At 38.3% G+C, this 121,628-nt stretch overlaps 1 protein-coding gene and 1 long non-coding RNA gene across 2 annotated transcripts; one reads left to right on the forward strand and one right to left on the reverse strand.

Annotated features, from left to right (window-relative positions):
* Positions 1 to 1,328: 1,328 nt before the first annotated feature.
* Positions 1,329 to 87,822, forward strand: LOC127447388 (anion exchange protein 3-like). The gene is made up of 22 exons (XM_051709236.1): positions 1,329 to 1,451; positions 24,641 to 24,797; positions 25,769 to 26,016; positions 26,232 to 26,407; positions 31,592 to 31,812; positions 49,941 to 50,083; positions 52,827 to 53,007; positions 55,527 to 55,662; positions 58,235 to 58,400; positions 60,941 to 61,043; positions 61,895 to 62,079; positions 63,015 to 63,237; positions 63,666 to 63,884; positions 63,974 to 64,122; positions 65,164 to 65,358; positions 66,921 to 67,136; positions 67,992 to 68,081; positions 69,128 to 69,294; positions 72,572 to 72,825; positions 74,269 to 74,438; positions 75,026 to 75,199; positions 76,253 to 87,822. The coding sequence occupies exons 1-22, from the start codon at positions 1,398 to 1,400 to the stop codon at positions 76,328 to 76,330; spliced, it is 3,705 nt and encodes a 1,234-aa protein (XP_051565196.1). The 5' UTR covers positions 1,329 to 1,397; the 3' UTR covers positions 76,331 to 87,822.
* Positions 87,823 to 88,061: 239 nt separating this feature from the next.
* LOC127447390 (uncharacterized) lies at positions 88,062 to 98,698 on the reverse strand. The gene is made up of 4 exons (XR_007898373.1): positions 98,518 to 98,698; positions 97,267 to 97,329; positions 95,868 to 96,018; positions 88,062 to 90,976 (listed from the first exon to the last, which is right to left on the reverse strand). It is a non-coding gene; the product is annotated as an uncharacterized LOC127447390 (long non-coding RNA).
* Positions 98,699 to 121,628: the final 22,930 nt, after the last annotated feature.

Below are 121,628 nucleotides of genomic sequence, written 5' to 3' on the forward strand. Positions count from 1 at the left end.
GGAGCTGCTCTTTCCATCCACAAGAAGAGGAAGAGGAGAGCGGTCCCTGCGTCAGAATCAGCTGCAGCGCCCCTGGGCAGCCACTAATGTCTCTTCCTCCTTGGCCGTCGACGAGCCTGTCCAGTCCCCTGTGGCCCCCCCAGTGGTCAGCGGCCATCGCCCACTCTGACCCCTCACCAGCAGCCTAAACGTGTCCAGCTCTCTGCAGTCAATACTAAGTCCGTCCAGTGTCCAGCGGCCGCCATCCAACCTGACCCGGCCCCTGCCTGGTCTGACCTGCCCTGTGCTGCCTCTGACCTCACCCGCTGCCCAGCGGCTCCCACTAACCCATTTGACCTCTGCCCAGTGGCCACCGGGGCCCCTGCCCGGTCTGACCTGCCCTGTGCCGCCTTTGACCTCACCCTCTGCCTAGCGGCTCCCACTAACCTATCTGACCTCTGCCCAGCAGCTGCCGGAGCCCCTGCCCGGTCTGACCTGCCCTCTGAGGCCTCTGTCAGGTGTGACCTGCCCTGTGCTGCTTCTGAGCTCACCCGCTGCCCAGCGGCTCCCACTAACCTATCTGACCTCTGCCCAGCAGCCACCACTGACCTCACCCGCTGCCAAGCAGCTCCCACTAACCCATCTGACCTCTGCCCAGCAGCCATCACTGACCTCACCCGCTGCCCTGTGGCTGAGGATTATCCTGCACAGACCCCAGCTGCTCGGACCTTGCCCTGGTCTCTGGGTTCCTCTCTGGCTCTGCCCGGTCTGTCCAGCTCTCTGGGGCTTCTGCCCAGTCTGACCTGCCCTCTGCCGACTCTGACCTCACCCGATGTCCAGCGGCTCCCACTAACCCATCTGACCTCTGCCCAGCAGCTGCCGCTGACCACATCTTCCCAGTGGCTGAGGATTATCCTGTGCAGACCCCAACTGCTCGGACATTGCCCTGGTCACTGGGTTCCCCTCTGGCTCTGCCCTGGCCTCCCGGTCCATCCTGGCCTCTGGGTTCTCCATTTGTGTTCTGGTCCCCTGGTCCGCCTGGCTTCTCTAGGTCTCCAACACTGCCCAGACCAAATTCCTGGGATCCCCCACCCACCCTCCCTGGTCTGTAATCTGCTCTTTCACTTGGTCCATTCTGTTCCCCTGGTTTCCCCCACCCACCCCCTCCTAGATCTGTCTTCTGCCCTCCTGGTCCCCTTCCCACTCCTTGGTCCAGTCCATTGCTCCTGCCTTGTGTGGATGACAAGAGGCGTCCATCGGGGGGGGGCTTGTACTGTCATGATCCTGCTCTGTCTGCCCTCTGTCCTCTTCATTTCAGGTTATGCCACCCCACAGGCTGACTGGAAATCCAGCCGTGAAAGAGAAGGGCTGATCCCAGATCCCCCCGTGTTCCCACTGCGGTGCCTCTCCCTGTCCCCATGGCGACAGGAGGACATACTCCTGCGACAAATGTGTTGATCACCCTGCATCAGGTGAGTGATGTGAAGACCCTTGCTATTGTTTTGAGTGCTTCTCCATGCATTTCAGTCATACTGCTGTATTTTGTTTTAGTAAAGGAACTAAAGGAATTTAACGATTCTAGTTCCAATTCAACTCAGATTTCATTTAACATTTCTGGTTCCTTAACAGTTCTAGTATTGTTTAATTTGTACTTCTGAGGAAGCACCAAATAATTAATACTAACAACAATATTATACCATATATAATATTTGTTTAAAAAGTTTTATATTGGTTATATATATATATATATATTTTTTAAAGTACCATTTATTAAAATATAACTATTGTGAATGTGTATCCTTAACTTAATTTTATATAATTGATGACCGATAACTCATGACTAATTCGGTGAGTGAGTGTGTTTTCATGTGGGCTAATCCAATACACGGATAGCTACACTTTTACATTCTCTGCTTTTTGACATCAACAGTAAACAGGCATATGCACAACACTTGCACACATTAGATTAGCTGCTAAGTTCGCCAGTCAAAGTGTTTACATGCAATGCAAAATGGAGTAACTGGCAAAAATCTACATGTATCAATTGGTTTATGCTTAAAACGTTTATGTCCTTACCCCAATAAAAGAAAACCGTTTAAGGCTTTTACATGACCTAATACGTTATTAGCCAACCCGATCTCATGAGTTGGCTATTTCGTATGGTCTCTCATGATGTTGTTCGCATAAACTCATACGACTTCATCACGTACAAATTCCCAGATGTCTAATGCGGAAGCGTGAGTTCCGTGCACAAGGCGTTAAGGACATACTTATTAATATTATGCCCTTACTTAAACCCCTTATCTAAACTTAACCAATCAGTAGAGTGTGTAAACATAATAGGAAGCTGTTGTGCATGACAGAAGCAAGTAATTGTCACGTATTAGATGGAAGCGATGTCCAGCGACGCCATTGGCTGTAGTGAAAGTTGTAGGGATTCAAACGAGTGCAGTCACACGATATTATAAGAATAAGCTAAATTTAGAAAAGTCGTATGAATCCTGACGATTTAGCCGTGAGAGTGTTGTATCAGCTTATTAAGCATAATCGTGTAAGGTCATGCACGTAAACATGCTCAATGAGTGTTTACATGCACACCAATATGCTGATAACTATTAAAAACCAGTTTATTACAAATCTGAAAACGCCAAATAAACATGTTTACATGAGATTTGAAATCATTGGATTATTCTCTGTTTTTTACGTCAAAACGTAAACAGTCATGCACACAACATTTGCGCACATTAGATAAGCTGGTAAGAATGCCGGTAAAGGTGTTTACATGCAATGTGGTGTAGTGAATAAAAACAAAAAACAAATGTTTTGGACCTTCCCCCAATAAATAAAAAAACGCTTAAGGCATGTTCATGATCTTACATGTTGTCAGTTTATTAAGCATAATCGGTGTTAAAATGTGTGCTTAATGAGTTAAAGACTCAACTGTGAGCCATTTTGACCGATTCTTTCAAAAGAACCGGCTCTTAAGAGGCATTGATTTGTGTGTCTGACAAGAATGCAGATGTTCAAGAATTGTTAACAGACCTGAAAGTCATGAAAATAATTTGGTTCCAGTATTTTTAAAAGAATGTTTATGTAATAAGTTCAAAATATGTCTCTGAATTAGTCAATTTTCAATTCTCAATCCCTTATGTTAAGTTAAGCAAAAATTTAAATCCAAGGAGTTCCTAATTAGTGTGATCAAGCTCAATAATTTAGAGAAAATTCACTGCTTATATTGTGATGATGCTTGGAAACTGTACATTAACATTTAAAAATAAGAGAATTAGACAGTGCATTTACATAAATATAGAGCGGCTTAAATATTTCGAATGAGAGACAGTTGCTACGCCATTTCCTGGGCAACGGCAAGGTAGGGGCTGGTGGCGGAGTGCCAGGCAGGGAGGCGCAGGTGCTTGGTTACATGCGATGGCTGGGCACACTGGCCGTACAGAGGACAATAGCTTCAGTCCTGAACTCCGTCTCATTTGACACTTGGGATGCACAAATCCCAGCCAGTATTCCTGTGTGTATATCTGAATAACCCTTTTTGTATATGCTTGCATTTGTGTATTGTGTGAAAGACAAAGTGTTTCTTAGACTTGCTGAAACCTGATCACAATAGACTCTCAAGCTGGATAGCTGTTGTAAGGTCAGACATGCCAGAAACCGTATACAAGCTTAAATTTGTCCCTTATGCAAAGACCCTCAGCCTAATAAATGGCTTAGCATATGCGCTCTCATATTTGACACGGTTTTCTCTTGTCAGTAGGGTAGAACATAAGGTTTTGCATCTCTGAATCATAGTCGAAACTTCACATTTGGATAAAGAACAAAGAGCTTTGTGATATGTTTGTATATTCACTATGTGTGAGCAATGATTTTACAATATAAAATTAAGCAACATTGTGAGAATTGTGATGATTTTAATGCACTTTTTATTTTACAATTAAAGTTCCTAAAGAAGAAAAAAGTGTTATGAGAATCAGTTTAAAAATGATTCATATATCATACTTATAAGTATTTATATTTCATATTTTTTATATTTTAGTAAAAATTGTTTTCCCTCCACCAGACAGGCTGGTTTGAGTGTTTCTGTAACTGCTGATCTCCTGGGATTTTAATGCACAACAGTCTCTAGAGTTTGCTCAGAAAACAAAAAACATCCAGTGAGGAGCAGTTCTATCAGGAAGACTTGCAGATTTTAATAAAGTTTTAGATTACATTTATTTGATGAATATAAAACAGGAATGTAATATCTCTCTTTGGTATTAGCCCCGTCTGGCAATCCGAAGAAGTTGTACTCAGAACCATCAGATCCTGCCGGAGATAGGAGGCAGGGGCGAGGAGCCTACCCCCATGCAGGACGGGACTCTTGTGGTGGCGGTGGGGTGGTGGAGGTTGCCGTATTAGCACAGTGAAACAGCAATGTGATAGATTGGGAGCAGACTTATAAAGCAATGGCTTACATGTGGTTGGCTAGGAGTTACCTAGCTAATGGTGCGATGATGTACATCTGCAAGTCTTTCCACTAGAACTACGCTGTGCTTACATTTCTGTGGACGGATGCCTTGTTGATCAGAGAGGTCAACCGAGAATGGCCAGACTGGTTCGAGCTGACAGACAGGCTACAGTAACTCAGATAACCACTCTGTACAATTGTAGTGATCAGAATAGCATCTCAGAATGCACAACATGTAGAACCTTGAGGCAGATGGGCCCATAGTGTTCCTAATAAAGTGCGTTTTCACTTATAACTTCAGCAAAAATAAACGGAACATAACTATCATATATTATTTCTTAGAGGAGGGGATTCCCATTAAAATGAGTCCACACACAACATAATCGGATGCATAGATCATTAGGTAATCCACATGAAGCACAGTGTTCACACAGCACATAATGTGCTAACTGGCTAAAAACACAATAGCTTTCCTGGATCAGATGACTTCATTGGAAATTATGTAGTATGTTGTCCAGCATCATGGAATCCTCAAACAATCGTATTAGGATTCAGATCGCTGCTATCAGAGGAGGAGTCATTCAAATATGAACAGAGAGGATCGTGATGACACAGACTCGATGGCTCAAATGACACAGAATGGAACTGAATGAGATCTTGTTACTCATGCCTGCATGATTTGGAGAGGGAGCATACCTTTAGTCGTTGTATTTGCATGTGTAATTAGTTCTTATGTTCAGTTCTTATGTTTTATTTGTTTAGAGAGGTTTTGGGATACTATGAGACATTTTTTGACTGTAGGATAAATTATATTTGTAATGCTATATCTTTTGATTGCTTTGGCATATTAACACAAAATCAGAGCTACCTTATTTACACCCTGAGATATAATCTCAAATCAGAAAAATAGTAGCAGTTTCTTAGGCTTAGAGTCTCATAATTTATCAATCTATATCATTAAGCTATGTGAGTTTTCTTTAAAATGATACCAAAGAATGGACCCTCTTAGGGTTTTTGAAGTGTTATAAGCCTTTAATTTTGGGCATGCCACTGAAACAGGAAATCTTTAAAAAAAAAAATACCTTCAGAGCTTAGAGTTAAAACTTGATTATTTTAATCAAAAATTTTTCTGTGTTTTAGTTGTTACATTAAACATTTTACAATCTACTTGACAGCAGCTGTTTGGTTGAATTATGGTTCCTCTGATTGAAAATAAATCACCCTTTTAGGCCATTTCAAAGGAAATACATACATATTGAGATGTTAAAAATTGGCTGAAAAACGTCAAGGTTACTGTCATAACCTTCATTCCCTGATGGAGGGAACGAGATGTTGTGTCGATGTAGTGACACTAGGGTTCGCTCTTGAGAGCCCCAAACACCTCACATCTTTGAGAAAAGGCCAATGAGAATTGGCGAGTGGAATTTGCATGCCACTCCCCCGGACATACAGGTATAAAAGGAGCTGGCTCGCAACCATTCATTCAGGTTTTGTGCTGAGGAGCCGAGACAGTCCCGGCCATTTCAGCGGGTAATACAGCGTTGTGGCAGGGTGGGACACAACGTCTCGTTCCCTCCATCAGGGAACGGAGGTTATGACAGTAACCGAGACGTTCCCCTTCTGTCACTCACTTGACATTGTGTCGATGTAGTGACACTAGGGGTCCCTATACGAAACGCCACAACTAGCTGAACCGTGTTACGTGGACTGCCGGTGCAAGCAAGCTGCTGCGTGTGTAGTAGCATCTGGGAGATGGGGCATTGAGAGAGCGAACCTTGTCCGTCCCTCATCTCGACCAGATTCATCCACAGGTGGCGTTCCTGGACCACGAGTGTGGACATTGCCTGCCCGAGTGCTCGCGCCATGATCTTCGCCCGGAGAGATCGTTCATCACATCGGGATCAGGACTACCCACGTGCAGTTCCTTTAGTGCCTTGGCCTGGTGTACTTGCAGGAGGGCCATGGCATGCAGGGTAGAGGCGGCCTGACCAGCGGCACTGTAGGCCGCTGATTGGGGGGGGGCATGGCTGTGAGTGGCGCCCCGAACCCAGGAACCAATCATCTAGCCGCGAGGGCTCAGGGGAGGGTGGAAGGTTCCACTCCAACCCGACACACGCGGCGGCCCGGGCAAGCATGGCGATCATCTTGCCATCAGTCTCAGACTGGTCAGACCGACCCGAAGGTGGCAGTCGCCAGTACACTCTCTGATGCAGCGATCGAGCACTCTTCCTGCTCCGAAAGGGACACTAAGCTGGCCCTGGGGCTGGTCTCCTCTCTGAACTCGCCGGGGGCAAACGAGCATGCTGGGGAATGGGAGGTCCGCGGGGATTTACCCGGCGGAGCCCAGCCCATTGAAGACCCCAAATCGCCTCCAGCGCCAGCCGGGCCGGCCTCGTACCCGGAGGTAAAAGGCAAGATGCAGGGGGTGGCTAGAGTGGCTTTCCCCCGGAAGAAGGAAAGCCGCAACCGCAACGTTGCCATGGTCATATTCTCGCAATGAGAACATGAACCATCCACGAACGCTGCCTCAGTGTGATCGCTGCCCAGACACGTGAGGCAGCGCCTGTGGCCGTCGGAAGCGCAGAGATAGCGACCGCATCCAGGAATCACACAAAGACATAAAGGCATCTTTAAAAAGACGTTCAACGTCAATGTGTGTGCTCTAATAGAGAAAATATACTCTTTAGCAGGAATATACACACTTTTAGCGCTGTCGAAGCGCCCAGGGGCAAAATCTGCACTTGTCGTGCAGAAGGAGAGAAAGCCGCTGGAAATGCGCAGTATATCCAACAGCATATGCTTCTTAAGAGGTGAATGGAACAGCAGTAGTATTCAGATCGCTGATACAAGCAGTACAACCGCTCAGCTCTGAAGAAAAAATCTGAATGAGTGGTTGCGAGCCAGCTCCTTTTATACCCGTATGTCCGGGGGAGTGGCATGCAAATTCCACTCGCCAATTCTCATTGGCCTTTTCTCAAAAATCTGAGGTGTTCGGGGCTTTCAAGAGTGACCCCTAGTGTCACTACATCGACACAACGTCGAGTGAGTGACAGAAGGGGAAGGCTGAAAAATATTAAGATGTCAATGTTTATTGCTTTCCTGTTACTTATAATTATACAACCTATAATGCTCAGAGTATAAACAATTTTAAATGAATGCTGACTGTGAGAAAATCTGTTATTTTAGTGTTAAATCAATCCTCAATCTTTTGATTCATGGAAATACCCGAGGGCATAGCGATGACATCCCATTCATGAGGCTGCTTAATTGCATGTGGTTTATACAGACATATTGCATTTATATTTTTGATGCTCCTTTCTTGAAATAACCAGATACTGAATATCCCCATAATAACAGCGAAGCAAATAGGTGTTAAGTGTCCTCAAGGGCAATGATGACAGGGTGGTGTTAAGAGTCTTGGGACCACCTGCAGTCAGACTAGAACCATTACTGATCATATACCTGTCCTTAGATGTGTGAATAAATGATCAGTGCTGGTGTTTTGAAAGAGCAGCTTCATCAAAGGCATTCAGGGAGGTGGTATTTGGTTGATATTCATCTCCAGTCCGGGGGTGCTGTCAGCTCGGGCAGTGGTGACTCCTCACTTATTGATGTCAGTCTTTCAAAGGGCTACTCGCGAATATCAGGGGCGCATCAGTGCTGTGCTGACAACTCCTGTTGTAGAGGAAGAACACCGCCCCCTTATATTACAGAAAAACATCTGCTTAAAGCCGGGTGCACACTGTACGATTTTTGTATGGGGTCAGACTGTACAACATGATTCCAGTGAGATGTTGGGTAAAAATCCATGGCACACAGTGCAAAATTATATCCGACTGTACGATACACATAGTAGACAATACGTTGGTCTCAATCGTCCTGGGGTGCGTTTCCCAAAAGCATCAATAGCCAACTATGGTCGCAAGTTCCATAGTTTCCCGAAACTGTAGTTCCAACAAACATTCACAAACAGCACTGCAAAGTTGTGTGCTTGGAACTACAGCTCTCCACCTGAGAGATCCAGTAGATCCTTGTTAGTTTGCTGTATGGACATCATTTGACTTTGAGGCTTCTATATCTTTATTTCATATATATCTTTCATTCTGTCAACATTTAAATGCATTTAAGAAAACTGCTTTTTCTGGGGTTTTGCAGAAAGCGACGTTATGAAACATCACATAAACATGAATGCAGCCATTTAAGGGATAAAGACTGTTAAGAGAAGCGCTTTATTATACACGGTTTCTGTCGGAGAACACGGCTTTTACTGTGTGTGTTTACGTTAATGCGAATGTGCCGTTTATATGTTTTTGAAAAATTTGCATGTGCTCTAGGCGTCAAGGGAACCCCGAAGTCTTATGTAAAGGGAAACCCACTATTGCAGCGCAATGTATCTATCGCATTTACATAGTGTATGCAGCTTTCATGTCTTCAGCAGCTTTCATGCATTAAACAGCTTTCTGGCGAACCTATTATCATTTGATATCTGCAGATTTTATATTATTCTTATAGTAAATTGGTAATTATATTAATTTGTTTAGTTTATTATTTATTTTATTTATATATACGTATATATATTGGGTGGGCGGGGGGAGTATAAAAACATCTGAAATTTTACAGCAATCTCACCTAAATATCACAGGGGGCTACTTTTCTCAGTGCTTACCTCTACTTTTTTTTAAGATAGAATGATTATTTTAAGAATACAGTCTACATTATGGCCCTTTTCTTCAGTCACCTGTTTTCCAGCAAGACGTAATGAAATCATGTGCTGACTTACATTTATGTTGTTGTTCTTGGCAGATACCTTAAACAAATACTTTAACTTGTAGTTAAAGGGTAGTTCACCCAAAAATGAAATTTTTGTCGTTATTCAATCTCAAGTCTGTATGAATTTGCCTCTTTCATAGAACACAAAAGATGTTAGGCAGTATGTCTCAGTCACCATTTACTGTACCTGTATCTTACTTTCCATACAATAAAAGTGAATGTTGACTGCAACTAACATTCTCCCTAACAACTCCTTTTAAGTTCCATGGAAGAAAGTCATACAGGTTTGCAACATCACAAAGGTGAGTACGTGATTTCAGAAATTAGTAAGTACAGAAAGAACAAATCAATAATCAACAGTTACATTAAAAATTTACATTTTAACAAATGAAATCCTGAGAGAACCTTGCTTATATAATTTGTTAATGATAGATTGATCATAATATTACAATTGATGTATATTATTAAAATTATAGTATCAAAATTACTATCATTATTGTTTATGTATATAACATATTTATTAAAACTGCTGTAGGGAGATGAGATGTAGCCTAATAGCTGTTTAAGTGTTTCTTTTCACCCTGCAGCTGAGCAGTTCTGGTTGCACACAAAGCATTTAACTATTTCTGCTTTTATTTGTGCTGTATTTTTATGATGGAGTGCCATGGTATGAAAGGTGGCAAAATTAGATCGCTCCAACGTCGCGCTTGTATAGTGCCTGGGAAGGGACTGGTTTGGTTCACTGTCTTGGCCACGTCATATTAACTCATTGGAAAGTGATATGTTGTGGCCACTAGATATTATGTTGATGGAACGACGTACTTTTCTCGTGGCCACGACTTTTTTACATTGATGTAAAGAGCTAAACCCCAAAAATACTGGAGGACCGACAGGTCATTGTTAGCTGGGGATTATGAACCGAATGTGGACGTGAGCCACCACCAAAGGTTATTTTAAACCAGCGGCCCAGACCACTGTCGGAAAAGTGCCGGTGTGCTGCTGGTGCCAACTATGCCATGGCATTATGTTAGGGCAGCGACGTCGACTCCATTGTAGACAATATCTTCTTTTTTTTAATTATACCATTTTCCAAACATTTTGTGTGGATCCAGCAGTATCCTTTGCGTGGAGGCATCCGGGACAAATCCGACATTCTCATTCACTTGCATTTTCCATAGCTTTCAGAATGTGTTTTAGATGGCTTTTACTGAACCATCTAAATGACAGCGACCACAGGTCTTTGTATGCCATTCATAATTCAAAATAAAATGTTATTTCATTAATCATCTCCATTTATTTATTTTTGTTCATGCTGCGGTCATATAGGTTTTAATTTAGCCCTTTACATCAATGTAAAAAAAAGTTGTGGCCAAATATTATGTTAAGGGAACAAGATTATTTTCTCATGGCCACGAGAAAATGATGGCGTTCCCTCAACATATTATCATGTTCCCACAAGTTAATATGATGTGGCTACGACAAAACTAAGTTAACCGAATCCGTCCCTTCCCAGGCACCGTACACTTGCAATGTTGACAGCTTTGTTGATTAAAAACGAGCGATAGTTTTAATGCATCGCTCGTTTACAGAGATGCGATACAATGCCATTCGCATGTCTAATTAACAGGTTTATAGATCTGTAACATCTTAATTCAGTAAATATGTGCGTCCTCAATGCGCACGCTCACACTGAACTCAAGCGTTTAATGAGCAGCTGAAAGCTGTACAAGGGTGAGAGGGAGACACTTGAGATGAGAAGAGATGATTTATTCACGCAGATTGTGGAATTACAGTTTGATTCAAATACAAGATTATTGATTTGATTTGTCCATCTGTATGGATTGGTTTACCAGTTCTCAGCTACACATTAAAATGAATAAAATAGTGCGGAAATTCCCCGCATCATGAACGTGGAACATGCAGGATTGATTATGTGCAAAATACCCACATCCATGCCGAATTTCATGCCCTGATAATAATAATAATAATAATAATAATGGTTATTATTACTACATTAAGAAATTACATTCAATTCAGACTGCAAGCTCACAGCTTGAGTTTCTTTTGCTGTGGTGCTGGAGATTCAGTAGCAGTGCAGGAAACACTGATATACTGTGTGTGTGTGTGTGTGTGTGTGTGTGTGTGTGTGTATATATATATATATTTATATACAGACTTTGCTATTATGGAAAGGAATTGGTACTTTTATTCACCAAAGTGGCATTCAACTGATCACAATGTATAGTCAGGACATTAATAACGTGAAAAATTACTATTACAATTTGAAAAAAATGTACAGAACTTCTTAAACTACTTCAAAGAGTTTATCAAAAATCCTCCACATGCAGCAATGACAGATCCTTGGCATTCTGGCTGACAGTTTGTCCAGATACTCAGGTGACATTTCACCCCACACTTCCTGTAGCACTTGCCATAGATGTGGCTGTCTTGTCGGGCACTTCTCACGCACCTTACAGTCTAGCTGATCCCACAAAAGCTCAATGGGGTTAAGATCCATAACACTCTTTTCCAATTATCTGTTGCCCAATGTCTGTGTTTCTTTGCCCACTCTAACCTATTCTTTTTGTTTTTCTGTTTCAAAAGTGGCTTTTTCTTTGTAATTCTTCCCATAAGGCCTGCACCCCTTAGTCTTCTCTTGACTGTTGTACATGAAACTGGTGTTGAGCGGGTAGAATTCAATGAAGCTGTCAGCTGAGGACATGTGAGGCGTCTATTTCTCAAACTAGAGTCTCTGATGTACTTATCCTCTTGTTTAGTTGTACATCTGGCCTTCCACATCTCTTTCTGTCCTTGTTAGAGCCAGTTGTCCTTTTCTTTGAAGACTGTAGTGTACACCTTTGTATGAAATCTTCAGTTTTTTTGGCAATTTCAAGCACTGTATAGACTTCATTCCTCAAAACAATGACTGACTGACGAGTTTCTAGAGAAAGCTGTTTCTTTTTTACCATTTTTGACCAAATATTGACCTTAAGACATGCCAGTCTATTGCATACTGTGGCAACTCAAAAACAAACACAAAGACAATGTTGAGCTTCATTTAAGGAACCAAATAGCTTTGAACTGTGTTTGATATAATGGCAAGTGATTTTCTAGTACCAAATTAGCAATTTAGCATGAATACTCAAGGATAAGGTGTTGGAGTGATGGTTGCTGGAAATGGGGCCTGTGTTAGATTTGATAAAAAATGACTTTTTTTCAAATAGTGATGGTGCTGTTTTTTACATCAGTAATGTCCTGACTATACTTTGTGATCATTTGAATGCCACTTTGGTGAACTAAAGTACAAATTTCCAATTTCAAAATCTGTACATTATTCCAAACTTTTGGCCGCCTGTGTGTGTGTGTGTGTGTGTGTGTGTGTGTGTGTGTGTATATATATATATATATATATATATATATATATATATATATATATATATATATATATATATATATATATATATATATATATATATATATATTAAGGTGCTGTAATGAGAATATCATAATTACCATCTTTTTTCACATTGCAGTAATACGAATTGGGGAATAACTTGTGCATTACAAATCTTAATTGCCCTAAAATAGGCTTCATTTTCTCTTTGCAAACTATAATTTCTTATTTGTTTCTTTTGATTTTGGATTAAAATAGGACCAGGACATTTTGTTGACAGGTTTCATGAGAATTGCCCCATTTGGACCGGTTGTTGTTACTGATAGGCCTATGTACTAATTTAAACACAGCTGATTCGTCATCACATTCATGCACACAATGGACATGTCTTTGATTTGTTACAATGCTGAACTAATGCAAAAAACATTGTAAATAGAAAACAGGAATAGACCTAAATAGAATGCTGTAATTGACACTTTTCAAGATTAGTTAATTGCTACAGCCCTACCTTTATTGTTTGTTAGTCTAAAATAAACTAGGAAACTTGCTTGTTGCACTAGCAGTTGCAAGTTGAAGTACCTTATGGATTTTTTTACAGTGCAAATATGGAACCTCACCAACATATAGGATCCTTTTTCATAAAATTAACTGATATATTGAGATTAAGTGTGGTTGGATCGTTTCAAACAGCAATCTGCCCATCCCGGCATCAGATACAAGATTAATTCCACCATGTTGACCTGCATGCGGATGTCCAGTTGGCATGTTGTGACTGCATCATACAATTGTCAAATCACGTTTCAACACTGTTTGTATAGAAAGAACTGAATGTTCTCTTTATATTATATTCCAATAATGTTAGGAAGACAAAATGTAAGTTGTCTGTAATTTTACAGTGTGGTTGCTGCAGTATATGGATTAATCCTTATGGAAGTGTAGTTAAACAGGCTCTTTTGGAAATAAATATTGACAATTAGATCATTATTGGCCAATCACAATGTTAAAATGTCAGTTATTGGTTCCGGCTGATATCGGTATGCAGCAGAAATTGTCGTACAACCTAGACAAACAAAATCTGTTCCTGTTATACATCTGTGACTTGAACAAAAGAGTTTTCATAAAGAATAATCAGCATTCCTTATATGGATGCATGGTTTTCATATTGGAAAAGACTTAGTAAAACCCTCCTTGCTAGCAGCGACTCCCCTTTGAAATGACAGAAATCAACACAGAAAGGAGAAATCAATAGCAGTAAACAAGAGGATTTGGCCAGACAGAGTAAACAAAGTACTCAGTGAATGATGCATTGATGTCTCAGAGCAGCCCAGAATTGCACACCGATTTCCCACATGGAAATATTTGCCCGAATGATATTTATGCTTACTACAAAATACATTGGGCAGCAGGGACACTAGGGCTACATTCACAGTGCAGCTGAATGAGGCCCAAATCTGATTAAAATCTGTTTTTTTGATGACTGGGTGAACAGCAAAAATCACATTGAAAATGAAATGTTCAACTCCAATCTGGGCCACTTTCAAAATATACTTTTTGTAATTTAAATACATCATGCTCTCAAGTCACGACACAAGGTAAGATCGTAAAACTTGTCTTATGACATTGTCTTTAGGAAACGTATGGCCAGGGTTACAGTATAATAGTTTTGGATGTTTGGTTTATTTCTATTTTGTAATTCAATGTTCTTCATTCCAATTTAATTTAGTTTTTGTTAGTGTTTACTCTAATTAAGCCATCTTTACATTGCAGCTACATCTGAAGTGGCATATACCAAGAAATTTTATTTAAGTTTATTTACACAGATTGTTTAATGCTGCTCAGAGGTGGCATAAATGCATTTACACAGCAATTACAATCGCATAAATCACTAAATTCAGGCATGAAACTCTGAATGGTACCAGCTGAAAGGTTCTTTGAACTGGTTATCTGTTAGCCAATCAGCTCGCACACATGTGATATGTCAAGCCAATTGGCTAGCATGATGTAAGCTTGTAGGTCCTTTGACGTGTAATCAGGTAGCCAATCAACTTGCATACACTCAAAGAATTTTCTCAGAAAGCCTACTCTTCCCCAGATCAACCTGCTACACAGGTGTCTAGATCTGCTACACAGGGACTGTGTTTATGTCTTAAATTGCAATAATTTCTCTTTTAATACCCTTTTAATATTTTAATAATTTTTCTTTTATACCTGTTCTTTACAGCCATTGATCAAAAACAACAAAAATAAACATTTAATTGTAATCAGACATAGAACAGATGAGATAAAGCCAGAGTCTCTCTCGTTAACGCTCATTTACAGATGCTGTTTACAGAAATGCCAGATTCCCTTAAAGAAACAGTATCGGCTTTCAGCACGTGTTCACTAAAACTACAAATTATGCAATTAAACAATAAAAATGTAACAAAATATAATATATGCAATATGATATCATATTTATTGATTAAATAGATTTTTATTTTTAAAAAGCTAAAATGTGACAAATGATGAAAAACTAATAAAATATAATTAGTCAAATTAATATTTTCATATTGTACCTTGTTAAAAGGTCCCCTGTATAATTCACAGCATTAGCTGGGAGATAATTTATTTCATATGTAAGCAAAAGTGACATTATAACTAAAATATACCCACATATATATAGAATCTAAAAGTGGTGGTGGTGTAGTGGAACTGATAAGCGGAAGGTTGTTGGTTCATTCCCCACAGCCACCACCATTGTGTCCTTGAGCAAGGCACTTAACTCCAGGTTGCTCCAGGGGGATTGTCCCTGTATTAAGGGCACTGTAAGTCACTTTGGATAAAAGCGTCTGCCAAATGCATAAATGTAAATGTAATCGGAATCTAATCGAGAGCTTGAGTTGAATTATGTTGAGCCTTGTTACATTTCTCAGGGCAGTCTTGCGTTATCGTTAATTAATGGCATTTTCATGTTTAATTAACATGTACAACTTTATAATATTATGGTTTATCAAAAACGTTTAATAATTTAAGGTCATTTTAATCTAATTTTATTTAGTTTTTGGAGTCATGAATTTATTTTTGTTCGATTAAAAATGTCTCTAAGTTAGTTTTATTTTTATTTCAGTTAAATAAAGTGTTTTTTAGATTTTGTTAACGATAACAACACTGCTTATGGCAAAATAGTGCATTGAAATCATCACAATATTCTGAATGTTAATTTTAAATCACTAGCAAAATTACACATTGTAAACCTGAATTTGATTTTTGGAATGAACATATATTTACTATGATGTAACAGTATTTTAGAATTACAGTTAAATGCCAAGTGATCTCATAATGTCAATTTATGGGGATCTCAATTATCAGATTCTTTGTAAAAGTCTCTTGGGACGTCCAATCAATGGGAAGTTATTTTTTTTTTACATGGCAGATTAATAGTTAAAACTCATTTGGTTTTGTTTTCTGCTCTTACATGCCCATTTTCCAAGCTTTTGTGTGTTTGTTACTGATGTATATGATGGATAAAACCCTAGCTTTGGGTTGACTGTCCTTGGAATAGATTTCTGGTCCTAATCGCTCCCCTGGGGTCCCTGCTAGACGTTGTGTTATCAGTGTTTACACTGTACAGGGTCATGGCTAGATATATCACTCTATTCTCAGAGGTCTGAGCTCATGGTTGTCATGGTTACAATGATCTCATAGTGGTGTATACAGCTGGGGTAACCACCGCCCCTCAATCTACCCCTCTTCCTGTGATACCACCTGTTCAGGTTGAGGGGGCAACATTGTTCTTGTCATTATCTTTGGTCTAAAAAATGTACGGCATGTGTTTTATTGTACAGAAAATTATGCACCACTTGACTACTTACACAGTGTGTTGTTTGCTAGAAATAAGATGACTTGTAAACAGACTTGCATGCTTATATGAACTGATGCAAAATGAAAAATTAAATACAATGCTTACAAAATTAATAATATGGCTTTTTTGCTCCAATTAGGAATTGGACTTGTAAGGAATCTAAGAATTCTGGTTCTGATTCAGATTTCACTTGACTCAGGCTCCTTAATGATTTCTTACGGGATTCTTTTAGTATTTTTGAGGAAGGAATTTTCCCACCCCTCAATAAATTGGTTGTAATTGTATGCTACACAAATATTTAACAATAATTTATGTATTCAAATAATTTATTACAGTTTATTTATTACTTTTTTATTTAATTTAATTATGTGTATTTTATATATATTTTTTCAATATTTGTTTTGCTGATACTCTTAAGTGTTTATTTTTTATTTTATTGGTCTGTCAGCATTGGCGGAAGAATGCTGACATTCAAGAACATTTAACAAAACAAAATGCCATGAAAATCATTAATTTCAGGTATTTTTATTTAATAGAACCAGTACTGAATAAGAACCAGTTCTCGATTCTCTAAAACTTGATGTCTTTGTCTTTACCAGACACATGTATTTGATCTACTAGTTGACCCAGATTTGAAATCCTACAGAAAAGGAAGAACAGACTTTTTCTCACTGAAGTCGCCTCTTTTTTTTGAGAACCTGTAATAAATATTTTCCCATAGTGATGAGTCATCGGTGGTTTTGTCTTAAAGGGCAGATCCTGTGAATCTTCAGTCTTAGTGTGCTTGTGAAATGCCAGCAGTGAGCTGCTGTTTTATATAGAGAAGAAGGTGCCTCTGCCTGCAGCTCTTTAATGACGGTAATGGAGCTGTTTATAATCGAATGACTCACGATAACAAGCATTAACAAAGCATTTCATTTACATCATTCTCATCTTGCATCACTCATTGGCAGCATCTGTGAGTTCCATTTCTTTTTAGACTATGTCATCTAGCTTTGGTGGTGCAACTCTCTTTTTCTTTAAAAGTCCCTCACGTCTGCACAGATTTGTAGGGATTGTAGATGAATGATACAGTAAATCAGTTATTAGGCTTTCGATTCAGTGGCTTTGTTACACAGTAAGGTGACTTCAGTTTTGGCAGAATGTGTGTGCTGTGCTTTGCTCTCAGTGAGTGAAGCAATAAGAAGTATCAGTCAGGGATCATCTCTCTTAGTGCTGGGCTGTTGGGAAAGGTCAATGCTTTTGGGAAAATAATGGGACTCTGACAGTGAAAGAGAATGCAGTACTTACAGTCAGTAGACAAAGAGATCAGGTGATCACTTCACAAGTAACCTGATATCCAGGCCAGTTGTAGCAGACACACCTGTGCTTTTAGACTACACTTAAAGATGTAAAATAGCTCCTTAAACTCCACTTTTATCAGCAACCTCCTTAGAGGAGGTTTTTTGCACATGTCAGGTTTTTTGCACATTTTATGCACGTTTTTCTGGACATTTTGCACATGTCCAGAGTTGCACTTAATTCATTGTCACTTTATACCTGGCTGCTACCTCAATAACTACTATGTCCATAGAACACTATTTCATAGTATGTTATGTTTACATTCGGCATTTTTAGAAAGTGTCATCTTTTTGCACTGCTCAGATTAGAAATGTGTACTGGTCGGCGCTGCACTGTCTCTCACTGTCTCTTACTGTGCCTATTGTCCTGTTTCCTTTTTAGTAATTATTGTACTGTCCTGTACTTTTTGCACATGTTTGCACGTGCACTTTATGTAGGAATGTTTAGGTCTTATTCAGTCTGTGTAGTCTCATGTGGTTCTGTGTTTGTCCTATGTTGTTTTATGTAGCACCATGGTCCTGGAGGAACATTGTCTCGTTTCGCTGTGTACTGTACTAACTGTATATGGTTGAACGACAAAAAAAAACCACTTGAACACTTGAACAACACTTCGAAGAGAGTCCAGACAAAGAAACATCATAGAGGAGTCAAATCTAGAGATGTCAAAAGTACCAGTACTTTAAGTCGATAAGATTTTCTTTCATTGTAGTGATGCTGTACCAGTCTTTCTACCGTATCAGAAGCAAGGGTTAAGGGGTTTACCTTAACTGGTTAACTGGTTAAAATGGGCCAGTTAGCTTCTGCTGGCAAAAAGATGGCCATTTCATTTATGGCCATTCAAAAGTAGTGATTATAATTTATATATACACTCACTGAGCACTTTATCAGGAACACTATGGTCCTGCTCACTACATTTGTACAGAGGTGTTATCTGAGTTACCGTAGCCTTTCTGTCAGCTCAAACCAGTCTAGACATTCTCCGTTGCCGTGTGTGTGTGTGTGTGTGTGTGTGTGTGTGTGTGTGTTTGTTTTGCAAGCAATATCTCAACTAGCAAAATCTCCAAACAAAAATTTTTTATTATAGCAGATGTTTTTGTTTTTTGGAAGGCTCTGAAAAGAGTGAAACAGACCTTTATTTGTCCCTGTCTTCTGCTTTTCACATTCACAGCTCAGAGTAAATGCGGCCTAATAGACCTTTCACTGTCTATTATGTTATTAATATTAATCAAACTACAATACTGACAAGAAAATGAGACATCTGCTCACTCTTTTCTTGATTACTGACTGTTTATGTGAATAATTAATTGCAGAAACTTGAAGCAAGGTTTATTTTATTTAGAAATACTTGAAGGCTTGAAATGGAATGTTCTGAGTTCATATCAAGTTAAGCTCAATCGAAAGCATTTGAGTACCACAAAAATGTAAACATTCCTTGTTTATTTATGCATTTTTTTTTTTTTAAAGCAAAATTCAAGTTGCACCATTTACCAAAATGGAAGTGAATGAATGCTTTCTATAATGTCTGTTAATCCCTGATTTTATCACTCTAAAATCATTTTAACACATAATGTTTACATCTTGTGGCTGTACTTCTGAAATAGTGTGTATTTTAGAGTTTATGGACTGGCCCCATTCACTTCCATTGTAAGTACCTCACTGTAACTGCGTTTTCTGGCTTTTTTTTTTTTCTTCTTCTTTAAAAAAAATTAGGGACAAGTCAAAATAATTTTTTTGATAATCGACATTATGCCTAACCAACATATTATGTCTAATAAAAAAATGCTGTCAACTGAGCTTAACTTGTATTCAACATGGAACATTCCCTTATCATTTATATCAGTATTTAACTTTTTAAATAACAGAGTGTGTTCAATAGCATATTGTGTGTTCCTGTAGCTCAACTGGTAGAAAATGGCAGTAGTAACACCATGGACATTGATTAAGTTGAAACACTGACTTTTATACCTTAAATGCACTGTAAGTCACTTTGGATAAGTGTTTACCAAGTGCATATTAGTATTAGCTGCGGTATTAAAATTGGTATTTAGAATCGTGATCTAGCACTGGTTTTGGTATCGACCACTAACATTTTGGAATTGTGAAAACCCTAGTCGCATTTAAGAGGAGCAGATTATCCCTGCTGCCCACCTGTTACTTATGTAATTTTATCTAGCATTTACACAGAGCATATGCTAGCAATAAGCAAACACATTTATCAACCCTCACTGAATTCCCTGCGCCATTCTATTCACCTCACAGTAGAACTGAAGTGAGCTGCAATCCGTAACCTTCATTGCCTCGCTTAAACCATCAACATTTGCACAAAAATGAGAGTGTTCTGACTGCAGAACAAATGCTGTTTAGGTCTCTCATACTCATTGTGAGTACAAAAATGGTAGGAAATGCTGTTTTTAAAAAGTAATTTTCTTAAAAGCCAACCTTTGTTTGTTTGTGTTTTGTTCTTTTGTTGTGACATTATAGTAATTAAGAAGGTGCAATTACATGAGAAATAGAGAGTGAGTAAGGGAGAGAAATGTGACTGAATGGAAAGGCAGAGAGGAAGAAAATTATTTTTATATATATTGGATAAAGAAAATTCGGCCTATAGGACCATTAAGAAGTTTACCCCCCCCCCCCCCCCCCCCCATTAATTCTTATTACAGTAATGTATTTGAAAGTTTTCCTTTTGAGTTTATAGTAAACACATGGTATATTTTTATAGTAACATTTTGTTAGTAAAAAAATAATATAATTATTTTGAAAAACTTGAAGCAAGGTTTACTTTATTTAGAAATGCTTGAAGGCTTGGATATTTTAATTCATTACAAGTTAAGTTCAGTCAACAGAATTTGTGGCATAATGTTGATTACTACAAAAAAAATAATTTCAGATTCAACTCCCAAAATCAAATAAAAAAAAAAAAGAGAAATTATATTTTGCATAAAGAAATAATAATTTATTATTTAATAAATTACATTTGAATTTATAGTACAAAATATTAGAAATTTTTATATGAAAAAATGTTTCATCACATTCCCAGTGGGTCAGAAGTTAACATACACTTTGTTAGTAACTGGTAGCATTGCCTTTTATATTGTTTAACTTGGGTCAAACGTTTTGGGTAGCCTTCCACAAGCTTCTCACAATAAGTTGCTGGAATTTTGGCCCATTGCTCCAGACAGAACTTGTGTAACTGTGTCAGGTTTGTAGGCCTCCTTGCTCGCACATGGTTTTTCGGTTCTGCCCACAAATTTTCTATTGGATTAAGGTTAGGGCTTTGTGATGACCACTCCAATACCTTGACTTTATTATCCTTAAGCCATTTTGCCACAACTGTAGAGGTATGCTTGGGGTAGGGTGACCAGATTCCTGCTTGTGGAAAACAGGACAGCCCCCTCCCAGCAAAAATGAAATTGACGTATCCTTACCTAGGCGCAGATCAATGCCAATTAGAGGGTGCATCTGCATCTGTAACTGTTGTCACCTTGTACTTTTCACTGGCAGACATTTTCCGTGGTGTACGCTTGTCTTTCAAGAGTTTATTGTAAAATGCAGAGCAGTCCAGTCCAAAATTAAGATGTACGAAAAGCATTGCCTTCATGACTGTTACGCTGATTCGAGATTTACCCATGCTGCATTCATTAATGAGAACACACTCCACAGATGCAGATGTCCCAGGCAGGCATAAAACAAACTCCACGACCTTGGCTAAGACTCTGAAGTTGATGGTCTTGCTCTCCAGCTCACGAAAAACATCTGCCCATCTCTCAGACATGGCTGTCTTGTTCATGTTCCACTCAGTGATGCGACGAGTGACAATGTTTTTTGCGCAAGCCCACTCATCAAAGAGTGTGGTTTCGTCAATCAAAGTGGAGTGGAGATTCTGGAGTAGAAGTGTTTGAGGCTGCTCTGAATGTCTTGAGTGGGATGTCTCTCAGTAGGGCCCACTCAAATTATTTTTTTTCTGTGTTCTCCAATGAGCAGCTCCAATTCTGGAGGTAATCCATCGATGTTGAATAAAGGTTTCTCACTGCACAAAAGAAATCATCCGCTCGCATGTCACCAGCTTCAACCAGGGCATCCAACTGCTTTTAATGTCAGAATGTATAAATGATTCCTCCAGCCTGGCCTGCAAGACTTCTCTCAGGTCATGAATGTGCAAAACCACTTATGTGGTCTTGCTCTAATATCTCCAGTGCACGGTTAAAAGTGGCTGTTTGCTTGAGTGCGAAGTCAATCCAAAATTTAGTGCAAAGATAGCGAAAATGTCTCTTAGAAACTTTGGACATTTTTCTTGAGAAAGAAAGTATGCATGCAGACCACTGAAAATGTGTAGTATTTTTTTCAAGAGCTGGATCAAGAGAGAGGAAACATGTGTTGCCATGCTGCAGTAATTTCTGATAGTCTAGCTGCACAAAAGCGAGTACGTTGCATATGACATCTTCAGATTTGGTGCGGGCAGAATTTTTTTTGGATCATACAGTTTCTTGATCAATTTTGCATTGAGGTCAGCCGACTGAAAACTATGGCCGTGCACAACAGAATGATAAGCAAAAAGTCCTTCACTTGCGTGCACCTTGTCAGATTCAGAACTTTGCTTAAGAATAATCATTAACACTTGGTGTGGCACACTTTTAGCAGCATCCACATGGTTTTTTGTATGAACATGCTGCGTGATGTCGGTGCGGCCTCCATGGGCTATGGAAAAGCGAGCTCCACAAATCTCACACCTCACTTTACTAGGCTGTGTCTGTGACTCATTTTTTAGTAATTTAAACTCTTTTTGAAGACCCTCATTAAATGAAGATGCACACTTCCTTGAAAATGTTCCAGCCGCAACTTCAGTCAGTTCACTATCTGGACGGCTACTGATAGGGGATTGTGATTGGATAGTTTAATCCAGTCATGTACTTCAAATATCACGGTGTGATTTTATTGGTTTTACAAGCCGTATCCTTGGCTACCTTTTGATTAGAATACTCAAACTTGACTGAGAAAGAAAAATTTTAGGGGAGGGGAAATATGGGACAAAACACAATTTTTTCAGAAAAAGTCTGGACACTAGGAAAAGTGCTTAAATACGGGACTGTCCCGGGAAAAACGGGATATCTGGCCACCCTAGCTTGGGGTCATTGTCCATTTGAAGACCCATTTGCGACTGAGCTTTAACTTCCTGGCTGATGTCTTGATGTTGCTTCAATATATCCAGATAATTTTCCTTCCTCATGATGCCACCTATTTTGTGAAGTGCACCAATCCATCCTGCAGCAAAGCTCCCCCACAGCATGATGCTGCCACCCCCATGCTTCACAGCTGAGATGGTGTTTTTTGGCTTACAAGCCTCACCCTTTTTCCTCCAAACATAATAATGGCCATTATGGCCAAACAGTTAAAAAAAAAATTCATCAGACCAGAGGACATTTTTCAAAAGTAAGATATTTGTACCCGTGTGCACTTGCAAACTGTAGCCTGGCTTTTTTATGGCAGTTTTGGAGCAGTGGCTTCTTCCTTGCTGAGCAGCCTTTCAGGTTATGTCGATATAGGACTAATTTTACTGTGGATATAGATACTTGTCTACCTGTTTCCTCCAGCATCTTCACAAGGCCCTTTGCTGTTGTTCTGTGATTGATTTGCACTTTTCGCACCAAACTACGTTAATCTCTAGGAGACAGATTGCGTCTTCTGCCTGAGCGGTATGATGGCTGCATACTATTGTTTGTACAGATGAACATGGTACCTTCAGGCATTTGTAAATTGCTCCCAAGGCTCCACAATTGAACCAGGCTCCACAAATTTTTTTTCTGAGGTCTTAGCTGATTTCTTTTGATTTTCCTATGATGTCAAGCAAAGAGGCACTGACTTTGAAGGTGGGCCTTAAAATACATCCACTGGTACACCTCCAATTGACTCCAGTTAGCCAATTAGCCTATCAGAAGCGAATTGGCTAATTGCCTAAAGGCTTGACAAGCTGCTTAAAGGCACAGTTAACTTAGTGTATGTAAACTTCTGACACACTGGAATTGTGATTATAGTCAGTTAAAAGTGAAACAGTCTGTCTGCAAACAATTGTTGGAAAAATGACTCGTGTCATGCACAAAGTAGATGCCCTAAAAGACTTGCCAAAACTATAGTTTGCTAACGTTATATACATTTATAGTTTTAAAACGACATAAGGGTTTAAACAGCTTGGTACATCTTGCATCTTTCTACACATATGGCTATTTTGAAATGCTAATGTTTTTATGCTTTAGGGTGCCAGTGACAATAACTGATGTGTTGGCCTTTCCTCTAGGCGAGTTTAGTTGGCCATTCAGCATCTCGGTGCATGCTGGACATGACAGAGGTGCTGGTGAATGCAGCTGTAGTTGTTGATGGGGTGGCTGCAGGTCTGCTGTCGCTTCCTCCTGACACGATGACATTTACTCTGACTGATCGGTGAGGATTGTAGCCTGTCAGCAAGCTCTGCCCCACCCCCCTGTACTCCCTAGCTCACTTCAAAGACTACTCACAAGCTTTAGGACATATATATATATATATATATATATATATATATATATATATATATATATATATATATATATATATATATATATATATATAATAATGACACATGGGCAATTAAGTTCAGTGGGTGAGTGCTAATGGACTTACAGTTGTGGTTCAAGCTGGGAGAACATTGGAGAACATCTGGCCACAACTGCTAAAACTCTTTAGAATATTCTAGAAGGAATCATTTGACCTCTAGAATATGTTTTGCTTTTTTTTTTTTTTTGATCCTCACATGCGCTCTAGCATCTGTCACTTTGTGGACTGTCTGACACTTACTGTGTGCTTTGGTTTCAAATCTTGTGTCTAGGTTTTGTCAGAAGAAGAGAAGGGCTCCATAGCAGAACAAGAAGATGAGTACTGGGAGCAGACCTTGTTCGTGGAGAGGTTTGGGGACATCATTACGGAATCTGCTATCAATGGCGCAGACAAAATGGGCCGCAACTACAATGAGAAAGACTTTGAGTGTAAGTACAGTTTAATGTATAACTCACCAGCACTATATGTGCTCTCTGTTTTATGTAATTCCTGGGTGGATAGTCTTCATGCCATGTACAGCAGTTCAACAAATTATTTTTAAAGTCAACATGAAATGGCATTCACAACCCATTTTACTATTGTTAGGTGACATATTTTTGAGTGAAACAAATGAAAAGTCTTGTTGTCCGTTGTGCATTCATGAATGCTATGAGAGAGGGTTGCTCACAATGTGAGAACTCACTTTGTTTAGCAAGCATTTCTTGTGTGAAATAGTGCCACTGTGAATAAGCTTCTCATAGCCATAGACGTGCAATGGCATAAAGATTTTTACTGAAAATGACTTCAGTTTTGGGTTGTTTCTCACCAAAACCATCGTATGCCTTCAGAAGTCTTGGAATATGATGCACGCAGACTACTTATGATACTTTTGAGTCCTTTTTTAAACTTGAGATACTATCCACTGCCATTATATTGAGAATGAAATTCTTAAGGGTTTGAAAGCAAGTAAATGATGATAAAATTTCCTTTTTGGGTGAACTATCCCTTAAAGAAAATCAATGGAATCTATTTTGTTTTCTTGATTACTTTTAAAGTAATACAACTTATAAATGCCACTGTTTTTCCAGAGCATTGTCAGTTAAAAGTGGCATCCTCCCTTATGCTGCAAGAAGTTTCCATCTTTAGTTGCATTTGGAGGAAGGTGTCTTAGAAGAAATACAGAAGTACAGTGCTTTTTAATGGTCCCTCTCATGAGTTGCACAGGAGCTCCAAATCACACATTAACATCTTATAAATGAAGTCTCAATGGCAGCAGATACTGTTCTTAAAGGAATAGTTCACCCAAAAATGAAGATTCTTTACATTATTTACTCACCTTCATGATGTGTAGTAACTGCATTTTGCATTTGTTTTGCAGTTTGCATTATGCCTCATTTAAATAGTCTCTGTCTATGCACAGATCACCGGCACACATTCCACCACACCCACCACCCCCTGTCCACCCACCTCCCCCCACAGCGTTTTCGCAAGAGGGTACTTAGTATGGAACGCCGACGAAAGAAAAAGAGGAAGAAAAAAAAGACGTCTATGCCACCATCAGATGTCACACCCACTATTCATGAGGTGGATGAGGAAGAGGTGGAGTCTGAGACTGAGGGCCAGTGCCAATCAGCCACGCCTACTGAGCCATCTGAAGAGCTGCCACAGGTAATTTCATGTCATTAGCTATCAAAACAGCATACTAGTTAACTGCATACTGTGCATTATATTAAATCGTTTGTGGAACAGTGTGAGTTATTAATAAATAAACATCTTTATTGGACTGGACAGCCTAAAGTTACTACATGATATGTGTGGAGGACTGTGTTAGAGAGGTGGAATGGGACATTGGGGAGATGGTGACAGATGTTGTGATATCACAGTTCAGTTTGGGAAGTGAGGAGGATCTGGCAGCCGATCTTGCTCTCACCAGCTTCCATATGGAGAGTGAGACACCCCCCAGCATTGAGGAGACCCCACCCAGCCCTGCCGGAATGGAGGTGAAACAGGGAGCACATGAGCGACCGGACAGAGAAGAGGAGGAAGAGGTTTGCAACAGGTATATGACAAGTAAAGTAAAGAAGAATTTACATGTACACCCGAAAAACACATAAACAGTAAAGGAATAGTTCACCCAAAAATGAACATTTTCTCATAATTTGCTCATCCTCATGCCATCCTGCATGTGTATGACTTTCTTTCTTCTGCTGAACACAAACAAAGGTTTTTAGAAGAATATCTCTACTCTGTTCCATACAATGTAAGTCAACAGGGAACAACACTTTGAAAAGTTCCAAAACTTTGAAGGTCAAAAATGCTTAAAGGCAACATAAAATTAATTCATACAACTCCAGTGGTTAAATTCATGTCTTCAGAAGTGATATCATAGGTGTGGGTGAGAAAAAGATACATTTTTAAGTCATTTTTTATTTTTATGATAATTTTTTTTTATTATTTGATTCATTTATGAAACAAATAAAAGTAAAACATATACAAACAGAATCAATACTTAACCCCCTCTATTACCCCACCCCCACCCCCACGAACACCCCAGTGGTCCCACATGATTATAGACGCACACAAAAAAAATAAAAAAAAAATAAAAAAAAATAATAAAAGATAATAATCACACACATAACAACTACACCTCTATCTCTACTGTCCCTCCCCGAGAGCCCTCCAAAAATGTCAGATATTTGCCCCACTTTCCCACAAACAAGTCCAAATTTCCCAGTCTTCTAGTTGACCCCTCTTCAAAAGCCACCACCCTCCCCAACTCCGAGCACCACTCCTGAAATGGGGATGCTCCAGCCAACTTCCATCCCCTTAAAACTATTTATCTTAATCGGTTAGCCAGAATTTTTGACAATATTTTTACGTCTAGCTGGATCAGGAAATTGGATGGTAACTCTTACACTCGCTTGAATCTTTGTCCTTTTTCAGAATTAAACTGATCCAGGCTTGTGTCATGGTTGGTGGAAGCTTTCCATTCTTTAATGATTCTGTATAAACTTCTAATAAAAGTGGAGCCAGTAAGATCTAAAAAATTCAGCAGCAAAGCCGTCTGGCCCCGGAGCCTTGCCTTTAGGCAGGGCCTTAATTACCTCACCAAGCTTCTCCAATGTTATCTCAGAATCAAGAGAATTTTTTTGCTCCGTCGTCAGTTTAGGGAGTTCTAATGGTTTCACAAATTTCTAATATCTTCAACTGTAGACGAAGATGTGGAAGTATAGAGATCAAGATAGAATTCCTTAAAAGCATTATTAATATCAATGGCCAAGGTAAACATTTCATCACCTGCAGATTTCACTGAGGGAATGGTAGAAAAGGACTCTTTCTGCTTTATATATCTAGCCAGAAGTTTTCCTGCTTTGTCCCCGACTCAGAGTATGACTGTCTTGCCCTGAATAGCCAAAACTCCACCTTCCGCGACAAAATAGTGTTATATCTGTATTTCAATCGGGTCAATTCTCTGAGGCCATCAGACGACATTCGGGGGTTCAACTCTGCCTCGGCACTTTTAATATTCCCTTCCAACTCCACGAGTTCTTGTGCTTTGGATTTTTTGATGAATGAGGCATACTCTATGATCTGGCCCCTAAGAACCGCCTTAAGTGCCTCCTAAGCCACGCCTACAGAGGATACTGAGGACCAGTTGGTCTCCATATAAACACTGATTTCAGTCTTTAACATTTGTTTAAGGATTTTGCAAATGGGATACATTAAGGTGCCAACTATATGATTTCATTTTCTCCATATGTGGCAACACCTCTAAACTCACCAGGGTGTGATCTGAGACTAAGATGTTTCCAACTGAGCAGTCCACAACAGATGAAATGAGGGACTTGGATAAAAAAAAATAAAAAAAATCTATTCTAGAATAAATCTTATGGACTGATGAAAAAAATGAATAGTCCCTACCAGATGGGTTCAAAAGTCTCCAAATATCTGTAAGACCAAGATTTTTACACATCCTGTGAAGCATCACTGTTGCTCTAGGGGGCTTGCACACTTTTGCTTCACTATGATCAAGGACTGAGTCCATCAAAAGATTAAAGTCTCCTCCCAATATTATATCATGAGAGGTGCCAGTGGCTTGCAACATCCCTTCAAGATCTATAAAAAAAGCCCTGATTATCAGCGTTAGATGTGTAAATATTAGCCAAAATAAGACTTTGCCCCTGAATTTCTGCCAAAACAATAATGACTCTTCCTAATTTATCTTTGCTCTGTTTGAGACATTTGAATTGTAGATGCTTACTTACCAATGTAATAACTCTCCTGCTCTTACTTGAGCCAGCACTAAAGAAAACATGTCTACCCCATATCTTCCCAAATTTTTCAGCTTCCTGTGGGGAAAGATGCATTTTTTGAAGAAACACTATATCATATTTCTTACATTTAAGAAAAGAAATAACGTTCCTTCTTTTTATGGGGTGCCCCAACCCATTCACATTCCATGTGGAGAGAGAAAATCCACTCATATTAACATTTGACATTTTGACATATGAGAAAATATATTTTGTGTCAAAAATAAAATTATAAAGATCACATTCTAACATTGCAACAATCAACCCCTCCCCCCCCCAAAAAAAAAGAAAAAAAAGAAAAAGAAAAACTGTGCAGGACAGCGCCAACCAGCATCCATCTCTCTAAACTCAAGCATTCCATGTATGCCAACGAGCGTCACCGCGACAACTTTGCCATCGGATTGCTCAAGTCTGGTGCTTCTATACAAATTTTGTGAGACAGAATTACACAACAGAATATAATCTATAAAACAAACTCCAGCTAATAGGTGGAATAAACACAAAGAACGTGCAGATTCATCCACAAACTTTCCTGAAGGAGTGTTATTCCACAAAACAAACTCCAGCCGCTAGGCGGAACCAACACAAAAATAAACTGTAACAGGATTCAATGGAAAGGAGGAGGCAGGAACCGGACTAAGCAACAAAGTAGTGTTTTATTAAACTTAAACACAAAAACACACAAACAAACACCTACAGGGCAGCTGCCTGTAGCTCTCTCTTTCCCGAACTGCCACCTCCGGCGGCCTTTATTCCTCTCGTCGGCTTGATTAGCCTGATTAGAGGCCCGGTGTGCATCATCACGGCCCGGCCCTGCCTTCCTCCTTGCCACACTCTTCCCTCCTTTCCTTCAGGCCGGGGAGCCCCTGGTCCCACCTGCCGGCAGATCTTCCCCGCCTTCTCAGACCTGGGAGGGAGACAAGGGGAGGGGAAAGAAAAAAGAGAGAGAGAGAGAGGGAAAGCCCAACACGGTGCGACAGCAGGAGAGAGAGAGGAAAAAATACGTACTCGCCAGTTCTCTGATACGCCATAGCCTGGTCCACAGACACCCCTCCACCCTCTAGTGAATGATAGCCACTCCTCCCCAGGTGAATCGGAGGCAGTCCTCCGGCCCCTGGCGGATGGAATGCCCAGCCGCGTTTTGGTGGATAGTAGGGGTCTCCTCCGTCCCTGGCAGCAGTTCTCCCCTCCCCGCTCGCGGACAGTGGCCTTCTCTTTGAACCTGCTGCATTTTAGCAGCCGGTAAGGGTCTCCTCCGCCCCTGGCAGTGGCCTGACTGCTGCAGGCGGTTGGTAAGGAGCCCCACCTCCCCTCGTGGTTGGCGGTCGTACCTCCGCTTTCAGGCGGCCGGGCTCCTCCGTCCCCCGGCAGATGGCCACGGCTGCTCCTTTGGGGTGGATGGTAGTGGCGAGGACTCTACTATGGCGCATCCCGCCTCCTTCCCGGGATTCGGCACCAACGTAACGGTAAAAGGGAAAGGAGGAGGCGAGAACCGGACAAAGCATCAAAGTAATCTTTAATTAAACAAAAACACACAAACAAACACATATAGTGCAGCTGCCTGTAGCTCTCTCCCTCCCGAACTGACGCCTCCGGCGGCCTTTATCCCTCTCGTCGGCTGACCACATGTTTTTAACCACTGGAGTCGTATGGATTACATTTGATTCTGCCTTTATGTGCTTTTTTTGAGCTTGAAAGTTTTGGACCCTGTTGACTTGCATTGTATGGACCTATAGAGCTGAGATATTCTTCTAAAAATCTTTGTTTGTGTTCTGCAGAAGAAAGAAAGTCATACACAGCTGAGATGGCATGAGGGTGTATAAATGATGAGAATTGTTTGGGTGAATTATCCCTTGAAATGGGCTTTTTAAAGGAATAGTTCACCCAAATATAAAAACAAATGTTATCACAATTTAATCAGCCTCATGTCTCCAAACACATGACTTACTTTCTTCTGTTGAACACAAAAGAAGGTATTTTGCAGAATGGCTTTTCCCCCCAATTTTAGTTTGCACTAATGGGGAATAGGGCTGAGCCGACATGTGATCCTTGAGAGCTACAACAGAGGAGATTTTCAAATAACAATTTACATTTTCAACTCTTCTTTACTCAAAGCTTTTGAATGGTTTTCAGATTGCTTAGAATTGTATGGACTTAGTTGTGTAGACTGCTTTTATGATGCTTTTTGTCATTTTTAGAGCTTGACAGCCCTGGTGCCCTTTCACTTGATTCAATGATTCAAGTGGTCAATTTACAGCAGTTAATCTATTACATTTGCAGTTAATGGCAAATATGCCATGCAACATTGTAAAGCAATGCAATATTGTAAAAATAGTTGATGACTGCTTGCAGAGTGAATTGGAAAAGTTGTACTCTATTGCCCCCTGCTGGTTAATCCTCTCTATGCAGCACTGGCAGTATATTGAAACCATTTAGTGAGATTTTATTTATGGATATTTAGTGAAGGCAAATGTACAAATAAAAAAATCATTGCATGATATGCATTCATATAATACAAATGTATTCATAGCATGGCTTGGCTTATGTAGTTATTACACTATTTGCTCATGTTATCCAGCAATTAAAGGGATAGTTCACAAAAAATGAAAATATTCATCATTTATGCACTCTCTTGTTGTTGTTCTAAACCCATGTGACATTCTTTCTTCAGTGGAGCACAAAAGGAAATGATAAGCAGAATGTTAGCCACTTTTTTTTTCAGCACAATGAAAGTGAATGGTGACTGAAGACAACATTCTGCTTAACATCCCCAATAGCGTTCTACAGAAGAAAAAACGTCATACAGGTTTGGAACAACATTAGAGTGAGTTCATTTCCGGGCAAACTATCCCTTTAACAATTAATATCAAATTGGCCAGAAAAAACATTTGTTATTTTAAGACAATGTATAAGTTGTAGTTATGTTTTTGCAGATTTAGCTCATCTCCAGAGCCTGCCAGTATGACAACACGGGGCTGGTTTCGTAGGAAGCCTGTCCACCGGCTGGCCGGAGCCCAGCGGACCAGCTATGACCTACGAGAACGCATCTGCATAGGCAGTATGACAGCCATGGAGACCGCTGTGTACCAGAAAGTGCCTACAGATGAGGCTGAGGCACAGATGCTGGCCAGTGCTGACCTGGATGACATGAAGAGTAAGCAATTCTGCAGATGTGATTAATAAGAGGAAGTTAAGTGAATAGTTCACCAAAGAATGAAAATTCTATCATTATTTAGTCACCGTGATGTCAGTCCAAATTCTTGTTCTGTTATTTTTTATGTGGAACACTAAAGGAGACTTTTCATACAGCTCTTTTCCATACAAGGACTGTTCATATTGACCAGGGCCTGACCAGGGGGTTCAAGGGGAAGAGAAATTTCAGTCTGTTTCTCACTCAAAGCTATTATATGGCATTAGAAGACTTATTAGTTATATACTTATTCCTTTAAAAATACTTCTTGCTTGACCTCTATACCTCCTGCTAAAGTCCTGAGTTTTCACAGTGTCCCTGTAACCATGATGACTTATGATTAAAACAGACAACTGGCATGTTGTTGTGGTTGTCTGATCTTAATTGAAATCAGTGCAGTAACTCAAACAAAATTAAACTGGCGTGTTTGATTTCATGTGTCATTGGAGCCACACCAGCATCTGAGTCTCTGGCCCCTGGTTTATCTTGCTTTTGACAAGCCAAAGTCTGTTGTCCCTCCAAATTCTCATTAAACTCTCACCCTAGAGGAAGGGAGTGATGACAGCACTGGCCCTTGAGCTGTTTGTTTAGTGGACTTGAGAGGTCTACATTGGCAAGTTTTCTGGTAAGTTAGGGGGACGCTGGGGTATTTGTGTCCATACCTATAAATGTGTTTTGGTGTAAAGCAGAGCAGTAGGATTATTGGCCAGGCACATGGTCTTCTCCTTTTCCAGCAGTTGTAAACAAGCCTTAGAGATGTGGTCAGATGATTATTATTATTGATTGTTCCATATAAAGTGTATGTGTGTGTGTATATATATATATATATTTACCCATTCTGATGTGCTGATGTGAACATTAACTGAAGCTCCTGACCCATATCTGAATGATTTTATGCACTGCACTGCTGCCACACGATTGGCTGATTAGATAAGCGCATGGATGATTGTTGGTGCCAGATGGGCTGGTTTGAGTATTTCTGTAACTGCTGATCTCCTGGGATTTTCATGCACAACAGTCTCTAGAATTTACTCCAAATGGTGCCAAAAACAAAAAACATCAAGTGAGTGGCAGTTGTGTGGACGGAAATGCCGTGTTGATAAGAGAGGTCAACAGAGAATGGCCAGACTGGTTCGAACTGACAAAGTCTATGGCAGTGTTGTATAAAGTATCCATTTGTCATACTTGAGTAAAAGTAAAGACACCTTCATGGAAATTGACTTAAGCAAAAGTATTAAGTAACTGATATTAAATTTACTTATGTATCCATGGCAACTTATTTGATTGGTGGTGCTCATCAGTTATTCACCTTCATGCCATCCCAGATGTGTATGATTTTCTTTCATCTGCAGAACACGTACAAAGATTTTTAGAAGAATATTTCAGCTCTATAGGTCAATTCAATGCAAGTGAATGGTGGCCAGACATTTCAAGCTACAAAATGCACATTAAGGGAGCATAAAGTTATCCATACTACTACAGTGGTTAAATCCATGTCCTCTGAAGCGATTCAGTTGGTTTTTAGTGAGAACAGACCAAATTGTAACTCATTTTCACTGTATATCTTGCCATTGCAATCTCTAGGCACAATCATGATTTCAAGCTTGATTTCACTTTCTAGTGTTTGATGCATGCGCAGAGCCCTAGATGGCACTATAGGAAGTGTAATCGAGCTTGAATCCTGATCGCCAAGGAGACTGGTAATGTCAAGATTTAGTCAAAAAAGGAGTTATATTTTGGTCTGTTCTCACCCAAAACCAATTGGATCTGTTCAGAAGACATTGGTGAAACCACGGGAGTTTTATGGATTACTCTTATGCTGCATGTATGTGCTTTTTGGAGCTTAAAAGGTCTGGCCACCATTCACTTACATTGAATTGACCTACATAACAGTGATATTCTTCTGAAAATCTTTTTTTTTTTTTTGTGTTCTGCAGAACAAAAGTCATACACATCTTGGATCGAATGAGGGTGAGAAAATTAAGAGAATTTTCATTTTTAAATGAACTATCCCTTTAATGGCGCATTCAAGTCACATCGCAATTATCATATTTATGGGATGAGTGTAAATGAACACCACAGTCCATAAAAATTGGAACATTGAAGAAGGGAGTTGAGTCATTAGTGACCAGAACAGAGACTTGTGGGGGTGGGCTCTTTTCATTTGGGCCAATAAGCAACCACCCATACACCCTGGCAACTGCACATCAATCTGCTGAAACACAGTTAAACAATTTAACAACAGCATAGCAACAACCTGACAACCACCTAGAACCCTGTCAACTGCAGAGCAATGTGCAAAAAACACAGAAAACTTGGCAACAGCATAATAACAACCTGGCAGCCACATATTGTAGCAATGCACCAAAACACACACCACCTTGACAACTGCATAGCATGCCCTAGCAACCATCCAGAAAACCCTAGTTACCATATACTGTAGCATAAATGTGCTACAAAGCATATATAACACTTTAGTAACAACCAGAAAACTAGTTTTGCTTAGGCAAAGACCATTCACATAAAATATAAAAATAAATATTGTTGGACATTTTCATGAGCGCTGGTAATTATTCATACATATCATACCTTGTTTAAATGTAAAATGTAAAATGTGAATGCATGTGATTGACTTATATGAACAGGTCTCCTGGAAAGGAATTTAACAGCTTTCATAATGTTTAAGCCTGAACTTATCAAATTAATTAGTAAAATTATAATAATTAAACTCACATGAGCAGTTTCTTGCCTTCCCCAATGGAGACAGACGACGGAACATGTAATCTGGCACGTGCTTCGCTTGTGATTTTGGTTCAGATTCGTAAAACTAATCATTCAGTCCGCTTTTTGAATCTTTTTGTTCAGTTCAAAGGAATCAGATTTAAAAGATTTGACATCACTATCGCCGATCTGCATGCATTTTTGCGCGTACAGCTGTTATTTTTTTGCGGCGTTCAGTCGCAAAAGTAACGAACGGGTCTGGAGAAATGTATCAAAGTAAAAGTATCAATTTTCTCTTCAAAATGTAGTGAAGTGAAAGTAAAAGTCCAAAGAAATATTTATACTCAAGTAAAGTACAAATATAAAAAAACTGTACTTAAGTATTTGTACTTCGTTACTATACACCTCTGGTCTATGGTAACTCAGATAACCGCTCTGTACAATTGTGGTGAGAAGCATTCTGAGATGCGGGTTGGCGCTGTTTTGGCGGCACGTGGGGGACCAACAGAATATTAGGCAGGTGGTTTTAATGTTGTGGCTGATCGGTGTATGTAATATATATATACACACACATACAGTTGAAGTCAGAAGTTTACATACACCTTAGCCAAATACATTTAAACTCAGTTTTTCACAATTCCTGACATTTAATTGTATAAAACATTCCCTGTCTTAGGTCAGTTAGGATCACTGCTTTATTTTAAGAATGTGAAATGTCAGAATAATAGTAGAGAGAATGATTTATTTCAGCTTTTATTTATTTCATCACATTCTCAGTGGGTCAGAAGTTTGCATACACTTTGTTAGTATTTGGTAGCATTGCCTTTAAATTGTTTAACTTGGGTCAAACATTTTGGGTAGCCTTCCACAAGCTTCTCACAATAAGTTGCTGGAATTTTGGCCCATTCCTCCAGACAGAACTGGTGTAACTGAGTCAGGTTTGTAGGCCTCCTTGCTCGCACATGCTTTCATCATATTGAGGTCAGGGCTTTGTGATGGCCACTCCAATACCTTGACTTTGTTGTCCTTAAGCCATTTTGCCACAACTTTGCAGGTATGCTTGGGGTCATTGTCGATTTGGAAGACCCATTTGCGACCAAGCTTTTATTTCCTGGCTGATGTCTTGAGATTTTTCTTCAATATATCCACATAATTTTCTTTTCTCATGATGCCATCTATTTTGTGAAGTGCACCAGTCCCTCCTGCAGCAAAGCATCCCCACAATATGCTGCCACCCCCATGGTTCACAGTTGGGATGGTGTTCTTGGGCTTGCAAGCCTCACCCTTTTTCCTCCAAACATAACGATGGTCATTATGGCCAAACAGTTCAATATTTGTTTCATTAGACCAGAGGACATTTCTCCAGAAAGTAAGATCTTTGTCCCCATGTGCAACTGCAAACTATAGTCTGTCATTTTTATGGCGATTTTGGAGCAGTGGCTTCTTCCTTGCTGAGCAGCCTTTCAGGTTATGTTGATATAGGACTCATTTTACTGTGTATATAGATACTTGACTGCCTGTTTCCTCCAGAATCTTCACAAGGTCCTTTTGCTGTTGTTCTGGGATTGATTTGCACTTTTCGCACCAAACTACGTTAATTTCTGAGTCATCATTCATCATTTCCTGAGTGGTATGATGGCTGCGTGGTCCCATGGCATTTATACTTGCGTACTATTGTTTGTACAGAATGTGGTGCCTTCAGGCATTTGGAAATTGCTCCCAAGGATGAACCAGACTTGTGGAGGTCCACAATTTTTTTTCTGAGGTCTTGGCTGATTGCTTTTGATTTTCCCATGATGTCAAGCAATGAGGCACTGAGTTTGAAGGTATGCCTTAAAATACATCCACAGGTACACCTCAAATTCAGTACACCAGCTAATTGGCTAATTCTCTAAAGGCTTGACAAGCTGCTTAAAGGCACAGTTAACTTAGTGTATGTAAACTTCTGACTCACTGGAATTGTGTTATAGTTAACTAAAAGTAAAACAATCTGTTTTTTTTTGTTTGTTTTTTTTTAAATAAAAAGTATGAATTAAAAATATTTTTGAATTAATTTATACATTGCTAAATAATGTTAAAACATTTTGATAGTGTTTTTATTTATTAAGTAATTTTAAATGTTAAATTATGTAAAATATTATTTCTTTGTTTATTGTTTAATAGACACACACACACACACACACACACACACACACACACAAAACTAAAATAAAATAAAAACAATCCAAGACAAATCAGTGTCTTAATTTTGACATAATCCAAATTTTGGTAACATGGTCATTCCCAATGCTCCCATACAGTATCTTAGAGGTTTCCTGATGATCTGTTGCACATGTCTGTGTTTTTCTAGAACAAGGTTATAAAGTTCCCCATGACGTAGATGATGTTGGTAAAATGGTCTCTCATGCTCCAGTTGCCCTCCCAGCTATTCTTCTGCTGTCATGTGTGGTGATTTCTCAAGCCATGGGAAATCTCTGTTTAGGCAGATGATCTTCCCAGAGCTTAAGTTTAGTGTTTTATTTATTTTAGCCATTAAGTGCTGTCCAGAACATTTGGATTCATAATGTTTGTTTATGACCAGTGCTAACGTGTGACGTGATGAATGAAAACATTCTAATTTCTGTGCTTTGCAGGCTACTGTTTTACTAGATTATTAGATTTATAATTAAAAGTTCTATAAGTGACTAGATGTTTCTATGAAGTTTTGCCATTTTACTAACTTCGACCACACGCCCTCTCTTCAAAACCCCACCCCCTAAAGTAATTTTAGCAAACTGATGTGCAAAGTTATTCATAGGCAGAGAGTGTTTCTGATTGGCCAGTTTTCTGATTGACTAAAATTAGTAGGCCAATCCCCTGATTCTTTTGGCTGTTCCAAGTCCAAACCGGCCACAGAAGTTTTTTTTTTTTAATCATTATACTAAACTTTTTTATCAGTTTATTAGTACAGTGTCAGAAATTAACTTTTCCATTAAGGAGCAATATTGTTTTATGAGAGCATATGTTTTCTAATCATATAAAAATAACATCAAATGTAATTAATGTATTAACATAATTATCATATATATTAATTATTAATATTTACATAAATTAGGAATAATTATATCTAATGTTTTATGCAACAATTTGCATACCTAGGCTTAGAATATGAAGAAATATATCAGATGTTACAAATAAAACTCATTATATTATCCACATATTGAAATTTGGGGACATTTAAGTCACTTTCGGTTGTGTTTTTGCCCCGAGCCCCCCATTAAATTTTAGATCTTATTTCTTTTTTATTATTATTAGTTATATCAGAATTTTTAAATTATTATTATTATTTATTTTTAGACCTTTTGTGTTACCTTTAGTTTCAGATGACTTGTTAAAAGGTTAGTTCACCCAAGAATGAAAATTCTGTCACCATATACTATTAGGAAGAATGACAGCCTCAGTCACCATTCACTTTCATTGCATCTTTTTCCCTTATAATGAAAGTGAATGATGACTGAGGCTGTCATTCTGCATAACATCGCCTTTTTGTGTTTCACTGAAGAAAGAAAATCAATTATTATTATTTTTTTTTTTAAATGAGGATGAGTAAATAATGACAGAATTTACATTTTGGGTGAACTTCCTCTTTAACAAAACAAAAATAAAATAAATAAATAAAAAAATCAGCCTGTGTTTGACACCCCTGTTGTAGACACACTAGGGGCAACATTTTACCAACCAGTTAAATTTTAGTGAAGAGATACAAACTAATTTCATGAATGATCCTGCTGTTTACACTACATGGCATACTGTACAGCTAATAATGTAATGACTAAATAGTCCAGATGAATGAAGGCTAGCAGAGTATAGCAGAGTGCATTTAGGTGAGGGTTGCAACAGCTATGTGGATGAATCGCCTCTAGCTGTAATTAACTTCACTGTGCCAATTGATTATCCTTCCCGAAGCCTCTGCCTGCAGCCCTTCCTGCTTTTAGAATAGAAGCAGCATTGACTGTTGTACTGCTGCAAATTACAAATCAGGCCTCCACACTCGGAACAGCAGGCCATTGAATTGAAGTCCTAGATAGCACTATAGCTGACAAATATGGCGCTGCTCATGTCTGGTCCACTCCTCTACATCAGTGATTCCATATGTGTGATACCTTAGCAGGGCAGTTAGTCGGTACATATGTCAAAATACTCGCTTTTGTAATCTATATAATTGATTTTCTTAGTTGTTTTGTTAAACTGAATGAAACTGAATTACTTGCAAATTAAAGGTTTATAATTGCTGACTTTCCAATAAGAAATCACATAGGGAAGAAAAACCACAAATTAGATTTCTTTAATGTCTCATTTGTTTCTCTAAGACATCAATGAGAAAACACGTAGTGCAAATGGAGACTTATGCTTCTGTCTCTTTCTTTGCAGGTTTGAGATAAAGACCCTAGTAATCTCCCGTCTCCTCTTGAGTTTCAGAATAGATCTCAATAATGTATCAGTTGCTTCTAGATATCAATGAGATCAATTAGAAAGCAAAATGAGACTTATGCTTCAATCGTTTTCTTCTCCAGTTTTTATCCTGAGAAAAATGCCTTAGTAATCTCATGTGTCTTCTCTAGAGTATCCAGAATAGATCTGAACAATGTTTCACTTGTTTTTTCTAGACAGCAATGAGAATCAGTGGAGATCAAATGGAAATTTACACTTAAGTCTCTCTCTTCAACAATTTTTCTCTTCAGATAAAGACCCTAGAAATTTTGTGTTTCTCCTCTCGAGTTTCATAATAGACATCAACAACATCTCATTTGTTTCTCCTAGACAGCAATGAGATTAACTGGAGAGCAAATGAAGATTTACGCTTAAGTCTATATATTTCATATAGTTTTTCTCCTGAGATGAAGACCCCAGTAATTGCATGATTCTCTAAAGTTTTAGAATAGATCTCAACAGTTTCTCGATTGTTTCTCCTAGAGCACAATGAGATCAAAATGAGAGCAAGTTGAGACGTACAGTATGCTTAAGACTTTCTTTGCCAATTTTTGTCCATAGATAGTCAATAGTAATCTCACAAGTCTCCTCTAGAGTTCCAGAAGTGATCTCAAAAATGTCTCAGTTGTTTCTCCTAGATAGCAATGAGATTAAATGGCAAGGAAACTGAGACTTTTGCTGAAGCCTGCTGCTTCTGAGTCTTTTTTCCTCTTCCCCTTAGACTCCTCGAGTTTTAGAAGTGATCTCAACAATGTCTCAATAATTTCTCCTTGACAGAAATGAGATTAAATGGAGAGCAAACTGAGACATTTGCTGAAGTTGTGCTTCTCCGTTTTTTTCCTCTCAGAAAAAGACCCAAGTAATTCACATGTGTGAATTAACAGTGATCTCAACAACGTCTCAATCAGTTCTCCTACCTGTAGACATAAATTCGATTAAATGGAGAGGAAATTTAGACTTTTGCTGAAGTCCCCTGCTTCTCTTTTTTTCTATCAGAAAAAGTCCCAAGTAATCTCACATGTGTCTCCTCTAGAGTTCCAGAAGTGATCTCAAAAATGTCTCTATTTCTCCTTGATAGCAATGAGATTAAATGGAGATCAAACTGAGACTTTTGCTGAAGTCTTCTGCTTCTGAGTCGTTTTTTCCTTCTTCCCCTTAGAAAAAGACCCAAGTAATCTCACATGTATCTCCTCTAGAGTTTTAGAAGTGATCTTAACAATGCCTCAATCGTTTCTCCTAGACATAAATTAGATTAAATGGTGAGCAAACTGAGACTTTCTCAAGTTGTGCTTCTCCATTTTTTCCAGTTTTAGAAGTCATCTCAACAATGTCTCAATCGGTTCTCCTACCTGTAGTCATAAATGAGATTAAATGGAGAGCAAATTAAGACTTTTGCTTAAGTCATGTAAGCCTATTTTTATTTCTTCTAATGAGTTTTGAGAAAAACATATCAGACAAGGTTGATGCCTAAATGAAACATATCTGAGAGCTTAATTTAGTCTTCTGAGCTATGAAAGAGCGACCTCTGAGCAATAAGACATTCATTTAATAAAAAAACATTTACAAAATTCCAGACCATTGGATAAATATCATTCTTTCTTAATGCAATCAGGATAGTAAGTGGCTTAGCACTGGGCAGGTAACCACTGAAAATGAGACAGGGTAGAGTTCTAGAAGCAGCCGTGGTTTCCATGGAGATCAGTCATGTGGAGACAGGGCTGTGCAATGTGTGCCAGCATTGCTGTTGTTTCAGATGAAGGTTTCACCTGTGCTGACTGTTAAGGTGGTGTAACGAGTTCTGGGCCAGTGATTTATCCCAGGCCCAGACCACAATACCGCGTTGCTGTCCCTCATACAGCAGGATCAATCAACAACGTCATGGAAACCAGAGAGGCAGCCAATAGATTAGTGCGAGACCTAAAAAGTAGATCAGATGTATCAACATTTCCAACTGCAGTGTTCCCTGCTGTTTGCTTGCATATGGAAGGACACATCCTGTAGGACTCGAATCCACTCGGAAACCCTGAGGCGAAAAACTGTTTTCTCATCAGTTGTTCAGGTGGATCTTACAACACTCTGTGGATTGAGAACCCAACTACAGAGAATTTTCTTTTTGTAAATAATTCTTTAACAGAATTTGATTGCAATCTCGATTGTTTGCAAGATTCCTTCTTGTTCCATTGTTCTGGAAAACTTTTCTTCCTGGACCCACTTCTAAAACACAGAAGACTGGACTGTAATCTGTCTGGGTTGAGACACAAACTCATTTTGCAATACTCTGCATGTGTGTTGTTTGAGTTGTGCTGGGTAACAGAAGAAGGTACAAAATTGTGGCGTGGAAGAGGGTGACATCCTGGATGATCCGACGGTATCAGGTGTGGAGATGACAGAAGTAAGGAAGGAGAAAAAGAGGAACACCTCAGGGGATGGATGCCCCGATGAGGACATTGGAAAAGGGGATTATGGGGATCAGGAGAACCCACTAGGGAGTTTTGCCATGGATGGTTTTGAGGACTTTGAAGAATTTGTGCTGGATTTTGATGATTATGATCTTCTGGAGTCCATCCACTCACACCTTGGCTCCCCAACCGAACCCATTCGTAAGTGTACTTACTGTAGAAAGTTGGAAGTGAGATCAACTGTAATATTTTCCAGCCACCTTAGTTTTGTAGATCACAAAATGTTTCACAGGAACATTTTGCTTCACACTTACATCATTTTCAACAGAATTTTGCCATTGTCTCTCTTTGAGAATTATGTGCCATTTAGTTTAAGGGACTTAATAGCAAAAAGCCTCAACTTTTCTGCATCTTTAAACTAGAGTTTGCAAAAGGCAGCACTTGATAAAATATAATAGGTTTTTCCCTTTACATGACTGTGGTTATGCCATTGTAAAAGTGCACTCCACTCACAATACAATTGCTCGCATTGGAAATTGATTGCTGGGAATTTTAAACAGAGCCGTTTTTATTGATCCTGTTGGGACGTACAAGCTAATTATTGTCAAACTAAGTCCTTGTAAATCGTATCGTTGATATGAAACATTTCATGACCTCCAGTGATGTGTGTGTTTGAGTGAATGGCTTTTAAAGTTCCTATTTCCTCCCTTTTGACACCTACACATACACACTTATCTCAGGATAGAGTCACCTCAGACAGTACTTCATTCAGGCATACCACTATTATGTGTTATTTCCACATTGGCCTTGTTTTGACCTGGTATTATCATCCGTCTCTGGTGGTCCAATCACAAATAGACCGCAATAAATAGAGTCCCAAATGTTTTGTGATGTAATCTGGGGGTAGTCAGAATCGCATTTGTAGTGTCAGTATTTTTTTCTGTAGCTCAACTCATAGAGCATGGCACTAACAATGCCAAGGGCATGGGTTCTTTATCCAGGGAACATTCAAACCGACAAATATAAATCAGGGCCCGTATTCACAAAACATCTTAAGGCTAAAAGTAGCTCCTAATGTGGAAATTTAGGAGCAACTCTTAAAAATTAGGGGCGTGTCTAATTTTAGGACTCGTAAAATTTTAATCTAAGAGTAATTTACGAAGCATTTTAACGCTAAAATTAGCTCCTAAACCCACAGCTTAGAAATCGTCCAGAGGACTTCTAAATCCTTAAGAGTGACTCGATCCAAAAGCATGGCTGCTGTCGTCAATCCACATTAAAAACAATATATTACAATATATTTATGACATTGACCATTTAAAAAGGTATCATCTGAATCACAATTGAGTCGATGTATTTTAAAAAATATAATATTATAAATATTATAATGTTGCAATTTACCTTTTAAAAAAGGTATCGCAAGGTTGTTTTCATTATTGTAAACTATGCTGTTACCTCTCACACAAATAAAAACAACCCAATAGATTACACCAGAGATAAAGGTTTTGACAACTCTGAGGGCGATTTAAAAGAGCACGCTCTTAAAACGTGATGTCATCCATAGCAACGAGGTCAACTCTACCTCACTCTTATCTTAAGATTTCCTTAGTAAAACTTGCTCTTAGCAGTTTTGTGAATAAGTTTTAAGCAAAAACTCTTAACTAGGAACTCTTTGGAGAACTCCTAGTGTAAGATAAAAATCTTTGTGAATATGGGCCCAGAACTTTAGTTAAAATAGTAGCTGCACTAAAAAACAATCAGCGTTCCGCTAGAAATGTCATGTTTGTGATGAGCTTAAGGCCACATCCACCCTAATATGTTTTCGTTTGAAAATGCATTCATTTTGCTACGTTTATGCCTCTCATCCACACTAGGACCGTGGTTTTCTCCACTGAAAATTTAGATTTTTACAAACGCTCTCTAGTACCACATACTTTGAAAACAATGACGTTAAGGCACGGTCACATTTACCTTTGCACGGCGAAATTCCGCTTGTGCCAAAGGCATGGGGGGATGTGGAGTGCATGTAAAACCAGCAAAAAACTCATTGCCAAGCAGCCTCTTTTTAATGCTGCACTTTATACTCTATGAGAGTGAAGTTAAAAAGAAACCTGCTACTAAAATTATAGCCTTGTCCATACTGAATATTCAGTGTATCACTGTATGAAGCACCGCCCACACAGAGGTCACTGCCAAACCAAGCAACTTCCTATTGGTCAACGCAGTGTGAAGGTAAATGTGACAGCACCTTTAGAAAGCTGAAAACGGATTAGTGTGGATGTGGCCTAAAATTTGTATGTGTTTTTGAAACTTTTTGTGCTTTGCAATTTGTCAACATGTAGTAACACACTAAAGCAGGGGTACTCAACTTTGGAAATCCGGGGGGTCGGAAAGCAGGATCCCTTTAGCCTTGAAGGCCGCACCCATTTTTTTTGTATTAAAACATATTTTAACTACTTTGTTAATGAGGTGAGCAGACTATGCTATATGCTATTTAAAACATCATGGACACATGTAATTAACACAAGTAAAATAAAACATATATAGATTTATAGCAATTCTTGTAAAAGTGTGGTTCTTTAAAAAATTATTATTATAAAGATAATATATGGGCCAATATGTTTTTTGTTTGTTTTAAAATAGCCACACATTTACAAGCCATATACTGCTGTGAAATGCACCACTTTACAAAATGACAATGTCAACATGTTTTGCCATATAGAAAGATGATGATCTGATCTGTTGTCACTGTCAAAGATTGTCATAAACATACACGCATGCACGCACCCACCCACGTATACACACACACACACACACACCACATATATTGGTGCGGCTATCCTTATGAGGACTCTCCATAGACATAATGATTTTGATACTGTACGAACTATAGATTCTATCCCCTAACCCTAACCCTACCCCTAAACCTAACCCTCACAAAAAACGTTCTGCATTTTTACATTAAAAAAAAAAACGCATTCAAGCGATTTGAATTTGTAACCTAAAAAAATGTCCTCGTAAACCACACACACACACACACACAGACACACACACACCAGAGATACAGTGCCCTCAAAAAAAGACATTTATATCCAGTATTAGCACCAAAAGCACTTCATTATCTATTACCCTCTTTTCAGAGTTATTTTAGGTAAGTAATGCAAATCACAAAAAATTAAGCATTTGGGAGAAGATGTCTCAACTCCATTATTGCAGGATTAGCCTTTTTTTCTGTTATTACTGTTCACGATGAGCATATATCACTGAGTCGTTTGTCACCCAATACTCGGATGATTCGTGCTACGGCAGTGTCGAGCAGGTGTGTAAGAGAGACTCGGCGCATGCATGTTTAAAGTGACTCAGAGCGCACACCAACTATTATCAACGCATGAGTATAGACCGACCCCACACTCATGTTATATAAAGTGGCTTATAATCAGATTTATATTCACGGATTGTAGTTTAATTCATTATTTTTATCCGTTTGCCATTTCTTTTCCTCTATAATGGTTCAGCAGCTTATCAAAACTGAGAATTACCGAAAATGCTCTAGAAAATGTACACCTCAAAATTCATTGACATTCAATAATTTTTTGTGATGACAACATGACGCGGGCCACAAAAAAATGGTTGGGCCGCCTGTTGAGTACCGTGGCCAGGGGCGGATTGGCCATAGGGAGAACCAAGACTTTTCCCAGTGGGCCGGCCGTGAAAAGGGGCCGAACAGGCCGCAATAAGCTGTAACAGGCTGCCGCGTTATGCCGAACGGGCCGCGACAGGCTGAAGAGGGCCGCAAAACGCCACCGCAATATTCGGAAAAGGACAGCAATTATTGGGCCAGTTTCCATGTAAAATCCAGGGCCGATTTCTCTTCCCAGTCCGCCCCTGACCATGGCACTAAAGCAATGTCCTGTATATAGTCTTAAAATCAGAAATCAATCTCGTCTGACCAGTTGTGAGTGGATTACCTGAGATGGGTGTTAATACTAGGTGTAAACGGGACCATTCACCGACTAGTGCAATTCTCACAAACATTGTCTTGGACAGACACAAAATAGCACACATTTAATGTGAAAAGATTACCGTAGATGTGGTTCTTTTTGCAATTCCAGTAAGCAAACAGAGAGTTCAGACAATATAGTGGATTTAGCAAAGGCCTATTTGTATTTTGATAAAACAGTAAGATCCTGGGGCTTGATGCTTTTGTCTTTGTGTAGACTGTTTATCAGAGTTTCCCCCAAGACTTTTCTATGTCTCTCTGCTATCCCTCAGGGAAAGACAGTCTAGTCCAGATCAATTTCCATCTTATCTCTCTGTCTCAGTGCCATATTCAGATACACACACAAACTGTGTCATAATACTTTGACTAAAATACAAACAAATTCCAGTTAATGACAAATGTATTTTGTCTTGTTTTCCAGTAAAAAGATCTAAACATCCTTAAAAGAAGAAACAAAGATTTAAAACTTTGTTGGTAACACTTTACAATAAATTTCTGTTTGTTAACATTATTGAATGCATTAGGTATCATGAACTAACAATGAAAACAATTTTATTACAGCGTTTCTTAATCTTGGTTAACGTTTACTGAGAAAATAGAATTGTTTATGGTTAGTTAATGTTAGTTCATAATGCATTAACTAATGTTACCTTTTACTACTAGATAAGTTAGGTTAGAAAACGTTTATTTTTAAAAGTGTAATCATATATATGTTGAAATTAACATTAACCAAGATTAATATGTGCTTTAAAAGTGTTGTCATTGTTAGTTATTGTTAATTAATATAGTTTAACTTAGTAACTAACATTAATGATACAACCTTATTGTAAAGTGTTACTTGTTTTCTGAGAATATATCTTTAAGTTTATTTTTCTTATCCCACTGGCAAAATGTTTAGTTATTGTTTTAAGCATAAACATCACTATTTTTTTTTTTTAATTTATGCTTAAAAGAAGAACAAAAGAAAAGGAGGGGGGAAAAAATCCCAATAGGGTAAGAAAAATAAACATTATTTGCCAAACTGGTTAATATAGTCTTCCAGAAATGTGTGCCTTTTTATTTTATTTTTTCTTTACACTCTTACTATTGTGACTGTAAGAAATGTATTAAAAAATAATAATAATAATAATAATAAAAAAAATCTAAATTCTAATTCAGAAACTGAAAACAGAAGAGGTATATTCATTAAATGACTGAATGGATCATTTTCAGAGTGTGTCTAGAGGTGTTCAAATGTTCTAGAGGTAATTCTCTAAACAATAATGGAGAAGAGATCAAATGTTTCACTTGAGATTCAAAATCAACACTTTTATGAGTCAAACACACACTTGCAGCCTGAATTTGATTCACCCTCTGGTGTTTTAATGAAAACTTGGCTGTTTTGTTGTTCACCAGGAGTTTTGCTTTCCTGCCATGAAAAGCACAACCAAAGTACAGCCAAAAGGCATGGCCAGCAATATTGTTAACTCCAAACCCGAGGAAGAAAGGCCCAGCATTTGAGCGTGTGGACTTAAAAATTATGCAGAGCCTTGTTTTTTTTTTTTGTTTTTTTTTTTTTTATGAGGGGGGATTTTGAGGCATGAGGAGAAAGAGTGTAGCTTGGGGAGAACGGCAAAGAAAAATGTACTTTGTTTACTGAGCATCCCAGGACTACTGGGACAACACAAACCAGCTGAGGCCTACGGCGTCCTGGCAGCCCCCAACCCTTGGGAGAGTCCTGGCCTTTTGCTTGGCACTCAAAACAGCTGGAGAGAGAGGGCTTTTCATAAACCACCCCTACAATTATTCCAAATTCAATAAAAACCTCAGGTTGTATGCTGAAATGATACAATATTAAATCATAGCCATGTTTTTTTGGAATGGCCTGTGGCCTTTAGCATTCAAACTACGTATTTTTGCCTCTTATTTGCACTAAGCTGAGATTGTTTCAGAATTGTTTTTTCTTTTTTCTTTTTTGGGCCTGATTTTTGCTCAAACCTCTACCAGATCAATGTGTTTGATTTCATTTCAAGCTATTTTGGGGCATTTTTTCAACTTTGGTTGCATTTAGCACTGTGGGCTTAACTTAAATTCTTGTTAAAAAAAATTTCACACTCTCACTAATTTATTTCATTTGTTCCCAAAGGAGAACGTAGATGCATCACAGAAGATTTATGACATTTTAGTTTTTTTCTCTGATTGTCATGAAAATTCCCACCACAGTGTCATTTCTAGCACATCTAAAATTCTGTATTGTGCTTAATAGAATTATGTGGTGGGAATGACGCAGATGGAAATTACAATTTTAGCATTTTTGTAATAAAATAGCTGACTCCTTTGTCATGCAAATTTCACAACTAACATTTTGTGTTTCCAAAATACACACAATTAAATACTATTTATACACTTTTGCGTAATTTGCAAAATTGCCGGTTGATTGGAAATGACGCCCAATAAAAATATTCTGCTCACAAGTTTACCTTGATTTCAGGTTTTCTTCATACGTCACTTGTCTCATATATTTCATCTCAAGCATACCCTTCACTGACACTTTTGTCGACTTGGTTAATAAATACAAATTTATTAGGAGCAAAACAAATTTGATGCGATGGAAATGACATCACAACCGTGAGACACTCATAGTTTTTGAAAAATTGATAGAAACTTTCACACAATAAATATTGAAATGGTTTGTTTATTTCACTCTTTGTTTTAAAAATTTAATATTTTTATAATTGATTTTCATAGTTTTATATTGAAAGTCTTGGTCTGGGACCAATGCTAATATGGAAAAATCTATATAAACTCAGCAAAAAAAGAAACATCCTCTCACTTTCAACTGCTTTTATTTTCAGCAAACTTAACATGTGTAAATATTTGTATGAACATAAAAAGATTAAACAACTAAGACATAAACTGAACAAGTTTCACAGACGTGTGACTAACAGAAATGGAATAATGTGTCCTTGAACAAAGGGGGGATCCCCCCAAAATTAACAGACAGTATCTGGTGTGGCCACCAGCTGCATTAAGTACTGCAGTGCATCTCCTCCTCATGGACTGCACCAGATTTGCCAGTTCTTACTGTGAGATGTTACCCCACTCTTCCACCAAGGCACTTGCAAGTTCCCGGACATTTCTGGGGGGAATGGCCCTAGCCCTCACCCTCTGATCCAACAGGTCCCAGACGTGCTCAATGGTATTGAGATCCGGGCTCTTAGCTGGCCATAGCAGAACACTGACATTCCTGTCTTGCAGGAAATCACGCACAGAACAAGCAGTATGGCTGGTGGCATTGTCATGCTGGAGGGTCATGTCAGGATGAGCCTGCAGGAAGGGTATCACATGAGGGAGGAGTATGTCTTCCCTGTAACGCACAGCGTTGAGATTGCCTGCAGTGACAACAAGCTCAGTCCGATGATGCTGTGACACACCGCCCCAGACCATGACGGACACTTCACCTCCAAATCGATCCCGCTCCAGATTACAGGCCTCGGTGTAACGCTCATTCCTTCGATGATAAACGCAAGTCCGACCATCACCCCTGGTGAGACAAAACCGCAACTCGTCAGTGAAGATCACTTTTTGCCAGTCCTGTCTGGTCCAGCTAAGGTGGGTTTGTGCCCATAAGCGACATTGTTGCTGGTGATGTCTGGTAAGGACCTACCTTACAACAGGCCTACAAGCCCTCAGTCCAGCCTCTCTCGGCCTATTGCAGAGAGTCTGAGCACTGCTGGAGTGATTGTGCATTCCTGGTATAACTCAGGCAGCTGTTGTTGCCATCCTGTACCTGTCCCGCAGGTGTGATATTCAGATGTACCGATCCTGTGCAGGTGTTGTTACATGTGGTCTGCCACTGCGAGGATGATCAGCTGTCCTTCCTGTCTCCCTGTAGTGCTGTCTTAGGCATCTCATAGTACGGACATTGCAATTTATTGCCCTGGCCACATCTGCAGTCCTCATGCCTCCATGCAGCATGCCTAAGGCACGTTCACACAGATAAGCAGGGACCCTGGGCATTTTTCTTTTGGTGTTTTTCATTGTCAGTAGAAAGGTCTCTTTAGTTTCCTAAGTTTTTATAACTGTGACCTTAATTGCCTACCGTCTGTAAGCTGTTAGTGTCGTAATGACCGTTCCACAGGCGCATGTTCATTAATTGTTTATGGTTCATTGAACAAGCATGGAAAACATTGTTTAAACCCTTTACAATAAAGATCTGTGAAGTTATTTGGATTTTTACAAAATTATCTTTAAAATACAGTGTCCTGAAAAAGGGACGTTTCTTTTTTTGCTGAGTTTATAAAAGGCATTTGAAATGTACAAAAATAAATGATGAATGCCTGGTTAAAAATGTTTCTAATCAGTTTTAAAGTGACTTTCATGTAACAAAAAGAAATATGTTGAAATCTGTTCATTTTAATAATGCTAAAAAAAATGAAAAAACCTGGCACACCCTTTTAGAAAACTCACAGTTCTTTTCAGTTTGTTTACCTCACCTTTTCTCCTTTCTTTTACTTTTCAAGGTCACCGTTTTGAGGACAATCCTGGGGTTAGACGTCACTTGGTCAAGAAATCTTCACGTTGTCAGCTTCCACGAACCAGTAATAGCTCTCCACCTCTGTCGAGTCTGAAGAGGAGAAAGAGGTTGGAGAAGAAAAACCATGAGGTGAGAGCCGAGAGTCTATAGACCTAGCCAGACTATCATCATAATGAAAATTCTGGTCCACATAGCAGCTTATTCTGGCCTAGAACCACCCACTTAGACAGGAACAGACCATCTGACCGACATGTAGAGTGACCAATCACAGTTTGTTTGGTTTTTATGTCACTTAGGTGTGGGATTATTTAAAATATATGATTCTACAAGAATAGACCAGCGCTGAATAACTCCCTCAAATAATTGCACAGCAGTGTCAGTCTGTGACTGGCTGTACAAAAAACAGCGTTAAAGTCATGAACTTTGTGAAAATCCTAAACTTTAAAGTCACAGCCATAACTCATTTGTGTCTATTTTATTCCTCATTCCTTACTGATGCTTAAATGAAACATAGCTCCGTTAAAGGAATAGTTTACCCAAAAATGAAAATGCTCTTATCATTTACTCACCTTTCATGCCATTCCAGATGTGTACGACTTTCTTTCTTCTGCTGAACACAAATGAAGATTTAATTTGACTATCTCAGCTTTGTAGGTCATACAGTGCAAGTCAACAGGGTCCAAAACTTTTAAGCTCAAAAAAGCACATAAAGGCAGCATAAAAGTAATCCCTACAACTCTAGTGGTTAAATCCATGTCTCCAGAAGTGATGCAATTGGTGTGGGTGAGAACAGATCAATATTTAAGTCTTTTTTTACTATCAATTTCCCCACCTGCTCAGTAGGTGGCGATATGCACAAAGAATGTGAATCGCCAAAAACAAAAGAAGAATGTGGAAGTGAAAGGATTACTTTGGTACAGGCACAATGGTGGCTTCAAAACATCCACCATTGTGCCTGTACCAAAGCAATCCAAAATCACTTGCTTAAATGACTGGCATCCTGTTGCTCTGACCCCCATCATCAGCAAATGCTTTGAGAGACTAATCAGAGATTACATCTGCTCTGGGCTGCCTCCCTCACTGGACCCATTGCAGTTTGCTTACCGCAACAACTGCTCCACTGATGATGCCATTGCATCTACACTACACACTGCTCTCCCCCACCTGGAAAAAAGGAACACTTATTTGAGAATGCTGTTTGTAGACTACAGCTCAGCATTCAACACCATAGTGCCCTCCAAGCTTGATGAGAAACTCTGGGCTCTGGGCTTAAACAGCTCGCTGTGCAGCTGGATCCTGGACTTCCTGTCAGGCAGACGCCAGGTGGTTAGAATTGGCAGCAACATCTCCTCATCACTGACCCTCAACACTGTAGCCCCGCAGGGCTGTATTCTCAGCCCACTGCTGCATTCCCTGTACACACATGACTGTGTGGCAACACACAGCTCCAATGCCATCATTACGTTTGCTGATGATACGACGGTGGTAGGTCCTACAGAGAGGAGGTGCACACTCTGACATGCTGGTGTCAGGAGCACAACCTCTCCCTCAGTGTCAGCAAGACCAAGGAGCTTGTGGTGGACTTCAGGAGAAAAGACAGAGAACACAGCCCCATCACCATCAGTGGAGCACCGGTGGACAGAGTCAGCAGCTTCAAGTTCCTTGGTGTCCACATCACAGAGGAACTCACATGGTCCATCCACACTGAGGCCATTGTGAAGAAGGCTCATCAGCGCCTCTTCTTCCTGAGACGGCTTAGGAAGTTTGGAATGAACCGCCACATCCTCACACAGTTCTACACCAGCACTGTAGAGAGCATCCTGACTGGCGGTATCGCAGCATCAGGACCCGCACCAGCCAACTTCATGACAGCTTCTTCCCCCAAGCAATCAGACTTTTTAACTCTTGATCTCTCACGATCAACATACATCAGCACTGCACTTTATTAATCTTATTATCTCACTGTCATAAATTATATTCTCTCTTAACAACACACTGGCAACTGACTATCAACCGACAGCCTGAATGTCAATACAGTACAATACAACTTACTGTATATTTTATATATACTATATATACTATTTTTATTATATGTGTATTCTATATTATGTGTATGTGTGTTCTATATTGTGTGTATTGTATACTGTACATTGTATATTATTATTATTGTGTTGTGTAATTATGTGTATATTAGATATGTAAATTGTGTTGTGTAAATGTGATGTTTATTGTAGATTAACTGTCATGACTGCTATGTTGCTCGGAACTGCACCCAAGACTTTCACCCACTGTTGCACTTGTGCATATGGTTGTGTGACAATAAAAGTGATTTGATTTGATTTGAAGTGGAGATTTATAGTAAAAAAAAGACTTAAATATTGATCCAAGTTTAAGACTTACAATAAATATTGATTCTTACCCACACCTATCATATCACTTCTGAAGACATGGATTTAACCATTGGAGTTGTATGAATTACTTCTATGATGCCTTTATGTGCTTTTGGAGCTTAACATTTTTGGTACCCATTGACTTGCATTGTTTGGACCTACAGAGCTGAGACATTCTTCTAAAAATCTTCGTTTGTGTTCAGCAGACGGAAGAAAGACATACCATATCTGGGATGGCATGAGGGTGAGTAAATGATGAGAGAATTTTCATTTTTGGGTGAACTATTCCTTTAAGTATCATGAGCTACATAAAAGCAACTTCTGAGCAATGAAATTTCCTCTGTATTGCCTAAATTAAAAATAGCTGCCCGGTGACGTTACCAAGATGGCCGCCGATTGGACTGACTTGCCTTAAAGTGACTTTGGTTGCGATTCATTAAAGTGTTTTATGATGTGCATCTGACACTGTTCTCTCTCTCTAGGTGTTTGTGGAGCTCAATGAGCTGATCATGGATAAGAACCAGGAGATGCGCTGGAAGGAGACGGCGCGTTGGATCAAGTTTGAGGAGGATGTGGAGGAGGAGACGGATCGCTGGGGTAAACCGCATGTGGCCTCACTGTCCTTTCGTAGTCTCCTGGAGCTCCGCAAAACCATCACACATGGTGAGAGCCAACAGCTCTGCCAGCCCACTGATGGGCACTTAGAAAGTGTCGAGTGCCTGAAATCCCAGTCCAATCCTGAAATCCACACACATTTCTAGTTCAGACATTGATGGCAAAATCTGTATTACATAAATCTCTAGTGCCTGATTTGCACTGCACATATTTTGTGGAATGGATTTCAGCCCCTTGTTCTTTTTGGGGTCTGAGAGAAAAATATAATATAGCTTGCAAGTTCACCCAAAAACAATAATTCTATCATTATTTACTCACCCTTATTTTGTTCCAAACCCATATTTCTTTCTTCAGTGGAACACAAAAGATGTTTTTAAGCAAAATATTAGCCTTATTCACTTATTCAAAATATTAGCCTTATTCACAAAACATGCAATGAAAGTGAATGGTGACTGAGGCTGACATTTAGCCTATTGTCTCCTTTTGTGTTCCACAGTAGAAAGAAAGTCAAATGGGTTTGGAACAACATGAAGGGGAATAAATGATTTTCATTTTTGGGCGAATTATCACTTAAACATTGAAGTATCTGGTTGATAATTCATCCCTTTTTCTAATCTTTTGAGAATGGATAATAAACCAAATTTAAACTTGATAACACACTCCAACCATCTTGGTTGCATTACTACTAAATGGTTATTACATTACTAATGTTTGGGGTCTTAGAGATATAGAAGATCTGACCCCAGATATAAAACATGAATAAATGCAATGATTTTTTACATGCTTTGATTATTTGTCTGCCTGGTGTACACACTATACCAGTGCACTCCTGCCAGTTGTACATTTTAGATTTCTTTTATTTTTTTTAAGGAAGAATGTTAGCAAGAATGTTAGTACAATGGATACAGTCATATATATGTATATATGTATATATATATATATATATATATATATATATATATATATATATATATATATATATATATATATATATATATATATATATATAATCCAGATACATCTACCATGGTAAAAACAGTATAGCAAAATTTTTACCTGTTGACGCATTTATACTGTCACATGGCATATACCATTATACTGCCCAGCCCTAATACCACTGGTACTTTGATATATAGCATTGGAAGTGAATGATTTTCCTATATGGTGTTTACCTGGAACTCTAAGATTCTTCAATGCATTATACTGTATTAGAATACCATGATATGTTCCTGAATGTTAATGTTTTTGCAGCTGCATTGGTGCTACATGGCACTATCAACCCCAAGGTCATGGGTTCGATTCCAAGTGAACACACATACTGATAAAATGTGTACTTTGAGTCGCTTTGGATAAGCATCTGCTTACTGCATAAATGTAAATGATATTACTACTATGCTAGGAAACCATGCTAATCCTGTGGTAATTGTTTTGTTAGTAAATAACCCAATCGGAACCAGATTTATTTTTCCACATTAGAGATGATTTAAATTGTGGCATAGAAAATATCTTTTGAAATGTCCCACAATTTAGAATTAGGTCCCTTCTGCATTATTATTCTGCAGAAGCCTTAAAGGATGGGTCCAGGTTCAGTACAACTTAAGCTCAATCGACAGAATTTGTGGTATAATGTTGATTACCACAAAAAAAAAAAAAAGAAAGAAAAAAACACAAATCTGAGTTACTCAAAGGCATTTACAATGGAAATGAATGGGCCAGTCCATAAGCATTAAAATACACAGTTTCAAAAGTATTGCCACAATACGTGAACATTGTACGTCTTAACAAGATTTTAGTGTGATAAAATAGCTTACTAACCATATATGTGTAAAGTTACTGTATATCCAATATTATATCTTTGTTGTCGCAGGTAAACCCTTTGATCTGTTAAATGCAGCAATAGCTGTAATTTGCTTATTTTATCTCTCTACAACCATGTTAATATGAATAATGTTTACGTCTTGGGGCTATACTTTTAAAAGAGTGCGTATTTCAACATTTATGGACTAGCCCCATTTACTTCCATTTCGAAAACCCTCTCTATTACCACATACTTTGAAAAACGACAATGTTAGGAATTTGAAAATGCGTTTTCAAACAAATACAGATTAGTGTGGATGTGGCCATAGTTTTAACCATTTATCAATGCTCTTCAACTAGGACAGTTCTGCTAGGTCAAGATTTTCAGGAATGAAATATCACCAAACGAACACCTTCACAGAGAAAAAAAACAAAACAAAAAACATCCAGTGAGCAGCAGTTCTGCGGACGGAAACGTCTTGTTGATGAGAGAGGTCAACAGAGAATGGCCAGACTGGTTTGAGCTGACAGAAAGGCTATGGTAACTCAGATAACCACTCTGTACAATTGTAGGGAGCAGAATAGCATCTCAGAATGCACAACATATTGAACCTTGTGGCTGCTGGGCTACAACAGCAGAAGACCACATCTGGCACTTTATTAGGTCCATAGTGTTCCTAATAAAGTGCTCAGTGAGTCTATATTAATATATGCTGCATATTTGCAAACATGTTTCTGTTCATGACCAAAGTTTGTGTTCTGCTATGCAGGTGCCATAATGCTTGACCTGGATCAAACTACACTGCCTGGTATCGCCCACTTGCTGGTCGAAACCATGATAATCTCGGACCAGATCAGAGCTGAAGATCGAGCCAACGTGCTGCGAGCCCTGCTGGTAAAACACAGGTTAGTGAGGTCACGCATCAATACTCCAAACAAGGCTCATATTGATTCTCTCTGCTGTGGACCTAGATGCCAATGTCTTTTGTCACAACAGCTGCCTCCATTGGTTTCCTGCTAATTGAAGGGCTGTAATTACATAACAAATAGGCTTTTTTATGACAGAGCACCATGCTTGCTGGGGTTTTAAATGGCATGGTGCTATCACAGCTGCATGGCCTTTGAATGGACTCTCAAACGCATGTTTAAAAGAATAGTTTACCCAAAAATGGACATTGTTGTCAACATTTACTCACTCCTAACCCCATATTAATTTATTTCTTCCATGAAACAAAATAAGATGTTAGGCAGAATGTACAAGCTGAGGATAAATGATGACAGTTTTAATTTTGGGTGAACTATTCCTTTAACTGATTCACTAAATTGTGTTTTCTTTATGTTGTTTGAAGTTAGAGCCGTTTTAAGTTATTTAAGCTATTTTAAGGTAGTCGAATTTGTATTTAGCAAGGCTCAGAGGGGGCTTTGGGCCTTCTTGTCTTTTATAAAGGTTTGTAAAGTGCTGTGTGTGGTTTTTTAAGCTCTGCTCCTTCACTGGATCATGCTCTGATGTCAGAACGGTACTCTACAAGAGTGCTGCTAACACAATTAACATTGCAAGGCCTTCTCCGAAAAGTAGACTGTATTAACAGTTTGTAGGGTTGGGAATCATACAGAATTTAATTATTTAACCCATACTTTGGATTTCAGTTTTGTTTTTGGATGTCATGTGTACAGGTGCAAAGTTGCGTATATACCATGAAAAGGTGTCTTCAAAATTGCAAGAAAAATTTTAATAACACACTAAAAAGTTGAATGTTTATTCACATACACAGGTGTCAGAAAATAAGATATGCACTTATTGTCATGCAGTAGCTCCAGAACCATTAACAGAATCAATCATAATGAAAATCATCCAGTTCCAATATTTAAAGAAGCAGCATCAGTTCTTAATAAGAACTGGCTCTGGATTCCCAACCCTTACTGTTTGTAAATGAAGCAGTGCCTTTTTAAAGTGAGTGTTTCTTTTAAATTAATACCGTAAAAAGGGTAGAAATATGACAGATGTCATGTTCATATATGTTCATTAAAAGTAAAATCTTTCTTGTTTTAATCACAAAAGGAGATGTCAAGAGTCTAATGTCAAGAGATTGTTTTGCATACACTCATTTTGTGTTTCACAGAAGAAGGGTGAGTAAATAAAGTTTTCATTTTTGGATGAACAATTCCTTTAAAAACCAGTTGTTCTCTCTTGTGGCTCCTTAATATCGGTCAAGGGACATTTGATCTGCTCAGAGATGCAGAATGTTGGTCAACTAGAGGAGTTTACTGCCTAAACACACACACACACACACACACACACACACACACACACACACGATGAAGAGTTTACTTAAAATTAGTTGGAGGACACACTAGTCATTGGTGATTAAATCTACAGCTTTTCCCATCACCTTAAATGCTGCTTTCCAATAGAAAATGTGTCAAATGAGTCAAAACATTTCTTTTTAATATGGAAAAAATACAACAAGTTGCTCTATAAGTTAAGCCATTTGTTACTCAATCCTTTTTTATTGTTTTTGGTAATGTTCTTAAATTAAATCCTTTCTCAGTGTCACACCTTGTCTCTTTGTTTTCCTCATGTGTTTGTGAACATTTCAATGAGCAGTTTGGCTGAATTGTACCTCAAATGAGACCAAATGAGCAGACCAATATCAACCGCTGGATACGGTCATGGTGACAAAATAATGGCCCATGTGTAACAGAATTGGGCAGGAAATCTTAAGCCAGTTTTCTTTTTAGAATACACAGAGCTCCCAGAGATCACCAAATGAATGCCATAAATTACAGTAATAAGTCTTGTTTAAAAACAATAAAGGATTTTATAAATTCATTGGACTGCCCTTGCTGATGATTTTTAGACTGGAGGCTCGTATTCTGTTTAAATATTGCTTGATGTTATCAAGCTTTTCTGTCGTCTTGAGCATTTTTTACTGATTGCTTTGGCACGTTTCCTTGGAGTGCAGAGGGATTGTGGTTTGGTTTGCTGTTTGGATTTTGATATCTTGACATGCTGGATTTTGTGTTTGCTTTGCAAATATTTAAAGCAAAGATGGAACGTTGCCTTTTTTGGAAAGGGACAAGCAAGGAAATTGATGTACCAGTGGAGCTAAATCAACAAGAGCAAGGATATTTGTCTTGCAGAGCAGAACAAATGGATTCAAATGGATTCAAGTGGTCTGACAGATTAAACAAGTCATAACATCTTAACTCTTAAAGACCTCATGAAATCAAAATTGGAATTTAGTAGCTTTTAGTCCATGTCTATTAGCTTTGAGGCTATCTAAATGCTAGTGTGCACATAAAATGACCTCGACCAGTTTAACCTGATTCCCAAACAAGTAACTCTTATTGGTATTTTGAATCTACAGAGCTCCTTCCCAAAGAAATTCTAGAAGAACTCTTATCAAGCATTCAACATTCTAACATGACAAATTCTCTCCAGATTTCACAATATGCTTTTTTTTTTTTTTTTGTCCAGTCACCCCAATGATGAAAAAGAAGGCCTTTTCCATCGGAACCACTCTGTTAACAGTCTGGGCAGCTTACGGTACAACCATAATCACGTTCATGACACCAGCCTGCCCCTCGTATCCCAGGACCACGGGGAGATGCACGACACCAAAGCAGCAGAACATGACAAAGAGGTGTTTGTGAGTTGCTTGCTTCTTGCCATGTGTGCATTGTGTAGAGGGGTCCCAGGCTTCAAGAAAGGCCACCAAGTTGTATTGGGAACAGGTCAGTGGTAGATGCCATCCATGTTATGATGAGGGACACCATCCTGTTATGATTCTTGTCACAGTGGAAAAAACATCTTAAACCAGCCCAAGGTTTTTGGCTGGTCTTAGCTGGTTTGAGCTGGTCTAGCTGGTCTCCCAGCTAGGCCAAACTGGTCGGCCAGCTGGTCTAACCAGTTGACAAGTGCCCAAAACATCTCCAACACCAGCAGAAGAAGGGAGACCAGCAAACCACCTTAGGCTGTTTTAAGATTTTTTCCTTCTAGAAAACTAATATCAATGACAATAATTGTCTTGAAATGAATAAGACTTTGACCTTCTTGCAATACCACTTGGTCCATTAAGGATGCATTGCTTTTGAGGCCTGTACCTATGTTACTGTATGTGATGTGAATGTTTACTGGGTTGCATAAAAGGCCCTGCATAAAAAAACAAACAGCTAAAGCATCTTAAAGTGGTTTGCTGGTTTTAACTGTCCACGCTGGTCACGCTGGTCTGGTATGACGGTTTCAGAGGTTTCAGAGGGATTTTCAGGCATTTATCAGCTGTTCAGGCTAGGAGACCAGCTGGCTGATCAACTTTATCAGATGAAGACCAACTTGGTCACACTGGGAGACTAGCTAAACCAGCCTAAGGTGGTTTTCTAAGTTAGTCAGGCTGGTCTAGTTTGATGGTTTAGAGGGGCTTTTGGCACTTGTCAGCTAGTTAGGTGTAGGGTTAGGGGTTAGCTGGCTGACCAGATTAACCATTAGAATAACAGCTCGGCCATGCTGTGAGACCAGCTAAACTAGCTTAAGCCAGCCTAAGGTGGTTTGCTAGTCTTGGCTGGTCACTAATCTAGTCAAGCTGGTCTAATTTGATGGTCTTATGGGGTTTTCAGGCAGTGCTCAGCAGATCAACCTAGAAGACCAGGTAGCTGACCATCTAAACCAGCTGAAAACCAGCCTGGCCACAGAAGGAGAACATCTAAACCATCTTAAACCAGCCTGAACTGACTTGAGGTGGTTTGTTGTTTTTGACTGGTTACTAAGCTGGTCAAACTGGTCTAGTTTGATGGTTTTATAGGGGGTTTCAGGCACTAGTCAGCAGATCAGTCTAGGAGACAAGCTAACTAACCAGCTAAACCAGCTCAAAACCACCTTGGCCACAGTAGGAGACCAGCTTAACCACCTTTAACCAGCCTTAACCAGCTTAATGTGGTTTGCTAGTCTTGACTGGTCACTAAGCTGGTGAAGCTGGTCTAGTTTGATGGTTTTATAGGAAGTTTCAGGCACTGGTCAGCAGATCAGCCTAGGAGACCAGCTAGCTGACCAGCTAAACCAGCTAAAAACCAGCTTGGCCATGGAAGGAGAACATCTAAACCATCTTAAACCAGCCTAAACCAGCTTTAGGTGGTTTTCTGGTCTTGGCTTGTCACTAATCTGGTCAAACTGGTCTAGGTTTTATAGGGGGTTTCAGGCAGTTGTTAGCAGATCAGCCTAGGAGACCAGCTAACTGACTAGCTAAACCAGCTGAAATCCACCTTGACCATGCTAGGAGACCAACTAAAGCACCTTAAACCATCCTAAAAAGTTTAAGTTGGTTTGCTGATCTTGTTAGGTCTTTTAGAGGGGATTTGAGCACTTGTCAGGCTGTGAGACCAGCTAAACCAGCTTAAACCATCCTATGGACCATCTTACACTAATGTAAGCTGTTTTCTCAGCTGGGAGGCTACCATGGAATCTGCATGCTGATTTGGTATGGCTGTCATTCACAAAGTTCTACACATTCTGCAACACAAGCCCCTTGCAATTCTGTTTATAGATTTTTGTTAGCTAATTTGATTATGTTTTCAGCCATTAACAAGTGTATAGTACTCCCAGCTCTATTTAACACATTTTTACCATGTTTAAATCCATTTCTCCCCAACACGAGTGCATAAAATGTGAGAAAACGTCTGCAGATTCTATCTTGGCCTAGTTCGAAGCACTGCTAATGCTTGGATCATGTAAGCTGCTCTGCCACATGTGCAGGATTAAGCTTAATAGTGAGCCTACAGGTGCAGCCAGTTAAACTCATGATACATAAACTCTGAAACAATGAATGTTCCCCATGGCTAACAATGTTGGCAAATTTGAAACAGCCCATATAAAACATGAAGACGTATTGTGTTAAATTGATTTAAAGTGATCTGCCCTTTGGTTTTCTACTTGGTCACCTGGATCTGTAAGTTTAGATTTGTGCTGGGTGATACAAAACAGGCACAATGGTTCATTAAAATTCATGAAACTTACACCCCTCCACCCAAACACATGAACAAAACATAAAGTCATATTCAATAACCACTTGCCGATATAGCCAAGGAGTGAGGGGAACTATGCATGTGCTTTCTGCCAAAGCTTTCCTGCCACAGCTTCAGGCTGATGTGTGACGTTCAAATGGCACTAACCATTTTCTTCTGTCAACAAAAGAAAAGCCTCCACCCGGTTCCAGTTGAGGGACATGCTGCCGCCAGATCAATGAAACTCCTGGCAAAGATTCCCAAGGATGCAGAGGCCACTGTGGTCTTAGTGGGTAAGCTAAAGACCATTTCATTCCAGCGTATGTTGCTTTCAGGTCCAGAGATGATGTTCAGTAATCGCACCAGATCTTTCTAATGATGCCGTAGGGGTCTTTAAGACTGAGCGCATTCTTGTGCTAAAAAAGCTAGACGTGATGCAACAAATAGAATAAAATGTGGTTGTCTTGAGACACATTTTCAAAAGTTTGAGTTCTTTTTAACTTGACATGTCATCTAAAAATGGCAGAGCTCCTGCGCAAGATGCTGTGAAAGAAAACAGCGAGATGTGGCACAACGGTCAAACGTCTGTCATGTTTAAATAGCGCATGTTCAAATCTAAAAACAATTGAAAAAGAGCGCAGACAGACACAAAGATGCATTAAGTGGGAATAGCCCTTTATTTGAGGCACAATTAGCTAAGCTAAAGCCATGTACACATTGTACTAAATCGTAATTTTTTTTTTTTTTTAATAACGTCAGAAAATTTTGAGAGCTCTTACGACTCTTATTTCTAATGAAGAAACAATAGGAGCACAACAGCTGATGATGTGTGTGCCTGTGTGTATGAGAAAGACGTTCAGTTAAAATGTTTTATTTTATTTTCTATATGATATTCATAAAGGTCTATTGATGATGTGTAGTCTCTTTGGCTTTTACCCAAAATCTCATTGGGTGTAGGGTCACAGTCTTACCAGCAACAATCATAAAGGACTGAATATATCACTCGGTGTGCATCAGGCTTAAGTTTAATGCTTTATGTTGTTTGATTTTTGGTGTATCAGTTACATCTGCTGTAAAGTGAGAAATCTGTGTGCATTTATATGTCACTGGACCCTTATTTGTGTGGTTTTCAATATAATAATAGGGTGTGTGGAGTTCCTAGAGCAGCCTGTGATGGCCTTCGTCCGGCTGAATGAGGCGGTGCTGCTGGAGTCAGTTCTGGAAGTCCCTGTCCCAGTTCGATTCATCTTTGTGCTGTTGGGCCCCACCCAGACCAACATGGACTACCATGAGATTGGACGCTCCTTCTCCACCCTCATGTCCGATAAGGTTCATCTTCAGATAAATACACAGTAGTACCGTATGGTGAAATGAAACTTTGAGGGATCAGTGCCATCTTGCCTCGAGTTAAAAAAAAAAACAAAGAAATAATTAAGGGCTCAAATTGCTAGAATTTCAGAATGCCTTGGCCTGAAGTTATACTTTTGGTCTGCTCATATTTTTTGGGTTGTGCAGAGAAAAACAATACCCCATTTATACATTTTTGTCATATTATCTGTCTGCCATTTTGATCAGAAACCATCTTTTTGCTGCTACTCCTACAGAATTTGTCAAATTTTCACCATAATTTTATTAGTTGATCTTTAGACCAAGCCTCACTAATATTGCCAAAGGGATTTTTGACTTATGACCCCATTCTGGAAGAAATCTCAAATGTACGGAAGCCCAGAACCGCAAGGTTAAAAAAAAAAAAATCATTTTAACTATTTCTGGTGTCTTAGTGCCTTCCTGAGCCTATGTCCTAACATTTTTTTTTTTTTTTTTACCTCTAAAAAAAACAAACAATTCTCACAAAATGTTTTTCAGATTTTCTTTTTCTCCCTGATTTTTTTTTTCTCTCAAATTGTTTTTCTCAATTTTTTTTTCTTTCTAATTTTTTTTCTCCTCGAGGCAACACGTGGCTACTTTTTTCTTGCTAGCTCACAAACCCCTGTAAAACTCCTTTTCACCTTGCGGTTCAGGGTTTCCATACAAACGCAACTGATGGAAAAGCTGACAAACAGAAAGTGAGGCTGTAACTTGGCATTGCCATCAAATATTCAAGTTAAACTTTGTATGTCTCATTTGGACCATGGTCTAAGGATGATTGAAACATTTTAACGCTACCTATTGATCAAAAGTTATGCATGCATGTGTGCTTGGCCCTGTAATTGTTGCTTGCAGCTATATTTTAGTAATTACATTCAGTATCACTGTCTTTTCAGAACTTCCATGAGGTAGCGTACTTTGCTGATGACCGGCAGGATCTACTAAATGGCATCAATGAGTTCTTAGACTGCAGCATTGTAATTCCACCATCAGATGTTGAAGGGAAAGACCTGCTGAAGACTGTGGCCTCCTTCCAGAAACAGATGTTACGTAAACGCAAAGAAAGAGAGCACAAAAAATGCGGCAGTACTGTGACAGGAGCCGAGCAGGAGGCAAAAGGTGAGGAATTTTTAATCTCTGATTACATTTGTACCTATTTTTTGGGTGCATCGGCGAAATATCATAATTACGAGTTACAAGCATATGAATGACCAAGCTGTAGTCATATTTACCAATGAAAAACACAGAGTTTTAGATGAATTATTTTATATGACAGATCTTTCAGTCAGATCATGTAAAGTTAATCACTCACCCTTTGTGGTTTGCTTTTAAGCAAATAACTGCATTATTTGTTATATACCATGCATTAATAAATCATATTTGTTGTGTAAAAGTGATGCAATTGTATCTACTTATGCATATCCACCAGTATAACAGAAAAAAGAGCTTTTGCCATCATTCATTGTGTATTTGTTTTAATCCCCTTGACTCCAAAATGATGATTCCACTGTGGATGTTGACCTGTCTGCTCATTCTCTGTGATGTAGACGTGAGTACTGATGAACAGGAAGAGGAGGACCAGTTTAATGTTGACCCTCTCAAACGCTCTGGGATTCCGTTTGGAGGTCTGATCCACGATATTCGCCGCCGTTATCCGCGCTACATAAGCGACCTAAAGGATGCCATGGACACTCAATGTATTGCTGCTGTGATTTTCATTTATTTTGCTGCTCTGTCGCCCACGATCACCTTTGGAGGTTTATTAGGCAAGTGAGAAAAGTCTCTTGACTCATCAGTCAACTTTAATAATGGAACAGTCTGAGGAACTCCATACTGCATGTTCCCATTTATTTAGGTGAGAAGACACAAGGCATGATGGGAGTCTCTGAGCTTATCATCTCCACGGCAATGGTGGGAGTGCTGTTCTCGCTGCTAGCTGGACAACCCTTGCTCATTATTGGCTTCTCTGGACCACTTTTGGTGTTTGAGGAGGCATTTTATAAGGTATTTTTACTCTTAAAGGGATAGTTTAACCAAAACTGGATATCATCATTTTCTCACCCTATGTTGTTCCAAAGCCGTATATCGTATGTTTTAATGAATATCGCGGGCCATTTTATTCAATGCAATGTCTCACTTTAAAGCTTAAAAAGGAACCCAAAAGTGTCATTAAAGTAGGCAATGTATCTCCTTTGTCATATTCCAAGTGTTCTGACATACAATAGGTTTTGCATAGAAACATCCCAAAATCTAAGTAATGTTTCTGTTAAATTATGACAGAATTTATGTTTTGGGTGAACTATTCCTTTAATTCTGATGGGCTGTGTTTGAAGCCACTGAATTATCAAGGAATTTCAAAACTGTGATTGCCAAGCCTTGAAAATCAATACTATTACTAATCAATTACTAATATTAAAAAGTCATGGAGAAGTCACAGACATTTCTTTAATGATTATATTGGTTATAAAGATTGATCAAGTTATGCTCAGCTCTAAAATATTTAATTGGCTAGTAATTGTATATATAAAGTATATAATGACAGGAAAGGTTGTGGAAATTAATTGGTCAAAAAGAGTGGGAACCCTGACACCTGTGACCGTACATATTATATTAAGTTTCTACATTGCTTAGCAACTTTTTTTACAGTTAGGCTTAAGAACTATATTACTTTGCGGAAGAATCGTCTATTACGACCATTTTTTTATGAATGTAATTATTTATTAATCTCTGGTGTCTTTTATTATAATGCTGTTACTGCTGTTTGATAAAAGCAATAAGCCACTTGAGGCTGTGAGTTACTGTGGTTTTCCACGGTTAAGAGATTTAGCTTCACTTTGCAGCTACAAACAACCATTACCAATGATAAAATCACTTTAACGCATGGCCTCAAGTGGTTTACTGCTTATTTCTCATTATGGTTCATCCATTACAAGGTACTGGTGATAGCATCATTACGATAAGATTTACTCAACTTTCTATTTTCCTGTTTCTCTCTTTTCTTTGCTATCTTTCCTGTCACTATATTTTGTTCTTTCTCATTATCAGTTCTGCCAGGCGCAGGGCTTTGAGTATCTCACGGGGCGAGTGTGGATCGGGTTCTGGCTCATTTTCATTGTCCTGGTGATAGTGGCGGCTGAAGGGAGCTTCCTCGTGCGCTACATCTCCCCTTTCACCCAGGAGATCTTTGCATTTCTAATCTCCCTCATTTTCATCTATGAAACATTCTCAAAGCTAATTAAGGTACAATTAAAATGTCACGAATGCCAGCATTTATTTGCTCTGCTCCAAAATCTAATGAGCTGCCTTCTAGGGCTGAACAATGAATCGAAATAAAAATCGTTATATGACATAGTGCGATTATCACATGGTAATGGATTTAATTAATTAAATAAATAAATAGTCTGCATGGGCTGTTCTCTGTAGTGTTACACATACTCAAAACATTGAGCGTTATGTTTACAGCGCTCTAGATTTACTAATTGCACATTAGCATAAAAGTTACTATCCAGATATCAAGTAATCTCATAACACCTGGTTTTTGTGGACAGAAGAGTGGATGAGAGCATTTATCTGCATTACAAGGCCATTGTCAGCTCAACCACAAACAGAAATGTCTGTCTTCAATGTTCTGCCAAAATAAAAGCTTTCACCAAAATAATTTCATTTTCTCTCTTTGCTTCGATGTATTTTTATTTATTTAGTCTGGTTCTTTTTAAAAAGACTCAAGTGTGAACACCCTTTCTTATTGGCAGTAAAGCATGTTTGCTCATGACTTAATTTTGGTCAAAAGGAAACACTTACTAGTTTTTTTGTTGTTGTTTTTTTTTTAAATAATAGTATTGTCAGTCGATTAAAACTTTTAATCGTGATTAATCGCATAATTTTTAGAAGTTAATCATGATTAATTGCAGATTTTGAAAGTGCTGAAATTTGACACTATATATAAACTGTAATTCTTTTCCTGTCAAAATACATTTATTTCCATCTTAGAAAAGAAAACAATATGTAACAATATATTGCTTTATTAACATTTTTCAAACAAAGCCTTCCACATATAAAGATAGAAATGCACTAAAATAGCACCAATTCAAGTAACAAATGTTTCTCAGAGTCTAAGTGAGAACTAGTCTCCCCATAGGTTGCATTTGAATTGCAATGGCATTAAATCTCTTAAACTCTCATCCTCCACAATATTAATCTGCCGGTAGACTGTGGTGTCAGGGCGTCAACGCAAGCATTAAGAGGTGCTTTGAACTCCACATGAAAAGCACTTGCAGACAAAATTGTTTCATTCTGCGTTTTGGTGATTGTTAGAACTTGACGTGCTTCTGTTGTAATTAAAATGCGCTTTACATAGGCTGAAAATACTTGATTTCTATCGCAAGTCCCATCTGGGCTTGTTTTGTACATCAAATAGTGTTAAGAGCTCCTTTTCCCATCATTTGATAACTGACATGAAGCGCTGAGTGTGCGTTTGAGTTGTGTGCATCTGTGTAATGACTCCCAACAAGTGTTTATGCTGGATAATGCTGTATTAACGGTAAATGTGTTAATCGCGATTAAGAACAATTAACGTGTTAAACTTTTTTAATCACATGCGTTAACGTGTTAATTCTGACAGCTCTAGTTAATAATAATATCGCAGTTCAAATCACAATCGCAATATTTTTCAAAATAATTGCAATTAGATTTTTTATTCAAATCGTTCAGCCCTACTGCCTACCTAGAAATCATTTGTACATTCATGTATTTGGCAGACACAGAAATAGAGTTTATTTAGCATTGGGTTATTTTTCAACCAGGTGTTTCAAGAGCACCCTCTAATGAAAAGCTACCCTGCGGCTCCTGTACTGCCAGCTTTCTCAACAATAGACTCATTTCAAGGGGTCAGTGTGATAGAGGAACCCATTCTCAACCAGCCCAACACAGCCCTTCTCTCCCTAGTGGTCATGATGGGAACCTTCTTTCTGGCCTTCTTCCTCCGGAAATTCCGTAATAGCAGATTCCTCGGTGGAAAGGTACAGTACAATTTTATTTTGTAAAAACTGCAAAAAAAAAAAAAAAAAAGAAATGTCTTATTCAGTATGTTTGTCTTGTTTTCCAGTCAACATATCTAAACATCTTTAAAACAAGAAAAAAATGTAGTGCTGTCAATCGATTAAAATGTTGTATTGAATTAATGACATGATATGGCGATTAATTCATCACATTTTGGAGCATCTCTGTTGTGTTGCGTTATAAACATACCGTTTTGGATCGCTGTGTCAAGTTAAACAAAGTTTGAAACTTAGAAAACACGTCTTGAGATCCCTGCGTTCGGATTTGCGCTCCATCAAGCTGTGTTTGAATGCAAGAACGTGTTCTCGTCTTGTGTTGTCTGCTCTTGGTAAGTGTGGTTTGTTCTTTGACTGTATAAGCTGCACGTTGCCTATACAGTATACAGTTTCGCTTACTGCCCCCTGGAGAAAACAGTTAGTAATCCATGCTTGAATTGCTCAGATGGAAGGAATATTCCTTTTTATGGTCTGGGGACTTGATTAATTGCGTAATATTTTTTTTATTATTATTTCTTTTTTGTGTTCAATAGAAGAAAGAAATACATACAGGTTTGGAACAACATGAGGGAGTTAATAATGACAGATTTTTCCTTTTTTTTTTTTTTTTTCTTGTTTTGTAAATCAACCTCATAAAATTTTGTTACAGAAGATTCATGCTTTTCTTTTCTTTTTTTTTTTGCCATTAAGAGTCCATGTGAGCAAAAGTACAGCTTTTGCTGTATTCCTCATTTGTAAGTCACTTTGGATAAAAAGGTCTGCTAAATTAATAAATGTAAATGCAACTTTTTTTTTTCTTCACATCTGGTCTCTTCAAAGGCTAGAAGAATAATTGGAGACTTTGGGATTCCTATCTCGATCCTGTTCTCTGTGCTGGTGGACTTTTCCATCCCTGATACATACACACAGGTAAACCACACTGTTTAACCGGCTTCATATCTTTTATGTGCAGTATAATCAGTGGTTCTCAACTGGTTTCAGCTGGTTTTGCATTGGGATTTTACATCGGACATCATTCAGAAAATAAAACAAAGATTTTGTTGTTAACTGTCTCTCGAATTTAGAAGGTTTCAAGTTCTCGGACAATAACTGATTAATCGGCCGATAGTTTTTTTAAAAATCAATTTATAAAATGATCAAAGGTTTCTTTGTCTTACCTTACTATGAATATACAGTATATACTGTATATATACTGTATATACAGGGTGCCCCCCCACCCCACACGTTTGATTGATCATATTTTAAAAAAGCATAAAGGTGTTTGCACGATTTTTGCTGTACTTCTACGACTTTTTGTAAACAACAAAATGACATAACTATGATGTCATCATGAGCAACTGCATGCTACATATAAGTAAATAATTTAGCTAAGTTTTCAATGGCAGCAAACTTAGGTGCTTCTCTTTCGTTACGTAGCCCCGTTTTTGTTTTTTTTGGGCCAAATATTTTACTTTTTTTAATTTATTTTTCATATATTTATTATACATATATAATTCTGAAAATGAGTTTTTTCTTTTGTTGAGGGATAAAAAAAATTTGGAACACAAAAATGTACTATTGGAAACTATTGCCATAGATATTTGCCAATAACCGATAGTTCCGAAAAGCAAATATCAGCATCAATTAATCAGTAAAACCGATATATCGGTCTACCTCTAATTGCATGGTTAGTTGCATTGTATTATTTGCATTCAGCATTGTTTTGTCCTGCTGTCCACGACTAGATCAGAACATATATGCAACCTATTTTTGGGTCGTGACCCACCAGTTGACAACCACTGTAGAATATAACCACGAAGAAAGTGTACTTACCCTTCTTATTAAGTACTTGCCTGTAATTGGAACCAGCTTTCTTCCAAGCTTGTATTACACTGTGGTTGGCTTGGCAAAGCGCTGCAACAAATGAAGCCTGGTATCTCGGGGATCTGAGCGCTTGTGTTTTTTTGTGGTTGCAGAAGCTGAACGTCCCCTCTGGTTTCTCGGTCACATCTCCGGACAAACGAGGCTGGTTTATCAATCCATTTGGAGATAAACAGCCTTTCCCATTCTGGATGATGGGGGCCTCTGTTGTTCCGGCCCTGCTGGTTTTCATCCTCATATTCATGGAGACTCAGATCACCACGTGAGTATAGCTTGTGTATGATAACATTATATGAACAGCGCTTCTCAACAGATCATCTATCCCATTATAGATGCACAGTGGCCCACAAAAGAAATTGGAAGAAGTATTTTCATTGCAATAGATAAAGTATCCAACCAAGTGGTATTTATTTTAAAGAAAGTTAGAATAAGATCACTTTTTAAGCACAATAATTCACAAAAATAAGTTTGTTAGATTTGAAATGATAAAACAAAAGATATAGGAGTTAATTCAATAGTTTGCGCCATTTTTTATATGAGCTGTATTTAAATTAAAGGGATAGTTTACTCAAAAATGACATTTCTGTCATCACTTTCTCACCCTCATGTTGTTCCAAACCCACATAACTTTCTTTCTTCCGTGGAACACAAAAGGGGATGTACGCCATAATGACACTTTCACTTTCATGGTGGAAAAAAAAGATGCAAAGAAAATGAATGGTGACTGAGACTAAAATACTTTGTTGTTTTGTTTTCGGGTGAACTATCCCTTTAAGTCACTATCATTCTTTTCAGCACATATACGCTAGAGGTCGACCGATATATCGGATTTACCGATTAATCGGGGTGATAGTTGCATTTATTAACTATCAGCTATCTGAAAAAATCAACTCCAATAGTTTGCGATAGTTATTTATGGTTTCATTTCTCCGTGGCTGGCGCTGGAGGATTCTACATTCTGAACTCCTTGGTTCAACAATATAACGGTGCTCTCTAGAGGTTAAATAAAAAACAATAAGTGACTCCGCGTGGAGTTTGTTTTGCAATATGACTAGGCTATTTATAGAGACGGACGCTTCAAAAACGGGTTTGAAACATTGACAGAGAAAAGCCAAGGTATGTATACAGTACACGTTATTATTATTGTCATGGTGCAATAAATCAGTCATTTAAGACAACCAAAGGTGGTTTGATAATTAATTTGTTTATAACTACTCGCTGCACTGGAGAATTGCATTGCCAACAAGGTGGAGAGGATGCTAACATTAGCTGTTCGAATGGTTAGAACAAAGTCAAGGATGGAAACTGCCTACCTTTCCTCTTAATAGACTGTTTTGAATGAAAAAAAGGCTCTTTTGAATTTGTGCAGATCCGTTGAGTTTTTTGTTTTCCTGGGTTGAGGGACGTGCTATATTTTCCAGTCAGGTTATAAACATGAGCACTCCGAAGTGAATTTATAAGTTAATCATCAGTTGTAAATCAACCATTAATGCCAACCTTGATATGAATATGCTTCCTGAGCTTTTGCTTTTGCTCGGCCATTCGCTTGCTTCAGAAGACCAAGCGCTAGCAAATTCCGTTGCATGAATGTGATGTGCATGGGAACAGTTTTATAGTTTTTCTTTTAGTATAAAGTTTCTCAAACTTTTCTCCGTTCTGACAAAATGGACTTCTGTCCAAGCTTCCTAATTTTATAATGTAGTTATGTACAAAAAAACAAAAACGTAAGAGCATGGTAAAATATATACGCCTGAAAGCTAAATTTGACATTCATGAGAGGGCACATTGTTATATAATACAATGTGTTCATGTGAGGGCACATATGATATTTATGTCATTCTAAAATTATCTTTAAAAAGACAAGACTTGAGTTGATTTTATTTCCACCCCTTTTTCTCTCTCCCTTCCTGTACATCATTCATATATTTAATATGACAATTTATTATTATTATTATTATTTAAATGTTGTCAGTAGTGATGAAGCATACAGTCGCTATTTGGCTTTGCAAGGCAGTGTTTTATGTTACTGCTGAACAACAAACATATTTGACCTGTAATATTTTAATTAATATTTTAATTTCAAATGGCAAAGGCTTTGAAGAAGGTACCTGTGTGGGTAAAATGTATAAAGTATTGCCATTGAAAGTGATACTTACTAAAGGTCACCACTATTTTACATTGAGTGGAATGTTTTCATATTATTCATTTTAAAAACTATCAGCTGATTATTCGGCTATCAGCCTGTTTTCCTTAGTTATCGTATTGGCAAAACCCACTATCATTCGACATCTAACACACCTCCTTTTTTATTTATTTTTTTGTAAAAAGGCTTATTATAGATTGTGTCTTATTCACAAAACTCAGTGCTTTTGCCTGGCATTGAGCTAAAGATACAGTATGCTCTCCTGTTTTGCTTTGAATAAAAGTGTCTGCTAAATGACTAAATGTAATTGTAAATGTGCATGGCAGCATAATTCATCAAATGATGCTCACATGGTTGCTTGATTTGCAAAATTTCCTTAGAGAACTAGACACTAAACAAGTGCAGCACATACAAGACAGCACATACAAATAAACGCTATCAGCTGGCTCAATTCATTCTTAGGGTGCATCTCAATCAGCTCCCTAGTTCAGTAGTCAGAGCACCGATCAGAGAGTCGCCCATTTTAAGGGCTGTCTCAATTGCAAAATCGTTCCACTTGGCTCTCTAAAAAATCCCACAATGCACTGTAAAAACGAGGGAGCATCGTTGCTCACTATGTACCCTTACCAGAAACATTGTCATGTCTTCTAAAGTCTCTCAAGTCGTAAGATGACGAGCACAAGTGTAAAAATATGAAGTCCAAGCCTGTTGTTTGTAATGTCTTTCATTCATAATTACCATGAAAGTGAAACAATCTTTTAAATACTTAAGTTGTTAAAAAAAAAAGTTTAAAATACACTCCTGTATATTTTTCTTTATTTATGCCATTTATCTGTTATAATAACACTGTACGTTTGAATATCTTCAACTACAATTAACTATAGTGTCATTTATACAGCGATGGTGCTGATTAATAACAGCTGTTTCAATGCGCGAGCTCGTTAACGTGTCGCAGGTGATTGAGTCATAAGTGTCCCAATGTTCAGTGGATGCACACCCTTACCAGTGCCTGAATTCGTGTTCACGATATACTGATTCACGACATAGGGAGCTAGGGAGCTGATTGAGACACAGGGTTAGTGATTTCTCCCCTCAGTGTTAGTATTTAGACATGTTCCGGTTGACAAACTCAGTGGAACATGTCCATACGTAATGTTATGACTTCATACATTCACTAAAAATCACCTCGACACCAGTTGCTTAAAAGTCAGTGCAAAAATGGCGCAGCAAATTTATGCTCTAGCATCATTTGTGCACCGATGCCACTTGGTTTGATATTTTGTTATTTAATGCAATGACATAAAGACATTTTTAAGTGTCATTTAAGTATCTAAATACTTTTTGGGGGCCACTGTATGTTCTTGTTTGTTTTACATCTATCTTGTTTCTTTTACAGCTTGATAGTGAGCAAGAAGGAGCGGCATTTGGTGAAGGGTTCTGGCTTTCATCTGGATCTGCTGCTGATAGTGACTTTGGGAGCTTTCTGCCCACTGTTTGGTCTACCCTGGCTGACTGCAGCCACTGTGCGCTCAGTGACCCACGTTAATGCACTCACTGTCATGAGCAAAGCCACTGCGCCCGGAGAGAAACCCATGATACAGGAAGTGAAAGAACAGAGACTGACCGGGATGTGTGTGGCTATCCTAGTGGGTAAGAAACACTATATTTGTTTCTAAGGCCATGTCCACACAAATACGTTTTCGTTTGAAAGCTCTGTTTTCAGTTTCCTAACATCATCGTTTTCCAAAGTATGCAGTAATAGAGAGTGCTTTCGAAAGTCTGTGAGTGGCGTAAACCTAGCAAAAACAGTGCACTTTCAAATGAAAACGTATTGTGTGGATGTGCCCTAAATTTGACTTTAAATTGTGTTTGGATGAGCCATGTTCAAAGCTGTTGTTCAAAATGCAGATAAACACACCTGTGACTGAACATTGAATATTAAAGCAATAGTTCACCCAAAAATAAAAATAATCTCACCATTTGCTTACACTCATGAAATCCCATATGTGTATGACTTTCTTTCTTCTGCTAAAAAAATTAAGATTTTTAGAAGAATTTCCCAGCTGTTTTTCCATGCAATGCAAGTGAATGGGTACCAAAACTATGAAGATCCAAAAGTGTATAAAGGCAGCATAATAGTAATCAATAAGAATCCAGTGTTTAAATCTATATCTTCTGAAGCAATATGATAAGTTTGTGTGAGAAACAGATCAATATTTAAGTCCTTTTTTAAGTTAAACTTTCACATTCTCATTTTGTTTTCGGCAATTCATATTTTTACTGCATATCGCCACCTACTGGGAAGGGAGGAGAATTTATAGGAGAAAAAGACTTAAATATTGATTTGTTTCTCACCCACTGCTATCATATAACTTCTGAAGATATAGATTTAACCACTGGAGTCTTTTGGATTACTTTTTTGCTGCCTTTATGTGTTTTTTGGAGCTTCATAATTTTGTACCCATTCACTTTCATTGTACAAACCTACAGAGCTGAGATATTCTTCTAAAAATGTTTTATGTTCGGCAGAAGAAAGAAAGACATACACATCTGGGATGGTAGGATGAGAGAATTTTCATTTTTCGGTGAACTATCCCTTTAAGGGTCAGTTCAGACCGAACGCGTTCTTGCACTAAAAAAGCTAGCTGCAGCGCAACAGAACACAAAGCAGGTGTCTTTTTAAAGTTTTTAAAAGGTGAAGTTTATTTTAACTTGACACGCTATCTAAACAAAACATAGTGCTCCTGCCAGAGAGGCTGAAAAGCAGCCAGATGCGGCGCAGTGGTCAAAGGCGTACATCTAGCGCATGTTTACATAGAAAAACAATTGAAAAACAGCGCAGACAGACACAAAAACACATTCGGTGCAGTGAAAGACCCCTTAATGTTACTCTGTTGCTCAGCTACTATAAACAGCCTACAGTTAGGCTAATGAACTTTATTACTGAAGAATTGTACACGCCGATATTAACTTTGATACATTTATTGGTTTAGTGTGTAATTTTTGCATCACTTGTGGCACCAGATGGAATTGCAAAAATAACCATATTTAAAAATGCCAACACTCTATCTTGTCTCGTCTTTGTCTCGGCAGGTATGTCTATAGTAATGACAGATTTACTGCGCCATATTCCTGTGGCTGTGCTGTTTGGGATATTTCTGTACATGGGCATCACGTCTCTCACTGGTATCCAGCTGTATGAGCGAATCACACTCATGGTTACACCTGCCAAACATCACCCTGACCACATCTATGTAACCAAGGTAACCACTTCTTCCCAGGGGTTTCAGGTAGTAATGATGGCATTCACAAATGCAACAATCATTATCTGTGATTAAGCTTTTGAAGTCCCCACAAGGTGGCGCAAAAATCACCATTTTAATTTGCACTCTTTGACAAAAAATCGAAAATATAAACCTTGCCTTTTGAGATCACATTGAAAATCTGGGATTGAAAATGTAATTTAAACCTGGAAATAAACATAGTTGTAGGATTTTGAAACACTGTCTAGGTCATGTCTTGTTCACTATACAAATATTCATATGTAAGCAAGTGTGACACTTGACCATGTGTACTCCTTTGTACAAAAGGTGAGATTTCCTTGCTTCAATCATGCTGGATAACATCGATGATCGGGTTTAGTAAAAACTTGTGGAGTTCATGCCAGCTTGAGTGCATTCTGTCATTAAAGTAAAAGGGGGACAAACCAAGTATACTAAGAAATTCAGTTTTTCACTTAAATTGTTTGATATTAATAGATTTAATAGAATAGATCTAGAAGTATTTTCTCTTGTGGTCACAGACTTTTGGACTCCACTGTAACTCTAGGCATGGTTTGTGTCTTATAAAGGTTAAGACGTGGCGTATGAACATGTTCACCATCATTCAGTTGTTGTGTATCGTGCTTCTGTGGGTGGTAAAGTCGACTGTAGCCTCTCTGGCCTTTCCCTTCATCCTAATCATGACTGTACCTCTGCGGAGACTCATCCTCACCCGGATCTTTGAGGAGAGAGAGCTTGCAGCGGTGGGTTCTGCTTATTCACATTGCATTGGTTTGTCTATGGTGTTGTTTGCACCTGGTATTATAGGAATGTTCCAGGTTCAATACAAATTAAGCTCAATTAATGTTGATTACCATAAAAAAAATAAAAAATAAAAAAAGGCAAAAATCGTGGTTACAAAAAGGCACTTACAATGGAAGTGAATGAGGCCAGTCCATTAACATTAAAATACTCACTGTTCAAAAGGATAGCCACAAGAGGTAAACAATATGCGTGTTAACATGATTTTGTGATAAAATCAATTACTAACCATTTTTGTGTAAGTTATATTAAATTTTACAACTTTGTTGCCATAACAGTCCTAACACCTTAAACCCTTAAACGGGTGTAAAAATGATGATTTAAACGACTTTACAGCTCAAATAGTACACGTTATGTATTATTATACACACACAAAATTGTTACTTCCATTGTTAGTGCCTCACCTTAACCTCGATTTTTGCTTCCTTTTTTTGGGTGGTGGGGTGGGGAGAAAATGACTGAGATTTTTATTTGGTATTATAAAACAGATGGTTCCAGTCCTCAATGCTGATTGGTCAACAGCCGTGCTTTATTCATGATAAATCACAACTCTGACCTCTTCACGGAACTTCTATTTGTATCAATCCGCAGCACCAATAGCTGACAGTTATTATTGTTGCCTAGCAACATTCGGTTTACTCTTTACTGTCAGGGACTATATTTTCTTGTGGAAGGATGGTATTTAATGATTTTAATTTAAAAAATAACGTTTTAATGAACATTTGTGTCCTTAATATTTTTATTATGTGATAACCACTTTATTGAAGCAATAAGGCACTCAAAGCTGTGCCATATTTTTAATATAGTCACGGCTTTGTGTCATGCCTAACAAAGCCCTTCAGCCGTGACAATATTCACAATATGGCTCGGCCTCTCGTACCTTATTGCTTAAATCAACGTTATGCCACAAATGCTGTCGATTGAGCTTAACTTGTATTGAACCTGGAATATTCTTTCAAGAATCATGTGATTAAAAATTATTATTTTCCTTGCAGTTGGATGCAGATGAGGACACGCCCAATTTTGATGAAGATGGTCGCGATGAATATAACGAGATCCACATGCTTGTCTAGACACAGGACACATAACGGCAAACCTCCTCACTGATCAATCACATGCAGACCTCTGGATAACGGAGACTGTTGGGAAAGGTGTACGAAATGTGACTAACTCCGATGTACCTCCCTCTTCCAGGATTGATTCATGTTTATTTTGAAATTTTGTAATCATCCAATATATATATATATATATATATATATATATATAAAGACCATATTTTGGATACTTCTTATTTAATTTTTATTCCCTGAGTTTTTTTTTCTTCAACCCAAAATTGGCCAGCTTATTTATGTGCTGATGCCCGATGAGCTTTGAATATATGATTAAATATGACCCATGCACCGTAGACCTCACATTCTATTGAGGTTTAAAGTCACAAAGTGCAATGAAGGCCAGACTAGGTTGTTTAGGTTGGTCTTGCATTACAGGGCAGATCAAAACCCCTATTTATCCCAGCTGGTAGTTTTGCACACATCGGGTGCCCATCTGGACAAGCCCCACTGCCTGTTGATCTAAGTTGCCTTGTACTGTATTACTGTACTGTAGGAGTTGACCACAGGCTCTGAATATTACGGTAGCATGTCCTCTCAGTTCCCATAAGGTTACGGTATTCTTTTTGTGTGCCGTTATGTCTCGAACACAGTAGAACGCTCTAGCCTTTCAAACAGAAGCAATCGCCCCATGCACACTTTGACTGCTTTGTGATACTCTTTTAGTACAGTCAGTGGCAGGAGTATGTGCAGATGATGCGCAAAGATGTGGACTGTCTGCATGTCTAGATGCACAAAATTTGTCACGTGCACTGTGCACGAGACTTAGCGACACGAAGTATAATGTATCCCATCCAAAATCGTGCATTTCTTCTCCTCCAGTGAAAATAGCTCCAAAAGAAGTCAACATGTTTTTAAACAAATCTTAAGTGAACGAATCGTTCTCTTAACAACATAAAAAACTCTCTCTTGTTGCCACCTACTACAGTAAATATGGTCACTGAATGGTGAATGAATTTGCGTACTTCCTGAGGGCTGCATACGCCATTGAGATGAATAGGAAAGCTAACTGTTGCTCTCTCCAGGCGATATATTCTTACTTGCAGTACATTTGCATGCGCAGTTATAATCGAGCCACCGGGTTTATTTTTATTTCTTTGGTGGAATCGAGCTACAGTCTTCATCTGTTTGTCCAAATATACATGACACAGTGCATAATCGAATATTTGAAGGAAGGAGGTCAAATACGGCAGGTTAAATATACACATCGCGTGTCACCTGTCTTTTGGCACATGTGCACAATGCCGAGGCCAACTGTGATCCGATTAACGTGTATACATGCTTGACAACTTTTAGCTACAATCGCACACAATATACTGTAGGTCTGTTCATCCAAATTCGGACTAAAGCGTTTACATGACAAGACAAATTATTGTTTTAGTCCGACTTAAATCGAACTTTTAAAGAGCATGTATGCGTACTGTTGGTTTGCTGACATGTATTCAGAAGGTAGTGTTTTGGACAGGGGGGATGTCTAATTCAGTGGGTTTTTCTGGCAAAAGTTTGCAAAACTTGAAATGGCTTTGCGAACATCACGAAAACCTCTTACTGCACCTTCTATGGAAATGATACAATTTCCCTTGCAAACAAAGATTAATTAAAGTGATTTTATGTGAAGTTTTTTTCCAAGAAATTTATTTTTGTTTGAGCTGCTCACAATTTTTCTTGCTATATAGAAATATAGTATTAGAATTTATATTGGATTTATTGCCCAAATATTTTGTCGTTATTATATTTATTAGTGTGTTTGTGTGAGTGTGTGTTTTTAATATTTATCTTTTCAGAGAACTGTTACTTTTATAGGCTCTATTTTCGTGAGTGCGCAAAGTGCAGCGTTACAGGCTACGACCGTGCACAACGTCTTATCCAGTTTTCTTGAGAGCACTAATTCTAAGTGCAATTTTCATGCCAGTGCAAAGCGCAAGTGGGATTGGGTGGAAGTGTTTGTGGTTTCTGTGGGTGTATGCGCACATACTGTGGGTGTATTGTATGTTAATGAAGTGATGCAAAGCACAATTTGCTACTTTCCTGAGAAATTGGTCATTGCGCTAACATGTTTCAAAAGCATGCCTTATCTCAGCACAAAGACCAAACTCAGTTCCTGCATTTGCAGTAGATTCCACCAGCAGGTGGTAATAAAGTCCATGTCCAAACTCTGAAAATATAGTGGATCAATAAATGATTCCCCTGGCAATCACTGTTGTAGCTGTTTTATGAAACAAATATTTATGAGATTTGTGTTAAACTATCTTTAGGTCATGGTTTATTTTTCAATTATTATTAGTTTATATTTACAATTGTATTTATAATCTAATTTGTATTGGTATTTTTCCACCTGTTGTCGTAGAGTGATTTAAGTCACTGCAAAAGGGGCCGGTGGAAGAAGTTGGAGAGATTAAAATGATTGAATGTGGTATGTTTATTTTGGCCACTTCGTTATTTTGATTATATTTTCGTTTTGCTTGAAGTGTAATTTGAATTTAGAAATATTTTTAGTTTAATATTTTCTTGTTTCAATAAATACATTTTTTAAAATCAAAATCAACCAGTAGAAGTGAAGTGCATTCCAAAACAATCACTGTTAATACTAGCCATGACTTGTGTCAGTAGATGAAAATTATTAATAATACTTGCCTTCTCTGTACGGAACGTAAATCCAAAACCTGACAAGAACCACATTTTCCATTACGTTTGGAATAGGACTAGAATAGAATTAATTTGCACTTGACGCAGTCCATTAGTATTTTGCTCACGTAATTCGCCAAACACACTTGTGCCTAGACTTAGCGCATGCTTGCACAAAAATACCCAAACTTCCTGGCCACGCCCATTGACTTTACACTTATGACTTAAAGCATAGCACTGCACTTAGCTTTAGCGCTCTAAAAATAGGGCCCTATGCCGTTACACTGCAGTTCAGTCTTTATGGGTACAGTTCAGCTGAAATAGGTTAAAGCCATAGAAACGTGGATTTCGTTGATTGCATAAAATTATAGCTTTTTGTATCAATGCTAGTCCAAAGGCTGTCAAACTGCCAGTGTATATAGATGCACTTATCGCTAGAGTTTAGACTGGAGGCAAAAGACTTTGGCTCCAGTGAAACATGCTGCCAGATTGTTGGTCAGGGTCACAGAGGACAGCCATCTGGCCTTGGGCCCAATCGTCAAACTTCAGCTACTTTAAAAGGGAGTGCATTAAACCTTTCAAATGTTCACCAAGCCAACAAGTTCATGCTCAACTAAGTATGTATCCAACTTCTATCCAATTTAATATGCAGAGACAACTCTAAGTATTCCCCCAATACTGTGACGGTTTCAAAATTCTTAGGTTTGTTTGAGGATCTCAACCAGTCCGACACAGCAACATTGGCTCAACCAATGGTATGAGTTTGGGGGTGGGACTATCTGTTTTTCTGGACAATGGAAGGTGGGGGGAGTGTTGGGAAATCTGTTATTGTCTGCAAGATGTTGACTTGGCCTCCAAATTAACCAGATCTCAATCTGATCTCAATCTGATTGAGCATCTATGGGATATATATATATATATATATATATAATTATTTATTTATTTATTTTTTTGCAGTTCCGTTAGGTGACGCTAGTGGAACAGAAATTACAGACTATACTTTAACTTTTTCGCCAGGGCTGGTACTAGGATGCGATCTTTGGTGGGGCACTTGTATGTTTTGGGGGTGGGCAACATTGATCGTTTCGCTGTCAGTAGGGGTTAGGGTTAGGTTAGTGGGGCTCGAGGCAAATCTAGGGGGGCAATGGCCCCCCTTAGACCCAGCCATGATTTTCGCCTTTCTCTTTGCGTTTTCATAGAAAGGAATTTCCTCTCCCATTACAAATGGCCAACCATGACACTCAGAGTTGCGTGTATTCAGTTATTATTAATCAGGCTGACTAGATAACAGGCCTAAGCATTAAATCGATCCTGAGGATTGTCATTAGAGAAGGCTGAATTTTGGACTGTAAATAACATGCTGTCCATGTGTGTATTGAATTTGTTTGTGCATAATACAAACTTCTGGGGCTAGTCATGCTAGAGCTCGCTCGTTTTATCACACAGTCCACATGCCTTTGTTTTGGTCTTTTCTCCCTCAATTTAGTGTAAAAACAAAGAAATTGCGCAATATAGGAATATCTGTTATGCTACACTTCTCAGAATAAACTCGTAGTTTCATGGAAAGCCCAAAATGAAGTACTGCTCTCAGTGCTGTCAGGTTGTAAGGAGATTAGCCATTCGATAGCACTGTACAAATGCCCAAAGGGTAAATTGATGATAGAATATTTTTGTTTTTCTTTCAGCATTTATTATTAGGGATGTACTGTATCTGAGAGATGAAATAAGATGAAGACAGGTTTGCTTTCATTTCTGCAAAATTGGATACACGGCTTGTGAATCTCTGGCCAGGCTCTTCAGATATCAACCAACAGATGTTTGGTTCTCAGAGGAATGCTCAGGAGACTTTTCAGTTATGTTTTACTTAAATATCAACTTTGATATTTGCGTGTCCTTAAATAGACCCACATGAGTCACATATTGACAGACAGTAAGAGTATTGTGCTATAAAATTAATGTGGATAGCATAGCTCAGATAATTTGTTTTTGGAAGAATTTAATGAGAAATATTTGAATTCATAATGAAATATCTGACTTTTTATTGCAAACTTTGGCATTTTTTGGTAAATCTGAGCAGTTTGAGACATTGTGGAAATCTCTACTGAAACTCTAGTGGAGAAATGTTTGAAATGACTAGGGTCTTGTTTTCAAGTGAAACATCTGTCCCTTTTGCTCTTCATAAATGTATATCTCATTGCATTCTAAGTGAAAACAAATCAGATATTAAAGGTCTCATTTGTGATTTGTCTTTCCTATGAGGCTGAGATAAAGCATGTCGGTTGCTCTTATAGCTGCAGCTTATTGGGGTTATTAGTAATTGAGGATGGATAATATATTTGGTTGCTTTATGGACTTGCAGTTTGGAGTTTATTGCACTGCCACTGATACTCACACTGCCGTCAAACTCTTATCACTACAGGCTTTGTTTGCTTTTGTTTTTCAGACTAAACACAATCCAAACAGCAGAAAACAGAGATAGAAAAAGAGTGACATGTTTCAGAGTCTCCCTGTGTTGAATTTGTCCATCTTTGTCTCCCACACCGAAATATTACTGCAACCAGAAATTAGTTACAACCAAAAAGGGTTGCACAGTTACAAGATTTAATCCATAGAGTTAACATAAACACCCACCTTTTAAGAGGTTTCATGTTCAAGAGTAAATATTGCAGTATATATTTAGCAATTATTGTTTTTATTTTATTGGTTATTTTACCCAATATTTGCAACCTGGTCTCATAGAATCACATACTGTACCTACATTTTTGCAAAAGGATTTGTATGTGGCTCATTGTATGTATCGTGACAGTTTCCTGGTGAAATGAACAATGGATGCGCTACAACAACAATGACTTTTATTTACTTTCACCAAATCACGAGTAAAAGGGGCAGATTAGTAGTTCATGAACACTAACGTTTCATCTTGTTTCTCACAAAATGCTATCTTATGACATAAAAAAACTGAAGCAAATTTTATTATATTCATCTGGCGTTCAGCGCTTTTTAAGCACTACTGTAAATATACCTCTCATATCTTTCACACGGATGAAGCGTGGTTTTGCATGAACCATCGCAGCACACACACCAGCGCACTCCAGAGACAGGATAGCCAGAGTTCTGGGATAGCATGAGTTAATCGGGCTTCACTTGATATCGCCACGGATACCACAAAACTTATGTGACCCATATGAATTCTGGGTAATGTTGTACTTTAAAGCACTATATGGATGAAATCAAACCTCTCAAACTGATAGAGAGCCCCGATATTATAGACAGCACTGACCCGGTAAAAAGGAGGGTTTTTAATTAATACTTTTTTTTTTTTTACTGCAGTAACACTAACTGGTAACTGGTGTAGATTTATATTAAACCTAATAGGGTGAATCTATTACACTTACAGTTGTTATTGCAACTTTAACAGTTGTAATAAAAGTTTCTAAATGTGTTTAGGCTGTTAGTTTTCCTCCTGTTCTATCCTACTGTTCTAAATGGCCATGTTTGCCTTCAGATATTCCAGGAAATTACTGAAATCATTAGGCCTGTGTCCTGCTAAACTCATATCATTCTTGTTCAAATAAAATGTCCAAACAAATGGATGCAGTTAAAGTTTCCAGTTTACCTTTATTACTTTATGTTGGGTGGGGGACTTAGGCTAGTGAAAATGCTGAGTCAGCCAAAAAGTTAATGTCAAGCCTTGCTTGTTAGGCAGTACTTTTTTAACATTTGCACTGCATCACAATCTACTTTAAGTGAGACAAATGTGTCACAGAAACACCATAAAATGACATGGTTGCTTTAGTAATTGTGTTTTTCATGTCACTATAGTTTTTTTTTTTACACTAGTGGTTAGGTCTAGGTGTAGGGTAGGGAGGTCAGTTTGTTGATTTAGAGAATATCGACAGAGAATTAACCTTAAAAACCTTATCTGTTTGTGAGAAAATTTAACTTTTAGCACCACACAATGGACATTTCACCTCGAAACTGCTGCGATATGTGTCATGAACAATGAAATATCATTATGCAAAAATGTCACTGCAGTCATGTCAATTGTATTAGATTAGGCTGAATATTTGTGAGTTTTTATACTTATTAGATATCATGCTACACCAAATTCTATTGAAATTATTTGGGTGTAGAGTCTCATGTGCACTTCACATAAGGAGCGCTATTTGTTTGACACACAGAGTTGCTGCCTATGTAGAGCGTAGGAGCTTTTTGCCATTTTTCATTGACGTACATAGTTGAGAGAGAAAAGGAAACATGACCCAGGTCAGACTGGAACTTGGGTCTCCCAGATGAGCACCATTGCTCAAAATGTCAAAGCCACACACTGACCACAAAGCCACAACTCCGACCAAGATCAGTCATCTTTTGAGGTTTCATTTCAGTTAGGATGCTGCCTATACAGCCAACTGAAAAATGTTGTTATACAGTACAGTAACTGTTATAGGCAGTTCCTGGCTGTTACCATGGCAGCAGACAGGTTGCCTATCCAACTAACCAAGAATCTGAAAGACTTTGGCGTGGTGTGGAAATCTAACAACCTCTTTGTAGTTTAAGCATACACTTGTGTAGGTGTTCTGGGAGCTCAAAGACTTGTTGGCACCTCTATCATATTAGAGTCATATAAAAAGTTGAAAAACAGTTTTGGTGAATTTGGATAAAAAGAACAGACTGCCACATCCTGCTGGTGGTTTTTAGATGTTGGAGCCATGAGTTAAAAAGGAAATAGTATGAACCGTGCAAGGGCAAAATGAGTGCCTAAATGAGCCGGGTTTTGGTGGATGATGCCACCCTAGTTGTGCAGACCACCCACTCGATCATGCAAAAGATGTTTTACTGTATAATTTAATGTCTGAACTGTGATTCCTTACATTTCCTTTCATTTTCGTTTTAATTCTGTGAATGTTGGATGCCATTCTCTCTGCCATTGTGATGAAGTAGACGACAATCAGAAATGTTTGCAGACAGATTATATTAATCTCATTCATAAAAAATACATTTTACATTCAGCAGTTTAGACACAGGGAGAGACAATACAAAAGCCAGTGTTTTGGTTCTAACAGAGCTGTTTGCTCAGTTCTAGTGCATTAGGTGGAAATAGGTGTTGCTTTAAGGAGTACAAGCTAAAGATACTGAGCGAATTCATTGTACAAAGAAAACACTTACCACTGTTACATACTAATACAATGTAATGATCCCTAGATAGCTCTTTTAGATCTTGCAGACAAATATTGATTGAAGAAAGGGAACAAAATATTACAACTCCTTGAGTTTTACTTTATGTAGTAGTTTTGATTTTAGACCATTTAAAAAATAACTAAAAAATAAGTAGATATCCAAGTGTTGCCTGGTCGTAATTAAGAAGTTTAGTTTGTCTTTCAGAAAATAAGACAAACATTTTGAGTTCATATGGAAAAATTGTTTTTATTACTTTAGCATTAGCAACACTGAAAATATTATGATGTTATGTGGATATCTTAATAGCAGTACCCATTGCTATTCTGTAAAAAGAAAGTTTTCAGAGAACTGTAAAACAAATTGTTTATTTTTTTGTTATTTTTGTTGTTGTTGTTGTTGTCTCAGAATAAATATTTATTGTGTTTCAAATGTCTTTGCGTTGACTGTTTTGTAGAGTAAATTAACATGCCAAGAGGCTACTGTAATTCAGTAAAACATAGAATGAATCAGAATGAATGAGCTTTATTGCCATGTATGCTTACACATACAAGGAATTTGTCTTGGTGACTGGGCAATAAAGCAAAGCAAAAAAACAAAACATATTTTCAGCATTAGAATGATGATATTAAATAAAGAATATATATATAAATAAATATATATATAAATAAATATATATATATATATATACACACACATACACGGATCAGCCACAACATTAAAACCATCTGCCTAATATGGTGTAGGTCCCCCTCGTGCTGTCAAAACTGCTCTGACCCGTTAAGACAAGACCTCTGAAGGTGTCCTCTGGTATCTGGCACCAAGACATTAGCAGCAGATCCTTCAAGTCCTGTAAGTTGCGATGTAGGGCCTCCATGGATCAGACTTGCTGGTCCAGCACATCCCATAGATGCTCAATCAGATTGAGATCTGGTTAATTTGGAGGCCAAGTCAACACCTTGAACTCTTTGTCATGTTCCTCAAACTATTCCTGAACAATTCTTGCAGTGTGTCAGGGCCACTGCCATTAGTGAATACCATTGCCATGAAGGGGTGTACGTGGTCTGCAGCAATCTTTAGGTAGGTGGTACGTGTCACATTTACATCCACATGAATGCCAGGACCCAAGGTTTCTGAGCAGAACATTGCCCAGAGCATCACACTGCCTCCGCCACCCTACTTTCTTCCCATGGTGCATCCTGCTGCCATCTCTTCCCCAGGTAAACGACGCACACGCACCTAGCCGTCCACATGATCTAAAAGAAAATATGATTCATCAGACCAGGCCAACCTTCTTCCATTGCTTCATGGCCCAGTTCTGATGCTCACCTCCACATTGTAGGTGCTTTCGGTGGTGGACAGGGGTCATCATGGGCACTCTGACTGGTCTGCGGCTACGCAGCCCCATACGCAGCAAACTGTGATGCACTGTATGTTCTGACACCTTTCTATCATGGCCAGCATTAAGTTTTTCATCAGTTTGTGCTACAGTAGCTCTTCTGTGGGTTTGGACCAGACGGGCTAGCCTTCGCTCCTCACACACATCAGTGAGCCTTGGGCGCCCATGACCCTGTCGCCGGTTCACCAGTTGTCCTTCCTTGGACCACTTTTGGTAGGTACTAACCACTGCATACTGGGAACACCCCACAAGACCTGCAGTTTTGGAAGTGCTCTGACCCAGTCATCTAGCCATCACAATTTGGCCCTTGTCAAAGTCGCTCAGATCCTTACACTTGCCCATTTTTCCTGCTTCCAACACTTGAAATTCAAGAACTGACTGTTCACTTGCTGCCTAATATATCCCACCCCTTGACAGGTGCCATTGTAACGAGATAATAAATGTTATTCACTTCACCTGTCAGTGGTTTTAATGTTGTGGCTGATCAGTGTGTGTGTATATATATATATATATCAATCAGTTGAGTGACACATTCAAAGTCATAGTGTGTATATATAACCTAATATTTTTAAATAACAGGATTTTTTAAAAATACAGCCATGTCATAATTATTCAACCCCTGTTGCATGTAGCTGTTCCTTAAATATGTAAGGCTACACAAGCAATTGTTTTAAAACAAAATTAAGTCATCAATCTGCAATGGCACTTATTTAAATTTTAAAATGTAAGTTTAGCGTTGTAAGCAAAAATGTATTTCTATGCAAAAAATGCAATTAAAAATAAGTTGTCTCAAAAGCTAATAGAGGAGATTATTTCATTACACAAGAAAGGTCATGGCTAAAAGTACATTTCCAAGGCACTTCAATTTCCAATAGACAAAGTTGGCAGCATCATTCATACATTTTTAAATATGGTACAACAGCAACCTTCTTGGGGTGTGGAAGAAAGCAAAACTTCACCAAGGGAAATGTTGAATTGAATATTCAAGGAGTAATTAGGAAAGACCTGTGGAGTCCTGGAAGAAGGTTTTATAGACGTATGACACTAAACTGAAAATGAGTTTTAGGCCCATGGGTCAGCAGTATGTCTTGAGTAAGATGACAAGGTGATGACAAGAACGACACCATCCCCACAGTCAAGCATGGATGTGGGTCAGTCCTGTTATGGGGGTGTTTTGCGGCTGCAGGAAACGGCTATCCTGACTATGTGACTGACACCATGGATTCTTTCAGGTATCAGGCCATTTTGGCATGAAAAATGTGATGCCTTCAGTGTGTAAATTGAAGCTCAGTGATCACTGGACTTTCCAGCAAGACAATAACACCAAGGATACATCCAAGTTGTCCAAAATCTGGTTCAGGGATAGGTCATGGAATGTCCTTAAATGGCTCTTTCAGTTCATCATTAAAATCCCATTGCAAACCTTTGTTGGGATTTCAAGGAAGCAGTGGCAGCACGGAAACCAAAGAATGTCAATGAGCTGGAAGCTTTTACTCATGAGAAATGTGTAAAAATTCTAATAGAGATGTATCCGAAGCCTGAAAACACTTATCTGAAACATTAATTTGCTGTTATTAAAGATAAAAGATGCTCCACAAATGACTGACTTTGGGGGTTGAATATTTTTGACATGACATTGTGGAGAGAATTAGTTATTTTTCATTTTTAAATGTGGGTAAACTGAACTCTTTCTTCTCAAAATCACTCAAAGTGTATTAAAAATGTACTTTGACTGTTTACTGAGGTTTTAGTTGATGTGTTTTAATTCACATCACCAGAATGTCTTGGTCAGGGGGTTGAATAATTTTGATTGCAACTATATATATATATATATATATATATATATATATATATATATATATATATATATATTTTATATATCATGAAAATGATGAAAATATCATTGTGATTACTGACCCATATAACAATGCATTGTAATAAATGTATTTTTACAAAATGTCTTAATACATAAAAAACACTACAGAGGGTCTTTGTAAAGATTTTTGATAATGCAGTTGTGATGACTGTTAATGACTGAGCCCATTTACATGCACACCAATAGGTTGATTACTCTCTAAATTCAGCTTATTTAAAAAATCTGACAAGGCAAGAGATCTGCATTTACATGACATTTGAAATAATCGTGTTATTCTCTACTTTTGAGGTAAGAACACCGGGTAAGGTGTTTACATGGCATGCAAATCGGCATAATGGGCACAAATCTACCTGTGTCAATCGGGTTATTCATAAGCCGTTTATGGCCTTTACACCGATAAAGGAACACCGTTTATTGCGTTTACATGACCGCACTTGTTGTCGGCATAATAAGCATAATCGGTGTAAGAACGTGCATGTAAACACGCTAATTTTGATAATGCAAACAAATAATTATTTACATGCATGTTCTTACACCAGTTATGCTTAATAAGCCGACAACGTGTGCGATCATGTAAACGCAATAAACCGTGTTCCTTTATCGGTGTAAAGGCCTAAACGTCTTATGAATAAATCAATCAACAAGGGTAGATTTTTGCCCATTATGCCGATTTTGCCATGTTACCCGGTGATCTTACCTGCTCATCCAATGTGCGCACATGTTGAGCGCACGTCTCTTCAAGGTTTAATGTCAAAAGTAGAGAATAACGAGATTATTTCAAATGTCATGTAATAATGACATAATGATGACATAATCATATGACATAATGATTTATTTTCTTGTCAGATTTTTTAATTAAGCTGATTTTAGAGAGTAATCAGCCTATTGGTGTGCATGTAAATGGGGTCAATGACTATGTTTACATGGACACTAGAAAGCAGCTTATTGCTAGAAAGCAGCATTCTTGTTTACATGCCCTGCATAAGCGGAGTACACTTTACCCCCATATACATGTGGCTCGGTCAGTAAGCAGCTTTCTCCACAGTTACATAATTTTCCCGTGACGCTTGTGTAAATAACCAAAATGGTATTCAAGGAAGAATTTACTATTTTATTCTCTGTTGCTTCGCTTTATTTCCAGATATTCCAGAGTTGTTGCTCTGTTTGTTTCCTTAACTTTCTATTGCGACCTGCAGTAGAATTGCGCTGCAATAAAGGGTTTCCCTCTCACGTGTAATTCTCACGTGTACGAGCTCATATATGCGAATTTGAGGGACCATTGATATTATAAATTGGTGTTTATAAATGGGTATAGTTTATAGTGTACATGTCAGGAAATGCCAGGGAACGACCCAAACACAGAGACAAGTGAATGGGCTTTATTAAAAAAATAAACAAAATGCAAACAAAACACTCTCACAAGGGAGAAAAAAACTGGACTAAAACTTAAGGAACCAAACAAACAGGAAGACAGACCAAGAAATAATGAGCAGAACAGGAACCAACTGACTGGATCTAACACAAAACAATCTGGCACAGGACAAAACACAAGAGGAGTTAAAATAGGGAAGGAAATGAGGAGGGTAATGAGGGAAGGCAGGTGAGGCAAATGAACTAATAACAAGGCAAACGAGGGGATGGGGTATCACTTAAGACAGCACAGACACGAGGGCACATGGCAATGAGAAAACACAAAGCCAAGTGCACTCACACAACAATAGTGTCAGGATCCAGCCTCAAAAACTATAAACAAGATCAACCGTAGTGGCAGGATCCTGACACTAGATACACAAGACAGGCACAAACCCAGGAAGACAGGCGACTGGATCCCGACACAACAAAAAATAAACTAGAGAGTTGGGATCCTGATACTATGTGCTTTTCCCACTGTAGTCCCAGAAATGTTGAATTCTTTCTGCTGTGTTGACTTGTTGATATGGTGAATGGCTCCATCCTATGACGTTCGTTTTCCGGTCTGTTCATGCACATGCGCACTTCTTAAAAACCCCTTAGAATGCCTCTTATGTGTTTAAATGGCCACATAAGCATCTTTATCTGGGAGAAACCTATGAGTGTTAAACCGCTTTCTCTTAATCCCTTAAACGGTGTAAGGAAATCGGCGTTCTCGTTTACATGACGTTTCAGAAAACCCTGGAATAAACCGTTTTCTTAAGTGCATGTAAACAAGGTCACTGAATCAGGTTTGAATCAATATACCTAAACAGACAGTTTGGACCTAATTGCGGAAATAAATTGCTCTAACCAACTCGTTTAAATCGGAATGCTATTAAACTTCAAACTGCAAAACAACGTGGGATTGTGAAACTAGTCTAATGATGTGGTCTTTAGGAAACTTAATGGCCAAATAAAAAAATTTATAAAATGTGTATTAATATTATTGTGATATTTATTGGTTCATTTTCTATCATGAAACAAAATCAAGGCAAGTGTATTAAGGTTGCGCCAGGGCTGTCACACTACAATTTGAGCACGTGACATTATTTCAGACAACACAATGAACCAGGATATTAAGACTGTTGGTTTTAGCAAATAATACATCACAAATATTATATTCAAAATGTTAATCTATTCACTTTCCTACAACAATAAAAACATGCAGCTCAGAAATAAGTTTTCTTTGAACTGAGCCAAGATTAGTGTTTTACGTTTCGATCACCTATTGGTCTCAAGTCTTCTCGTCATCCAGATTCGCAGGTCATAGGTCACCAAACTTGAACTTTTGTAACCGGCGGAATGCGAAATTTCTTCGCATGAGCTTGTGTTTCTGGTCTCCCATGTTCGGATGCATTTGAATGGTAGTGAATTGCGAAGTGTAGTGTGCCTGGGGCTTCATGAATCATTGCCCAACCCTATCTAAACATTAGAGAATACTAGTAATATTAATTGGCCTTTATTTATTTATTTATTTATTTATTTTTTTTTTTTTTTTTGTGTAATTAACTGAAACAGAATGTTTGAACTGAATGACTGAAATATATCAAACACTATTTTTGCTACTGGAGTTTAAATCAGACCCTATTAAAACATCAGTCTAAACTCTCAAACCACAAAACAAGGTGGGAATGCTAAACAAGTCTAACGACGTAGTCTTTATGGCCAATATAAATTACAAAAATGCATAAAAATCACTATTTGATGTTAATATTGTTGCTTAATTTATATCAAACAAAATCATTGCGAATGTATTGTGAATAATCACCCAGCACTGTCAAAACACCTGAGAATACTAGTGATTTGATTCAGACACTTTGCTGTAATGCACTAGGCAGTCAATGGTCCTCCATTGGCAGTTTAGACTCAGTTGAAGTACTGGCAAAGGAATGGTACCATAAATGGGACAATGGTGCAGGGCGCAATGAGCGCTAGTAGGATGTGCAAACCTGGATCGTTCATATAATAGCACATGGAGAAATAGACCTGGTGGATTTCCATGAAGATCTCATCTCTGGAAACGTGTGTACAGCATGTGGAGTTTGCAAAAGTCTCGATGCACATAATCAGTTTGATGTAGTATCTACAAGCCCAAAGGAAACAGCAGGCTAATTAGACATCGCTTTCGCATGCAAAGAACGTAAGCACAGTCATTTCTCTTTCACAAACACACACATAAGAATGTGCAAAATCCCCCATATGGCTGGATTGTTTGTCCTTAAGCACTGCCTGCTTAACCCTTAAATGCATGGTAATTTTCCCAAACACTCTTACATATTCGGGTCTTTAGAGACCCGACACTTATATCTATCAAAAACGGTTGTACAAAATGCCCAGATAGTGTAAAATTTTACAAATATTTTCAAGACAATTAGAAAACAATATATATATATATATATATATATACAGTGGTGTGAAAAAGTGTTTGCCCCCTTCCTGATTTCTTATTTTTTTGCATGTTTGTCACACTTAAATGTTTCAGATTATCAAACAAGTTTAAATATTAGTCATAGATAACACAGGTAAACACAAAATGCAGTTTTTAAATGAAGGTTGTTATTATTAAGGGAAAACAAAATCCAAACCTACATGGCCCTGTGTGAAAAAGTGATTGCCCCCTAAATCTAATAACTGGTTGGGCCACCCTTAGCAGCAACAACTGCAATCAAGCGTTTGTGATAACTTGCAATGAGTCTTTTACAGCGCTGTGGAGGAATTTTGGCCCACTCATCTTTGCAGAATTGTTGTAATTCAGCCACATTGGAGGGTTTTCGAGCATGAACTGCCTTTTTAAGGTCATGCCACAGCATCTCAATAGGATTCAGGTCAGGACTTTGACTAGGCCACTCCAAAGTCTTCATTTTGTTTTTCTTCAGCCATTCAGAGGTGGACTTGCTGGTGTGTTTTGGATCATTGTCCTGCTGCAGAACCCAAGTTCACTTCAGCTTGAGGTCACGAACAGATGGCCGGACATTCTCCTTCAGGATTTTTTGGTAGACAGCAGAATTCATGGTTCCATTTATCACAGCAAGTCTTCCAGGTCCTGAAGCAGCAAAACAGCCCCAGACCATCACACTACCACCACCATATTTTACTGCTGGTATGATGTTCTTTTTCTGAAATGCGGTGTTACTTTTACGTCAGATGTAATGGGACACACACCTTCCAAAAAGTTCAACTTTTGTCTCGTCAGTCCACAGAGTATTTTCCCAAAAGTCTTGGGGATCATCAAGATGTTTTCTGGCAAAAATGAGATGAGCCTTAATGTTCTTTTTGCTCAGCAGTGGTTTTTGTCTTGGAACTCTGCCATGCAGGCCATTTTTGCCCAGTCTCTTTCTTATGGTGGAGTCATGAACACTGACCTTAACTGAGGCAAGTGAGGCCTGCAGTTCTTTGGATGTTGTTGTGGGGTCTATTGTGACCCCTTGGATGAGTCGTCGCTGCGCTCTTGGGGTAATTTTGGTCGGCCGGCCACTCTTGGGAAGGTTCACCACTGTTCCATGTTTTCGCCATTTGTGGATAATGGCTCTCACTGTGGTTCTCTGGAGTCCCAAAGCTTTAGAAATGGCTTTATAACCTTTTCCAGACTGATAGATCTCAATTACTTTCTTTCTCATTTGTTCCTGAATTTCTTTGGATCTCGGCATGATGTCTAGCTTTTGAAGATCTTTTGGTCTACTTCACTTTGTCAGGCAGGTCCTATTTAAGTGATTTCTTGATTGAGAACAGGTGTGGCAGTAATCAGGCTTGGGTGTGGCTAGAGAAATTGAACTCAGGTGTGATAAACCACAGTTAAGTTATGTTTTAACAGGTGGGGCAAACACTTTTTCACACAGGGCCATGTAGGTTTGGATTTTGTTTTCCCTTAATAATAACAACCTTCATTTAAAAACTGCATTTTGTGTTTACTTGTGTTATCTTTGACTAATATTTAAACTTGTTTGATGATCTGAAACATTTAAGTGTGACAAACATGCAAAAAAAATAAGAAATCAGGAAGGGGGCAAACACTTTTTCACACCACTGTATATATATATATATATATATATATATATATATATATATATATATATATATATATATATATATACACTATATTGCCAAAAGTATTCGCTCATCTGCCTTTAGACGCATATGAACTTAAGTGACATCCCATTCTTAATCCATAGGGTTTAATATGACGTCGGCCCACCCTTTGCAGCTATAACAGCTTCAACTCTTCTGGGAAGGCTTTCCACAAGGTTTAGGAGTGTGTTTATGAATTTTTGACCATTCTTCCAGAAGCGCATTTGTGAGGTCAGACACTGATGTTGGACGAGAAGGCCTGGCTCGCAGTCTTCGCTCTAATTCATCCCAAAGGTGCTCTATCGGGTTGAGGTCAGGACTCTGTGCAGGCCAGTCAAGTTCCTCCACACCAAACTCACTCATCCATGTCTTTATGGACCTTGCTTTGTGCACTGGTGCGCAGTCATGTTGGAACAGGAAGGGGCCATCCCCAAACTGTTCCCACAAAGTTGGGAGCATGGAATTGTCCAAAATCTCTTGGTATGCTGAAGCATTCAGAGTTCCTTTCACTGGAACTAAGGGGCCAAGCCCAGCTCCTGAAAAACAACCCCACACCATAATCCCCCCTCCACCAAACTTCACAGTTGGCACAATGCAGTCAGACAAGTACCGTTCTCCTGGCAACCGCTAAACCCAGACTCATCCATCAGATTGCCAGATGGAGAAGCATGATTCGTCACTCCAGAGAACGCGTCTCCACTGCTCTAGAGTCCAGTGGCGGCGTGCTTTACACTATTGCATCCGACGCTTTGCATTGCACTTGGTGATGTATGGCTTGGATGCAGCTGCTCGGCCATGGAAACCCATTCCATGAAGCTCTCTATGCACTGTTCTTGAGCTAATCTGAAGGCCACATGAACTTTGGAGGTCTGTAGCGATTGACTCTGCAGAAAGTTGGCGACCTCTGTGCACTATGCGCCTCAGCATCCGCTGACCCCGCTCTGTCATTTTACGTGGCCTACCACTTCGTGGCTGAGTTGCTGTCATTCCCAATCGCTTCCACTTTGTTATAATACCACTGACAGTTGACTGTGGAATATTTAGTAGCGAGGAAATTTCACGACTGGACTTGTTGCACAGGAGGCATCCTATCACAGTACCACGCTGGAATTCACTGAGCTCCTGAGAGCGGCCCATTCTTTCACAAATGTTTGTAGAAGCAGTCTGCATGCCTAGGTGCTTCATTTTATACACCTGTGGCCATGGAAGTGATTGGAACACCTGAATTCAATTATTTGGATGGGTGAGTGAATACTTTTGGCAATATAGTGTATATATATATATATATGTTTTATTTTTCATAAATTGAAGAGATAATTCAACAAATCAGGACAAATCAAGAACAGGATTCATTATATTCACACTGAAATTTCATGAGATGCAACACATATTGAGCTACACATAACACTAATCTGCACATGTGTAATGTATGTGTAACTTATGTGTATTTTCTCGGGCACTTTGTTGATTCTAAACAGATGCACAACTTACATTATTTCAGTAGTACAACCAAATGACAATAGTCATATAATACTTCCATGTGTTGTACTTGCTATAAGATCGATGTCATTTCTTCGTCAAATAGCAATGTCAAATGTAAATCAAGTCAACCACTGAAACATCAGTGCCACATTGAGTAAGAAATAACATGTATATTATGTATATGTATAGGAATATAAAATGTGGAATGAGGTCCCGGGTCTTTAAAGACCCGAGGTATACGTTTAAGAGTTAAAGGGATAGTTCACCCAAAAATCTAAATGCTGTCATCAGTTACTCACCCTCATGTTGTTCCAATCCTATATAACTTTCTTTCTTCTGTGGATCACAAAAGGTGGATTTTTGAAGAATATCCTTACCTCTCTTTTCCACACAATGAAAGTGGGGCTGTCAAGCTCCAAAATGACCGCAGATTTATTTGAGGAACTGACAAAAATTTAAGTCGTTATTCATTGAAAATCGTGACATCCACGTTTGCACGTTCATGGTAGTTCATAGTAGTAATATCTGATTTATGAAAGAATTGTTCTTTTGAGTCAGATCTTTTCAATGAATCGTTTGATCCTGTTCACAAAATGGGTGTGAATGATTTGTTCATGAATCAGACTGTCAGGGACTGTTAGTTTCAATCGCCATTCACTTTCACTGTATGGAAGAGTGGACAGGATATTTTATAAAACATTTGTGTTCCAAGGAAGAAAGTCATATGGGTTTGGAACAATATGAGGGTGAGTAAATTACGACAGAATTTTCCTTTTTGGGTAACTTATCCCTTTAAGAGATGTTTCAATTTGTTAGCTAGCTCACCGGGATAATTACTTGGACAGATTGCTAAATATTTTGGTTTTGGACAATCCACATGGGCTAGCTGTCGTGAAGATGAGTGTCCAAACATTCTGTAGTCATGTTCTATGTTTTGGCATGGCTGTACTTCGTGAAAATCTGATGTTACAAAAAGCACCCCAGGGAAGCAGAACGACTTGACTTTCCCATGACTCCAGAATCCAGATTCTCTATGAACAATCATTACAATCTATACTGTGGAATCCTGTTATTTTTAGCCTGTCTTGTGCTGTCACGCATTAAACCTGGAGATGAGCGCACAACTTCTTTGATTAATGAGAATGAGCCTCAAGGAATATTAACATGGCAGAGTTAATTTCTGCAAGTTTAATTACATACAGGCAGTGGAAGAGCACATCTTTAACTAGAAAAGTAAAGTTTGTTAAGAAAAAGTCTTAGAAAAGTTTAAAGGTTGAATAGGCCTTATGTTCCTTAAATACTTTAAGATTTATGTGACATTAAAGGACAGACAGAGAGACAGGCAGGCAGACAGACAGATAGATAAAATGACTGACTGACAGGCAGACAGACAGACAGACAGACAGATAGATAGATAGATAACTTACTTTCTAGTGTTCGGCCAGGGACATTTCAGTTGGTAGTCAATCGCTGCCATGGTTTGATGAAACGGAAGAACACAGTATTTATCAACGCAAACATCAAAGGTTTCTTTGTCACATGGTATTCTCTTGCACTTGTCTGCGCCCTCCACCAAGCCTGAGATAGAATGAAGTAACAGAAGATGCAAATGCATTAGATACGTTAGAAATGGCGCATTAGTCATTACAGCCGTTAGAGAAGCATAATTAACGTAAAAGATTATTTAATGTCTGTAACTGGCCAATTCCTCTTTAAACTAATTACATTATTTTGCAATAAAGAGACAAGGGGAGAGTCTGTTGCATTCAGTGTTGGGGAAACTATGAAACTAGTTCGTCACGCTACAAGCTACTCGTAATCTAAAGTAGTTCAAGCTGATGTGTGTAATTTTTTATGTTAAAATAATTCCAGCTATCCCAGCTTTTCTACATAAGAGACAACATTTGGAGGTTGATTTCCTCAAACATTAAACACTGTGGCTCTGTAGTGCTTTCAAAAATTGCTCTGTTTGTTTTGAGCAATCCGTCCAGCTTGACGCAGTAACTTCAGCTCAACCTATGGTGTTAGCTTGGGGCAGAACTATCTGTTTTTTCATCCAATGATAGGAGTGCATTTGGAAATGTGTTGTATGTCGTTTGGTGATGCTAATGGCGCCGAAATTACACCCTTTTCTTTTTTTTTTTCTAAAGTCCCATCTGGGTTTGTTTTGTAAGATGTCCTTTCTCCATCACTTGATCATGGTTGACAAACACAGGGAATCTCTGTTTTGTTTGTTTGTGGTGTGTATGAATGAATTATTGAATGTGTAATGTCCACGGACACATCACAAAGGTTCCTCCCTATTCCAACCAGTATTTAGAACTCACACGGAGCTGCATAAAATTTCAGAATCTAATGTCAAATTGGTAAATGCATTAATCGCGTAAAAAATTTACATTTTAAACAATTAAAATAATTGCGTGTGTTAATGCGTTAATTTCAACAACTCTATAAGATACTTTCTCATAAGCCATTTGTAGGTTGATTTCCCCAAAAATTCTAAACACTGTGACTCTATGACGCTTTCAAAACATTGCTGTTTGTTTGAGCTTTCCCGACCCGTTCGACACAGCAACACTTACTCAACCAGTGGAATGAGTTTGGGGTGGGACTATCTGTTTGTCCAACCAATAGAACAAAGGAGTAGTTTCTCCAGAAAACCTTTTTGAAAACTAGCGTCATTTCTGCAATTCTGTTTGGTGACGCTAGTTGCGAAGAAATTACACACTTCAGCTTTAAGACTATAGCATCACTAATTTTAGTAAGTTACTCCCCAACTCTGGTTGCATCTCTCACAGTATGGGCATACAGACTGGTTTTGGTTACCTGTAAATGCTAAACACATGATGAAACTTGCAGAAATCACCAATGCCTCTCTTCTGTCCATCCCTAAAGAATTCAGTAAATCAGAGCACCTGCAAGTTTGTTAATATTCCAAACAACGCTTGTAGTGATGGTGTTATATCTTTCAAACAGATCTGTGAAACTGGCCTAAGGGAAACTCTTTATCTTGAAGAGAAACATAAGCCTCAGCAGGGTGAGGAGGTGGTCTCATAATGCACAATATTTAAGTGGTCTCTTTGTTCGCCTGACAGCGTGATGGCTGAAGTCCATTTGCTCACTTCATCATGTTTCCAGAGCTCTTGTTTAGATGAGTCTCCCACATTTTGTGATTTATATCTTCTACGTTTGCCTGACTTTTACTGACATGGGCAAGATGCACATTTTCTTTTGGCTCTGATTTAATGGAACACTTTTTTCTACCAACATGTTTCTCAGCTGGGCTCAAGCAGTGTCAAAATATTACAAAAAGACTCATTATTCCCGCAAGCATTTGTAAGCTTTTGTAATTCTTTACACCCACCATCTTTCACTATGAAACATGTGTGAAAGTGCTTTTATTTACAAAAATAAGGGTTCAAATTACTGAACAGAAAAAAACAAGTGCTTACATTGATATATTTCAAATGCCTTTTGGAAAGCTGGTTCCTAACCAGAGGAAAATGTGATTGCTCAGTGGTTGCTCTTTCTTAGCCCATGAGACTTACTAAAGTACCAATTTGTTCTCGGATGTTTCTCCTGAAATGTATTGGTTGGGCGGAATAAAAATGGACACAAATAAGACAATGATTAACATAGTATAGAGATATAAAACTAATGAATTGCATATCTCAGATGATGTTGGGAGATCATGTTGATATTTGACACTGTTGCAGACTTTGTAATCTCAACAAAATCTAAGATATTTTAAAGATATTCTAGAGGAGACACATGGGAAAATTGTCTCAACAGAGATCTTAGGGGATAGGGGGTACAGCTGTCTGTACAGACCATACAGCAATATTTACAATATTACACCAAAAATAGACAGAGGCACTGCTACATTATGGGTTTAATTATGAAAAACCCCTGTTCATTTGCCAAGTCAAAACATGCACTGAAAACACATGACAGTTTGTTGGTTCTGTGCTTTGATTTTATTAATTGCACAGTTTTTTTTTTATTATTATTATTATTATTATTATTATTATTATCAAAACAAAACCACCAATCTTTGAAATCATATTTTGCACTTACCTTTATATGCTAGAGGATAAATTCAAACAGGATCTTTAGAGTCTGTGCAGTGATCCACCCTCATGCAGCCAGTGTTACTCTTGTTGTTAATTAGAGTTGGAATTTGCTTTCGCAGTGACAGGCACTGAACCCCTGGACGTCTGTTTCCTTTCCCAGGCTGATCTGTGTCCTCCCCTTTCGTTCTCATGCATGTTTTCCGTGTTCCAGTATGTCCCAGCTGACAATGACAAGCTGAATTCCTAATCCTGAGTGAGGAGTGAATGGCAATACCAGCTCAAAGTAAGCATTCACACAAAGATGGACTACTAAATTCAAATTCGACAGTGCAGTGGATCTCATCTGGTTTTTCTGCAGGTATGTAAAATTATTAACCAACATGATCACATGGGAACTCGACATATTACTGTTATAGCACCCTGACATTGACCCCATTCTGCCAAGTTACTAAGTGGGATTCGGAGATTACATTTTTACTTCACTGACGGTTAGGTTTAGGGTTGGGGTAAGGGGATAATAAAGTAAGCATTCTTGTTTACTGGGCATTACATAATTTACAAATAATAACAAGGCGCTTTTCAATTCGCTTTTGGCGCCACTCTGTTGACTTTTCACCCGAAAATCTAAGTGTATTTGTCTGCATCCTGCAAGACTAGTGAAGTTCCACTTCACTTTTAAAGGTGCAGTGTGTAAGATTCAGAAACCCTTGTTATTAATGACACCTGTGGCCATTAAGTGAACTGCAGCCAGCTACCTGTTGCTACACTCCCTAGGGACGTTAGCAAGCGAGCATCAGCCAAAACAATGACGTAACGTACAAAGAGACTGAACGTGATTCACCGGCATCATGCTGCCAGATGAGGTAGCATAATTAAAATTACACAGTTATGATTGTTTTACTACAAACTTTGAGACTAAACTTAAACTACTTATCAGCTAACATAGCATACTGATACACACATAAAGCTACATACTACTGAACTATACCAGACAGTTTACTGTTGCACTGCACTGTTATGTTGCACTATTGTATGTTTTGTATGTCATATGTTGTACTACGATCAAGAAACCAGCGTATTTGCTTAAATTTATCCTGTATACCTGACTTTTAGTATAAAGAGAATATCGTTGAATTTATTTGAAAGTTACAAAGCAAGGTAGCTTGCAATTCGTCAGCGTTAGCAGGCAAGATCAAGTTAGCTAAAATGACACAGATCAATCCTTATGGCACTATATTTCACATGCTTTGCAGTTATGTAAGCTTACCTGTCCAATAAGAAGAACACCAATTCAGGGTCGGTTTTGATCCCCAAGACCGAATGAAGGTCCCTCCAGGAATCAAATGCCCTGCCGATGTTCACTCTAATTTTCGCTCGACCACAATCACGTTCCCGCTTAGCCAGACGGGATACAGTAGATAAATGTTTTCCATCTCTAAGATAACGTTACCTAGTGTTGCATTTTTTTGTCGCTGTTGAATAGCAGAAGAGAAGCACTGAGGCAAGGCTCTCGGGAGCGCGCATAAACGTCACATCCTTTGGATTTTCCCAGCAAAACCAACCCGCTCCCTTTGCGTGAAAATCAGTCTACAGGCTTTAATAGGCAACCTAGGAAGTCCGGGAAGGGCACATTTTTTAAGTTGCGTTACAAGCCGTTCACACATTGGCAAAAAATAGGCGAATATTACATGAAAATTGTTACATACTGCACCTTTAACATCCACACTAACTCCCCTAAGCACTTCCCATTGGGGGAATCCCCGCCGCCATTTTGAAAGTGAGTGAGGGACGTTTCTGTTGACAGACGCTCAATCCCTCGATTTTGACCAAGGGAGCGAGCCTACTCTGATGTACGCTTCAGGCAGCTCCATATCCCACACTGCAACTTGATTGTGACATGACAGCAGATTGCACTTCATAAACCCCAACCCCACTCAACTCTAATGTATAATGAAAGTGAAGTTAGGTCAATTAAGCAGTTTAAAAAAGTTATATTAAGATTTAACAGCATAATACTTGTAGCTACCTTAAACTGTTTATCACACAGTTATAGCCTATGTGTTCATTGTTATGTTAACATTTTCGTTTGTGTAAATCTTGATTAATCCTTTCTAACAATTCATTCTAATGAAAAAAAAAAAAACATTAAACACACGATTTATACATAAGCCTCTGAAATCAATCTCTGAAAACATTGTTTTCTCAGTTACAAAAATCACTAAATAATTCCACAAATTTACATCAGCCTTCAACGTGCTCCAAGCGATCGAGGGTTAAGGGTGTTTCAGTTAAACCCACTGCACGTCCTCCGCCAGTAGTGGACACTCGCGCAACGTAAGCAGTGACGTACATCCGAGTCCATGAGATGGAGGGAAGTTAGCGAGGGAAGGGGATACAAATTTGAAATGGGATGCAGCCTAGAAGGAACACCTACTTCACGACACGCCCACTTGGATCATCAAGCGATTCTATGCAATCGCTGTATGATTCATTTTCTCTTAACTCTTTAAATATGACAAAGAATACATTTTATATTATGTCACATATCATATTATTAAACGGAAGATATAAATGGTACACTGAACTTGTTTAATGTGAAATTTTGTGGAAGTGCTCTTTACTCTATTCCTGAATGTGTTTGTACAATTTCTGCTTGTTCAATAATAAAAAAGATATAAGTGGTAAGATAAACATTTATCTGTTGTGTTTTCTCCAGTTAGCTTACAAGCTAATCGGTTAGCCTATTAACTTCCCTGATAGGATAGCACACGTACATCTCCCAGACGTCTATTAGATGTGTGTGTTTAGATCTGGAAGACATCTATTTAACGTTGTTTACACATCTGCTATACATCTATTAGATGCATTGTATCCGTTTCCTCTCAGATGTCTATTAGACATTCAGCAGATGTCTTTGAGATGTTGTGATTTGGAATGTTCACTAATTGGATTTTTTAAGATGTTTAGCAAATGTTTATTAGATTGTGATGCTTTCCGGATCAAAAGATCTAAAACAGACATCTTGGAGATGTACATGTGCTATCTTGGTTTGCATACTGCTAGTTTCTTCTCTTCATCACTTTCATTAAACTTCTTCTCACTGTCACCACCTAGTGATACGGCGGTATGACTGAATTCAAAAGAACCTTTCATTTGCTGTATATTTAATGATTTTACAAACATTACATTTTTTAAATCTTTGTGGTTATGGTTAGGTTTAGAGTTAGAGTTATGGATAGGTGTAGATGTATGGTTGCTGCAAGACTCCAAATAAACACAACAAGTATATGAATGTGGCATCCAACTGTTCGAAGACTTCAGGACTTCACTGGTTATCTTGAGGGGGCATATCTTATAGTAATCTTGCAGGACACAGACAGACCCCTCTCTGAAACCTGGAGCTCACATGTGCCCACGTGTTCAACACTTCAAGCTTCGGCCACTGGGGGCAGTGGTTTGAATTTTAGTAAGCACAGACTGATTTCAGCTAAAAAAATTCCAACCTACTGTCACTGAATTCACAGTGTGATCGTTTGTATTAGCACAACATAGGTTGAAAAGGAAAACTGATTCTTAATGTCTATTGAATTCCGATTTCACAGATTCGGCAGTCAATAATTCATACAAAACACTTTGTGGTCGGTACAAACCATGTTTATCTAGAGCCGTAAACACCATAGACCAATATACAGAATTTGGGTTGATCAATATGCATTTGCAGGACATTTCTTTAAAATGTTACCTTTGGTCCCCCAATAGCCTATTGAATATTTGGTTACATCAGTGTCTACATTTATATGGACACCAGAAAATGGGTTGTTGCGAGAAAGCAGCGTTCCGGTTTACATGCACTGTACAAGCAGCGTACTCTTTACTCCTGTATACATACGGCTCAGTCAGTAAGCAGCTTCTTCATAGCAATGTAATTTCCCCGCAATAACAAATAACAAAGTGTAAATAACAAAGATGGCATCCAAGGGAGACTTTGCTATTTTATTCTCTGTTGCTCTCCAGATATTCCAGAGTTGTTGCTGTTTTTGTTTCTTTAACTTTGCATCGCAACCTTTACGTAAAAATACGTGATTCCCCTAATGTACAAGAGCATACGTGAACATAAGGGACCGTCTATATTTTGCATTGGTGTGTAGAAATGGGTAGTTTATAATGTATGTGCCTTTCCCACTGTAATCCCAGAAATGTTGAATTCTTTCCGCTGTGTTGACTTGTTGATATGAAGTATGGCTCCATCCTATGATGTTAGTTATCCGGTCTGTTCACGCACATGCGCACTCTTCAAACACCCATCAGAATGCCACTTTTGTGTTTATATGACCACATAAGCCACGTTCTCGAGGAGAAACCTAGGTGTGTTAAACCGCTTTCTCCTAATCCCTTAAAAGGCGAAAGGAAATCTGCATTCTCATTCACATGATGTTTCAAAACGCCACTTTCTGCAAAAACCCTGGAATAAACCGGTTTCTTAAAGCTACACTATGTAACTTTTGGCCCTCTAGCGGTTAAAAAAATAAAACTGCATGTGTCTTGCGGAAGATCATTTTTTTGGTAATGACGTAAGTCGTGCTTCAGCTCTGATCCTCTATCCGGATGAATGTGGTTCAAGGCACCGGTGTACACAAGGATACAGGACATCTTATCAGAGCGAATGGACAAATAAATAATGAAAGAAAAGAAAAGACAGATATCTGAAAACATGTAATCTGAGCAGGTAAGTGCCATATCTTATGCTGTTGTTTTGACTTATTGGAAACATTGATGTTTTGAAATAAATGACGTTACAAAAGTTAGGCAACGTTTGATTCACAATAATTGCTAGTCTGATAAGGTCAAACGTTGTAAAGTTTTTATAACTGCAGGATATTCTGGCCAAATAGGCCACGGCTAGTAACTGTTACTGTTACCAAACAGTGGTCAACATCATTTCAAGACTCACATGTCCTTGGCAAGCCTAGGACCAAAGGATTTATTTATAAAAATTATTGCCGTTATAAAGAAAAATACACACGTGTGCAAGCAAGTGAAAATTCTGCACCGATTACAATATAATTACTGTATTTCACTACACACACACAGACATGAGTGTGTATGATTACACAACTATACATAAACCATATCAATAAAATATCTTACCTGTTGAGAAAGAAAAAAGCCATCTCTGGTTCGCTTTTAAGTCCTTTCAGATCTCGGAGTTGTCGTCACCTCTGAAAAGCCAAGCCGATGTTGATTCGGGTTTTATTACGGACTCTGTCACTTTCCCCTTTTGCTTGTAGACTCTGCTCTGTTCGGAGTTTCTTTGTTTTTACAACCGGTGATTCCCGGGAGGTTTGCCGTTTTGAATGATCCATTCTCAATTTTTCTCATTCATTATGACAACAAACTTTCAGCTTCACTGACTCCCACACCATACATGCACTAGCAGAAGCTTATTTTATCTGTGTACGGATATGACGTGACACACACGGGCGAATGACGTATGTATGCAATTTCCCGCAAAATCCGTCACGACAGCTCTAAAATATAAATTATTATTATAGGTTTATCAAAGTGTATTTGGGTAAAGTACAGACATGGTTTGGAAGATGGATTTTTGTTTCACTCTCTCATTAATAACATTTTGTTGTTAAAAAAAAAGTCAGCAAAGTGTAGCTTTAAGCACACGTAAACGTGGTCGTGTTTATCCCCATTGCAATTGAACCTGTATTAAATGTTGTCTGGGTAGAATTAGTTTTTACCTTGCATATTTTTATTCACGGCTTTAGAGGATGAGGATATTTCACACAACCATGTTGCCTAATTTGGCTAGCTTTTACCTAGTGATGAATCTGTGCCAAAATACTGTAGAGTTCGATTAGATATATTTTTTTTCTTCCATTTTAAAAGTTAATTTGCCTTTTTTTTTTTTGCTATCCTAACTATGCATGATTATATAGTTGCATGTAGGCTAGTTGCATTTTTTTGGCATTTAGCATAGTGTTTTCTCTGCTGGCCGTGACCCTAACAGAACTACACTGCTCTCATTGTGAATCTGGCGACAGTATGTTGAAAGTTCTTCAGTGAAATCGGTCTGTGCTTACCGAAAATCGAAGCGTTGCCCCCAGTGGTGAAGCTGCAAGTGTTGTTTAACTTATGGGCACGTGTAAGCTCCAGTTTCTTGGTGAAATGTCCACAGAGTGGTGCCAAACATTTGTTGTAAAGCGAGTTGTTTTTTAGTTGTAAATTATATTATACAGTCAAGAGGAATGCATACTTTATTAACCATATGCCCTAATCCAACCCCCCGACCCTAAACCTTACCGTCAGTGGAGTAAAAATGTAATCTTGTAGGAGAAAACACGACCTCTGATCGCACTCATCATTATGTAAACGTGATTACTTGCTGGTATCCGGGGGATCAAAACCCATGTTTTTGAGATTGTTTGTGGAACACGCTATTACCACAGGAAAAGGTAAACACATTTGAATTCATGCAAAAAATGTCTCATGGGAGATGGTGCTTGTTAGTAACTCATCAGAATGGGGTTCATGTCAGGGTACTGGAACATTCAGTAGCAAAATGTTGAGTTGCCATGTGATCATGGTGTCAGAACAGACCTGTGACCCATTTTTTGGGTCAAAACCCACCTGTTGAAAAGAGAGCTTGATGATGTCAACCGGGTAAAAAAAGTCATTTCAGAGGTGCAGCAAGTTATTACAATCTGATGAAAGATTATGAAGACAAACGTTTTATTTCTTTGAAATAATGTGCACTGTTTTGATTCCATGTTGACTCTAAGAGCTGTGTGTGTATAATGCACATGTCCTTCCTTCCTATTGCTCACACGCACCATGATGTAAGTAACCTTAATGAACAATAGTGCAGATGTTTAACTCAAATTTATGAGCACTGCCTGGTGCATGCTGTTGGTCACCATAATGCTAACAGAGATGACGATAAAATAGTACCAAGCACAGAAAAATGTCAGGGATTCCAACAGATTCATGATAGCAGTGTTCCCATTCATGCCATTACATTGCATATTAGCATTTCATAAATCAGTTCCTGCAGGGCAGACCTTTCTATGACCTCTAAAAGGAAAGTGAGAATACATTTGTGTGTGCGCGTGCGCGCGCACACACACTTGTAGAGGGGAAAAATTTGTAAACATGAATTAGGTATGCAAGTGAAATTGCAGGGGGAAAAGGAAAGCTGAGTCAGCCAGGGTAGTGCCTTGAACCTTATCCATTAAATCATTTCCCCGAATTCTAACCATAAAACATGACGGGTGTCTGAAGCTAGGCCAAAAAGCATTAATAACTCCTGTATTTTGAGTCTTATTGCTTTTCTGAAGTCAAAGCTTGGGTTCACTCAACAGAACAAGAGTAGAGCTTGGCAGTCTATTGCATTTAATAAACAAAATAAACTGCTAAAAATTTCAGCCACTTTCTCGGTTAAATACAAGTTACTTTCCATCATCAGCCTCTGTGGCATAATGGCAATTACCACAGAAAATTATTCAATAATTATCAACTCATCCCTAAGTTTTATTTTAAAGCAAAAATTGCAGTTACAGTAATGAACTTACCTCCAAGACTTGGTTTCTGGTCCCGTCGAAATCAGGAAATCATTAATCATTTACTCCACTGACAATTAGGTTTGGGATTGGGGTTTGGTTATGCATTCTTATGACTGTATTACATCAATAACAACAAAAAATACATTTTGCTTTTAGTGCCACTCTGTTCACATTGCACATGGAAACTGGAGCTCACACATGCCTATATGTTCAACAACACTTCCAGCTTAGGGCATTGGAGGCAGTGGTTCGAATCTCAGCACAGAACGATTTCAGCTGAAGAAATTTCGACCTACTGTAACTGTAATTCACAGTGAGATCAGTCTGAAAATACACACCTTTTCAAAAGTATAGCCACAAAACATGTTAGATGTGTAAAGACATTTTACATCTTAAAATGGGACTAGTGTGATTGCATTGCTTACTAACCTTGTCTATGTAAGGTTACATGCTTATCTAATCTCAATTTCAATGTCGTGATCACGTTACAGCGGCAAATCCGGTAACATCTACCTGAAAAGAACAAGGATACCAGAAAGGGACTGTTTCTACTGAGCAAACTACAGTCACAGGATTTACATTATTAATGCATAACCAGAAGTTTATCCACCTAAAATATTAGTCCCACCTCAAAATTGACAATTTAGACAACTTTATAGCTCAAATAATAAATGTGTTTTCACTGAATAATTCATGTACTGTAAGTGCTTCACGTAAATACGAGAGTCACATTTCTGCTTTTACACCCTCTGGAGCTCTGGCGCTGTTTGCTTCAATTGCATTGCTGTAACTTGCTTTAAAAAAAACATGGAGGGATTTCTTTGGTAATTGATATTATGCCAGAAATGCTGTCTATAATAGAGCTTAAGTGAGCAACTGAAATAATTATTATATTATTATACTTGCTTGCTTAGTCTTATAATACCGTTTTTGTTCATGAAATACTACAATGCACATTGGGTAAATTGCAGTATTTTGTTGCATACGTTTTTCATGGCCATGACAACGGCTTTACCCCTTCGTAATGGGTCACTGGTTCTCACTAGTCCCAAAAATACATACAGTATATACCATACGTGTACTGTAAATAAATTAGCCTCAGGGACCCTAGATCAATTTTAAAAGCCATCAGTCTGAAGGACATGCAGTTTTCCAACATACTGTTATGTCAACACTGCCTAAAAGGCCTCTCATTGTGTAGAATAAATATAAGAGCCAAATCCATGACTTAGACAACATTGTGAAATATAAATGCTCAATTTTAATGTTTAGGAGTTGAAAGTAAGACAAAACTTTTGCATCAAGATTTCTTAATGTCCTATTTGATTTGACTTTGATAACCAATGAGATCACAACATGAAAGATGTATAATAAAATTCTACTTTTTTAGGGTGTGATGCATAACAATTTCAATTACGATTTTTCATTTAGTTTAAACCCTAACCTAAACCTAACCATGATTTTAATAGGAAAATGTTTATTTTTATTACCATAGTTTCCATTTTCCTGTATTACTACTATGGTCCTCGTAATAAGTTTTGCATTCCTTCACAATAATTTGCATTTTTTCGTAATAAGTTTTGCGTTCACTCGCAATAGTTTGCATTCCCTCGCCTTAAGGTTTGCGTTCCCTTGCAATAGTTTGCGTTCCCTTGTAATAAGTTTTCCGTTCCCTCTTAATAGTTTGCATTACCTCACAATAACTTTTGTGTTCCCTCACTAAAGTTTTGTGTTCCCTTGCTATAAGTTTTGCATTCCTTCGCAATAGTTTGCGTTCCCTCTTAATAGCTTGCATTCCCTCGCAATAATGTTTGTGTTCCCTCATTAAATTTTGTGTTCCCTTGCTATAAGTTTTGCGTTCACTCACAATAGTTTGCATTCCCTTGTAATAAGTTTTGCGTTCCCTCTTAATAGTTTGCATTCCCTCACAATAACTTTTGTTTCCTCCCAATAGTTTGTATTCTCCTGCAATAAGTTTTGCATTGCCACAAAATAGTTTGCGTTCCCTCGCAAAAAGTTTTCCGTGCCCTCGCAATACATTTTGCGTTCCCTAGCAATAGTTTGTGTTCTGTCGCAATAAATTTACCATGGTATCACTACAGTAACCATATTTTTACCTTGGTATTCGTAGAGAAACCAAAGTAATAATACAGGTAAATGAAAACTATGGGAATAAAAAGCATAATTTTGTAGTTATTAGGGTTTTAGTACAAATGGTGTGGTAGCAATAAGTTTTGCGTTCCTTCACAATAGTTTGCATTTTTTCACAATAAGTTTTGGTTCACTCGCAATAGTTTCCGTTCCCTCGCACTAAGTTTTGCGTTCCTCTTAATAGTCTACATTCCCTCGCAATAATTTTTGTGTTCCCTCGCTAAAGTTTTGTGTTCCCTTGCTATAAGTTTTGCGTTCCCTCGCAATAGTTTGCATTCCGTCGCAATAGTTTTGCGTTCCCTCGCAATAAATTTACCATGGTATCACTATAGTAACCATATTTTTACCTTGGTATTAATAGTGAAACCAAAGTAATAATACAGGTAAATGAAAACTATGGGAATAAAAATAATAATTTTGTAGTTATTAGGGTTTTACTACAAATGGTGTGGTACCTTAGTATTTGTAGTAAAACCATGATTTCTGCCAAAAACTTTGGTTACTACATATTATAAAATTACTATAGTAAAACCATAGTTAAAATATGGTATTGTATTGTAAAACCATATTAACCACACAATTATAATTTTTATTACCATAGTTTCCATTTTACTGTATTACCACTATGGTCCTAGCAATAAGTTTTGCGTTCCTTCGCAATAGTTTCCATTCCCTCGCAATAACTTTTGCGTTCCCTTGCAATAAATTTACCATGGTATCACTACAGTAACCATATTTTTACGTTGGTATTCATAGTGAACCAAAGTAATAATACAGGTAAATGAAAACTATGGGAATAAAAATAATAATTTTGTAGTTATTAGGGTTTTACTACAAATGGTGTGGTAACATAATATTTGTAGTAAAACCGTGATTTCCGCCAAAAACTTAGGTTACTACATTCTACAAAATTACAATAGTAAAACCATAGTTAAATATGGTATTTGTATAGTAAAACCATATTAACCACAAAATTATAATCTTTATTACCATAGTTTCCGTTTTCCTTTATTACCACTATGGTCCTCCAATAAGTTTTGCGTTCCTTCACAATAGTTTGCGTTTTTTCACAGTAAGTTTTGCATTCACTCACAATAGTTTGCGTTCCCTCACACAAAGGTTTGCGTTCTCTTGCATTAGGTTTTGCGTTCCCTCTAAGTAGTTTGCATTCCCTTACAATAACTTTTGTGTTCCCTTGTTATAAGTTTTGCATTCTCTCACAATAAGTTTTGCGTTCCCTCCCAATAGTTTGCATTCCCGTGCAATAAGTTTAGCATTTCCTCAAAATAGTTTGCGCTCCCTCGCAATAGTCTGCGTACCTTTGCAAAAAGTTTTGCTTTCCCTCGAAATAGATTGCGTTCCCTTGCAATAAGTTTTACATTCTGTAAGCTGATAGTCAAAAGTCTTGCTACGTGAGACTAATCCATTCTTCTTCTTCTGAAGTTTGAGGTTTATAAAGCAGTATTGATTTAACTGAATGGCTTTATTCTGTTATGTTAACAACTCAATAAAAAAACATTGTCAACAATTGTCTTCGCCTAATCTGGCTTTGATTCACTCAAGTCGGTTGTTTAGGTACTGGAACATATTCTGGAATCTTCAGGAGTGAAAACTAAAATCAGCCGATGTTATTGAAACAAACCTTTTCATGTCTGCCAAACTGTTGTGATGTGCACCCAACTCGGCTGAGAGGAGACTCCGTCCATTCCGTGTGCACTGATCCGAGGTGACCGCGTTTACTCCACGCTCTGTGTTTTCATTGGAGTGCACAACAGAGCAGGCCCATATTGTTTCTTTTAATTTTAAACAGCAATTAAAGTGGAACTGGAAAACATTGCTCAGTCCTTTCATCTCATCAATCCAAGTTTTTGTCCTGGGTGTTAGCAGCTCCAGATCATCCTTTTCTCTGTTCGCTTCAATTACACTCAAGCGCGAGCAATGGAAACATTCTCCCTTTGCACAACAGAACGTGTGTTGAATTTGCTTTGATGAGACAAGCGCTTGAAAGATGGACACCTATAAATGCTGTGAAAATACCTTTCTGCAGCATTCTGTATTTTCTTGTAGAGTAAAATTATTTACCTAATGCACATCCATCTGGAGTTGCTAGGCAACATCCACAATCACAATTCATGGGAAAAATTTCCATTTTAGTGAGATGCAGGCGTAATCCTATTAGCCTCTGAACAAACAAGCTGTCTGGATCCGCATTAGGGCCTTTTGAGATGCTGAACGTACAGTTTGTACAATTTGTTTGATGTTCTGTTCTTTACTAAGCTTTTTTTATTTTATTTTATTTATTATTTTACTTAGAAACTTTGTACCAAAAGCAAATGACTGTTTATTGAGCAGGTACTGTATGTATACATCGTAGCTGTATTTGTTTTACTGCCTGAAAATTTATATAAAAAATCCATTGTATTACAGTATATATATATATATATATATATATATATATATATATATATATATATATATAAAAGCACTGGCGGCCAAAAGTTTGGAATAATGTACAGATTTTGCTCTTATGGAAAGAAATTGGTACTTTTATTCACCAAAGTGGCATTCAACTGATCACAATGTATAGTCGGGACATTAATAATGTGAAAAATTACTATTACATTTTGAAAAAAATTTCAGAATTTCTTAAACTACTTCAAAGAGTTCTCATCAAAAAATCCTTCACATGCAGCAGTGACAGCTTTGCAGATCCTTGACATTCTAGCTGTCAGTTTGTCCAGATACTCAGGTGGCATTTCACCCCACGCCTCCTGTAGCACTTGCCATAGATGTGGCTGTCTTGTCGGGCACTTCTCACGCACCTTACAGTCTAGCTGATCCCACAAAAGCTCAATGGGGTTAAGATCCATAACACTCTTTTTCTGTTTCAAAAGTGGCTTTTTCTTTGCAATTCTTCCCATAAGGCCTGCACCCCTGAATCTTCTCAGGAAATGTGAGGCATCTATTTCTCAAACTAGAGACTCTGATGTACTTATCCTCTTGTTTAGTTGTACATCTGGCCTTCCACCTCTCTTTCTGTCCTTGTTAGAGCCAGTTGTCCTTTGTCTTTGAAGACTGTAGTGTACACCTTTGAATTTCAAGCATTGTATAGCCTTCATTCCTCAAAACAATGATTGACTGATGAGTTTCTAGAGAAAGCTGTTTCTTTTTTGCCATTTCTGACCTAATATTGACCGTAAGACATGCCAGTCTATTGCATACTGTGGCAACTCAAAAACAAACACAAAGACAATGTGAAGCTTCATTTAATGAACCAAATAGCTTTCAGCTGTGTTTGATATAATGGCAAGTGATTTTCTAGTACCAAATTAGCAATTTAGCATGATTACTCAAGGATAAGGTGTTGGAGTGATGGCTACAGTAAAAAAAATAAAAATAAAGTATAATAACGCAGGATTCTGTTATTATTGTTGGTTTGGATACAAGCATCTGCTAAATGACTAATGACTTGTTTACTCTCTTGTAATTCCAACCCATGTGACTGTCTTCTGTAGACATAAGGAGATGTTATGCAGAATGACAGCCATTCACTTTCATTGTACTGTATAAACAAAAATGCAATGAAAGGAAATAGTGACTAACATACCGCCGAACATCTCCTTTTATGGTCCACAAAAGAGAGAATGTCATAGGGGTATGGAACAACATGAGGGTGAGTAAAGGAATTATCCATTTTACCGTCATGAAAATAATGTCACAATGGAAAAATATTAATATTCGTAAAAATATACACATATATACAGTATTAATATACTGTATACATATACTGATAAAAAATATATGCCTTGAATCCACTGTAAGTCACTTTGGATAAAAGCGTCTGCCAGTTGCATAAATGTAAATATTTGTTTTTTCTTTTGACTTTGGGTTGAATAGAGACCTGGACATATTTTTGCAAGATTTACCCAACTGCCCATTATTAATAACAAACAAACAAACAAACAACAACAACAACTACAAAAAAAAATCAAAATGTATGCACTTTATACAATACAATCAACAGCGCACAACAGCGTGTTCCGGAAGAAAATTCCATAAATTTTTGACATAGGTGAATATATTTATTAACATTAACTTATAAACCTTAAAGACAGACTTACCGTGAGCTCTGAGTTTGTTAATCGATGGTTTATGCTTCTGTTGAAGCCTTTAGTTTGCATCATTTCAACTTTTTTTTTACAATTATTTTTTTATTGTGTTTAATAGTAGATTTCCTGGCGAAGGACTGTGCTACAATGATACTGAAGAGAAAGATCCACCAATCAGAGAATCTCGGCCTAACTAATCTTGCCAAAAGAGCTCTACAGTGACCACCCACACCTGAGACACACTGCGGATGTCGCGATCCAGTCGGTCTCCCTATACTCTCAAACTACTTTTCTCTTTGCAAATATCCGAATATTTTGTAATAAAATCAAAACATGTATATTGATTCTATACTTATAATCAACAGCTTTAAATAAATAGTTTGATATTTTTCCATTGTTTTTAATTTGATTACATCATTCACAATGCTTCATGGGTTTATAGTTCATTCCCTCATTAAAGTCGGTAAGTGCACAGTCATATATCTTCGTACTGTATACTTTTTTCCTACAAATCAAAGTTTGGTAATGTTGTGTTTCACCTCAGAGCTGGTTGGTTTGGTTCATTGCTTAGAACTCATTTATGGAGGATTTAATGAAATCCCTTTGGAAGAAATGAATGGAAAAACAATTCTGGAACCAAGACGACTGAAAATGAAGGTGCGCTGTTGCGCTCTAATTCCCACCCTACATTTTTCCTCATTGAATATCCTTTTTCACTCGGATATACATCACATTATGGAAGTAGAATAGTTTTTGAACTGCATTTCCTGTTGACTTTAACTAAGCTCATATGTCTTCAATCTTGTGTACTGTAAATACCAAGGGAGAAAATATTCATAAGAGGAGTCAAAGATGAGCTATCAATCTGGCCCAAGGTTAAACAGGAACCAGTGGGCTGAGTTTTAATGGTGAATTGATAAGGGTATCCTCCCCAGAAAAGGGTATGCATCCTATTGACTTCTACCTAAATGAACTCAACCATTTGCCACTCAACTCTGCCAAATGTAGTCAAAAGTGCAAAGTACAAAGATAAGAAAACAGTAGCTGATGCTTTCATTGGTTAAGAGAAATAGCTTATATTCTGATAAAACTGCATCTAAGTTGGAGAGGGAGGAGTTCATATCCAACTGAACACAACAGATAAGAAAACACAAAAAGAGTAAACAGTAAGGAAAAGATACAACTTATGAAATAAGTTTTCCTGGGTTAAAAGCCATTAAGGCCAATCAGTGAAATCTGTGGCTCCATCAAAAAGCCCTCTCAAAGTATCCTGCATTTTGCATACAAAACAAAAAAATATTGCAAGTACTGGCTGAAATCACCAGTTCCAATCTGACTGGTTGGATTTACGCAACTTCCTGGGGCACCCCAGTCCACCTGTAAATAAAGTTGTGTTTACTGGGCTGATGTACAATGTGCGCTTTTGAGGAAGAACTAATCACTGGATCTGCCAAATAAAAATATAAAAATCATTCAGATACGGGTCAGGAGCTTTAGTTAATGTTCACTTCAACCATCAGAATGGGGAAAAAAATTTGATCTCACTGATTTCGGGCTAGTTTGATTATTTCTGTAAATCCTGATCTCCTGGGATTTTTACGCACAACAGTCTCTAGAATGGTGCCAAAAAAAAAAACAAAAAAAAAACATCCAGTGAGCAGCAGTTCTACGGAAGGAAACGCTGTGTTGATGAGAGAGGTCAACAGGGAATGGCCAGACAGGTTTGAGCTGGCAGAAAGGCTTCAGTAACTCAGATATCCGCTCTGTACAATTGTAGTGAGCAGAATAGCATCTCAGAATGCACAACACGAACCTTGAGGCGGATGGGCTACAACAGCAGAAGACCATGTCAGGAACTTTATTAGGACCACAGTGTTCCTAATAAAGTGCTCAGTGAGTGTATATTCCACCATATTCATTTTTTCATACAAACATACAAGGAGAGCACCACACCATTAGTTGCATGATTTTTTTCCACAGTCTTTTATTGTGGTATCATATATTTTGTATAAACCCACACCAAAAACATCGTGTTTCTTGGTCAGACTATGCTGCAATACCGAAATGTATGCAGAATGTCAAACATAAGGTTGCACGACACTACCCTCGCCTTCAAAAAAAAAAAAAAATTTTTTTTAAAAATTGCAGAGCCCTCTCTCTATTTCCAGGACATAATCCTCCAGGTGGCCCTCAAAGACCAAGTACTTTAGTGACCCTTAGAAACTCCCCGGTCTCTGCTGCCACTCTTTCTAGAAATCCAAAGGGAAGATGTCCAGGCAATTCTCCACACTCAGTGCAAGTATTTATATCTGGTCACAAAGAGGAAACTGTGTATCTTGGCATTGCGTAGAGTTCAGCCCTTTCAGTTGACTGGACACAGTTCACGAGTACCAAATAAATTGCAGTGTGGTGGAAGTGTATGATGTCCACATAAAGCTGTTTATCTTACCTGATGGGCCATGATCTGGGCATAAAACTGCAGAGGATAAATGAAGTGTAAAATTAAATCTGCCAGTTTCTTGTCCAAATCACCTAAAATAGAAAATCCAGGCACTGTTATTTATTGTTTCACCTATAACATTTTACAATGTTCTGCAGTCAAGGATGGATTTTGGTCCTGCATGACCCTGAGCACCAGCCTCTTTGAAGGCACTTTCAGGGTTAAAAAAAGAAAAAGAAAATCTTATGTTATCTTATAATTGTGACTTTCTTTCTTCTGCTGAACACAAATGAAGATTTTTAGAAGAATATCTCAGGTCCGTACAATGCATGTGAATGGTTGTTAGACCTTTGAAGCTCCAAAAATCACATAAAGAAAACATAAAAGTAATCAGTAAGACTCAAGTGGTTTAATCCATATCTTCAAAAGCAATATGATAGGTGTGGGTGAGAAACAGATAAATGTTTAAGTCCTTTTTTACTCTAAATCTCCACTTTCACTTTCAAATGTGAAAGTGAAACTAAACAGGCACCACATGTGACTTTTAGATGTAAAAGTGAAAGTGGAGATTCAGAGAAATAAAGTGACTTTTTGATCTGTTTCTCACCCACACCTATCATATAGTTTCTGAAGATATAGATTTAAAATAGATTTACGGATTACTTTTATGTTTCCTTTATGTGATTTTTGGAGCTTCAAAGTTCTGGTTACCATTCACTTGCATTGTAAGGATCTTTTTCTAAAAGACTTATTTGTGTTCTGCAGAAGAAAAAGTCATACACATCTGGGATGACATGAGTTTGAGTAAATGATGAGAGAAGTTTCATTTTTGGGTGAACTTTAAAATCCCTGATTTTTTACTTTATTTCTCATAATTGCTACATTATTTCTCAAAGTTTTGCAAGAAAAAAAGCTAAAAATTTAAACATCTCATAATTTAAACTTTATATGTTTCAAATGCAATTAGTCAAGCGGCCGAAAAAAAAAAAAACTAACTAATGTAAGTATCCAGTTTCTTAACTCTCTTGTTATGTTTGGGTCATTTTTGAGTTAAAAACAGTAAAATAATAATAAGAATAATCTTCACTTGGTAAAATGCCTTTAGATTCTCCACAACAATGAATAAAAATAATTATTAATTATTTTTTTTATACTCGCTTATATTTATGCAATATTCGGGTGTTTTGGGAGGTTACTAAGGTGTTGCTAGATGGTTGCTTACTCGCCCAAGTCAAAAGAGACCATCCCAAAGTCTCTGTGGTATCCTGATCCCTAGATATGTATGGGGACCTTTTCTGTGGAAGTTTAGAATTTTTTTAGATTCTGAAATATAAATCTTTTGAAATATAAACAATGATTTGGTACTTTTTCCAAACAGATACAATGTCTAAGTATTCCAATTATCTGTTTTTTATTTTCACATTAAATGAAGGGTTAACTGCATGTCTACTGTACAAGAAAAGTACCACCACCTCTTTCCAGATGAAATGCTACTATAAAAGCTTGTGTTCAATGTGGAAAAACAAGCCCACATGTATGTCAGTGCTTATAGTGTATAGTGAAAAGGGAGAAGGTTTGCTATATATGTCTACTGTACTACAGTATCTACCGGGTCTTTTTGAACCGAACAGTAAAGTTGTTGGGAATTTTCTAACAAATTAGAAGGGTTAATTGTGAAATGCAGTGTCCAAATGACAAGAAATGACATGGCAAAAATAAGAAAGTAGCAAATGTGAAAAATAAAGTATTGATTACAACATGTGTTTAGTGCATTGCAACAGTGACAACAACATTTAGAAAGAAGTGCCTTGTTTCTGGGTGTCTGGCTCTCAGCTCGAGGCCCCTGGCAGTCAAAGGTCCCAGGGAACTGACCTTTTTGGCTCTGTCCATAATCCATCCTTGGCTGCAGTGTATAACTAACCCAACCCACAGTAAAACAGGACAAGAAGAGTTGGCCCAAATGGTGGTGTGAAATAAAATCAGTAATGCTAGTTCACCATAGATACCGAATATACACTTCCTTGTGGAAATAGCACTGCCAGAAATAACAATGCCAATGTAAGTGGATTCCGATGTGTTGAGAGAAAGGAAGTTCAGAGATGGTGTTGAGGGACAAACTTGTCAGACGTTACCTCACAGACCAATCCAAGGTGGCTAAAACTTCATCCTTTGCTAAGTTGTACAACCTCTGCCTGGAAATCCCAGAAATTAACCATGGGTCAAATGCAGGAAGGTTTGTTAACAGTGGAAAAGTGTAAAAGCATTTTTTCCTGATGCTCTCTTGCCTTGTGCATTAGCAGCATGGAACAGGTGTCCTTTTGCTTTGATGCCAGTTTGCTCAACCCTTAGCTGTCTTCCTGGATCATTTTGCCCAATGTTTGGGTAAGGAAATGTCTAATTATGGAAAGTTTTGGTTAAGACTAAACAGGGAGCCTGTTTCTCACACACTCACGTCTATTTTTAGTCCGAATAAATGCCATATTGAGTGTGGCACAAGAACACTGAGGTTGTTTATACAGTTTCGTCAGTTGTGTGGTGGGAATTCTTTGATATTCCGGTTGGTGACCTTGGAAAGACATTGTGTAATATGTCAGCTGTGCAGGGTTGTGCCATTTCCACTTTAGCTCTCTTTGTTTTTATCTTCTCTTCTTGTAAATGAATAGGTAACTTCTGGTATTATTTACCCATCCTCATATTGTTCCAAACCTGTATGCTGTGATTTTTGTTTTCTGTGGAACACAAAAGGAAAGTTTCTGAAGTATCTTCAGGCTCTTTTCCATACACCGGCAGTTCATACTGTAGTGAATACATCTCTTAAGCTCTGAAAAAGGACAAAACACCATAAAAGATCCAATACAGTATGTCTATATGACTCGTGCACTATTTTCCGAGACTTCTGAAACCATCTGAACTTCCACTCTTCATTCTCCATTCGCATATTTAGCCTGGCATGTGTTTGATTGTAATACACCCAAGAACCAACCTGGTGCAACATTTTTGACAGCATTTTTTAATCTGAATATTATCACGAATTAGATTTGAAAGCTTAGATGTAAGGGAAGATTATCAGTGAATAACAACTTGAATTTCAGTCTGTTTCTCACACAAAGCTATCATGTGGCTTCAGAAGACTTGCAATATAGAAAACATAATAATGTCACATGGACTACATTTTTTTTTTCATGTTCTTTGGTCCTTTTTGGATCTTGACAGCCATGATGATTCTTCAGAATTTGTCCTTTTGTGTTTTTTTTAATGGAAATAATAATAATAATAAAGTCTGGAATGACATGAGAGTGAGTACATCATGAATTGTTTTTTTTTTTTTTTTGTTGTTTTTTTTTTGGTTGCATTTCTATTCCTATAATACAACTAGTAGTCATACTAGTCTGAAAATAACCATCATAATCCATCAATTCTTTTTTCCATCAGATAGAAAACTCAAAGCTCATTCTGACAGAGGGTTTGTTAAGCAAATTTAATGGAATGTATTCTTTTGCTGATGACATACAGGGATCTGTATGTTTAGAACTAATCAAGACTTCAGCCTAAAGTCTCCAAAGTCTCTCTCATAAGCTACTGGCCACACAAGCATGAATACCCCATAGAATCATAGACAATCCATGAAACAAATAATCCTTATGCCTGACAGCTTGGAGTTACTCAGTCAGCGGCTGTTTCTGTGCCCATAAATCAACAGTGATCAACAACATTCAGTCTCTATGGCAACCATGAGAGACAGACCCATGGGGTGACAGAAGCCTGTTAAACAGCACGGATCCTAACTCACAGGATTTGTACAGAGAGATAACAACAAGAAAGAAACAAACTAAATTCTAAATGAGCAAAAGCTATTGTTTTCAAGACCGGCTTTTCCGGCAATATGTCTACAAAAATAACAGTAGCGGCTACCAATAACATTTACATTTAGTAATCTAGCAGACGCTTTATTCTAAAGCAATTTACACGTAAGGAACAAAACAAGCAATTTGTCATACAAAATTAAACAATATCTGCAGTATCGCACTGCCAAGTTTTAGTATAGAAGCTACAACATTAATGTGGACTAGAAAGGTGCTTACAGAAGAGATGTCTTTTCAGCTGTTTCTTGAATGTTGAGATGGTTTCAGCAAATCGGGTGGAGGTTGGAAGCTCATTCCACCCAAACTGATCTCACAGTGAAATCCGAAACAGTAGATTGACTTTTCTTTAGCTAAAATCGGCCTGTTTACCGAAATTCGAAACACTGCCCCCAGTGGGCAAAGCAATAAGTGTTGTTGGGCGTATAGGCACTTGTGAGCTCCACTGTCCACGGAAGGGGGGGCCAAAAGCGAGTTGTCAAGCAATTCTTTTTAACTGTACAGGATGTAATACAGTGAAGAGTAAGCATTCTTTTATAAACTGTACCCCCTAACCCAAACCCCAAATCTAACCATCAGCAAAAGTATAAATGTTATGTTACAGGGAAAAATGCAACCTCCAAATCGTGACTGTCACTGACTATGCAAACCCTATTCCTTCCTGGTTTCAGTGGATCCGAAACCAGGTCACGCGCAATGCTAAGGCAGCATGCTTCCGGTCGCGCCACAGGAGAAGGTAAACATGCCATGCAAAAATGTGTCGATGCAAAAATGTGTCCCATCCTAGGGTACTGGAAATTTCGTAAACAACGTGCTGACTTCCTGTGTGATCATATGTTTCCACCACAGTGTAACAGAGAAAGTGAATGATCTCGAAATTGACTTTGTGCCTTGTTTCGATGGGACCACCAGGTGCCGCTCTTTCTTTGACTGTAGAGAGCTAGTGGGGACATAGACCTGAAGGAATGAGTTGAAGTAAGTAGTTGCTGTTCCACTGGCTGTCCTGAAGGCCAAAGTCAAAACCTTGAATTTGATGTGAGCAGCTAGGTAGCCATTGGAGAAAATTCAAGAAGGGGGTGACGTTTGATCCATTGAAGACAAGACGCGCTGCCGCGTTTTGGACCATCTACAGCGGCTTAATCATGCTATCTGGGAGGCCGGCCAACATTGCAGTAGTCCAGTCTTGAAATGACTAGAGCTTGGACCATGAGCTGCATGGTACATTCAGACAGGAAAGCTTTGATTTTTCTGATGTTGTAAAGTAAAACAACAAGTGAACAAGTGCACACTTACCAAAAAACATTATAAAATTCTAATTATTGGGGACAATTATTATTGCTCTTGAATACACCCCTAACCTTTCAGCCAGTATGCGAAAAATTAAGGGTTGAACCTCTCCCAAATGAAGTCAAAACAAAAGGCTAAGGGTCTTAAAATATGTTTATAAGAATAAAGAAGTTTCAACACCGTTTTCTAACGTGCAATATACACAAAAGTTTTATTTCAAGTTAGTCAGAGTGCGCAAATAGACACTCAAAAGCAAAAGTAACATTTTCTGGAGGAGGTAACCATAGCAACAGTAAGCCATTAACCAAACCAACCAACTCCGATGTGAATCACAATATTACTAACTTTGATTTGAAGCAAACAATATTTGAAAATCGAACAAAAAGATAAAGGTACAAGACTGTGTATGTACCATTTTTCACACGTGTACAAACTGCAATCCCATGAAGCATTGCACATGATGTAATCAAATAAACGATGGAAATATATAAAACTATTGATTTTAGGTTGTTGCTTATAAGTATTTTAGTATTTGAGGTTTACTGCAAATATTTCAATATATACACATATATATGTAGTTGTGTATAGGGAGCCAGATTCAATTGCGTCATTCACAGTCCATCATGGAAGTGGGCACTTGCTGCTGGACTTGTTTGGTGGGCTTTGCTGGTCACAGTCCTTGTGGTGGTGTAGTGACTCGCCTCAATCCGGGTGGCGGTGGACGAATCTCAGTTGCCTCCGCATCTGAGACCGTCAGTCCGCACATCTTATCACGTGGCTTGTTGAGCGCGTTACCATGGAGACGTAGTGAGCGGGGAGGCTTCACGCTATTCTCTGCGGCATCCACGCACAACTCACCATGCACCCCACCGAGAGCGAGAACCACATTAAAGCGACCACATGGAGGTTACCCCATGTGACTCTACCCTCCCTAGCAACCGGGCCAATTTGGTTGCTTAGGAGACCTGGCTGGTGTCACTCAGCACGCCCTGGATTCGGGACATAGCGACAGCTTCGCTGAGATACCCAGGCTCCCAGTATTTTTTTTTATTATTAAGTATTGGGGTAGTGCATTTACAAATGCTAGAATGTTATTTTTCCTGACGATATTTCAGCAGTTTGGCATTTTCTTTCAGCTGTTTAGAATCAAAACTACCGATGACTGATTCGTGAATGAATCACTCTTTTGAATAGGTTCTTTCCAATAAATCGGCTGAGCGTATAATAAACCGTAAAGCTTTTGAATGACTCTGTACTGCAGTATCAAAACAGTATACAAAAACACTGAAAGTACCATTACATTATAATGTTTTTGGACATGTACCATGGCATTATTTGAAGTACCATGTAAATAAATACCATGGTATGTAACTAGCTACTCTAAAAGGATAGCTTTAAGATTAGCTTAGCTACTTTTTTGGTAGCTTAGTTTGCTATTTTCAAACAGCTAACTTAAAGGCGTTCGCACACCAGATGAGAAGCGTCACGCTGCATTGCGGCTAGGACATGGCACAGGTATCAAACACGGGGCACGTTGATGCGGTTCAGGTTGCAGACAGTACACACAAAAGTTACCAAGGTTTTTCCCTTGTTCAAGAATGAAGAACGCTAAAGTAAATAATCTATGTCCTTTGATTTGGGTTGAATTTAATGGAAAATATGCAAGTTGCACTCCGTGGCACTGCAGAAATTTGAGC

Source organism: Myxocyprinus asiaticus, chromosome 10, assembly GCF_019703515.2.
Source record: "Myxocyprinus asiaticus isolate MX2 ecotype Aquarium Trade chromosome 10, UBuf_Myxa_2, whole genome shotgun sequence".
Classification (NCBI taxonomy): Eukaryota; Metazoa; Chordata; class Actinopteri; order Cypriniformes; family Catostomidae; genus Myxocyprinus; species Myxocyprinus asiaticus.

Excerpts from the sequence above, each read along its gene's own strand:
- LOC127447388 (XM_051709236.1), top strand. The coding sequence starts at position 1,398 with ATGGCGACAGGAGGACATACTCCTGCGACAAATGTGTTGATCACCCTG. Across the intron at positions 50,084-52,826 it reads TGGAGAAGAAAAACCATGAG|GTGTTTGTGGAGCTCAATGA; the intron begins GTGAGAGCCGAG and ends CTCTCTCTCTAG. Across the intron at positions 53,008-55,526 it reads CCGCAAAACCATCACACATG|GTGCCATAATGCTTGACCTG; the intron begins GTGAGAGCCAAC and ends TCTGCTATGCAG.